Source organism: Macaca fascicularis, chromosome 16 (genome assembly GCF_037993035.2).
Source record: "Macaca fascicularis isolate 582-1 chromosome 16, T2T-MFA8v1.1".
Classification (NCBI taxonomy): Eukaryota; Metazoa; Chordata; class Mammalia; order Primates; family Cercopithecidae; genus Macaca; species Macaca fascicularis.
In genome coordinates, this window is record NC_088390.1 from 62,079,105 (window position 1) to 62,205,675 (window position 126,571).

General features: G+C 39.9%; 15 protein-coding genes across 40 annotated transcripts in view; 1 reads left to right on the plus strand and 14 right to left on the minus strand.

Moving 5' to 3' along the window:
* LOC102120673 (keratin-associated protein 3-3) overlaps nt 1-1,405 on the minus strand; it is a 1,695-nt gene extending 290 nt beyond the window's left edge. The window contains exon 1 of the mRNA XM_005584149.4: nt 1-1,405. This exon is cut by the window's left edge and continues 290 nt beyond it. Coding sequence (XP_005584206.2) covers nt 1,042-1,338 — 297 coding nt within the window. The 5' untranslated portion in view covers nt 1,339-1,405 and the 3' untranslated portion in view covers nt 1-1,041.
* KRTAP3-1 (keratin associated protein 3-1) overlaps nt 1-11,046 on the minus strand; it is a 28,259-nt gene extending 17,213 nt beyond the window's left edge. Inside the window, exon 1 of the mRNA XM_005595844.4 lies at nt 9,168-11,046. Coding sequence (XP_005595901.1) covers nt 10,696-10,992 — 297 coding nt within the window. The 5' untranslated portion in view covers nt 10,993-11,046 and the 3' untranslated portion in view covers nt 9,168-10,695. The remainder of the gene's footprint in view (nt 1-9,167) is intronic.
* On the minus strand, nt 5,875-7,171 carry LOC102120302 (keratin-associated protein 3-3). Its single transcript, XM_005584148.4, has one exon. It carries the CDS (start codon nt 7,112-7,114, stop codon nt 6,818-6,820), a length of 297 nt encoding a protein of 98 aa, XP_005584205.2. The 5' UTR covers nt 7,115-7,171; the 3' UTR covers nt 5,875-6,817.
* A 17,461-nt stretch (nt 11,047-28,507) lies between the features above and the next one.
* On the minus strand, nt 28,508-29,151 carry LOC102119537 (keratin-associated protein 1-1-like). The gene has a single exon (XM_005584146.4). It carries the CDS (start codon nt 29,096-29,098, stop codon nt 28,574-28,576), a length of 525 nt encoding a protein of 174 aa, XP_005584203.2. The 5' UTR covers nt 29,099-29,151; the 3' UTR covers nt 28,508-28,573.
* A 1,518-nt stretch (nt 29,152-30,669) lies between these two features.
* KRTAP1-4 (keratin associated protein 1-4) lies at nt 30,670-32,123 on the minus strand. Its single transcript, XM_005584145.4, has one exon. The coding sequence runs from the start codon at nt 32,067-32,069 to the stop codon at nt 31,704-31,706; it is 366 nt and encodes a 121-aa protein (XP_005584202.2). The 5' UTR covers nt 32,070-32,123; the 3' UTR covers nt 30,670-31,703.
* A 6,116-nt stretch (nt 32,124-38,239) lies between these two features.
* LOC102118785 (keratin-associated protein 1-1) lies at nt 38,240-39,199 on the minus strand. Its single transcript, XM_015438465.3, has one exon. The coding sequence runs from the start codon at nt 39,144-39,146 to the stop codon at nt 38,613-38,615; it is 534 nt and encodes a 177-aa protein (XP_015293951.1). The 5' UTR covers nt 39,147-39,199; the 3' UTR covers nt 38,240-38,612.
* Nucleotides 39,200-44,627: 5,428 nt separating this feature from the next.
* Nucleotides 44,628-46,770, minus strand: LOC102118400 (keratin-associated protein 1-5-like). The gene has a single exon (XM_045375974.3). The coding sequence runs from the start codon at nt 46,715-46,717 to the stop codon at nt 46,154-46,156; it is 564 nt and encodes a 187-aa protein (XP_045231909.2). The 5' UTR covers nt 46,718-46,770; the 3' UTR covers nt 44,628-46,153.
* Nucleotides 46,771-51,288: 4,518 nt separating this feature from the next.
* On the minus strand, nt 51,289-51,809 carry LOC102118023 (keratin-associated protein 2-1). Its single transcript, XM_015438467.3, has one exon. The coding sequence runs from the start codon at nt 51,743-51,745 to the stop codon at nt 51,359-51,361; it is 387 nt and encodes a 128-aa protein (XP_015293953.1). The 5' UTR covers nt 51,746-51,809; the 3' UTR covers nt 51,289-51,358.
* A 5,653-nt stretch (nt 51,810-57,462) lies between these two features.
* On the minus strand, nt 57,463-57,913 carry LOC102117664 (keratin-associated protein 2-1-like). Its single transcript, XM_045375973.2, has one exon. It carries the CDS (start codon nt 57,847-57,849, stop codon nt 57,463-57,465), a length of 387 nt encoding a protein of 128 aa, XP_045231908.1. The 5' UTR covers nt 57,850-57,913.
* A 4,479-nt stretch (nt 57,914-62,392) lies between these two features.
* On the minus strand, nt 62,393-63,097 carry LOC102117304 (keratin-associated protein 2-1). Its single transcript, XM_015438469.4, has one exon. It carries the CDS (start codon nt 63,031-63,033, stop codon nt 62,647-62,649), a length of 387 nt encoding a protein of 128 aa, XP_015293955.3. The 5' UTR covers nt 63,034-63,097; the 3' UTR covers nt 62,393-62,646.
* Nucleotides 63,098-65,028: 1,931 nt separating this feature from the next.
* On the minus strand, nt 65,029-68,879 carry LOC102116948 (keratin-associated protein 2-1). The gene has a single exon (XM_005584139.4). It carries the CDS (start codon nt 68,813-68,815, stop codon nt 68,429-68,431), a length of 387 nt encoding a protein of 128 aa, XP_005584196.1. The 5' UTR covers nt 68,816-68,879; the 3' UTR covers nt 65,029-68,428.
* Nucleotides 68,880-86,619: 17,740 nt separating this feature from the next.
* Nucleotides 86,620-87,996, plus strand: LOC102125562 (uncharacterized). Its single transcript, XM_015438004.4, has one exon. It carries the CDS (start codon nt 86,677-86,679, stop codon nt 87,532-87,534), a length of 858 nt encoding a protein of 285 aa, XP_015293490.3. The 5' UTR covers nt 86,620-86,676; the 3' UTR covers nt 87,535-87,996.
* Nucleotides 87,997-95,814: 7,818 nt separating this feature from the next.
* On the minus strand, nt 95,815-96,845 carry LOC102116077 (uncharacterized). 14 transcript variants are annotated; one of them, XM_065531552.1, is made up of 3 exons: nt 96,502-96,845; nt 96,382-96,441; nt 95,815-96,321 (listed from the first exon to the last, which is right to left on the minus strand). In XM_065531552.1, exons 1-3 carry the CDS (start codon nt 96,786-96,788, stop codon nt 96,051-96,053), a joined length of 618 nt encoding a protein of 205 aa, XP_065387624.1. In that variant the 5' UTR covers nt 96,789-96,845; the 3' UTR covers nt 95,815-96,050. The 14 variants fall into 14 exon arrangements, with proteins under 14 accessions (XP_065387624.1, XP_065387623.1, XP_065387617.1 ...); XM_065531551.1 differs by having other exon boundaries at nt 95,815-96,516; nt 96,637-96,845; XM_065531545.1 differs by having other exon boundaries at nt 95,815-96,585; nt 96,631-96,845.
* A 5,253-nt stretch (nt 96,846-102,098) lies between these two features.
* On the minus strand, nt 102,099-102,719 carry LOC102115183 (uncharacterized). 3 transcript variants are annotated; one of them, XM_065531560.1, is made up of 3 exons: nt 102,468-102,719; nt 102,239-102,392; nt 102,099-102,184 (listed from the first exon to the last, which is right to left on the minus strand). In XM_065531560.1, the coding sequence occupies exons 1-3, from the start codon at nt 102,657-102,659 to the stop codon at nt 102,099-102,101; spliced, it is 432 nt and encodes a 143-aa protein (XP_065387632.1). In that variant the 5' UTR covers nt 102,660-102,719. The 3 variants fall into 3 exon arrangements, with proteins under 3 accessions (XP_065387632.1, XP_065387631.1, XP_005584190.1); XM_065531559.1 differs by having other exon boundaries at nt 102,099-102,348; nt 102,409-102,719; XM_005584133.4 differs by having other exon boundaries at nt 102,099-102,719.
* A 16,856-nt stretch (nt 102,720-119,575) lies between these two features.
* On the minus strand, nt 119,576-121,408 carry LOC102145583 (uncharacterized). 11 transcript variants are annotated; one of them, XM_065531568.1, is made up of 2 exons: nt 121,227-121,408; nt 119,576-121,091 (listed from the first exon to the last, which is right to left on the minus strand). In XM_065531568.1, exons 1-2 carry the CDS (start codon nt 121,349-121,351, stop codon nt 120,656-120,658), a joined length of 561 nt encoding a protein of 186 aa, XP_065387640.1. In that variant the 5' UTR covers nt 121,352-121,408; the 3' UTR covers nt 119,576-120,655. The 11 variants fall into 11 exon arrangements, with proteins under 11 accessions (XP_065387640.1, XP_065387633.1, XP_065387639.1 ...); XM_065531561.1 differs by having other exon boundaries at nt 119,576-121,160; nt 121,206-121,408; XM_065531567.1 differs by having other exon boundaries at nt 119,576-121,061; nt 121,182-121,408.
* Nucleotides 121,409-126,571: the final 5,163 nt, after the last annotated feature.

Consider the following 126,571-nt stretch of genomic DNA (forward strand, 5'->3'; position numbering starts at 1 on the left):
CTTCTCTCCTTCTAGGTTGCAGTCAATTCCTCTTTGACCATGTCTTTCCCATTTTACCCCCATGACAACAGTCTTCATTGTTCTCAATTTTATGATCCCACAGCACTTTACTAATACTCCTGGTAGAACACATCATTTTTTTTTATTGTAACACAGCAATTGACATTTGACAAATAATTATTAACTGTAGGAAGAAACAAATGGATGTTGTGTTTGTATTTGTTTCACCTGCCAGATGGTTAGCTTATTTTCAGCAAGGATAATAAAACACCCGACACACCATGGGCATTTAATAAATCTTAGTTGAATAAATAATGACATTATTATAATTTTTTCATAAATAGCTCATGTCATATGGATTAGTTTATGTATTTTGTCATATTTGGTGTTTGGGTAATGTTCAATATTTCTCAACCTGTCTGAAACCATTTTTTTTTTGGAGGACAAGTCAGGAAAAGTCTACTTTCAAATATGCCGATGTACTAGACCATCTTATATGCAAGGACGTTTAATTTTCTTAAAACAGCAAGAACAGCAAAATTAAATTTTTGTCCATACTGCCACCATTTTTAGTTTCACTAAGGTTCCCAGTTTTTCTTAAAATGCCAATGTTCAGAGTTAAGAAACACATTTAATGAATGAACAGAAATAAACAGAAGTAATTGTAGACATTTGTGCTATGCCAGAGATGTAAAGTTTATTAGGATAATCATGAAGAACTTCCTTAATTTCCAGAAAGATAGCACCCAAGACTGGAAACAATTCCCAAAGCACCCACAGAAAGAGACACTTTAATATGAAGGAATCGAACAGCTTCGGGAAGCTGTAGGCATCCACCAATTCAGACTGCAGTTGGTTATAGCTGAATGGTCACTGAAAGTCTCTTGGTCTCTTTTTATTTGCAAGGGGTGATTGTGATAGCAACATCCTTGTTCCAATTTCTAAAACAGAGCACATTAGTTGTAGGTACTGAGATACGTGAACGCTAAAGCTTCTATGCTGACTCTTTCAACCTCAGGCACTGAGCAAAGTAGCCATCCATCAGCAGCTTCTTGGGAGGCAGGGCTCACAGCAGGGCTGAGTGAAGGTGGTGAGGTTGAGGGTCTCCAGGCCTGGAGTTGGCTGGCAGGAATTGAGCAGGAAGCAGGTGGGCACGCAGGGCTGAGGAATGTAGCAGGGTGGGGGACAGTTGTCACAGCAGGTGGGCTCCAGTAACCAAACCTTGTGTGGGCAGGTGCTGGGCAGACAGACTCCGCAGCGGCAGGATTTGTCGAAGGTGCAGATGGTGGTGGCGGGCCCGGTGGGGACACTGCAGCTGCGAGAGGCACAGCAATCCATGGCAATCAGTGTCTGTGGTATTTATGGGTTTGATTGAAAAGAAGGACAAGTCTTCTGAGGCGTGAATATCTCTCCTTTCTCTGGGGCTCTTATATATCCTCTCCACTGGGAGTTGGTCCAGCCAAGAGGCTTCTTTCCTGGTTCTTGTTTATGTTAGTGTACCCATTATTCTTTAATTTGTTTGACATTTAGACACTGTAAAGAGTCCCCATTTTCCTAATTAACTTTTATTTGAGTTCATTGCTAAATCTGAAGTGATTACCCTTGCTATTTGTCACTGGAACACAAGCTTTATGAGGTATCACCAAAGCCTTCTGTTATTATATTTTCAACACCAGCCCTGCTGGGGAATACTGCATGACAGTGAGTCTGTACAATATGTGGGCCTGCTCTCCAGTGCTGCTTTATTTTTAATCTGTCACTTTATCTATACCAATTTGTCTGATAAAGTATCCTTGTTTTAAAGAGTTGAACTTAATTTTACTTTCTTTTAGCTTTGAGGATTTGAAGATCAAAATTACATTAATATGGAGAAATATGCTGTTGAGAAATATGGAAAAACTTTATAAAACACTTATTATTGTAGTTTTTTACTACAAATATTTTGTATACATTTGTTTAGTATTACATTACATTACTGGAGGAATCACATTGTGCATAGGTTCTGAAACTTGCCTTTGTGTATATCTATGTATCTGTATATAATTATATTTTAAAAGATATTTGATAGTGTTACTTTTAATATTTTAGTATTTATTATATAATTGCACTTCTATGTTACTTTAAAAATGTATATTACTGTGCATTGAGGTTATTTTCAACTTTTCTCTAAATAGTTGTGGCAATAGAGCACCTCTGTATATAAATCTTTGTGCATATTTTTGATTATTTCAGAAACAGAATTAATTATTTGGTAGAATTATAGGGGCAAATGTTAATTTCTAGTAGTTTTAAGGCCTTTCATATCATTGCCATACTGCTCTTCAGAATGGTTCTATTTACCTGGGTTTTTTTTTTTTTCAAATTACCTATTTCTACCAGGTGTGTTTGATTAAGAATTCCCATTTCCTATACCGTTGACAGATACTTTATTTTAAAGGTGTGTTCCAGTTTCTTGGGTGAAAAACACAATTTTATGATTATTGTGTTTGTATTTCTTTTATAACCAGCTAGGTTGAAATATTCTTTCATATGCATATTGGCCATCTGTCTTCTATTGAGAGCTGGCTTGCTTTCTTTCCTTCACTGCTAATTGTAGGCAAATTGAATTTTTAGCTTCTGTCTATATAGACTAAATAAAATAATAAGAATACAAAACTAAAATTCAAGTAAAATTATCACCAAAGGAAACTTATGAGCCTGAGCTAAATTAATCTGTTAACACTTGATTTCATTCTCTCTTTTTTTCTTTCCTTTTTTTTTTTTTTTTTTTTTTTTTTACAAAGTATTGCATTTTTTCCTGAAATCAAATGTAGCTGTGGTAGGAAAGACCTGGATTCTAGTATCAGTACGCTGTTTAGACTGCAGGCATAGTTCAGTGTTTAAGAGGGAGCACAAGGTGGGCTTGTGGCCAATATCATTTAGAAACCTCTAACCATTTCCGCTCAGCTTGGTCTCATGCATCCTGCAAGCCATGGTTCTTCTCACATTCCTCCCACCTACTCCTTAGGCACACCTGTAGAGTGGTACATGGTGGGGTGCATGTCTGTATGTTTTGGGAATGGGGATGTGTATTTAAGAGGACCACATTAGGAGTCAGAAGAGCTCTTGACTATTTCCGGTGCTGCTGGTTACCTTCCTTGTTATGGTAAGTAATTCACTTTTAGGAGCTTCATCTTTTTTCTCTGCAAAATTAGGGTAATAACATACATATTCCTCCACTCAGGAGATTACTGTGAGGTTCACATGTGATAAAAAGGGTGAAAGCTCATGGACAACCATATAGTGCTATGCAAAAATAAATTATTATCATGATTAAAGCAAATTACAGATCAAATTCAAGGCAAGGTAAAGATAAAAGAAACAGTCAAAAGAAGAAAAGAAAAAGAGATGAAGGTAAGCAAGAGAGCAACCTTACAGGAAAGAGCAAACATTTATATTAGAAGTTTATACAAATAAATAAATAAATAATCACATCTACTATTAGAGAAAGTGCTTGGCATATAAATTAACAAACTTAAAAATTTGAAAATCTCTCTATGGCTCTGCTTGAAAGACAGAATTCATGATATCTGCTGGTTCCTGGACTTTCACCAGATTTATTTTTGTATGAATACCTGCCAAAGTATGCATCCTTTTACTTAGGACTGATTATTATTTCACTTATTATTAAAAAAATAATTCAACAGACATTTACTGAGCAGTTACTATGTGCTAGTCACTGTAATAAATGTTGGATATATAGCAATAAACAAAATAGGCACCATCCTTGCCCTCATGAAGTTTATAGTTTGGGGGAAGAATTTTTCATACACATAACATATTATTATAAGTTGCTGCTATTATACATTATAATAGGCAGGAAAAAGATTGGATTCTAAGGGCAAAAGACAATAAATAAAAGAAAAAAAATTATTTTGAGGGAAACATTACAAAGGAAACGTGGCTTGCAGACCCTCAGGGTTAGAATTTCATGGCAGAAAGCTATCAGCTTCTTACCTGGGATACAATATTACTTTAAGTTCACCGTAAAAGCTTAGAGAAACTGTTACTGTTTATGCAGAACATTGTGTTTCTCTAATGATAAATAAGACAAGGTTACAGATTACAAACAGTTGTAATGCAACAAGTTTATTATAATAAGCTCTTCTCTTTTATTAACAAGACGTGCAGCACTTTATTAAAATGTATTTTCTCTGCAGTGGTCTAAGAGACCTGGGAATTACTCTCCTTTGTTTATAAATGATGATAGTGATTCATAGAGAGGTGAGATGATTTAGATGGTTTGGGAGCCAGTGTGTTAAAAACTAAATATAGGACCTATTGGGATAGAGCTACCTTTTATGTGGTTAGAAATGGAAGTTTAAACTATGTGTCAGAGATACTAAGCATTTTATTTTTAAAAACAAAGGGTATCTTTTTTCTTTAAGCAATTGTAGGAAAAGCATGGTGATTCTTGATGAGATGGTAGATTTTCGGAGTGCTAAAAATCTAGACACACACATACACGCACACGCACAAGCACACATCCAAGAAGTCCAGTTTTAATTGTATCTTTCTACAGTCAATGGAGGGATCCAGGACAGTGAAGACGTAAATCCAAGATTAATAATGAAAAGAGACAGTTAGAAGCAAAACATGATTATATTGGTCTCTTGCTTGAAATCTTTCATTGCTTCAAAGTTTCAGTCCAAACCCCTTTGCTTTGGGGAGTCCCTTGTGTCTGGGTCTTTGTATTTCTGTCTTCTCTGCCTCACCCTCTTCAATGCATTGTTCATCCGGTCATTCCCAACTACCTCCTGTGGCTTAAAAACCCCAGCCTCTTTGCTGCCTCCATGATTTATTAAGCTGTTGTTCTGTCTGGAACAACTGTTTCCTACCTCTCCTGCTGCCTATTCATCTTTTAAAGCTTAGGCTGGATAACTCAGAGGCTTTCCATAACTATTTCTCACCTCTGACACTGAATCACCAAATCTGGGTTTTAGTTATTCTTTCTGTATGCTTGCATGCCATGCTGTTCACCTCCCAGTCACAGCAGAATCCCTCAGCATTGCAATTATTGTGATTATAACTTGTCTTTCTCCTTCATCAGATTTGGGAGAGACTTGAGGGCACTAGAGACTTGAGGCAATAGCATTTCTTTTATCTTTCTACTCCTGGCGTTAATGTGATGCCTGACACAGAATAAGCACTCAGGAAATATGGACAAATGAATGAGTGAATGGACTGAATCTCTTGTTGACAGTATCCTCTGTTGTGTCCCATAGACTCCATGGCTGCTAAGTTCTGTTCATTTAAGGTTGAGCTGTAAAAAGCCTATGGAATCCCCTGAGAAATTTCTTTCTGAAGGGACTAACAGGTACATTGAGGACATTTTAAAACAAGCATGCTTAAAAGCATTTTCTTCTCCCCTTCCTTGTCCTCCTCTTTTCCTTGCATGTATTCTTGTGGTTTTATTTCAAGGCATTTTCAGATTTTGACTTGTGTCTTTATATATGTATTGTGTATAGATATGCATGCACACATATATTTATATGTGTTACATAAATGTATTGGATGTATTATATATATAGTATATATACATATATGTACTTGTTCTCTCTAGGCTTGGAAAAGAAAAATCTTTGTGAGATAAAATTAAGTAGGCTGATAAAATTCAGTAATGAATTAAAGCATATTTAATCAGAGTTTTAGCTCTTAACCTGAGACACCTGAAAAGTATTAGCATTCTATTGATTACTGTGGTAGAACATCTGTGCAGAGTACGGTGGCAAATAGAGGTATATTCCTGGTGCCTTGTGACTAGAGTTGACCACTTTGAGTTCTCTCTAAGAGAAGATGAAGTTGAAATAGGGACACCTCCAAAATACCCAGATTTTAGAATTGAATACTTGCCAATTTTAATCTATGAACCAATGTACTCTTTTTCTATTATAATACAATGTGGATTTTGTTAAAGAATCTTACATGTTTTATTTCTCTTGCGTATTTTGGGTTTATTTCATAACTGTGCTCATTAAGCTTCCGGCTTCATTACTATTGAAGGTAGTATTGTGGTAGGAAAAATTGGGCTTTAGAGTCAGACATACAAGAGGCTGGATTCTGATTTTCTAAGTAAGTAACTTTATGACTTTGAGAATGTTGAATAACTCTTAAAACTTCATTTATTCTTGTCCATTAGTGCTGTTTCAAGGACTAAATGAATGATTTACTAGTGAAGAGTAGACAAATAAATGTTGGTTCACACCAAAATTACATTTGTCTGAGGAGGAAGAGAGAAGAGAAGGCAAATATAAAAGAGAACCTGTTAAAAGTTAGCAAGCCATATTAGTAGTATCCAGAATGTTAGTCATTCTGCCAATAGATTCTTTTTTAAAAAATTAAAATAATCATCTTTTTTTACCTTTTTAAAATGGAAGAAATATACCCAAAACTAACATAAACAAAGGACACATCTTGCCAGAGAAATATAGTTTATTGGAAAAACCACCAAGAAATTTTCTTCTATGGAAATACCCAATACAAGAAACAAGAGCCAGGAAGCAGTATGATCAAGAACATGTAATCTGAGGTCTTACAGATTGAAACAGTAGTTTGCTAATAAAACACATTCACCTGCCCACAGGAACCAAATGGTTATTCAGCTAAATAACCATGAAAAATACTTTTCTTTTTTCCCCCCATTAAAACCAAAGGTAAATTCTTCATATCTGGGCCATCTGATCTGCCTTAACATCTGGTAAACTACTGAGGCAAGTGACTACTGACGAGACAGCTTCTGGATTCCTCGTTGTCGGGCACTGAGCAAAGTAGCCATCCATCAGCAGCTTCTTGGGAGGCAGGGCTCACAGCAGGGCTGAGTGAAGGTGGTGAGGTTGAGGGTCTCCAGGCCTGGGGTTGGCTGGCAGGAATTGAGCAGGAAGCAGGTAGGCACGCAGGGCTGAGGAATGTAGCAGGGTGGGGGACAGTTGTCACAGCAGGTGGGCTCCAGTAACCAAACCGTGTGTGGGCAGGTGCTGGGCAGGCAGACTCCACAGCGGCAGGATTTGTCGAAGGTGCAGAGGGTGGTGGCGGGCCCGGTGGGGACACTGCAGCTGCGAGAGGCACAGCAATCCATGGCAGTCGGTGTCTAGTTAGCTTTCAGTTTCTTAGACAGATGAGGTTGGTGAGGTACAAATGTCTCCTCTCTTGTTAGGGCTCTTATATACCCTCCCAAGTGGGCATTGGTCCAGCTGGAAGGCTTCCTGTTTTGTTTATGGCACCCTTTTTCACTGAGATTCTCTAATCTGTTTGGCATTTACATGTCCATTAAGAGTTCCCGCTCTTGTTAAGTTAATCATATTTTTGAGTCATTGACTTGTCATTTTTGTCACAAGGTCATCACATTTTGTCTTCACAGGGTTCTGGCATGCCAAACCTTACATGACTTTTATGGGTAATCAATCCAAGTGACAATTCAGCTGTAATTTTGGAGGCCAAACTCTTCTTGTTTTCCCTCTTAATTTAAAATACTGTGGATCACATAATGTGATTTCTAATGACTAATTTCAGAATGAGTAACTCAAGTGATGAATTGGACCATTTTCAACTCAATAAAGTCAACAAGAATATGGCTATTTACAGATGAATGTTTCATGTGGCTACAGGCATCTCAGACATGTTTGCATTATTTAGTGATATTATAATTCAGGTTCTATTGAGCAAGCAAAGTGGCAGAGTGGTACAGGATGAAATTCCTTTCTGTTATTTTTAATAAATCCATAGTGAATTTCTCAAGGTTGTATTATTCTATGGATTGTTTTTTTCTAAAAGAGTCTCTATTCCCAAAGTTATACCAGTCTTGTGGTGAACCCATTTTACTGCTTTAACACCTGAGACCCCAAGAACTTAATTGACTTGTTTAGGGCCACAGAAGCAGCTCAAGGCAGAGCCAGGGCTAAAACAATACATCTTCTGGTTTCCAGTTGGGGATTTATAACTAGGCCAGGGCCCGTGAATGCTAAAGACCCATGGTAGTAGTAGTAGGAACTTCGAGTTATTTTCAGTATTAAAAACAAACTCTAAATTTTTATCCCTTACTAGCATGTATGAAAACATGAAACTTCTTTGTTTTTGACTAGGAAAAAGGTAACTTGGTATGGTAACAAAGGTTATTCTATAATAATCCTAAACATTTCATTGATATTTATAAATGTATTTATGAACAAAAATGAAGGAATTATTAAACTTTTTTAAGAAAGCCATTTGGGAAAAATACATATTTCAAGAAATAAAAAGATGCCCAGCCTAAGTATCCATCATCCAATGAGTAGATAGAGAAACTGTGGTGTATATATATATACCGTGGAATACTACTCAGCTGTTAAAGAGAATGAAACAATGTCTTTTGCTGCAATTTGGATGGAGCTAGAGGCCATTATTCTGAGTGAAATGGAGTGGGAAATCACAGGAACCAAAAACAAAAAACCATGTTTTCACTTATAAGTGGAAGCTAAACTAAGTATGCAGATGCATATGGAGTGATATAATGGACTTTAGAGACTCAAAAGGTGGAGGGTGGGAAGCAGGCCAGGAACAAAATACTACGCATTAGGTACAATGTATACTCCTTGGGTACGGGTGTACCAAAATCTCAGAATTCACCACCACTGTGTAATTCATCCATGTAACCAAAACCACTTGTACCCCAAAAGCTACTGAAATAAACAAATAAATAAACAAACAAATATTTTTTTTAAATAATTTTTTTCTTTTATTATTATTTTTTATTTTATTTTTTATTTTTATTTTTTAATTTTTTTTTTTGAGACGGAGTCTCGCTCTGTCGCCCAGACTGGAGTGCAGTGGCCGGATCTCAGCTCACTGCAAGCTCCGCCTCCCGGGTTCACACCATTCTCCTGCCTCAGCCTCCCGAGTAGCTGGGACTATAGGCGCCCGCCACCTCGCCCGGCTAGTTTTTTTTTTTTTGTATTTTTTAGTAGAGACGGGGTTTCACCGTGTTAGCCAGGATGGTCTCGATCTCCTGACCTCGTGATCCGCCCGTCTCGGCCTCCCAAAGTGCTGGGATTACAGGCGTGAGCCACCGCGCCCGGCCCCGGCTAGGTTTTTTTGTATTTTTTAGTAGAGACGGGGTTTCACCGTGTTAGCCAGGATGGTCTCGATCTCCTGACCTTGTGATCCGCCCGTCTCGGCCTCCCAAAGTGTTGGGATTACAGGCTTGAGCCACCGCGCCCGGCCACAAACAAATATTTTTAAAAGCTGCTTTTTGGTGAGAAAGTTGGGAACTGCCATGTGGCAGTAATGGTGGGAGTCTCTCATGTGTAACAGGTTGATGCTGTGGACATGTGGTTTCCACACTTGAGGACATCTGGTCCTCACAATAATCCTGAGACAAAAACAAGGCAGAAAGTAATAACAAGCTAACTGAGACTGTAGGAAACCAAACTATAGGTGGGAAACCACTTTAGTAACAGGGAAATTGAGACTGAGAGGGAAGCAATTGGCCCAAAGGCCAAAGGCAAGTCTAAAAGTATATATATATATGTGTGTGTGTGTGTGTGTGTGTGTGTGTGTGTATCTCACCATACCTTTATTTTCCGCAAAGACCTAATTGCACTTAGATTTTTCTAAGATAAATAAGGACATGAATTAGGAATTAGTGGTTATCGTAGAAGTTTTGTTCTAATAGAAACTGTGTGTTTTTGCTCTGAGAATTGTGTGACTATTTCTGGTGTATAGAAAATACTATACTGTGGTCTGATATTTTAAGTATATTTCATTGTCATGATATTATATGTCACTTAGACTAGCAAACTTCTAATCATGGTCATGACTAATGTAAACCAATGTAAGCCCCATTTGAGGGCGCAATGAATACTCAATAAATGCTGATATTAATTCAAAATGGATTTTTTGGGAAGGCAGCATATAGGAAGAAATGGATGTATATGCTTCTCAAAATTGCTTTGCATTTTGAGCTCAGAATTTCAGATGACTGTGACTAGGATGATCAAATTATTTATACACACCAGCAAGGATGATCAAATTATTTATACACACCAGCACAGTCATCAATTCATTTAGTCAATTAAGGAAGAAAGAAAAATCAATGTCAGAATCAATGGAAACTAAAATCCAGTATTTTAAAAACATTCTATTAACCTCTAGACTCTAGCGTAGTGCTTGCACAGTGGATGTCTTCCAATAATATCTATTAAATAAATATATGTTAAATAAAAAGATTCTATAAATGAACTACCACATTTTTTACTTTTTAACCTATCACAAATAACCAGTATCTATTTTTTTGATAAATTCCACTATGAGAGCTCTTATTCTGTTGGGGTAAATCTTGGATGGTGTGTTAACTTGTTGTTCAGGTTTAGGTAGGCATTCCACTTTCCCTAATGGAAAACATGAAAATAAATCATCACAAGGTCATATTTGCTAAGCCAGAATAAAGTTTATTAACAAAGAGTCAAAATGGTTATTTCTCAAGAGTGATGAAATAGCCTAAAAGACAGAAAGGAGGTCTCCAACTGTACCGAAAGGAGCAAAGAATTAAGAAGATTCATCAAGACTTGGCCCCGGGGATTGGGATGGCCTTAGCCTTGATGTAGGCAGTAGTGAGTGCCGAAGCCCGGGTGATGCAGAGGACATTGGGCAGCCACCTCACGGAACGTGTGCAGACTTGGCTGGTTAACAGCGGGGCTCACAGGGACTCTCACAGCCAGGCTGAACATAGGTGGTCAGGTTGATCCCACTCAGGCCAGGAGTCGGGTGACAGTTGTTGAGCAGCCAGCAAGTTGGCACATAGGTATCAGGCTTGCAGCAGGGTGGGGGGCAGGTGTCACAGCAGATGGGCTGAAGGAGGCTGATCTCATGTGGGCAGGTGCTGGGTAGACAGACTCCACAGCGGCAGCTTTTATCAAAGGAGCAGAAGGTGGTGGCAGGGCCAGTGGGGACGCTGCAGGAGCGGAGAGCACAGCAATCCATAGCAATGGGAGGCGGGTTTTTGTTGAGTCGAGAGAAGTCCTTTGGTGTCTCGATGCTCCTCTCTTCTACCCTGGCTCTTATATACCCATCTCCCTGGGCGTCAGCCTATTACTGAGGGTTTTTTCCCCATGTTTCACTTTATAGCTATCTCCATAAAAACCGTCTAATTACTTAAGTGTTTATTACCTAAGATACACTGCTCACCTCATAAAAGAGATTTAGGTTGTTTTGTTGTCAAATTAGGACTCTTCACATTGCCAGTGTGTCACTGCACAGAAAGCTTCATTCCAGTCTTCAAAGGTACCGGGCCATTATCTTCTAATCGTTATACCCTCACTAATAATGGCTTGGTATGCCAGGCATCTGCAGACCTTTCCCACTTCTTTTGTTTACTTTTCAGATGAAGAGGACAAGTAAGCTTTTTGTTTGTTCTTCTACCAGTGACCAAAGGTTCTTTGTGATCCTTTAGGGCCTCTGGCTGAAAAAGTGATATCACATTTTAGATTTATTATTTGTGACTCCAAGAAATGAATGAAGATGAATGGATAGAATCTGTAGAGAAATAGATTTTGGTTTTGTGTAAAGAGGCACTTTTTACAGAGCTGTAACAAATCATTTGTTCTCCATTCCTTTCAAATATGCTGCTAACGATAACTTGGTAAGAACCTGCAGCTGGGAATGAAGACCTGCATGGGTGACAAAGATGGGTGTCCTTTAAGCTCCATCCAACTGTGTTATAAATGAAGATTATTTATGACCAAAAATCTAGTTGTATTGGGCCATTCAGAAGCTAAATGGTGCAGTATTTCCCAGACTGAGTTCCGTGAACACCGGTTCCAAGGGACTTGAAAGGGTTCTCTGGTAAATAAGTTTGGGAAAGGCTGAGTTCTTCACTGTTGGGCCTCTCGGAGCCTTTAATGTGCAGGTGCTCTACGACTTTTCAATACAAAGATAGAGCATATATTTTTCTCCAAACTTACTTGACCGTGGACTGCTTTTTGTTTGTTTTCAGAGATTAGCTTTATAGGTCAGTGCTTTATGGAACATACTTGGGGAGATTTAGCAACAGCTTACAGCAAGCTTGTCCAACCTGTGGCATAGGTCACATGTGGCCCAGAATGGCCTTGAATGTAGCACAGCACAAATTTGTAAACTTTCTTAAAACATTATGAGATTTTTTGTGTTTTTTTTTTTCTTTTTTTTGCTCATCAGCTGTCATTAGTGTTAGTGTTTTTTACGTGTGGCCCAAGACAATTCTTCTTCTTTCGAAGTGGTCCAGGGAAGCCAACACATCGAACACCCCCCGTCTTATTTCCAGGCTCTGTGGTCCAGAATAGAGACATTTCCAAGATTCATCTAAACCACTAAAACTCTAAAAATAAAGTTTTAAAAGTAGATGAAGGTAGAAAATTTAGTATGATTTGGAATTACTTTAGAATAGGAAAAATATTGAACTGGTAAAACCTTTAGAAATAGCTTACTTAGAAAGGTTTAAAAACATGTATATATTTTCTTGACCCATTTTTTCAGATAAGATGGCTCAAGTTCTAAAGACAAGTAGAAAATTGTACAATGCAGAGGAATCAAAAGCCAAATGAGATGCAAATCAACAAGATGATGGATTAAAAAAAATGCTTAGCATGAAACAGCTTTCATTTTAGCCATTTTCTTATTGGAATGATTTTGCAGTTTTGGATTCCTATGCTAGAATTTACATCTCTCTTAGATATTTACATATTAAAATTAGAATTTACATATCAAATGCTCATTGATTGAACACCTGCTGTACGTTGGGCATCATGCAAAAAGTTGCAATAGGCTCCTGCCCTTACAGGGGTCATAGAAAAGAAGAGAGACACAGAGAAGTAAACCAGCAAACAATAACAAAGGATTGTACCTTTAGATTTTCCAGGTTATGATATGAGAGTTTAGAGATAGAAGCTATAGACTTTACCTGGAAAACTTAGGAAGCCCTTCACAGAAAGAGAGCATTTGTTTGGATCTTGAAGGGTGAAAAGGAGCTTAGCAGATAGAGATAAATAGGAAGGGGATTTCAGCCATTGAAACAAAATGCCACGGGGCACTCATGGGAGGACAAAAAGTGTTGCCTGGTTGAAGCATAGGTTCTGAATCTGTTGGAATGGAGGTGGAAAGATGGGTTAGTGCCATAGCATGAAGAATTTGTACTGTGCTTAGTATCCTACACTTAGGATTTTGAACTTTATCTTGTAGGCAATGGTCATTATCTAAGGGTTGCTGAACAGGTATGTGACATGACTAGATTTTGGAAATACACTGTAGTTTTTGAGGGGAGGTTCATCATGGTTATCATTGTCACTTACTAAGTATTAGGTAATGTGCTGAGTGCTTTGCATGCATTGTCTCATACAGTTCTTACAACAACCTTATGATGATGTATGCAATGATATTATCCTTGCCCTTTGACAGACAAGGAACCTGAGGCACAGAGGGGCTAAGTAGCTAGTGAGTGAGTAGCTGGCATTTGAAGCCAAGTAGTGTGGCTTCAGATTTCATGGCCTTAATCACTGTGCCAGATTCCCTCTTGCTTTAGGGGTATTGTCTGACTACAGTGCAGAGGACCCTCAAGATTAGTTGAGTGTAAGATTGGTAGGAAGGATGGGGCCAGGTCATTGAAGGTCTTGGGACCACAAAGGGAGTTGGGTTTAGATCTATTTTCGTAATCAAAAGACTATGCTGTAGAAAGGAGGTAATTTGAAGACAGGGACGATAATTAGGAAGCTATTTGGGTGTTCTAGGGGAGTGAGGAGTATCTTAGAAGATATCATAGTTTTGTGGAAATAGAGAAGAGGGACTTATCAGAGATTTCTTACCACATCATTCAGTTTTTAGGGACCACCATCTGGGTAGTACATCAGTTTCCACAATAAAATTAATATTTTTCTTTTTAAGGTAATGGGAACACTAATCCTCTGCTAACACTTTGCATGTATTGGATGTATACCATGTGTCAGGCATGGTGCTAAGTATTATTGTGTATCTTCTTCCTTTTATCTTACAGCCCTTTAAGATCACTATGGGGTACACTGTTACTGCACCCATTTCACAGATGATGAAACCAAGAGTAAGGATATTAAGTAATAATGTTAAAGTTACACCGAATGATGGCTCACCTGATAGCAATCGCTTGCACAAAATCAATACTTTTGTGGAATTAAATTTTATATAACTGTAGATTATGCTCATGTACTTTTAAAATTTATTAATGTCTTCAACAAAATGTCTAAGACTATGATAGGTGCTAAGCATAGAGCAATAAACAGGTCAGATAAGGTCCTTGTTGTCAAGGTGTTAATTCTAGTGGGAGAAACAGACAATAAAAAACTAAGAAATGAATAAATAAGAACACCAGAGAAGTGCCAGGGAGTGTACCTACCTTAATTAGAGTGGTCAGAGTGGCTGGACTACAGTGAAGAGAAGGAATGTAACAGGAAATGAGGTTACAGAAGGTGGCAGGTGGCAGGGCGTGTAGGACTTTTTAGTTGTTCTACACAGTTTAGATTTTACTCTAAGGGTGTTGAAATCCACTGGATGACTTCGAGAAGGGAGTGATAAGGTGCGATTTATGTTCAAAGGAAAATGAACTGCAGCAGAGCAAAGTGGAAACTGGCACGACTAGAAAGTGTGAGGATAGACAGTTGATGCCAGTTTTTGATGAACTGTTAAGAGGTGGTAGAGTTTGGAAGCCCTTTTGAAAGTGGAGATGAAAGGTCATGCTGATTGAGAGGATGCGTGGAGCCAAGGATCATATCTAGGTGTCAGATTTACTCGTGAAAAAGGCTGCTGTCTGGAGTGATAGGAAAGGGATTGGAGATGAATTTAGTTTGGGACCTACAGACAAAGCGTCCTGAAGCCGTGAGGGGAAGCCCAGCTGGAGGTGAAGATTTGGGAGGCTCCAACATATGGGAAAAATTTTGCTTTTTTTATGAGATAGTCACTTTTATGTGCGTTAGTCATGTTTTGCTGTGAGCCACTTTGTGCCTTACCAACATCCATCTCCCAACAACTCAGTGAATTTCTGGGTGGCTGTTGGGAAACGCCTTCCACAGTGGCACCTCCTGAGTCAGCAGGGGTGTTAGGAAGCTTCACACCTCAGGGCCACTCAATTTTCCTAAAGCCTGTTGGAATTCTTCATCCCTTCACAAAAGCAGGATATAGAAACCTTTAAAGTTTGTCATCCTAATAAAAATGCCTAGTAAGTAAAAACTGTGGTCTTCATTTCCTGAATTGCATGATCTTTGAAACTGCCAGTGCATTCATTCCTTTGTAATACAGATTGAAAGAAAGAATGGCTGGTATCAGGGCTGCCATTGATATCAATTTATTCTTTGTTTACTTTGCTATTTGCTGAGCATTCACGCAAAGGATTCTGGGCTTGGGTTAAATGGTGAACTTTGGGAGTTTTTTCCAGTTGCATCAGATTGCTTCTTTTTTTCCAGTTTGTGGTTATAGTCAAGCCTGATATATCTCTTGCCACCTTTATTAGCTTGCACTAAAAATTACCCCCAAATTGAATTTCTTTTCAATGGAAATAGTGGTGTTTTCCACTTGAGGGCATCTGATAGTCTCTATAGTTGTCATCTGGCAACATGCAGAGCTGATCTCATAGCTTTCAGTCACGTGGCACATGCAACATTCTTGCAAGTGGTTGCTTAGCCAGCTGGCTGGAAGTGTTACCTATTTCTTCCTGGGAACCCTTGGCTCTCAGTTTAATTCTCATGTATTATTGTAGGCTGTGGAGTATCTAGATAGTAACAGATAATTATGTATGATTAATATATAAAAATATGTATTAACTAAATTAATCTGTTTAGGAAAATAGACACTCAATAAAATTTGAGTACCTACTATATGCCAGGCACTGGTGAAATAAAATTTGAAGCTGCCTACTATGTGAAATATTGAGATATTTAAACTTATAATTATTCTAGAGTAAGCTTTGGAATTTTCATCCTTGGAATTATTTTCTAGCAATAGTTGTACTTTACAATTTTATTTTGAATCAGAGACTTTTTTCTCAATTGATTACATAAATCCGACTCCTGCATTGAATTAAGTAATCACTGTTTTTCCAAAGAACTCCTGTAGTACTCAAAATTTTTTGAAATTAAGAGACTTAATTGTTATGTATTTAAATATTAGCTGACACTAGGGTTTAAAATATACTTTGAGTTTTTAACTTATTTTACTAAACATATAGTTGACTATATGAAAAGAGCAAACTCTCATACAGAATTTTCTGTGTAACAGATTTTTTAAAAAAGTGCATTACATGCATCATGTCATTTAATTCTTACCACAGCTCTATGAGGCTGGTATTAAAGCTATCCTCTCTTTTATACCTAAAGGAAACTGAGGCATAGAGCAGTTAAGTAAGTTGCTCAAGGTCAATAGCTGGTAAGTGGTGGAATTAAAATCTGAACCAAGGCCATCTGGCTCCATAGTCTATGTTCTTAGTCACTATACATTAATCTATAATCTCTCTATTATTGATTATTACATTTTTCAAGAGAAAATACATAACTTGGTTTGTTTCAACCAATCTCTGTTGAGCACCTGGTATTTGCTTTGTACTGTGCTAGGAGACTGAGGACATTCAAGGACAAGCAGGACATGGTGTACCCTTAAATATCATAGAATTTACTGGGATTCTCAGGGTACACAGGGCTTGAATGCAAGGCAGAGGAGTAGGAAAGGCATTCCAGCTGTAAGGAACAGCAGCAGTAAATGCATAGAAGAAGCGGAAAAGAACAAATGGTTGTTAGGAAGCCGTGAATAGTGCAGTGTGTCTAGAGAACCATTGTGTGAGATAAAAGCAAGAAGTAGAGTCTTGACCCCAGGATGAGGAGTTTGAACTTGAATTAAGGAGACCCATGGAGAACCACTGGTATATATTTTTCTAAGGCAGGGAACTTACTTCTTTAACTCCTTCATTTGTAAATATGGCGAATGTTACTATCACATTGATAGGATGTTTAAAGAATAAATTAAAGAGAGCATTAAAATGTGCAATGCAGTGCCTGGAACATAGTAAGTCCTCAGTAAATGATCCTAATAGGTGTAATGGTTGTTACTAAATAAGCAGAGGGAGGCTGGAGCTTTTTTTTCCCTGACATTTTCAGGTATTCTTTCTCTCCAACAATAGGGCATCTAGGGCTAAATTTGGGAGTTTAGTTTTTAGGTTTCTCAGGCCTGGGAAGCCTGCCTGTTGATAGTCTTCATTATAGTTTTTGTAACCAGTGAAGACCCCACCTCCACAAAGGGCACTGTGCCCCTCGACCTTGCTTTGCTGGAGCCCTGTGAGATCACTGGGAAGCAGTGTGTGCTCCTCATGTCCTCTCTACCACGTTGCCTTTTTCAGGAGGCAGCCATCACAAATGCCTAGCAGGATTTATTACTCAGAGGGGACTGAAGAAGTGCTCTATCTGCTTGAGCGTAACTTCTTCCTCATTCCGTCTTTCTCATCACTCTCTGTGATTTACATGAAGTGTTACAATTTATATTTTGATACAGTTAGGAATTTCCTCTGTAGAATAAGATGTATTGCAACAGCTTGTAATCATAGCTGGTCAGTTTTCCTGAGTGGAAATTTGACTTCTGAGTCCATTGGGATGAAAAGAGCAGAAAGGAGGAAGATAACATGAGGAAAACGTTCCCACAAATATTAAGCGTGTTTTGATTTTTGAGAGTACACGACGCTCAGTGCTAGAGGTGAAGATTTGGAAGGCTTCAACACACAGATGAAAATTTTGCTTACTATGAAGCGCTTGAACTGAGAATGAGATGATCATTTTTGTGTGATTCATTTTATTCTAATGGAATACAACATCACCCTAAGCAATGCTTTTCCTATTTTTAAAGCTATTTTCCACACATGACTATCTGGCTCATGCTATTCTCTCCACAGCCAAAAGGGCTTTCTGCTCCTGAAGACATACGTTTGAATGGAGAAGAGGAATAGAAAATAAAATTTTTTGAGCACCTACTATATGCCAGGCATATTACTATTAATAACCTTATTTATTATTCACAGCAATACTGTGACATATTAGAACCCCCATTTGATATACAATACAAAACTGAGCTTCTGAGAATATTTGTCTAAGGTCACAGTGAGTGAGAGTAGATTTGGGATTTTAAACTCAGGTCTTCTGATTCCTTTCTCATCTCACTCTCTGTCCCTTCCTACAGTTAAAAACGTCTTTAGGGTGATCAAATTGTTAACCTATACTCAAACACAATAGCAGTCCCCAGGCTTTTTGATACAAGGGGACTGGTTTCATGGAGGACAATTTTTCCACGGACTGTGGGTGGGATGGGAGTGGGATGGTTTTGGGATGAAACTGTCCCATCTCAGACGGATTCTCACAAGGAGTGTGCAACCTGGATCCCTTGCATGTGCAGTTCACAGTAGGCTTTGCGCTCCTATGAAAATCGAATGCTGCCGCCGATCTGCTGATCTGACAGGAGGCGGAGCTCAGGCGGGAATACTTGCTCCTCTGCTGCTCACCTCCTGCTGTGTGATCCAGTTCCTAACAGGCCAGGGACAGCTATCGCTCCGCAGCCCGGGACTTGGGGACCCCTGAAAAACAACATGACAAGTGTGTTTTGCTTAGTACGTGTTAACACACAAAGCAAGTGTTTCGTATTACTTCTAGTCTCAGCTTCCGGTTCCCTCTAACTTCTATCCCTGGCTTTTGTGCAGCTCTCTTTCCGTTTGGCCTCGTCTGATCACTAAACCAACAAGTGTAGGAATAAAGGGTAAAAATGTTAACCTCAGAGTTGCCGAATTCTATCTCTAGGATTCTATTGTTTTGTCTCCCTCAACCTCTCCTGAATAGAGAACCTTGAATTTCCTTCTTTTAAGAGCCTTTTTGTGGCTGTTGCTGTCAACCTCTCTCATCTCTAGCTCTTCTCTAACTTCCTCATGCTTCCTGGCTTCAGTTGCAAATCCTGAGTTCTTTCCCTTCTTCCTACCGTGAGCTTATCAGCCCACTAGGATCTTTTTTTCCGGGGTCACAGGTGTCATATTTTGAACAAGTCAGTACTGTCTTAGAGTTAACATAATTGTAGTTCTTTACTGTGACCCCATTCAGAAAAAGACTTCTCTGATCCTTTTGGGAAAATATTTGGTGTGTTTCATTCATGCAACTAAAATAAATAAGATACTAAAAAATTGAGAAAGCAAAAGTCTTGACATTTTGTATATTAAGTGTTAACCCATTAAAAGTCAGGGATTTTGATTTTCGTGTTGTGTAGTGTACCAGTCCTGTTTCTCTATGTCATATTTGTAATGCAGGAACAAAGAAGAACAAAGAGAACATGCTTAGAAATGAATAGGCCAACATAGGCTCATAATACTTGGTGCTTTGGATTAGTCTCTCTCAACCTCACAAAACGATTTTACTAAACTCTAAATCTCCAGTCTTACCTAAGGCTTTCATGCTTTAGTTGATGTGATGATTCAACATTTTCTCCCTTCAAGTTTCTCAAAATCCTTTTGTGTCTTTGAGCTTTTAAAACTAATTCTGTATAATGGCATTTAACAGAATAATCATGATGGACAATAGGTTTCTTAAGTCAGAGTTATGATTTGGGGGATAAATCAGTCGTTAACAAAGGGCCGTCTGCAGTCAGGTGTCTGGGCACATCCCACTTTTCATGGAAGGCTTTTGGTAGAAAAGGTGGAACTTTCTTAACTACAGAGCTTAACGTTGCCAAGTAATCTTTCTAGTTTCTCAGTTGGATTCTGTCAGGCCTAAAATGCTGTAATTCTCTGACTACCATCTCCAAAGCTCTGAGATAATTTTTTTCTCATATCCACGATGGTGATTAATGAAAGGGAGTAAGTGAACATTCTGTACAAATGGCTCACTAAATAATCAAATTTTCCAAAGGCAATAAGAGTATAACAGTTAGGGTCCCACAGGAGGTGAGAACCAAATGCTGTTTTTTCTATTGAATAAAATTCGTATGAAGAATTTTTAAGTTGTTCACTAGAGAACTGAAAGGATTGAAAGAGGACTCTAAAATATCACAAATGTGGAAACTGCAGAAAGTCCTAGTTTTCAAGGGAAGCTTTAAAGGCCTAGCTTTAAATGTAAGAGGCCAAGGAATTAAACCTTAGAGAGGCGGATGTCCTGTAGAGCTGAAACTGTTGTTTTAAGAGAGGACTGGTTAGTCCTGGTGACCCTGGAAAGGAGACAATGAAGCTGGTTCTACAAGTGTTGAGAAAAATGCAAACTGAATTCGTGTGCTGCCATGGGCAGGATCTGCACCTGCTGGACTGAGAAGTGTGACTTGGGGCGATTATCCTGGGATCTGCTTAGCATACAGGAAGCCCCAAATGGAGCAGAAAGAAGGAACAAATCCCACCCTCCTCTTCCAGCTTTGCAGTTTTCCTCTGTCACCCCCTAGTGGAAAAGCCTAACAGAACAATGGGCAAAGTCACGTTGTGTTTTGCAGAGTACAGAAAGGAGGTCTTGGAGCCGAGAAATAGGAACGTAATGGCACAAAGCGGAACTTATTCTGAAGCCCACAGCTGCCCAAAGAGATATCCTTAGATCTACTGAATCTCCCAACACCAATCTTTACTTCCAGTTCCTTAACTTCATGGTCTCATCATGAATTTTGGGGTCAGAGTTGGGTTTGTATTTCTGTGTTTTACTTATGAACAAACTATTGAACTGCCTTTAGGTTTGATTTCCTCATCTATGAAGGTAAGGTAACAGTATCTATTTTACAGGATTGATGTAAGTACTCAAAGAAATTAAGTTCATATGACACTTACTTAGCTTGGGATATAGCATACAGCAGTGGCCCCCAACCTTTTTGGCATGAGGGACCGGCTTCAAGGAAGACAATTTTTCCATGGACTGGGGAGGTCAGTAGGGTTGGTTCAGGATGAGTCAAGTGCATTACATTTATTGTGCACTTTATTTCTATTATTATTATAGTGTAACATAGAATGAGATAATTATACAACTCACCATCGTGTAGAATCGATGGGAGCCCTGAGCTTGTTTTCCTGCAACTAGATGGTCCCACCTGCGAGTGATAGGAGACAGTGACATATCATCAGGCATTAGAGTCTCATAAGGAGCCCACAGCCTAGATCCCTCACACACACGGTTCACAATAGGGTTTGTGCTTCTGTGAAAATCTAATCCCACTGCTGATCTGACAGGAGACAGAGCTCAGGCAGGCAGTAATGCTTCTGGTCGGTGGCTTACCTCCTGCTGTGCTGCCTGGTTCCTAACAGGCCACGGACTGGTACCGGTCTACTGCCCAGGGGTTGGGGACCCTTGCCTTAATAGATTGCTCCTATGCACATCCAGCCTTATAGTTTGGTGGGTGAATAACACCCAGTTAAGCATGAGAAGCTCAGGTTGCACGGTCATTCCATTTTTTCTAGTTCTTGCCCACTAGCAAGCTGGAAGTAGTTTATTAAAAGGACGGTAGTTATTTTCAGAGAAGGGCATGGATTTTCTCCAAAACCTTAGAAGTCTGACCTATAATTCTTCTATTGCTGCTTGCCAGAGGCTACATACAGTGAGCCTGTATTTTCCATAGACACTTCAAATACGATTGGATGTGCTGGTTATAAGGCTCAAATGAAATAGCAGCTTGAATTGTAGCTGGGACTTTTCTGTTCTTTTTCTTTCTTTCTTTCTTTTTTTTTTTTTTAAATGGAGTCTTGCTCTGTCGCCCAGGCTGGAGTGCAGTGGCATGATCTGGGCTCATTGCAACCTCCGCCTACCAGGTTCAAGCAATTCTCCTGCCTTAGCCTCCCAAGTAGCTGGGATTACAGGTGCCCGCCACCACACCCATAGCTGGGACTTTTTAGAGCCTTCTCTTGCTCTTGTCCCCCCTAAAACCTAGCAGCATTTTGAGTTATTCATTAAGTGGGTTGAAATAACACACTCAAATATGGTATATATTGACCCCCAAATACAAAAATGCCCACCAAGAGTTATGCCTTTTTAGTTGAAGTTAGCTTAAAATACAGCAGTTTTTCTTTCACCTTGGAAAGGATATCTCAATATGTTCCAGACAGTTGGACTCCAGGAAACTTCACTGAGGTGATGAGCTTTTTAATTTTTGTAGAGTTTGTTTCTTGCCCTGGAGTTCATTAATGTTTTACCAAGTCCTCTAAGGTACTTGTCACTTCCTGCTCATCAAATGTAACCAGCATGATGTCATAGATGTAGTGGACTGCTATGATGTTGTGTGGAAAGTCAAGATGATTAATATCATGAGTATATTAGGACAGAGAGCAGGATAGTTGACATAGCCCTGAGGCAATGCTTGGAATGTTACTGTTGGCCATGCCAGGTCAAAGAAAAGTACTTCTGGTTGCCCTGATACAGAGAAAAATGCATTTTCATGTCAATAGCTGCATACCAGGTGCCAGGGGTTGTCTTAATTTGCTCCATTCAAGATACAACATTTGGGACATCTTCTCCGGTTGAGGTCACCACCTGAATTCATTTAAGATAATAATAATATATAATTGTTCTGTTATACTCCAGGGTTTATCTGCTTTGTCCATAGGATAAACAAGCTCAGTGGGGAGATGGTAGGTATCACAACCCAGCTTTTTCCAAGTCTCTGATAATGGAACCCATCTTCAAAATTTTCCCATCAATATAATACTATTTTTTAATTTACCATTCTTGTATCAAGGGAAACTCCTGGGGGCTTCAACTTGACCCCTTTTCCAAATAAGCCTTATTCCTCAGGCCAGTGTGCCAATGTGGGGATTCTGCCAGTTGTCAAACATGATAATTCCAATTATACTTTCACAAATTGGGTGATTATTCTGCAGGCCCACTGGGTCTACTGTGATTCAGATGTAGACCAAGATTCTAACTATCATCTGGCCACCAAAATCACCACTTTTTTTTTTGGAGGGCCAGTGGCATTTGGGTCTCTAGAAATTAGTGTCAACTTAGTGTCTAATAGTTCCTGTGATTGGCAGAATTTCAGCCTCCAAGACCTCTGAGCCCTTGTCATGACCATGGCTATGTTTTGCTACATAACAAAAGGGACATTTCAAATGTAATTAAGGTTACTAATCAGTTGACTTCAAGATAGTGAGAGTATCCTGAATTATCCAGGTGCGTCCAGTGTAACTATATGTGCCCTTAAAAGCAGAACATTTTCTTCCAGCTGAGAGCAGAAGAGGACATTGGAGAGGGAAGTGAGGGTAGGGTAGGAAATCAGAGAGATTCAAAGTATAACATGAACTTGACCTACCATTGCTGTTTTGAAGATGGAGGGGACTATATTAAAATGTGAGAAGGAAGGACTATATTAAAATGTGAGAAGGAAATGAATCCTGCCAACAAAACAATTCCTGGAAGAAAACTGAGCCTCAGATGAGAATCAGCTGATACTTTGGTTTTATTCCTGTAAGACCAAGAGCAAAGAATCTCACCATGCCCTGCTGTACTCCTGACCCACAAAATCTGTGAGATAATACATTTGTGTTGTTTTTGGTTGCCAATTTTGTGGTAATTTGTTAGAGGAGCAATTGGAAACTAATCCCCCAAAGATCTGAGTATAGATATCAACCAACATTTTAATACGCTTCTCCTTAATTTCATTCCAAGGATACCATAATAAACTAACTACTGACAGATCCCTGTGGGTCAAAGCATTCTGGCTCCCACTATATCTCTATTTCTCTTTACAGTGAAGGTACAGTTGTCTCTCAGTGTACTGGGTGGGGAGGATTTGTTCCAGGTCTCCTGCATATACAAAATCTGCTCATACTCAAGTCTCACATTCAGCCCTGTGGAGTGTTTATGAAAAGTCAGCCTTCCATATATGCAAGTTTTGCATCTTGAGAATACTGTATCTCAATCAGTGTTTGGTTGAAAAAATTCTGTGTGTAAGTGGACCCGTGCAATTCAAACAGGCCAGCTGCACTTACTTTTACTTTGGTAGTCAAGTTTTGTGACTTAACTTCCACTGCTCTGAGATCCTATTATCTCTACTGAAATCAAAGAGAGAGAGTGTCTCCACCATCATACCTAGGCTACTGCAAGAGTCCCCTATGAATATAAAAGCCTTGGGTGAAGGCAGTTTTCTCTGGGACCTGTGGGAAGTTACTTGGCAATGCGTATGTGTGCAGTGTCATATGATAAATCTTCTCCAAAATTCCTATCTCCTTAAGTCTTTGATTCCTTTCCTTTACATTATGTCAAAAAAGTCCTGACACCTGAGCATCAGTAAACATAGACCATTATTGATTTCAAGTTTAAGCCAACAAACCGAATAATTCTTTGTACAACAATTTTACATCCAGAATCTTTAAGTGTAATCACATCATTTAGGCATTCCTTACAAGCAACTTCCCCAAGTGAGATTATTAGAGTGAGACCGTGTTATATTCCATCTTCTTTGGTTTACTACCCTAAAAATACACTTACACATATTCCTCAGGTTTCTGCTAATACATAATAATGCAATAATGCTTTTTAAAAATACACTTTATTTTCCAGAGTAGTTTTGGGTTCACAGCAAAATCAAGCAGGAGGCACACAGGTTTCCTATATACCCCCTGTTTTCACACCTGTGTAGCTTCCCCTATTATCAACATCTCCTGCTAGGGTGATACATTTTTTATAATTGATAAATCTACATTGACGCATAATCACCTAGAGTCCAAGTTTTCATTTGGGTTCACTTTTGTTGTTCATTTTATGGGTTTAGATAAATACATAATTTGTACCCACCTTACAGTATCATACAGAATAGTTTCACTGCCCTCAAATCCTTTTTTGTTGTTCCTTTTCCACCCCTTTTACCCATAACCCCTGGCAACCACTCATTTTTTTTAGTCTTCATAGTTTTACCTTTTCCAGAATGTCATATACTTGGAGTCATACGGTATACAGCCTTTTCAAATTGGCTTCTTTCATTTAGTCATATGCATTTAAATCTCATCTATGTCTTTTGGCTTGATAACTCATTTCTTTTCAGTGCTAAATAATATTTCATTGTCTGGATGTACCACAGTTTATCCATTCTCCTACTAAAGGACATCTTGGTTGTTTTCAAGTTTGGACAATTATGAATAAAGCTACTTTAAACATCCATAGGCAGGTTTCTGAGTGGACATATGTTTTCAACTTTTTAAGGTATATACCAAGTTGTATGCTTGCTGGATTGTATGGTGAGAATATGTTTAGTTTTGTGAGAAACCACCAAACTGCCTTGCAAAGTGGCTGTACCATTTTCCATTCCCACCAGCAATGAATGAGAGTTCCTACTGCTCCATAATCTTGTCAGCATTTGGTGTTGTCAGTATTCTGGATTTTGGCCTATGGCATGTTTTTTCATGTATGAGCTATTTTTCCTGGATGATACATCATATTTGCCTTATGGAGCATCTGAAATTTGATCAGAAGTACAGGACTAGTAGGAAAAAGATATAGTTATGGTGGCTATTCAGGACGATAGGCATTCCATATAAGTACCTTTCCCAAATGAGATTATTAGAGGATTTTCCAGCAGTGGACAGCTGTTCTCATCAGACTCAGGGGGGAAATCTATTTTTACTGGTCAAAGAAGCTCAGAATGACTTGGAGATTCAAGATCCTCAGCCCCCTTTGAGTTCAGACGGAAACCCTTACGCCAGGTTTCAATTCTAAAACTTCTTCCTTGTCAATCCCCTAACTTTCACATGATAGTCTTGTTGAAGCTGTGAATTCAACTTACCTTTCAATTGTGCAACTCACACAATTAAATTTAGTTAGTGTTTAATATGGGACAGTACCAGTCCTGTGGCTATAAGAAACAAGTGATTATTTTAGGGCTGCTGCTGAATCTTTTCTGGATCTCTGATTATGACTTGACATGAGATATTAAAGTCTTGAATTTGCCATTTTTCTTTCTGAAAGCACGCAGTACACTCAGAAGACATCCTCCACAACACGCTTATAATCATCATGACTGTCTTAAGAGTCAAGAGCAGCAGCAACTTGGGCTCCCAAGCCACTTATTTCAATAGGTACTTTATTTAAACAACCAAAGTAATAATGGTGATGCTATTGCATGCGATGCATTTCATTTTTCATTGGCAAGGAGTTTAACACTGGGTTCAAGCTCAGGGACTTTGCCAAAGCAATCCCCAACTCCCATCTATGAAGGTCGATTTTCCAGGACCACTCCTGGTAACAACTTTTCTGTCAGTCAGCACCTAATGAGGAGACAAAATCCATGCCAATTATTTGAACATGGAAGTAGCAACTACAGGAAGCAGCTACTGACCCAAGGGTTGAAGGAACAAAGGAAGAGTTAGGAGTTATTAAAATGTATACATTTAGAGGCTGGGCCCTGCAGAACTGACAGTCATATTTTTTCTTCACATATTCTGATGTCTCTGAACTAGGAGGATAGTCCCAGTGGATCTGACTCAGAACTCTGAGGATGGGGTGCTGGCTGGCTGGAGCAAGGCCTAACACGGAGAGCTGGAAAAGCAACAATGTGGCTTGCGGATTTCATCACTAACATCACAAAGCTGAGTATAGTAGGGAGGGTGTGGAGTTCTGAGACCGCAACTTAACCAGCAGCACAGAGTAACTTATTCTGAAGCCCACAGTCTCCGAAATAGCCGTCTTTAAATCTTATAAACTTTCCCACACTTTCCTTTATATCCATTTTCTTAATTTCATTCTCTCCATAAATTTTGGAGTCGGCAGAGTTGCATTCAGATTTCAGTTTTGTTTCTAAACTTATGAGCTATGTGACTGTAAGCAAGCTATTTAACTTCTTTTAGACTTACTTATCTATAAGCCAGGATCGCAATATCCATTTCACAGGATTGGTGTAGATGTTATGTGAAGCAAAGTTCACATGGTGTGTACTTGGCATATGCACAGTGTGTGGTACTAGCAAGGCCACGCTGGTTCACCTCCTTCCCCTTCAGATGTGTCTTCTCCATCACTCTTCCTCCTTTTCTTTCAGCCTCTCGTACCTAGCCTTTTTCACTGTGTCTTCTCTCTGTCTTTTCTCCTCTATTTTGTTCTCTTCTCCCCCTTTTCATTCTTGTCTCCATCCTTTAATACTCTAATTCATCTTGCTTCATCCCTTTCATTGTCCACCTACCCTTACATGGCCAATGATCCTCAATAAAAGAAAGGCTCCCACGTTTGCTTTGGACTTGGAAATGTGTGTCTTTTTACCATTACTTAACTGTTTAGTGCACCTTATATCTTCTTTGGTGTCATATATAGAAAATTGCCATTTTGAGAGCTTATTGCAATTTATTGCATAGTGTAATGGAGTGCAGTAGCATGATCTCAGCTCACTGAAACCTCCGCCTCTCAGGTTCAAGCGATTCTCCTGCCTCAGCCTCCCAAGTAGTTGGGACTACAGGCATACATCACCACGCCCAGTAATTTTTTTTTTTTTTTGTATTTTTAGTAGAGACAGGGTTTCACCATGTTGCCCAGGCTGGTCTCAAACTCGTGAGCTCAGGTTATCCGCCCGCTTCAGGCTCCCAGATTGCTAGGATTACAGGTGTGTACCACTGCTCCTGGCCTCAAGTAGACATTCTTTTCTTTTTTTTTTCTTTTTTGAGACGGAGTCTTGCTCTGTCACCCAGGCTGGAGTGCAGTGGCGCGATCTTGGCTCACTGCAAGCTCTGCCTCCTGGATTCACCCGCCATCCTCCTGCCTCAGCCTCCTGGGTAGCTGGGACTACAGATGCCCACCACCACGCCTGGCAAATTTTTGTATTTTTAGTAGAGACGGGGTTTCACCGTGTTAGCCAGGATGGTCTCGATCTCCTGACCTCATGATCCACCTGCCTTGGCCTCCCAAAGTGCTGGGATTACAAGTGTGAGCCACCGCGCCCAGCCTCAAGTAGACATTCTTGAATTATAAGCAGTCAAACCAGGTGATGTACAAGTAAAAACAAATACAATGGTTTCTTTGCCTAGTATATACTATTTATTAAGAAATGACAGAAGACATTGCATCACAGATATAACTGAAATATCCAGCAGGCAAGATCATTATGATCCAAAAATCAAGGGATGGATCAGATGTTAAAATGTAGAAAGTCCAGCCTACTTCTTAGAAGCTGAATATTGGGTAATGAGCTTCCATTCTCTCTGGTGACACTTGAGGAATGTCACCTGGCTATAATTTGGTGTCTTTGATGTTGCAAAAACTTTTAGGTAAACAAGATAAATATGGATTATAAAGCATGGAAACATTAGACTTGTGGATAGCTCTCATGGATAAATTCCACAACATGTCAGTAATTTTTAATCCTGCAGAAATATCAGAAATAGTATATCCCAAGCAAACTGATGATCAGCAGGTGACTTTGTAGCATTTCTATGTCCGCAGTGAAGAGTCAAGGTATTCACTGTAGAATGGAATCAGAATTGTGAACTCTTATACTTAGTAGTCTCCATCACAGACAATGCAAAGTCCGAGAACTTGTTAGTGGTCCAGGGGTGGTCAAGGGATGAACAGTTCAGAGACACTGTGACGTAGGCAATTGAAAATAAGCAAACTGGCTTTCAGCAAATGGGCTCACAGCAGCAGACTGGGCGGCAGCAGGACTGTCCACAGTAGGACGGGCGGCAGCAGGAGGCCTCGGCGTGGTGCAGCTGGCAGCAGGATGGGGGTGTGCAGCTCACCACACAGCAGGGGGGCAGGTAGGTGCCCTCCACACGGCAGTCTGGGCGGCACCACCTGATACGGGTGCTCACGGATCCACTGCTGCCCTCCTGGCCATAGCCGATGCCACCACCAATGCCATAGCTGGTTCCACAGGAGCTGGTCTGGCAGCAGCTTGGCTGGCAGCAGCTGGTCTCACAGCAGCTTGGCTGGCAGCAGCTGGAGCCACAGGTCCCACTGGTTGAGAAGCTGGGAAATCCACAGAAGCTGGTCTGGCAGCAGCTTGGCTGGCAGCAGCTGGTCTCACAGCAGCATGGCTGGCAGCAGCTGGTCTCACAGCAGCTTGGCTGGCAGCAGCTGGAGCCGCAGGTCCCACTGGTAGAGCAGCTGGGATATCCACAGAGGCTGGTCTGGCAGCAGGTCATGGTGTTGGGAGTTGGGTTGAGAGCTGCGTTGCTTGGAGGAGTTTCTGAGTTTTGGTGGTGACTTCCACATTGGCCCTTTTATACATCTGAGCCAGCTGCTGTTTACAAAATTGTTAACATATTTTCTTTGTTTTTGTTTAAATTTGTTTCTCAGTGGATCTCCAATTGGCTTACATTGAAGTACTTATGACACATTATGAGCAATAGTTTAGAAATTACTCTGTTTTATAGTTTCTTCCGGACTCCTCATATCAGTCCTTTGCTCTTTGGAATATGTTTGTGGTTTCCCATGTTCCAAGAGTCCTTCCATTTTAGTCCAAATGAATGCTCTCATTTTATATAATAGTTATTCCATGTGACAATCTATTCAGACCTCTAAGGCTAAGAGTAATAACTGTGTTGTTATATTTAACTATTATTTTTTCCTCCTTGATAGACTAAATTCTATTAAGTTTTGGATATCTGGATATCTACTGAACTGAAGGAGTACCTTTGGTCATGCATAATTCGCAGATTTCACCTTGTTTTGTTCCAGTGTCGTATTGAATTACCGATTATAGTTCCTTTGATTTCAACCAATTTGAAATGTGTGAATATTATTCCTGTTCCAGACCAGAAATCTGTTCTTGGGAACCAAACTGACATAGTATTTAGGAAGGTATCCAGCAGAGTCCTTAGTTTGTGGTAGAACCTTAATAAATGTTTATTGAATCTGATTCAATAAATGTTTATTGAATAGGTGGAGTAAAAGGCATGATTCATGGATATCAATACCACTCCCACATAATTAAAGAGAAATTTCAAGCTGTAGTACCTCTCATGAAAGAGTCTTGTTATTTACTGTAAAGAGACTAGGAAATGTGTTTTTTGGTTTATTTTATTTTATTTTATTTTATTTTTTGGTTTAGTAGTGGAACCGGGCTCAGGAAAAAATATCTAGGAGTTGTGACACTTTGAAGAATGTACTGCCATCTACTTTATTCCTCTTGGAAATTGCATAATCTTGTGTGTAATCCATCATTGCTACCAAGTAAATGATAGAGGTAAGTTCTGGGAGCTTGTAAATAATGTGGAAAATATGTTCCTTTCTATATTTGCATCCTATTGTATTTTGTATATTACACTCTAATACCTAATGAAGAGTTTAAAAATTAAATGGTAAAATATGTTTTGTTTTGTTCTAGGTTGTGTTAACTTCTTTTTTTTTTTTTTAGACAGAGTCTCGCTCTGTCACCCAGGCTGGAGTGCAGTGGCATGATCTCGGCTCACTGCAAGCTCCGCCTCCCAAGTTCATGCCCTTCTCCTGCCTCAGCCTCCTGAGTAGCTGGGACTACAGGTGTCCACTACCATGCCCGACTAATTTGTTTTTTTTTTTTGTTTGTTTTTTTTTTTTTTTGTATTTTTTGGTAAAGACAGGGTTTCACCGTGTTAGCCAGGATGGTCTCAATCTCCTGACCTCGTGATCTGCTCGCCTCGGCCTCCCAAAGTGCTGGGATTACAGGCATGAGCCACTGTGCCCGGCGTGTTAACTTCTTAAGAGAACATCTTTTAAGTTGGGTTGCAAAGTGCAAAATATAATAGAGCTGTTTCAGATTTCTAACGCATCTGTCTGACAAATGGCAACAGTAGAACTCAGCAGGTGCTCTCTATAGCTGTTTCTTCTATTATAATTTAGACCAGAGATACACTTTATGCATACCTACCTACATCAAATGAAGGTGAATACTGGGAGTTGAAGCTTAGAGAGCAATTCAGGGATCAGTGGGAAGAATGTGAAAGGCTGAGGCGTAGAAATTAAACCTAAATACTCTTGGAAAATAGGTAGTATCTGGTAGATATTTTAAAATCTATTTAGAAAGTAATACAATGTCTTTAGATTTGGGGGCATAAATGAAGGAGAATATTTAGTATATAAAATGGAAGGAGACAAAAGATAGTAGAATTACATTTAGGTTGAAATCAATAGCTTTGATCAACCTTAAAATTTTAGCTGAAGGTCAACCTTTATTGGTCTAGACCTAATTGTAATAGATTAGAGCATGCAAATATTGGAATAACTATAAAATTATTTAATTCATGGAGCATTTCTAAGTTGATGGATTCAAGCATAATTTACTTTGTATTTAATCTTTCTGGTTTAGACTTTGTGGTTATACCTTGGTATTATTATCAAATTGCAAATCCACTCTTGAATACCAGCCACAGGAAGACATGCTTAAAGGTAGAAGGTGGACATAACTCAGTTTGCTTTGCACATTAAAACATTTTATTTGAATTAATCAGAGATATTCAAGGAAAAACCAGGTCTGAAGATGCATGGGCATCAAGAGAGAGTTGGGGGAGCAGAGATGTCACTGAAATGATGAACTATTCCATCTTGGTCCTCTGCTCAAGCAACGTAAGCTATCCAGAACACTGATTGATACATGTTTCAGTGAGTGAATTCGGCACATCCACAGTGTCTTCACTAGGAGTTTCATTATCTCTGAGCAGGTTAACAACATCATGGTACTTAGCATCCAAGTAAAATCGAACAGTTCTTCAGAAATCAGCATAATTTTGCTGTGCTTCCCCTTTCATTCGTAAGCGATCAGCAACCTGGTTTTTAGCAGGTGGGCTCACAGCATTGGCAGCAGCAGGCTGGGCGGCAGCAGGACTGCCCACAGTAGGATGGGCGGCAGCAGGAGGCCTCAGCATGGTGCAGCTGGCAGCAGGATGGGGGTGTGCAGCTTACCAGGCAGCAGGGGGGCAGGCAGGTGCCCTCCACGCGGCAATCTGGGCGGCACCACCTGATACGGGTCCTCACAGCTCCACCCATGCCCTCCTGGCCACAGCTGATGCTACCACCAATGCCACAGCCAGTTCCGCAGGAGCTGGTCTGGCAGCAGCTTGGCTGGCAGCAACTGGTCTCACAGCAGCTTGGCTGGCAGCAACTGGAGCCACAGGTCCCACTGGTGGAACAGCTGGCCATGGTGTCAGGAGCTGGGTTGAGAGCTGTGTTGTTAAGAGAGGTTTCTGAGTTTGTGCTGCGCCTTCTATATCTGTCCTTTTATATGTTCCCTAGAGCTGCATATTTACCTAACATCTTTTCTTGATGTCAGTTTCAGCATGAGTCTCTGGCTAATACCCGAGGTGTTTAGAAAGTTATAAATAGCATTTCAATAGCCTGCTTTTTCCATTGTTCAATTGAGTCTCATTATGTTTCTTCTTTGCCCTCCGGACTAAGTGAAGGCTCATCATGGAAGCCAAGCACAAAAGTGCCTCTTGATGCAAGTCACATGACAGACTGGCCTGAGCCAAGTGTTGCCCTGGCATGCTTTGTCATACTTGTCCTTTGATAGCCTTTAGGCATAATTTATCTTAACTGACCATTTTTCCTTAAATGATCACTTAACCATGATCATGGTTTTATAAACAATTGTCTAGACTTGGAAAGACTAACATTAGTGTCATCAAAACATGAACTGTAACCTGATGTATCAACTTTCAAACCAAGTATGCCTTTCTATGATCAATTTGTGCAAGTTATAGGATCCTCAGAGCTCTATCTAATATTCTTGCCTTCAGTAGTAGTGAATGTGCATGTTGATAACCAAAATCTTTAATGACTTTTGCTTGTAGATTGTTTTCTGACACTATTAAATTAAACATATGTGCTAGTAATGAATACACATTGTAACAAGTCAAAGAGTACAGAGGCATATAAAGAAAAACTAATATCCTGTCCCTTCCCTGAAGATGCACACATCTCTACCAAAATTAATGCTCTAGAGATAATCAATATTAAGAATTTGGTGCACATTCTTTGATACCTTTATCCCTGCTTCTGCAAATATAAACCAGCATATATACATATATATCTTCTATTTCAGTAAAGTTTGGGTCTCCTACACATTTGTACTTACAAATTTTTAATTGTGGTAAAATATACATACCAGAAAATTCATGAATCATTTAACCATCTTAACTATTTGTAAATAGTCTTGTCACCCTTGTTGAAAATCTTTTGACCACATTCACATGCAGAAGAATGAAATTAGACCATTATCTCACATCATATACAAAAACCAACTTACAATGGATTAAAAGACTGAAATGTAAGAAAGACTCAAAATGAAAACTATTAGAAGAAAATAGAGGCAAACTCCACGACTTTTGCCTGGCCAATGATATTGTGAACATGAACTCAAAAGCATCAGCAAAAATAGACAAATGGGATTACATCAAACTAAAAAGCTTCTGCACAGCCAATAAAACACTAAACTGAGTGAAGAGACAAACCACAGATGGGAGAAAATATTTACAAACCACATATCTGATAAGGGGTAATATCCAAAATATAGAAGAAACTCAAACAACTCAATACCTGTAGTAAGAAAACAAATAACATAATTGAAAAATGGGCAAAGAATCTAAATAGACGTTTCTCAAAAAAAGATCTACAAATGGCCAACAGGTATATGAAAAAGTTTTCAAAATCACCAATCGTCGAATAATGCAAATTGAAGCCACAATGAGGTATCATCTCACATATGTTAGATGGTTATTATCAAAAAGACAAAAGATAGCAAGTGTTGGAGAGGAAGTGTAGAAAACAGAACTCTGGCACACTGTTGGTGGAAATGTAAATTAGTACAGTCTTTATGGAAAACAATATAAGGTTCCTGAAAACATTAAAAATAGAACTGTCATATAATCAAGCAATCCCACTTCTGTGTATATACCCGAAGGAAACTAAATCAGTATTTTGAAGAGACATCTGCATTCCCGTGTTCATTGCAGCATTACTCCCAATAGCCAAGATATGGAAGCAACCTAAGTGTCCATGTCCATCATTAAATGAGTGGATAAATAAAATGTGACACACACACACTCACACACTGGAATATTCTTAGTCATAAAAGAAGGAAATCCTGCTATTTGGGGCAACACAGATGAAACTTGAGAACATTATCTAAGTGAAATAAGTCAGACAAAGAAAAAGACTAATATTGCACTTTCTCACTTACAAGTGGAATACAAAAAAGTTGAATTCATAGAAGTAGAAAGTAGAATGGTGGTTACCAGGGGCTAGGGTGGTGGTGGAGTGTGTTGGGGAGATGTTGGTCAAAGGATTACAAAATTTCAGTTAGATAAGAGGAATAAATTCAAGAGATCTATTGTACGACATAGTGACTATAGTTTATAACAATATGTTATAGTCTTGAAAATTGCTAAGAGAGTAGATGTTATGTTTTCACTACAAAAAATTATGTGAGGTAAAGCATATGTTAATTAGTTTGATTTAGCCATTATACAAGGTATGCATGTTTCAAAACAATGTGTTGTACACATAAATACATATAACTTTTGTTAATTCAAATAAATAAATAAATGAACTCATTTAACCATGTATGTATTTGAGGGTTTATTTCTAGGCTCTCTGTTCTTTTCCGTTGCTTTATATGTCTGTCTTTATGTCAGTACCACACTGTTATGATTACTGTAGCTTTGCAGTAAATTTTGAAACAGGAAAATGTGAGACCAACTTTGTTCTTTTTTAAGATTGTTTTGGCTATCTAGGACCCCTTCTGATTTCGTATGTATTTTAGGATGGATTTTTTTTTTTTATTTCTGCAAAAACATCATTGGGATTTTTATAGGGTTTGCATTAAATCTGTAGATTCTCTGGGTAGTATTGACATCTTAACAATATTAAATCCTACAATTCATGATCTCAGGATGTCTTTTCATTTATTTGTATCTTCTTTCATTTCTTTCAGGAACATTTTGTAGTTTCTGGTGTACAAGTCTTTCCCTTCCAAGGTTAAGTTTGTTCCTAAGTATTTTATTCTTTATTTTATTATTATTATTATTTTTTGAGATGGAGTCTCACTCTATCACCCAGGCTGGAGTGCAGTGGCACAATCTCGGCTCACTGTAACCTCCACCTCCTGGGTTCAAGCAATTCTCTTGCCTCAGCCTCCCCAGTAGCTGGGACCATAGGCATCCACGACTATGCCTGGCTAATTTTTGTATTTTTAGTAGAGAGCAGGGTTTCACTGTATTGGCCAGGCTGGACTTGAACTCCTAACGTCAGGTGATCTGCCTGCCTCAGCTTACCAAAGTGCTAGGATTACAGGCATGAGCCACCATGCCTGGCCATAAGTATTTTATTCTTTTGATGTTATTGTAAATGGAATTGTTTTTAAAATTTTCTTTGTATATTTTTCATGGTTAGTGTATAGAAATGCAAGTGATTTTTGTGCATTGGTTTTGTATCTGCAACTTCACTGAACTTGTTTATTAGTTATAACTGTGTGTGAGTGTGTGTAAAATCTTTAGAATTTTTTACATATAAAGTCATATTATCTGTGAATGGAGAGAATTTACTATTTCCTTTCCAATTTGGATATCTTTTATTTCTTTTTCTTTCCTAGTTGCTCTGGCTAGGACTCCTAGTACTATGATAAATAGAATGGGCAAAAGTGGGCATGTTTGTCTTGTTCCTAATCTTGGAAAAAAAACTGTTGATTATGATGTTGCCTATGGCCTTTTCACATATGGCTTTAATTATGTTGAGGTCATTTGCTTCTATTCCTAGTTTGTTAGGTTTTTTTTAAAAATCATGAAAGAGTTTGGAATTTTGTCAAATGCTTCTTCTGTATCAATAGAGATGAGCAGGTGCTTTTTCCTCTTCATTCTACTAATGATTCATTTTTGTATGTTGAACCGTCCTTGCCTTCCAGGATAAAATTTCATTTGATTATAGCATTTAATACTTTTAATGTATCATTTAATTCTATTTGCTGGGATTTTGAAAGGATTTTTCATTAATATTCATCAGGGATTTAGGTCTGTAGTTTTCTTTTTTTTATAGTATCTTTGTCTGACTTTGGTATTAGAGTAATGCTGGTTTCATATAATGAGTTTGAAAGTGTTTTCTCCTTTCTAATTTTTAAAAAGAGTTTGAGGAGGATTGGTGTTATTTTTTCTATAATGTTTTGTATATGTCACCAATGAAGCCATCTGGTTCTGAGCTTTTCTTTGTTAGGAGGTTTCTGATTACTGATTCAATCTCCTTGTTATAGGTCTGTTCAGATTTTTTATTTCTTCATGATTCAGTTTTGGTAGGTTGTACATTTCTAGAAATTTCTCCATTTCATCTAGATTATGCAATTTGTAGATGCATTCTATACATATTACTAACTCTTTTAATAGTTATATAATATTCCAGAATATGATCATACCACAAATCACTAAACCATCCCCAATGATAAAACATCAATCATTTTTATTTTATGCTTTTGAATTTAAAAACAATCATAGAATTTTAAGCTTAACTGGGTCCAACTTTAGATGATTAGGGATGGTCACATGATGTATGGGACCAAATTCTTAACTGAAAATTAAATTAATTAAACTAGATGGGCTTCTCAAACTGGTTCTACCGCTGACTGACTGTATGACCTTAAAAAAGTCATGTAATTCCTCTGAATATTGGTTTATTCATCTGTAAAATGAGATGATCTCTCAGACATCTTTCAGGGCTCTACCAGATTGTCCATTCCTTAAAAGCATAATCTGCCTATGTCTAATGCATCTGGGTGTCCTTTGTAGTGCTTTCCGTACTATTTTGCATATAGATGCTCAGTAAATGCTTGTTAATAAAAGAGGGAACGAATGACTAGCAGTGTACAGTAATGATGAAAAGCCCAATTTGCATTTTACCTAAATCACTTGTCATTTATTTATTTATTTATTTATTTATTTATTCATTCATTCATTCATTCTAGCAGGAACTTCTTAGGTGGTGATACCGGTATTTAGGATCAAAGGGCCAAAAGGACAAAACATGTCTCAATTTCTGTTCTGTTGTTCAAGGGTGTTTTCTGGATTGGATTAGGTCTCTAGATAGTATGTTGGGGAAATTGGTTCTTTGCTTTGCAAATGTTATCCTTTGTTCATACCTTCTAATTTTCTGATTTTCATTAACCATTGAATAAAGCATTGTAATGTTAACCTAAGTAAAAAACCAAACAAACAAAAAAAAACACCTTCGATACTCTCAGTTCTAAGTCCAAGGAACCGTGAATTAATCCTAAGCCTTGTTCTAAAAACCATTCAAATTTATAAAGCATTCTCTGATATTTGTCTTTAAATGTGTATAAATTTATTGTGTATGTGTATTATATATAAAAGCATATTTATATATGTATATGTTTACTTTGAAGTGAACATTTTAAACCAAAGTATATATGTTGATTCTAAAAATACAGTAAATTCATTGTTATCCTCACTTCTGTTTAGAAACTGGAGGAAAAAATTTAGAGTAAAAATTTCCATCTAATTGCGAGTGTATTTCCTCAGAGAGGCTTTCCCACCCTATATTTCTCTTGCAATCCTTCGCAAGGTTACATGTGAATGGAAGACTGTGATTTATTAGCATACATTACCATTCTTTGATGACTGCCTGAAAGAGCATTTCTCTAACAGACAGGAAAAATAAGTAATATTCTGGCTCTAGATTCAGAGATTTTTATTTTTTATTTTTTTCAAAATGGGGTCTTGCTCTATCACCCATGCTGGAGTGCAATGACACGATCTTGGCTCACTGCAACCTCCACTTCCTGGGTTCAAGCAATTCTCCTGCCTCAGCCTCCCGAGTAGCTAGGATTACAGGTGCGTGGCATGACGCCCGGCTAATTTTTTGTACTTTTAGTAGAGATGGGGTTTCACCAGGTTGGCCAAGCTGATCTCGAACTCCTCACCTAGTGATCTGCCCACCTCGGCCTCCCAAAATGCTGGGATTACAGGTGTGAGCCACTGCACCCAGCCAGAGATTTTGATTTCTGTAACTTCCTGGTTGTGAAAGCACTGTGTAAGGTTAAGTTATGGTAACAGAGCCTTTACCATTTCTGAGGCCCTAAATAACTACATTTACTCTATGTTTTTATGGGCATTAACCTCCACTGGGCCTCTGGATATCAAATTTCCTAATGTGGTATTAGAAGAGAAGGGATATCAAAAGCAGATTAAAATTTTTCATATGACATTCTATGAAATATAAATCCTGAATACACTCAATGAAAAAAAGAGACATGTTTGTTGCACCAATAGTTACAATTTATTAGACCTTGGTGTATTATTCCTCTTTCATAGGGGGTGCAATTTGCAGGGTGGTGGAATAGAGAAAGTGAGTGTCCTGAGAAGAACAGATGGCTCTTCCATGGTCTCGTCGGCACTGAGACTCAGAGCGTGGGCTTCAATGCTTGTAAGGGTCAATTTCAAGGTAAATCGGCTTTTTCATTTTTTGGGTCAAATTTGTAATTTGGTCCTCAGAGAGAAGAGCAAGGTCTTTCTGGAATTGAAAGGAATCAGGTAATTCTGAGGCCTAAATATTTGGTAACCCCCATAACAAAGCCAAAGAAAAGTTCAAGAATTTGTTAGTGGTCCACAAGTGCTTGAAGAAATAATTCATTCATGAATTGAACTGAAAGTGGAAATTTCAAGTTGAAAATCAGCAAACTGGCTTCTAGCAGCTGGGCTCACAGGAGTAGCAGCAGCAGACTGGGCGGCAGCAGGACTGTCCACAGTAGGACGGGCGGCAGCAGGAGGCCTCGGCGTGGTGCAGCTGGCAGCAGGATGGGGGTGTGCAGCTCACCACACAGCAGGGGGGCAGGTAGGTGCCCTCCACACGGCAGTCTGGGCGGCACCACCTGATACGGGTGCTCACAGATCCACTGCTGCCCTCCTGGCCATAGCCGATGCCACCACCAATGCCATAGCTGGTTCCACAGGAGCTGGTCTGGCAGCAGCTTGGCTGGCAGCAGCTGGTCTCACAGCAGCTTGGCTGGCAGCAGCTGGAGCCACAGGTCCCACTGGTTGAGAAGCTGGGAAATCCACAGAAGCTGGTCTGGCAGCAGCTTGGCTGGCAGCAGCTGGTCTCACAGCAGCGTGGCTGGCAGCAGCTGGTCTCACAGCAGCTTGGCTGGCAGCAGCTGGAGCCGCAGGTCCCACTGGTGGAGCAGCTGGGAAATCCGCAGAAGCTGGTCTGACAGCAGGCCATGGTGTCAGGAGTTGGTCTGAAGTTTGGGTTGCTTGGAGGAGTTTCTGAGTTTTGGTGATGGCTGCCACACTGGGCCTTTTATAAGCCTTGGCCAGCTACTGTTTACATAATTCCTGAAGTCTCTTCCTTATTTGTGTTTGATAATTTGTCTCTGAATGATAATTGGCCTCTCCCTGAGTTATTTGTTGAACCTTCTGGGAGCCTTTGAAAGTTGATTGTATTTGGTCTGCAATTAAGCTTCTTTACCATGGTCAAGTAGTCATTGGCATTAATTAGGAATATGATCCCTAACTCCCCATGTTTCTTAAAATTTTCTCATGGTCGAGGAATAATTGACTGATGCTTCACCTTTAAGGATTGTCAATATTATTCAGTGTTGACCCTTACAACTGGGTGATTGGGTCTCACATGACAGTTTAATTCCCTCCAGTTTTAACTGCGGCTCCTTCTCTACCTTCCTTATCTTCCCTTTGACTGTGAAGCAAGACTATATTCAGCTGGCCAGAAAGGGATGCTTTCTTGGGCCAGGGAGATTTGCATTAATTGCTATTCATAACATTTTTCCATCACTGATTATGTACCTAAATGGTTCTGAGTACTTTGTATGTATCAACTTGCTGAATTTTGACAGCAATCTGTGGACTAGGTATCACTGCCACTCCCATCAACCATGTGAGAAAACTGAGCCACAACAGATTGAAGTAACTTACCCAAGTTCACACTAGTATCTAGTGAATCTGAAATTTGAATCCACACCCTCTGATTCCAGACTAAACTCTTTAAACACTATAGTCAATTCTTTCTCTCTTTCTCTCTCCCTTCCTTCCTTCCTTCCTTCTTCCTTCTTCTTCCTTTTCTTTCCTTCCTTCCTTCCTTCCTTCCTTCCTTCCTTCCTTCCTTCCTTCCTTCCTTCCTTCCTTCCTTCCTTCCTTCCTTCTTTCTTTCTTTCTTTCTTTCTTTCTTTCTTTCTTTCTTTCTTTCTTTCTTTCTTTCTCTTTCTTCTTTTTTTATGTAAGCAGTCGTTTGAAGGAAAATCCAAGTGTGAAAGCAAGATATAAAAATGTGCTTCCTTTCTTATAGACTTTTTTCAGAGTAAAAGGAAGGAAGGAAGGGGGAACTTAGGGTAAGTAATAACACTGTTTATTAGAGCCATTCCTAGAGATTTTATTTATTTATTAACAGCATAATAAGCACACTTCAAGAAAATCTTAAGTGCTAAAAAAGTTAACCTCCTTGACTTGTGACTTTGTCTCATCTTTTATCTTAGGATATTCTATAGATTTAGATTTTTTGACTGCATAAAATTATACTTTTAACATATTAATACTGGAGTATGTGATTTACTACAGTGTGTTAGATCTGCTGTATGCAGTTTATTATAGATATCAGAGACTAATCTAGTGAACTGGAAAGTTTATATAATTTGAATGAGGCAACTGATGATGGTGAAGATAAACGTTTTGTTTAGATGCAATAAAAGGTGATGAGGCCTCCATGGAGTATGAGCTCATTGCAGAGAAATGCAAGTTACAGTGCTACTCTTGGGTTTTGAACCAGAACACCAAATGGTAGTTCCACTTCTCTAGAAATGACAGCTTTGAGTTTACATCATAACTCTTTCTGAGTCACAATTAAGTCATTTTCAAATCCCACATCAAATTTGGTTTAAAAGATGTGATTCTTTGTGAATTCCTTGCTTCTTCTTAAGCAAAGCTATATCACGGATTCTTTGATTAGCTAATATTTTTTATGTTGGATGTTTGAAATATGTAGATGTGTCATGACAAGAATCTCAGGAGCTATTTAATTCAGATCTAAACTTAGCAGAATCTTTGATACTAAACAGATGTGTCTCCTTTTGCAAAAGGCTCAGATATCTGAGGACTTGAAATATATTATTGATAAGAGCACTGGAGACAGTGGCGTTGCATATCGGTTCTCCCTTTCTGGGCTTTTCTACTGTGGCACCATTTTCAACATCTTCCTCAGTGCAAAATTTAAGGTATAACACTTACTTGAGAATTTGACTCCTGTGCCACAGAATGAAGACTAATCTGAACATTCCCTTACCTCCTCTAAGTAAATTAAGGAAATGAAATTTATATTATTTCACTTTACATAATATCCTCCAAGTTTAGATATGTTGTAATATGTGACCGAATTTCCTTCTTTTTACAGACTCAATAGTATTCCGTTGTGTGTATATACCACATTTCTTATTCCTGTGCTTATTCCCTCTGGTTTTCATTACTTCATTTAAGTGATGGGTTCCAGACCATTCCAGTACCATAAGAAGAACGAATATGTTTGTCTATTATTCTTGAACATTGGACTTTGGCTTAACACAGATACTAATGTTTGAAATTATTTTCACTTAAGATATCATGGTTCTGATTTTTAGTTACAAGTTCTGGGGATTCTTCCAATTTCTTCATCTCCATTTTACTAGTTCTCTAATTCAGTTGTGACTGCCTTACTTAGATTCTCAAGAAATAAAGCATGATTGATGTACCAGTCAAATGAATACAGCATTCCTACGTAGGGCTTCTGTGCTTCTGCTCTGGGCTTCCAGCCTAGTAATCTAGACCGGATAACACATAAACTTCAAGGACCTTGTCTTACCCCCAACTTTTATCTTAAGCCAAGTCACAAGTTCTATCTCTTCCCTCCTGAATGCCAACCAGGCTTTTTGGGGTGCTGCTGAGCCAAAGTCCTTTTAATTAAAAGGTACATCTAACCTAAACCCTCTCAGCGACAACAGAACTCTAAATGAGGGGAATAAAATGTTGACCACATTGCAGGGCCATTGTGTATAGATGTACAGGTCGTGCCCTGATGTGGGGCTCTGTGGCTCTGTCTACTCAGAGGAAGGAGCATATTATTTCTTACATCAAGCTGGAGGCTCGACAAGCTGTACACCCCTCTGTCTGTATCTTCCCCAAAGTGGTACCTTTTCCTAATTCCTGTAAAGTTGTGCTAGCAGAGGTCCTGTTCTTTTGATTTTTTAAAATTGAGGTGAAATTCACATAACCTACAATTAACCATTTTAAAGTGTGTAACTGAGTGACGTATAGTATGTTCATAATGTTGTGCAACATCGTCTCTCTCTAGTTTCAAAAACTTTTCCATCATCCCAGTGGAACGCCCCCATGACCTTTAAGCAATCACTTCCCATACCCCTCTATCCCCAGTCACTGGCTCACCACTTTGATTTAACGATGAAAGATTTTATCCCTTGGAATGAAAGCCTCACTATGTGTCTTTTATTTAATACTTGCTTCATCTAGAACTCTCTCTGAAAATTAGAATAAGAATGGTGATAGTATACAGCCAACATCACATTCATTTAAATCCATCCTTGCAGTGAACATTTATTTTCTGCTTTACAATACATAAGAAGTATGTACAGATATTATAAAAACATCAGCTTATACTCCCTTTCACCATTTTTCGAAGTATATTTTGAGGAGTATTGGTGTTACAGGGTGTTAACAGGTAATATAAAAATAGAGTTTTCTGGCTAAGTTAGTTTGGGAGTGATGGTTATAGAGTTTCCTTCCTTCCTTCTTTCCTTCCTTCCTTCCTTCCTTCCTTCCTTCCTTCCTTCCTTCCTTCCTTCCTTCTTTCTTTCTTTCTTTCTTTCTTTCTTTCTTTCTTTCTTTCTTTCTTTGTCTCTTTCCTCTCTCTTTCTCTTTCTTTCTTTTCTTTTCTTTCTCTCTCTTTCTCTTCCTTCCTTCCTTCCTTCCTTCCTTCCTTCCTTTCTTTCTTTCTTTCCTTCTTTCTTTCTTTCTTTCTTTCTTTCTTTCTTTCTTTCTTTCTTTCTTTCTTTCTTTCTTTCCCTTTGTCTCTTTCCTCTCTCTTTCTCTTTCTTTCTTTTCTTTTCTTTCTCTCTCTCTTTCCCTTTCTTTCTTTCTTTCTCTCTCTCTCTCTCTTTCTTTCTTTCTTTCTTTCTTTCTTTCTTTCTTTCTTTCTCTTTGTCTCTTTCCTCTCTCTTTTTCTTTCTTTTCTTTTCTTTCTCTCTCTCTTTCTCTTCCTTCCTTCCTTTCTTTCTTTCTCTTTGTCTCTTTCCTCTCTCTTTCTCTTTCTTTCTTTTCTTTTCTTTCTCTCTCTCTTTCCCTTTCTTTCTTTCTTTCTTTCCTTCTCTCTCTCTTTCTTTCTTTCTCCTTCCTTCCTTTTCTTTCTTTCTTTCTTTCTTTCTTTCTTTCTTTCTTTCTTTCTTTCTTTCTTTCTTTCTTTCTTTCTTTCTTTCTTTCTTTCTTTCTTTCTTTCTTTCTTTCTTTCTTTCTTTCTTTCTTTCTTTCTTTCTTTCTTTTGAGACAGACTCTCACTCTGTCACCCAGGCTGTAGTGTAGTGGCACAATCTTGTTTCACTGCAACCTCTACCTCCTGGATTCAAGTGATTCTCCTGCTTCAGGCTGTGAGACCACAGGTGCCCACCATGACGCCTGGCTAATTTTTGTAGTTTTAGTAGAGACGGGGTTTTGCCATGTTTGCCATGCTGGTCTCGAACTTGTGACCTCAGGTGATCCACCTGCCTCAGCCTCCGAAAGTGCTGGGATGATAGGTGTGAGCCACTGAGCCCGGCCACTGGTTATAGAGCTTTCTTTATTGCAGGGTATCTCAGTCCGTTTAATATTCCAATGTGGCTTTATAAACCTGCAAGATGGTGATAATGCATACGACATTATTTAACCACTGTATATTTTTTCCTCTTTGGGCATCTGAAGCAATTACTGGTCAATGTGTCGCCTGTTTAGGAAATTATCTACTCTCTTATGCCTGGAAGGGATGTTGTTGGTAATGACTCAGTTCTTTCATTTTCCAAATTAGAAATAGGTACCCAGGCAAGTGAAGGGATTTGCTCAAGGATTCATGGATAGCTAGTTACAAAGCTGGGACTAGAACTCAGGAGTCTGTATTTGCTTTTTGTTCTTCCTTTTCTAGAAGGAAAAAAAAAAAACCACTCAAATGTTCTTTCTGTTTTCTCACTCAACAACAATCAACATAGAAGATTTTTTTCTTTTCTTTTCTTTCTTTTCTTTTTTTTTTTTTTTTTTTGAGACGGAGTTTCGCTCTGTTGCCCAGTCTGGAGTGCAGTGGCGCGATCTCGGCTCACTGCAAGCTCCCCCGCCCCGGGTTCACGCCATTCTCCTGCCTCAGCCTCCTGAGTAGCTGGGACTACAGGCGCCCGCCACCACGCCCTATCACCATGTAAATAGCGTTAGAATGGAATTGGAGTGGAGAACACGCAGCTGGTATCTGCTGCATCATTCATTTCCTTGCTTATTGATGGGGAGAAATTTGGCCTGTGGCCTAATGTGTTCTCCAGTTCCATTCTAATGCTGTTTACCTGGCGATAGCGTCAGGTTTTACAGAGTGAGGGCTCAGTCCCGTAAGACTGCCCCCTACTTCCAGTGCCAAGCACACGAGCTCCAGGTTGTTTTGCCTGTGCTTCCGACCGACCAGCCGTAAGTTGGAAATTCCACGACCCCCTCCTTAAGTTTGATGAGTGTGCTAGAGCGGCTCCCAGGACTCAGGGAAACATTTAGTTTATTGGTTTATGATAAAGACCATTACAAAAGGTACAGAAGAAGAGAGGCATAGGGTAAGGTGTGGGGGAAGGGGTATGAGGAGCTTTCATAACCTCTCTGGGAACAGCACATTCCAGGAACCTCCACACATTCAGCTCTCCGGAAGCTCCTCAAATTCCGTGGGGGTTTTTTTTTTTTTTGAACATTTTATGGAGACTTCAGTGGATGGGCATGATGGACAACCATTAGAAACGTGATTGGACAAAAAGAGTATGATGTAATGTTAGTAGAGTGAGTGGTGAAACCCGGTAAGGCCTGTCTGTTCAGATCCTTCTTGGTCACTCTGTGCAGCCTTCCTTCCTCCAGGGCACGGGGCAGAACCTGTTCTGAAATGGGGATCTTATGACCTACAAGCAGACAAGGAAGGTAGGAGAATATCTTGACGGCCAGTGCCAAGAACAGTGGGGGAAGATTCTTGCCTTGAGGAGTAAAAGGAGCAGGTGAAAAGAGGGCAGGAGAAGGGCAGAGAGAGAGAGAGCAAAAGCGCACGCGCGAGAGAGAAAGAGAGAGAGAGAGAAAGAGAGAGAGAGAGAGAGAGAGAGAGAGAGAGAGAGAGAGATTCTGTTTTCTGAGGTCTGCTTCTGAAGTCTAAAGTGCCCTAACATCATAAAAAGGGCTATGGGAGTTATGAGCCTAGGACCTTGAATAAAATGTGTATGTTTGTTATGTGCTATTACTCTATAATCTTGTGTTTGTATTCTTTCCCAATTTTTATTGTGTTTTTGTGTATCATAGATGATAGAAATAATTGTACACAACCTCATATATGAATGAATGAATGGACAAATGAATAGATTTGACAGAACCTCAAGAAGCTGAATAACATGAAATTCCTTTTTATAAAATCAGTCTATTGGAATACCTAGCCCACCACTTAGCACATGTGAGAACCTTAGGAAACAGTTCCTAAATGCTGTCATGTTCCTTTAATCATATGTCTTAGCTGCAAAATATTGGACCATTTAATGGTAAAACAAAAGAAAATTACTTTTGAAGATCATCATTAAAAGCAGAAATACAGAAAAACCATAGTGCCATGTCATGTTGATATTTTGAAAAATCCCAGCACCCCAATATCTGTAACAAATTCCAAAGCAAAGAAAGTTCTAATGACTTCATCATTGAAAACCTTTATTAAATTTAAGTCCCAATAATTGTTGAAATATTTCAGATGATATTTATAGTAAAATATTATCTAACTCTTTTCACATTGTAGGACTTTGGCTGACATCCAGGTCTAGGAAAAAATTTTGGTCTTCCATTGTAAATGAATTTACATCCTAGAGAATTTATGTGGCTGTGTGATGAGAGGTTGCAAGCCCAGTTATAGGTACTGGAGTTCAGAAGATTGTTAGGATTCTAATTTGGCTAGTTTTAAAGTGCCATCTTATCAGGATTCCCAGCAGAAGGAGGTTTTCAACAAGTGGGCTCACAGGAGTAGCAGCAGCAGACTGGGCGGCAGCAGGACTGTCCACAGTAGGACGGGCGGCAGCAGGAGGCCTCGGCGTGGTGCAGCTGGCAGCAGGATGGGGGTGTGCAGCTCACCACACAGCAGGGGGGCAGGTAGGTGCCCTCCACGCGGCAGTCTGGGCGGCACCACCTGATACGGGTGCTCACAGATCCACTGCTGCCTTCCTGGCCATAGCCGATGCCACCACCAATGCCATAGCTGGTTCCGCAGGAGCTGGTCTGGCAGCAGCTTGGCTGGCAGCAGCTGGTCTCACAGCAGCTTGGCTGGCAGCAGCTAGTTTCACAGCAGCTTGGCTGGCAGCAGCTGGAGCCACAAGTCCCACTGGTTGAGAAGCTGGGAAACCCACAGAAGCTGGTCTGGCAGCAGCTTGGCTGGCAGCAGCTGGTCTCACAGCAGCGTGGCTGGCAGGAGCTGGTCTCACAGCAGCTTGGCTGGCAGCAGCTGGAGCCACAGGTCCCACTGGTGGAGCAGCTGGGAAATCCACAGAAGCTGGTCTGACAGCAGGCCATGGTGTCAGGAGTTGGTCTGAGGTTTGGGTTGCTTGGAGGAGTTTCTGAGTTGTGGCTGCCTATTCCACCTCGGGCTTTTTATAAGTCTTGACCAATTCCTCTATCTGTGGCGAGCAACATTTTTATCTTGTTACTCTTTAAACCAGCCTTTCTAGGGCCCTCTGATGGTTCAAATGCTGAATTGTTTTAAATATATCTTGAAATTGATTTTTCCTTATTGCTCAGCTAATACTCACCAAATGTGTTTGTCCTTGGTAAAAATGTTAACATTTTGTTTTCAAACAATGGTGTAATTTCTACTTGAGCTTCAGCTTCAGTTTTGCACTTGTGGGCATATCATCTGACAAGGTGACTCTCACCCATAAGATGATGTGATTTTGGGGATTGTATTCACCAAACCTCAAGTCTCCAGAAAAGAATTATGAATCATGACTGTCCTATGTAAGACTGCTTTATATTTTTTAGACTAGTAAGATTATACTCTCTCTCTATAATCTTATTAGCCAGATAGAAATTCTGATAAACTCTACATTCATAGAAATTCATATATTTTTCACTGAAATGAAATCTTTCCAATTTCTGTGATATCTCCTGAACTTCACATTCATATCTGAGGAAACATTGATCACTCAGGAGGATATATAAAACAAAACCTGTTCAATTCCAATGTCTCTTAAAAGAGAGGCTAAAATTCATGTTCAGTAATTGGAAAAATATTGCAAAATATTTTAATGAAATCTACACTTCTCTATGAAAGACAAAAATCACCGGTATATGGATTATCTGGCATATAATTTCTCAAAGGCAGAATTTATTTTTAATTTATGTCATTTCACATTACTAAACTGTATGTCCTGTGAAAAGATATTAGACCAAAGAGCATGACAACTGAATTTAGGAAGGGAAATCAATCAAAGAAAAAGCAAGAGTTAGAAAATACTTTTTTCTGCTTTATAAGGCAGGTTAGAAAATGGGTGACCAAATATAGTTCAAGAGGTGTAGTATAATAAATGCAAAGAGATTAAGATAAATTTCGACAAAATAAAAGTTAAAACAATTCCTGGCCATTGCTAGAAGAAAGAATGTGATTTTCTACTGGGAGTTTAGGGTTACATAACATACATGAAAAAAGTCTGGACAAAAACATATTATTTCTACTTGGGGTAGGTTTATTTCTCCCTTCCCATCATGAATAGAAACACATAGTTAGCATTTTATGAGGTGGTGGTGTTTATACAGGAATAGGGTTATATTACAATGTGATTCATGCCAGCATCAGTAAAGATGTTCATGTCATATGGTAACTATGACTGTAGGTATGACGTTGAAAATGGTTATATGTAATCGCTGAACGTTGGAGATCAAAAATGTGTAAATTATCTTGTTCCACCACTTAATTTTATAGGTGTAGAAACTGACATCATTCTTATTATAAATAGCACATATTTATTAACTTCTACTATGCCCAGAGCACTAAAGGCTTATACAGAAAGCAGGACCCCATCTGTTTGTTTCATATCTTGCTCTAGTATAAAAATCAGTGTAGTAGTAACAGGAGGGATTAATCAAGGAAAAGAGTTGAGTAAAGAACTATTTAGTCTCAAAGTTCTAAATGGGAACATTGGTGGTGTGGTATGGAGCACTTTTCATTTTCACTTAACATTAGTTGGTGTTAGAATACTCTTGAGTCTTGGAGAGGTTAAGTGACTTGTTCCATTCCCAGAGTACACAACTAGAAGAGCTGGGTATAAAACTCCTATCACTCATTCCTAGACCAGTTCTTTTTATTTTATACCATGCTACTTTTCAGAATCAATTAATGTTAGTAAAGCTCTTTGTATTTGTCTTTTTTTCTTAAAAAAGGTATTTTGTAATAGCTCAAGAATATAAATATTAGATGATAGACAGATGACACTATGGACTAGCAATTTTAAATACACAATAAATAAGTATAAATATGTTAAAGTTCTTTTAAGTATCTGGACCAGAGACTTTTAAAAAAAATTATTATTATACTTTAAGTTCTAGGGTACATGTGCACAACATGCAGGTTTGTTACATATGTATACATGAGGTTTGTTACATATGTATACATGTGCCATGTTGGTGTGCTGCACCCATTAACTCGTCATTTACATAAGGTATATCTCCTAATGCTATCCCTCCTCCCTCCCCCCTCCCCACAATAGGCCCTGGTGTGGACCAGAGACTTATAATTGGAATAAATCACATTTGCTTCCTAGTCGTTTTTGTTTCCCACATTCAACTAAGTTAATATACTTTCTGGGTTTCTACATCTGCCATACTCATTGTGTCTTCTTTATTCCATGGGTATTATCTTAGTTGAGCTCTTATTGTACATCGGTTGGACCAGGGCAATATCTTCCTGATTAGTTTCTGTATAGTTCTGTGCAACTTATTTCTCTGGCCTTTGACCTCTGTCTTTATAAGGTGCTATCATGAGAATTGTCCCAATGCCCAGCTCTTGTTATGCCATTTTCCTGCCCCAAAACTTTCAACAGCTCCTTACTGCTTATTGCATTAAGGGTGTACTCCCTTGTCTAGTATTCAAAGCATACAAATTTTCCAAATCTTTCTTTCACTATCACTCTCTATATATCCAGTGCCCCCAGCCAAACTGTACTCTGAACAATGCTATGGTTCCCCTCCCTCCATACCTTTGCTCATACTATTTCTATTGCTACGAATGCCATCCCTCTGATCTGGGTAGCACAATCTGAACCCATATAAAATGTTAGCTTCTCTTTTCAATCTTTCTTTTTTTCCTCAACCAATAGTGACTTCTGTGTTGATACCACACAGTGTTGTACTTTTATTTTTTCATATTCTACTTTTTAGATGAATTATAGGTGAATATGACTCATGTCCCTAGAAGCTTTTTGAAGAAGGGAACATTTTTAATTCAATTTTAATTTCTATTTTATACCATGTAGCCTGTGACTTGCATATGGTAGGCAAACAGTGCATTTAGACCCTATTTGTCAACGTATTTAAAAACAACCCAAAATGGATTAAATACTTAAATATAAGACCGCAAATAATAAAACTACTAGAAGAAAACATACAGGAAGCATTTTATGGCACTGGTCTGGGCAATGGTTTTTTTCTTGGGGGGATAAGACCTCAAAGGCACAGGCAACAAAAGTGAAAGTAGACAAATGGGATTATATAAAAGTAAAAACCTTCTGCACAGCAAAGGAAATAATCAAATCAACAGAGTGAAGAGACAACCTAGAGAATGGGAGAAAATATTTTCAAACTATGCATCTGACCAGGGGTTAATATCCAGAATATATAAGGAACTTGAACAACTCAACAGTGAATAACGATAATAAATCCAATTAAAAATAGGTAAAAGACCTGAATAGATATTTCACAAAAGAAAACACACAAATGGCCAACACATATATGAAGAAGTGCTCAGCATCACTAATCATCATGAAATGCAGATCAAAACCACGATGAGATACCATATCACCCCAATTAGAATGGCTATTATCAAAAATACAAAAAAGTAACAAATCCTGGTGTGGATGTGGTAAAAGGGGAGCTCATACAAGGTTGGAGGGAATGTAAAGTAGCATAGCCATTATGGAAAACAGTATGGAGGGTCCCCCAAAAATAGAACTACCATATGATCCAGCAATCCCATTACTGAGTATATGTCCAAAGGAAATGAAATCAGTATGTTGAGGAGATATCTGCACTTCCATGTTTGTTGCAGCACTATTCACAGCAGACAACATATGAAAACAATCTAAGTGTCCCATCAATGGATGAATGGATAGAGAAAATATGACACTCTCACACACACACAATGAAAACTATCAGCCATAAAAACAATGAAATACTGTCATGTGCAACAACATGGATGAACCTGGAGGACATTATGGTAAGTGAAATTAACCAGGCACAGGAAGACAAACAGCACATTCTCTCACTCCTATGTGAAATCTAAAGAAGTTAATCTCATAGAAGTAGAGAGTAGAATACTGGCTACCAGAGGCTGGGGAGAGTGAGAGGAGGGGAGGATAAGCAGAGATTGGTCAACAGGTACAAAGTTACAGATAGATAGGAGGGGTAAGTGTTGGTATTCTAATGTACAGTAGGATGACTATGGTTAATAATATTGTATCGTATATTTCAAAATAGCTAACAGAGAAGATTTTAAATGCTCTTACCATGAAGAAATGATAAATGTATGAGGTGATGAATATGCTAAACACCCTGACTTGATTATTACAAAATGTATACATGTATGGAAACATCACACTGCACCCCATAAACATGTACAATTATGTGTCAGTTTTTAAAATTAAAAGTTAATTTAATACAAAACATTAGAATGAGTAAATAAAACCAAAGTTTTTGCAAGACCAAAGAACAGATATTTATTAGAAAATAAACATGCCACAAAATCTTAGATAGGTAGAAGGAAATTGCTTCCTTTACAAAGACTTCAGAAGGGCCCAGGTCTTAATGATGAGCCCGGTTCTCGGTTCCCAGCTTGGATGATGTGGGGTCTTGCGGGCTCAGGGCAGGAGGTTTGTTAAAGTAGAGAAACGGGAGTGTGACTTTTTCAGAAGGTGAGTTGCATGTTCCGGGCAGTCAGTGACCTGCTCAGCAGGAGAAGGTCCTGCAGGTGGTGCTGCAAGGCGTCGGCTGGCCGCAGGGGGGCCGGCAGCAGGGGGACTGCACAGACACAGGCTGGCAGCAGGTGGTGGCCCAGCAGCAGGGCCTGCAGACCACAGCCGTGCACGACGTGGGGCAGCAGGTGATGGGGCGGCAGCAGCCTTCCTGCAGGGAGCAGGGGTCGCAGCACACCGGGCGGCGGCAGGGCTCGCAGATGGGACGCGTGCAGCGGGGCACGCAGGTCACGGGGCGGCACACGGTGGTCTGGTAGGTCACGGGGCGGCAGCAGCAGGGGTCGCGGTAGCAGCAGGGCTGGCAGCAGCCTCCCCCGTAGCTCAGGGAGGAGAAGGTGGAGCCGCAGCAGGAGCCGGTCATGGTGGTGTCTGAGGCTGGTGTGGGGTGGGCTGTTGAGAGGAGCTGGGTGTTCTCAGGTGTGAATGTCCTCCTCCCGCTCCGGGCCCTTTATATACCCTGGCCAGGGGCAGGTGACCCTTTTCGTTTACCTTTTGGCCAATTAAGTAGAATTCTGTTTTGGCTAATGGTTGCTTGTGACACACTCATTATCTCATTAAAGAGCTCTTGTTGCATCTCTAAGTATGGATGTACCTACACCGTGTGAAAATCTAAGAACTCATCGTCATTTGAGGTGATAGTAGCTCTCGATGCTTATTTTGAGTAGATAGCACTGGATCAAATCCGGACAAAATGGTCTAAAAACTTTTCAGTTTTAAAAAGAAATTATAAACATAGAGGAGTACATAGAACACTGAGTAGAGCCTATCCCGACCCCAGCAGGGGACTCAAGTCCTTGGAAGCACCTACATGTGAAAAGTGAATCACACGAGTGTTAGACAAGACCTCCCATGTAGTCTGCTTGGGAATATGTTTATCACTTGAAGTAGTGGGATACATAGGCCTTGAATAGGATAGTAGCTCATCTAGTTTTACAGGACAGATGAAAATTTTTGCAAGCCACTAAGTATTGGAATAATACCTCCAAGACTGCCTTGCATGTTTTCTTTTCTCTAGTACATGGTTCTGTGCAACTCTGGTCCTTCTGCTCATAAGGTGCTGATTTTTATCTCTGAAACATGTCATTTTTTAGCCTTGCCTTTCTTGTGCATGTAATGAAGAATTCTGTAATGGGAAATTTTTCTTAATATACCTTGACAGCTGGGCGCAGTGGCTCATGCCTGTAATCCCAACACTTGGGGAGGCTGAGGCAGGCAGATCACCTGAGCTCAGGAGTTCAAGACCACCCTGGGCAATATGGTGAAACCCCAACTCTAATAAAATACAAAAAATTAGCCAGGTGTGGTGGTGGGTGCCTGTAGTCCTAGCTATGCAGGAGGCTGAGGAACGAGAATCACTTGAGCCCCAGAGGCGGAGGTTGCAGTGAGCCAAGATCATGCCACAGAACTCCAGCTTGAGCTGCAAAGTGAGACTCCATCTCAAAAGGATATATACATGTATACCTTGACATAAGTGCTATGACTAGCAAGTGACAAGAAAGGGGTTTTCAACCGACATTGCACACATATCCAGTACACTGTTCAACGGAGACACGTTGGGAGGCTGCCCAGTGTTCTGCTATGGCACTGCTAAAAGCGTGATGGACGGGCTCCTTCAGGAAGTGTTGCCAGAGGCAGTTTAGGAACTGCAAAGGGAAACAATCCCATTACCTTCCAGCTTTACTCCTCCTGTTAGTCACCAGACAGGGTTTTGAATCACTTCAGGATCATTTTCTTTATTTGAAAGAATGTGCCTTGGACCCCAACATCTTAAGCTCCCCAAATGGAATCTCAAGCATAATTTCAAAACTTTAAGGGGAACGTAAATTGACTGAACCCATAGTCACAATTAGTGAAACAGAAGAAGGAGCTATCAGGCACAATCTCATCACTAGAGACCTTTGACTCTCTTGTTTTAGATTCCTTTCTTTGTTCATGGACATGGGATTTTTGTTTTTCAAAGCGGTAACCAGAGGTAACTAGGTAAAAAGTTGTATATTCTGCTCTTTTTGAGACATATTATCTCATAATTTATTTTCATGCTGCTGTGGAGTCTTCATGGTAATCACATTTTATGCAATGGGAGCCTCTTTGGAAGACTTAAATCATCACATTAACAAGACTCATTTCTCTACTGCACAAACTTTGAACCCAAGTTAATTCCAAAGACATCTGTCTCTCCCCTTTGTAAAGATCCAAAAAAATAGTCTGTGTATCATTCAGTAAACCTTTCTAATGTTTATTCACTCTAAGACACTTATCCACACCCCATAGCCAAACTTAATTTGCAGGCAGAGAAGTTATGGGTCACGCTTCAGTTATTCATGCCCCAGAGTTGTGAGAGCACAGACAGCTCTGCGGTTTGAAACTGGTGGCAAGTCACATCCTATTTTCTGACCCCACTTATTCTGAAACTGGACAATGCTCATTTAAAGCTCTGCTGCTTACTGGCTGTGTGTCCTTGGGCCATAATAATAGTTCATATCAGAATTGTTGTAAGGATTACATGAGCTAATATTTGTCAAGTGCTAAGAACAAACAGTGTCTGGTACTTAGTATCTAAAATAGATATATTTTATATTATAATATACAAATATATATTTATATATAACATATAAAGATATATTTACTATATATACTATATATTTATATATAACATAAATATATATTTAAATATATAGTATATATAGTAAATATATTTTTAAATATACAGTAAATATATATATTTATACATATATACACATATATAGTAACATGACCTTTTACTATATATAGAGTAAATATATGTAGTACATATATACATATATGTATATATGTACATATATACCTGTATGTGTATATATACATATACATATACACACATATATATGTATAAGTATATAGTAAAAGGTCATGTTACATTGGTACTTTTTAAATTCTAAACTTTAAGTTTAGAACAAAGATCAACATATTTTTTATGGCAAATGATCGGTTCTCTGCTCAGTCACCAAAGAATATGCATGAAATAACATTATTCAGTGGTGAGTTCCATTAATAGCATGAAGTAAAATAAAAGCACCTGGAAGGAAGAAATAGAGCACCTTCTCATTGAGTACTTACCTCTGTTAAGGGAGTCAGGCTATTGTTGAACTGACAGGCGGCACGTCTGTCAGGACTGTGTATAACAACAAGACCCCTACTGAGAACCCCACAGTCCATGCAATACAGAATGGGGTCTTAGAGAAGCATCCTTAAAAAAAAAAAAAAAGGCCTTCAAATTGATTTAGACAGATTTCTCGTGGCGGTGGACAACAGATTTTGTGTAATAAACTCTAGAGCTTTATTTCACATTATCATTTAACAATAACATTATGAACAATTTTTTTTTCACTATTTCAACTTTTCCTTTAGATTCTGGGGGTACATTGTGTGATGTACCAGTTTGCTATGTGGGTATATTGTGTGATGCTGAGGTTTGGGGTATGATTGATCCTGTCACCCAGGACTGAGTGTAGTAGCCAATAGTTTTTCAATCCTTGTCTCCCTCCCTCTCTCCCCACTCTAGTAGTCCCCGATGTCGATTGTTGCCATCATTAGGTCAATGAATACCCGATGTTTAATTCCCATTTGTCAGTGAGAACATATGGCATTTGGTTTTCTGTTCCTGAGTTAATTTGATTAGGATAATGGCCCCCAGCTGCATCCATGTTACTGTGAAGGACATGAGTTCATTGTTTTTTATGGCTGAGTTGTACTCCATAGTGTATGTGTACCACATTTTCTCTATCCAGTCCACCACTGATGGGAACCTAGGTTGATTCCATGTCTTTGCTATTGTGAATTGTACTGTGACAAACATGCAAGTGCATGTGTCTTTTTGGTAGAATGATTTATTTTCTTTTGGCTACAGACCAAGTAAAGGGATTGCTGGGTCAAATGATAGTTCTATTTTAAGTTCTTGAGAAATCTCCACATTGCTTTCCATAGTGGCTGAACTAATCTACATTCCCATCAACAGCATATAAGCATTCTCTCCTCTCGACAGCCTTGTCAGCATCTGTTGTTTTTTTACTATTTCTTTCTTTATTCTGAAAGTATGGGGCTTCAATTACTGAGCTTTTTAATAATAGCCATTCTGACTGGTGCAAGATGGTATCTCATTGTGGTTTTGATTTGCATTTCTTTGATGAATAATGATATGGGGCATTTTTTCACATGTTTGTTGGCTGCTTGTATGTCTTATTTTGAGAAGTGATTGTTCAAGTCCTTTGCCCACTTTTTAATGGGGTTATTTGTTTTTTGCTTGTTCAATTGTTTAAGTTCCTTATAGATTCTGGATATTAGGCGTTTATTGGATGCACAGCTTGTGAATATTTTCTCTCATTCTGTAGGTTGTCTATTTACTGTGTTGATAGTTTCATTTACTGTGCAGAAGCTCTTTAGTTTAATTAGGTCCCGCTTGTCAATTTTTGTGTTTGTTGCAATTGCTTTTGAGGACTTAGTCATAAATTCTTTCTGAAGATTGATGCTCAGAATGATGTTTTCTAGATTTTCTCCTGGGGTTTTTACAGTTTGAGGTCTTACATTTAAATCTTTAATCCATCTTGAGTTAATTTTTCTATATGGTGAAATGTTGGGGTCTAGTTTCAATCCTCTGCATAGAGCTAGCCAGCTATCTCAGCACCACTTATCGAATAGGGAGTCCTATCCTCATTGCTTATTTTTGTTAATGTTATCAAAGATTAGATTGTTGTATGAGTGTGGCTTTATTTCTGGATTCTCTATTCTGTTCCTTTTGTCTATGCCACTTTATATTTTACAACCTTCTGTTTTGGTACCAGTACCATGCTGTTTTGTTTACTGTAGTCTTATAGCGTAGTTTGAAGTCAGGTAATGTGATGCCTCCAGATTTCTTTTTATTTAGGATTGCTTTGGCTATTTGGGCTCTTTTCGGTTCCATATGAATTTCAGAATCGTTTTTTTTCTGGTTCTGTGAAAAATGAGATTGGTAGCTTGATAAAAATAGCATTGAATCTGTAGATTGCTTTGGGCAGTGTAGCCATTTTAATGACATTGATTCTTCCAATCCATTGGCATGGGATGTTTTTCCATTCGTTTGTGTCACCTATCATTTCTTTAAGTCGTGTTCTGTAATTTTCTCTGTAGAGATTTTTCACTTCCTTGGTTAGATGTATTCCTAGGGGGTGTTTGTATGTGTGTGTGGCTATTGAAGTGTAAAATAAAGTCGTAAAATATACAACCATTTTGTGATTAACATGTCTCTCACCATACTAAGAAGAAGTGTTTGACTTAAGGTCTAAATGCAGGAAACATGCATTCTCCAGGGTCTTTTCTAAACTTTTGTGATTATAATTACATTAGTAAGTAACTAATTTACTCTTACATTACTCATGTTTCTTTAACTTTTGAAAGAGAGGTAATTGGCCAGAGGTTGCCTAAGGCTTCTTCCATCTCTAACACCCTGGGTATTCTATGATGTTCCAACAGGTGTTGGATCAGTAAATACACCATTAGGCTGGGAATATAAGTTTCAACCCAGGTGCAGCCTCCCAGGGTGTTTCTTGTTGCAGAACATTTCTCAGGTGTTCGATGCATGCCTGGAATTCTGGGCACAAGTGACTCTGTACACATGATAAAGACATAGTTGTACTCATCTTCCTGACTCAGCTGTGCTCCACAAATGCCATTTACGATGATTATAAGAAAACTACTCAGACTTAAGTTATGAGAACTATGTAAGAGGATTGTTCTGCATCTTGCTTTGAGTATCTCTAGACAAAAGAGAGATGCAATCTACCGGAAGGAAATATCACAAAGACCATGATTTCTATGCTAAGAATATTGAGTTTTATTAGAAAGCAGACAACATGATATGGGAGTTAGACTGGAGTCCTAGGAAGAGAGAGTATTTTTCATCTGTAGTTGGTCTGAAAAGGTATCTTCAGTGCATAGGGTGAGCTAGTATGAAGAGATGAGAAATGGGCTTCTCAAGGAAACGTGTATTGCTCTGCGGTGAAGCCCTGAGGGGCAGCGGGATGGTCCTGGCCATCTTCTGAAGGGTTCTTCGTGATTACGGGCTGCTCAGCAGGAGAAGGTCCTGCAGGTGGTGCTGCAAGGCGTCGGCTGGCCGCAGGGGGGCCGGCAGCAGGGGGACTGCACAGACACAGGCTGGCAGCAGGTGGTGGCCCAGCAGCAGGGCCTGCAGACCACAGCCGTGCACGACGTGGGGCAGCAGGTGATGGGGCGGCAGCAGCCTTCCTGCAGGGAGCAGGGGTCGCAGCACACCGGGCGGCGGCAGGGCTCGCAGATGGGACGCGTGCAGCGGGGCACGCAGGTCACGGGGCGGCACACGGTGGTCTGGTAGGTCACGGGGCGGCAGCAGCAGGGGTCGCGGTAGCAGCAGGGCTGGCAGCAGCCTTCCCCGTAGCTCAGGGAGGAGAAGGTGGAGCCGCAGCAGGAGCCGGTCATGGTGGTGTCTGAGGCTGGTGTGGGCTGGGCTGTTGAGAGGAGCTGGATGTTCTCAGATGTGAATGTCCTCCTCCCGCTCCGGGCCCTTTATATACCCTGGCTGGGAGCTGATGACCCCTAGGACACGAGGTCATTTCCTTGTTTTCACTTATTCTTCCTGAAATAACACCTGCAGATTAGTAAGTTTTCTAGACATTGTTTAGATACTCAGGTACACATAAATGTCTATTTGTTTTCCTTATTTAGTGTAGACCCATTATATTTTGCTATTTATGGTTCAAATATGAATTTAATGACCCTAACTTCAAAGTCTCCAATTATCATTATAATTCAATGATGCTTTTGCCAGTTGCTGTTTTGATAGCACAAAGCAGCTGTCATGCTCTGCATGCTCTGAGGGTTACTTGCTAGCAGTTGAAGTACACCTCAAGTTGTTAGCATTCTTTGCCACTGCTAAGCTTCCTGGGCAAAACAAGTTGAGGATAATACTACAGGGATAGTTTAAAAGTCAAGATTTCTCAGTAAAAGAAGAATTTTCCAGTCCTCTTTTTGGAGGTACAAGAATGCATTTTAGTAGGTTTCCATCATCCAGTGGTTTTTGTCTTAGAGATATGTTCATTGATTTCTATGGTTGTATATTTCCAGACCAAGGTAAATTTCACTGTAATCTTCATGATAGCCAGTATCATTAAGTTCTAACTATGTTCCAAGCAGCATATTAAAAAATACACGTATTAATGTCATCTTCATAACATTCTTAGGATGTAGATACTGTTTATTTCTCATTTCACACATGAGGAACCAGATAAGTGACTTACCCAAGGTCATGTACCTAGTAAGTGTTGGAGCCAATACTCACTCCAGAAATATCTGTGGGAACATTATTTGTCAGCCCAAAAAGCTGAAGAACTCACTGTAGCTAAAAAATGGATTGTAGGCACCACATTCCCAGATATTAAGGAATGTCTATTTTATTTAGGAACTTTTACAATGTATTTACTTTGAAAACAGTTGTTATTTGTGATATGGCTAATTTTTTAGAGTCAGCTGAAAGGACTCTATGTCTTACCAATAGCCTCAGGAATGGGAAGAATTACCTTCTATTCAGCCTTCTGAAAATGTCAAAACATACCCTAAGGAGATAGTGTCATAGTTGGGCATAATTGAATGATCATGGGGTATTGTGAACAAAGCCACCAAAATGGTGAGAAAGTCAAACAAGTCTATGTAGATGAAGGCTGCAGTCTTGCAGTATAATAAAACCCTTCAGTAGTGATCCCAGTTGAATGTGTTCTCAGGCCTCATCCGGCCCATACCTCAGTGTCTTCAACATCTCCCTGTGTGCTATGCTGGGGCTCATTTCTGCTTATGGAACCAATTGTCATTTTTAATTGTTTCAAATTGTCATGACTTGTAGGCAAATTATGTCACTCAATCACATTTTAGTCTTTGCCTCTTAATTTGCTTGGTCCTGACCTTTTCCTTTACAACTAAGTCTGTTCTATTAGGTTGGTGCAAAAAGTAATTGTGGTTTTTGGCATTACTTTCAATGGCAAAAGCTGCAATTACTTTTGCACCAATCTAATAGATCTGAAGTTGAAGGTTCAAGTGTAGGCCTTCTTATTGATCACACTTCTTGCATGGTTTCTTACAGGCTTACCCAGATCTGCACCAGTCAGTTTGGCCAACCAGAGAATGGGGTGACTGTGGAAATAAATGAGATTCAATAATAGCGATAACTTTAGGGGGAAACAAGGCATTCTCCATTTGAGAAAACACTTTTAAATAAGGAGGTCTCTAGAAGGCTAAAAAGAAAAACTCTGAGAGGAGAAAAACAGATGTACTTAGCAAATTTTGAAAACACTGATCAAGATTATATACAAAGAGGCTGGGCGTGGTGGCTCACGCCTGTAATCCCAGCACTTTGGGAGGCTGTGGTGGGCGCATCACGAGGTCAGGAGATCGAGACCATCCTGGTTAACATGGTGAAACCCCATCTCTACTAAAAATACAAAAAATTAGCTGGGCATGATGGCAGGCACCTGTAGTCCCAACTACTCGCAAGGCTGAGGCAGAAGAATGGTGTGAACCCGGGAAGCGGAGCTTGCAGTGAGCGGAGATTGTGCCACTGTACTCCAACCTGGGCAACAGAGCAAGACTCCGTCTCCAAAAAAAAAAAAAGAATATATAGAAAGAAATTAGACTTATGAGCCTATCCATTGGTTAATTACCAAACGGTTAACAAAGATAAAACTCCATTGTGCACATACTGAAAATGTAAAGGTTTTGAATATAACAGTCTTCTTGTTGAGAAACTTTTACCATATTTCCAGAAAAAAGATCTTTCTTCATGATTGGTTTATTGTTTTAAGAATATGCACATCCAGCATGATGAGTTGAGAGTTGGGATGGAATGATGATGTTTTTCTCTCTTCTAACCAATCCCCTTAGAACTTATTCATTCATCATTCAACACATCATTTTTTATTATACTCAATGTGCCAAATATTGTGCAGGTCAGTGGGAATCTAGTAGTGAACAAAGTTAGTCAAGATCCTGGCCCTCAATGTAAATTAGCTCAGCCATTGTGGCAAGCAGTTTGGCAATTTCTGAAAGTATTTAAAACAGAATTGCCATCCAACCCAGCAATCCCATTATTGGGTATGGACCCAGAGGAATAGAAGTCATTCTACCATAAAGACAATACATGCATACGTCTGGTCAAAGTGGCAAAAATATGGAATCAACCTAAATACCCATTAAGGGTGGACAGGATAAAGAAAATATGGTACACATACATCACAGAATAGTACACAGCCATAAAAAAAGGAAATTATGTCCTTTGTAACAATGTGGATGAAGCTGGAGGCCATTATCCTAAGCGAACTAACGCAGATACAGAAAACCAAATACCACATGTTCTCACTTATAAGTGGTATCTAAACATTGAATACATATGGACACAAAGAAGGGAACAACAGATACTGAGGCCTACTTGAAGGCGGATGGCGGGAAGAGGGTGAGGATGAAAAAACCACCTGTCTGTTACTATGCTTTTGTTTAATTTAATTAATTAATTAATTTTTTGAAACGGAGTCTCACTCTGTCACCCAGGCAGGAGTGCAGTGGTGCAATCTTGGCTCACCGAAGCCTCTGCCTCCCAGGTTCAAGTGATTCTCCTGACTCAGCCTCCTGAGTAGCTTGGATTACAGGCGCATGCCACCATGCCCAGCTAATTTTTGTATATTTAGTAGAGACAGGGTTTCGCCATGTTGGCCAGGCTGGTCTTGAATTCCTGGCCTCAAGTGACCTACCCACCTTAGCCTCCCAAAGTGCCGGGATTACAGGCATAAGCCACTGCACCTGGCCATCTGTTACTATGCTTATTACCTGGGTGATGAAATAATCTGTATACCAAAACCCTGTGACACACAATTTACCTATATAACACACCTGCACATGTATCCCTGAACTTAAAATAAATTTAAATTTAAAAAAATGAAGACCTCTGCCCTCACAAAGCTTCCCTTGCCTCACTTTTCTCAATGGGCAGGTAGATATGCCCAGGAATACATGCCGAACAATCAAAGAAACCTCTTTTCTATCAGATGCTAGGAACTTTTCTATCAGATGCTAAAAACATATTTCTCAGCGAAATGATAGTGGTTAGCCTTCCTTGCCAACCTACAAGTATTTAACAATATCAACAATATATGCAGTATGGATTAATGTTATCAGCATTTCAACTGCATTGGTGTTGTTTAAATGGTAAGATGAATGTGGAGCTCAAAACCAGGATGATGACAACCAAGGCTTCACTTCTCCCTGCCTTCTCAGCAGCAGCCACTCCACTGGAAGTAGAACTGGCCGTGATGGTGCTGATGGGAACCATGGAGAATTTGGGATAGTGGTTCCTCCAGCATGGGATGTTCAGTGGCTAGGGATTCCCAGGTCCCCTTTGACATCAATTACTGCACAGTTTTCTACATTGGTGAACAAATGGGGCTGTAACTTAACTTAGACTTCCTCCCCCTTATCATGTGTGTGAATTATTCATAAGTCAAGTTTATGTTTACAGAGACCTACTGTAGTCTCACCATTTCCTCAGCATCACCATAAAACCTGCAACTAGAAATATGAAGGTGAATCACATGAGATGATCAGATTTATTTTGACATGCTATTAAAATTATAGACCTTCCACCTGAGTTGTTCCTATTCTAAAGCTCAAAAATGGCCCTTAGAAAATCCTTCCTTTCGTTCTTCTGATTCTGTATGCTGTAATGTAAGCTAAATATGAGCTTTTGAAGAGTGATAAACAATAAATAAAAAGAAATGTGTTTACTTCCCCAGAAATAAAATTTTATTTTATTTTTACAGGCAAAAATACAGCATACAAATAGCATTATCCTGGAAGAAAAAAAATCTCATCTGAGAACCTTGAAATAATACAAAAAAGGGTGATGAGTCAGTGGGACAGAGTTCTATTCAAGAGGAGCTTTGATTTGTATTTACTCGTTTTTTTTTTTTGTTTGTTTCGTTTCGTTTTGTTTTGTTTTTTTTTTTAAGCCAAGAAATCAAATGATGAAAGCTGGAATTTTTCTCAAGATTGTCAGAGAGGGCCAGGATTAGCTACATAATTATGTGGGGAAACAGGATGTTATTGTTGAATTCGTGCTTGTGGATCAGCTAGGCTGCAAAGGTGGAGTCTCTCATCTGATCCAGAAGGGGTGGAAGAGTCTGCACATGATTCTGTGCACCTGGGAATGTTTTGTGCGTTGAGGGGAGAGGTGGGGTCTCAGCAGGAGAAGGTCCTGCAGGTGGTGCTGCAAGGCGTCGGCTGGCCGCAGGGGGGCCGGCAGCAGGGGGACTGCACAGACACAGGCTGGCAGCAGGTGGTGGCCCAGCAGCAGGGCCTGCAGACCACAGCCGTGCACGACGTGGGGCAGCAGGTGATGGGGCGGCAGCAGCCTTCCTGCAGGGAGCAGGGGTCGCAGCACACCGGGCGGCGGCAGGGCTCGCAGATGGGACGCGTGCAGCGGGGCACGCAGGTCACGGGGCGGCACACGGTGGTCTGGTAGGTCACGGGGCGGCAGCAGCAGGGGTCGCGGTAGCAGCAGGGCTGGCAGCAGCCTCCCCCGTAGCTCAGGGAGGAGAAGGTGGAGCCGCAGCAGGAGCCAGTCATGGTGGTGTCTGAGGCTGGTGTGGGGTGGGCTGTTGAGAGGAGCTGGGTGTTCTCGGGTGTGAATGTCCTCGTGCCCCTCTGGGCCCTTTATATGCCCTGGCTGGGAGCTAATGACCCCTAGGACGTGAGGTCATTTCCTGGAGTTGTAGCTGCCCGTTGAAATGAGAACTCTGGATTTAACTGCTGAGGCAGCGATCCCTAAATCACTAAAGGATGCTTTGTTTTCTACCTGTCTGCTTTTTCCCTTTAACTGAATACCTGGTGATGTATATCATCAGAACAATTGCTCATCTGTCAGCTTCCAGGTCATGCCATGTGAGAAGATGCAAGTTTGAAGAATCCAGCATTGCCACCATCACACTTTCCTCTTGTTTGCTGCCATCCGTGACTTAAGCATAAGACTGGAAAGTTCATGAGTCACAGGCCAGGTTTCTGATTGGCATTGAGATCAAGTAAGAATTTCTAAAAAGCCAAAATTGTTCATAAGAGCGGATGTGTATTGATTCTGCTATGGAAAGCATGGCCCAGTGTTTGATGACACAGTGCCTAACCTTGTTTGTAAGAAAATCATCACCAAAGCTGCTAGACTGATTTTATTTTAGTAATCTGAGTTGGTTTATAACTCATTAACACTTATGAGACACTATGTAGATGATGCTGTACTATTTGGGGGTGGAGAGGGAAAGGAAAGAAAAATAACTTTCAAATAGTTTCCTATCACATAGCAGTCACAAATTTTAGTAAGGCAAGACAAAGATAAATCAAGCAATTAAAGGGAAAGAACTTTTCTGGAAACAATAAAGTCAAAGTAAGTGGGGATTTAATTCATTCTGTGCCTTTCTGAATGCCCTTCCATGATTATTGTCTTAGAAATAAAATTGAAATTGGCTATTTCTTGCTTTCTTGCTTTGACATATGCACTTTGTATTACATACTTCAAAATCTATGGACAATATCTACAAAGGAATCAGTTATCTTTCTGTCACAGCTGCTTTAGTTTGTTGGCTGAGGGTTTTGTTTGCTTATGAGGTGGTAAGGTGGTATTATGAAAAAGACAAGGGGAATTAGTTGAGCTGGTGACCAATAAAATAGCTTTGTCTTTTCCAGCCATAGTGAAGACGAATAGGAATACAGAAAATAAATTTAGTGTTGGAAGGTAGATTAAAGATAACATTGCCCAAGGAATGCTGATGGTCTTCGGCACAAATTTACCTCTGAGGTGTGTTTTGTTTTGTTTGCTCTTTTTAAAAATACACCTTTGGTCTACCATATCTCTGATCTTTGAAGGCCTTTGAGTCTATGATCCATCGTAGTCCATCACAGTTTTTGGAAGACCAGATTTACAAAATGAATTCCTCCAAAGTCGTATGGATCAAAGAGTGGCAAATCTTTAACAATACCACAGGTCTTCTGTGGAGTAGAAACACTGGTGATGTCTCCTAGTCTTTTTCCAACTTGGAGTCACTCAAAATAGACAACATGTAGCAGTTGTTATTAAAAATTTTTATTCTCTTTAGTGAAATAAAATAAGTACTCACTTGATACATGGTATAGCATACTGTTCTTTGTTTCGGAATGTATACAGAGATGCCAAACTAAAAAGAAATATGTCTATAAATCCACTGCTTTTGTTAACAAAAGAATGCAGTATGAAGAAATACTTTTTTCTAAAATTATAGGCTGTCAGAAACCTTGCTCTTCATCCATATCAGTAAGAAGCAAACATTCCACTCTTGCCTGGACAGGATCTAAGTCATTTGGACAGAGAAGCAACCTCAGTACCCAAACCAGGTGCAGAATTTCAGACAATTGACTTTCAGACACAACATTCCCCATTTGTCTTAACTATACAGCTTCCAGCAAAGGAGGACCATAAGTCTGTTTCACAGACCACATCTGGTGTTAATTATTTTTTAAACACAGCCCTGTTTTTCCCTGAGCTTATGAAAACACTATGTCATGTAATTTTACCCCACCATTCCTCAACATTTTATAATAACATTTCTCTACTTTGTTTGGGAGGATGCCCTGTGGTCCTCAGCCATGTGGTCTCCCTTGCTATAGCATGTTGATAGTCCTAAGCTATTGGACAAGAGGTGTGTCCCTGGTCTTTACCACATGGACTTTTTAGTCATATTATTCAAGTTACACACATACTTCAAGTGCATAATCACCAGGATGGAAACAAGTAAATCTTAAGCACAGTGAAAATAACTTGTGAGATTTTTGTAGTTGGATAGATAAAGAATGTAGTGTTGGTGACCCTTTGTGATGGTGGGCCACGCCCTCTTCTTAATAGTTTTATGAATTGTATTTTGTTAGGAACTAGTCTGGGAGCCACTAGATGTTAGGAAATTTATTAAAATTCTGAAATTAGAATATACATTCCTTAAGGACTTTGTTCTCAGAAATAATCTTAAAAATATCCTCCAATCGTAAGAGTCAGAGATGGGATGGGGAAGATTGATGGGCAAAGGGCAGGAGGAGAATGGAGAAGATAAAGAAGGATTCCAATCCTTTCTCCATCTCTTTGCAGTTGTAAATGACTTACCTTAGCCAGGTTTCCTCATCTGTAAAATGGGCAGAGTCTTCAGTGCCTGGTGTTCTTCAGAGGCTGGCTTATCATAAAATCCATGCAAATGTGGAAGACAGAGAGAGGAATATAATTAATTAGATATAATTAGAAAAGAGAAAATAGTTTAGTTGGGAGAGATAGAAAAACTAAATGATCAGGGGACTGGTGGAATTTGTTGCTAGAATTTTTTAAAAAAATTCATCTGAGTTTTTTAGATATTCATCTGCCTAAAGTCAGGGAAGGCAAAGTAATCTTTTGGGGTCTATTACAGCTTTGAGTTGTTTAATTCCCTTGGATGGTTCAATGTGAAAGAAAGAGTCTAACCATCAGATACTTACAGTTTGCTCAGTCCTTCTTTTTTCCGATGCTGCACTCCTATTCATAAATCCTGTAATCTCGGACTCATTCCTGTGGACTTGTAGAATGAATTTTTAAAGATCATTTTCATTCTGAGACAGCCTTAATCTGATGCCAAGTTGTTGTGGGTTTTTTTTTTTTTGCCTTCTTCATTATATTTATTAAAAAATCTATTGCTGCCAGTAGAAGTGGACTATCCTGAAAAAAAATTACAATTTAAGTGTGATTAGTAAAGCCTTCCCCCGAATTTGTTCCCATTCTCAATGATTTGGTATGTAGTAGATAGCATGTCTTTTGAGCCTGTTCAATACAGTCATGTCCAAATGCACCACAGGAATATAAATGAATGGTATTGGGCATTTAACTATGTGCCAGGGCATCTTGCAGTCATAAAAAGTTATAGAAGTTATTTAACTTTCCCAATAATCTACGTTGGTAAATGTTGCTTTTCCCATTTTGCGGACGGGATAACTAGAGTCAGAGAGGTTAAGTTACACCAATGCCGAAATTTTTGCTTTAAATAAATACCTACCTTTTAAAATTCTTGTGGTAAAGACAATTTCCTTTTGATTTATTTTGATAACTAAACAAGCGGAAATTAAATACTAGTTATGTATTAAATGTTGAGCTCAGTATTGGAAGCCAAAATAAACTGTGATCCCCTCCTTGGAGGCCCAAAAAAACATATAATCTCAATATAATGCCTTATGGGGAGGGAGGTAAGCTATTGGAACTTGCTGAGAACTCCTAACCTGTGTGTGTGTGTGCACGTGTGCACTCATGCATATGTGTGCAAGCGCACAGGTGTGTATGCATTTGCACATGTGTTTGTGTGATACAGGGTTTGGGATAGGACTACTGGAGAAGACTGAATTGAATCTTGGAAATGACTCAGAGTTAAGTAGGTGATGAAGGTGAAGAAAAAGAGTGTGTGAAAGAACAGATAAGTGAAAGAACATGAGGAAAAGCAAAACATTTAGAACTGCAAATGTTTAATAACTATAAGGTCAGTGTTGCTTGAAGTGAATCTTAGTGGGGAGCAGTGAGACATGGATCTGTAGAGATGGGCAAAGGACAGGCAGCAGACTGCCTGATGTGCACACGCTTCCTAGCCACGTGGGTAATCTAAGGACTAGTCTAGCTCTCCTGTAACATCTTCAAATACTTGTACCGGGAATCCTAGTGCCTCTCTCTTTTCCTCTTCTGTCTTCATCATCATCTCCATCATCTTCCTCTTCGCTTTTCTTCCTATTCATTGCCTTGCCTCCCCTCTTCACTTTTATTTAATCCCTTATCTCTTCCTTTTTGTCTCTCTTTTTTGTCATTGTTGTCATTTTATTCCACCTATGACAAGCTCAAGACACTGTCTTTTTGCACATTCATTTCTCTGCCAAATTGATTCTTCTGATTACAGTTTAGCAGGTGCTATTTCAGACTTATTACTATATTACCCTTTTTTCTTAACTGTGGTTGTCTTCATTGTGGCTTGTTCCAGTGACTATTCTTGGAAGGCTACCAGGCCATGCTTGTTGAGGTCTCAAGGAGCTCAAATCCTGGTCTTCCTCCGAAATAATGGTCCTGAAATTCTAAGGAATTACATGGAAGTGATAGAAAATAAGCAGTCTTGGGCCCCATTCCCAGAGATTTTGATTCATTAGGTTTGGTTTGGGGCCCAAGAATGTGCATTTTAAATTGCAAGAGATTCTAGTGTGTATGATGCATGGGCCACACTTTGAAAAACGCTACTCTAGGAACTATGCTAAGAAGATGAGATGCACTGTGCTGGTCAGGTTTACTGCCAGTGGTCATTCTGGGCTTGGCATATGCTATTCCCACTTTTACCCTCTTCATGAACATTGCGTTTCCTTTTGTCTATTCCATTAGCCCATAAGCTCCTTGGATGCAAGGCATGTAGCTTGTTCATCACTAATCAGGCTGCACCTGTCAATTGGAGGTCCCTTGATAAACAATTCTTGAATGACTGAATGGATGAGATTTCCATGGATAAAGTTTTGCTTAGGTTGAGCTTTGGTTCCCTGGTGCAGGTTCCAAAATCTTGCTTATCTGTGTGCACTAATAAACATGCACTAACAAATAAATCAGGGAGCAGGGCAGTTTGCTATGCCAGGAAAAATTAGTTTATTGACAACAGTGAGCAACACATTGCAAAAGATGATGGTGACAGTTTGAGCAGTAAAACCATCAGATTGTAGAATGTGTTTGCAAAGTCCACCCCAGGGATTCTTAAAGGTCAATTTACTATCCATAATGACTAAGGTTGATGTAGACACCTGAAAAGGTGGGTGAGGGTGGTAGTGGACATCTGCTTATACCAGGCTGTATCCAGATGGTAAAAATCACTATTGTCACCTGGTGAAAAGATATCTATTTTTCTTTTGACTTTTGAAAACACCAAATAGACGTTTAGGCTTCAGTGTATTGCTCTGTGGGGGCAGTGGGGTCTCAGCAGGAGAAGGTCCTGCAGGTGGTGCTGCAAGGCGTCGGCTGGCCGCAGGGGGGCCGGCAGCAGGGGGACTGCACAGACACAGGCTGGCAGCAGGTGGTGGCCCAGCAGCAGGGCCTGCAGACCACAGCCGTGCACGACGTGGGGCAGCAGGTGATGGGGCGGCAGCAGCCTTCCTGCAGGGAGCAGGGGTCGCAGCACACCGGGCGGCGGCAGGGCTCGCAGATGGGGCGCGTACAGCGGGGCACGCAGGTCACGGGGCGGCACACGGTGGTCTGGTAGGTCACGGGGCGGCAGCAGCAGGGGTCGCGGTAGCAGCAGGGCTGGCAGCAGCCTCCCCCGTAGCTCAGGGAAGAGAAGGTGGAGCCGCAGCAGGAGCCGGTCATGGTGGTGTCTGAGGCTGGTGTGGGGTGGGCTGTTGAGAAGAGCTGGATGTTCTCAGGTGTGAATGTCCTCCTCCCGCTCCGGGCCCTTTATATACCCTGGCCTTGTGTTGATGACCCCTCGACACGTGATCATTTTCTTGTGCATCTTCTGGCCAATTAAATGAAGATTTAGCATTGACTAATGGTATTTTGGTCACTCTTCACCTCATAACATATTCATGTACATACACCACAAATATTCACTCATTTTCTTGTGTTGTTTATCCTTACCAAATTTAGACATTGGATTCACTTCTGATTAATTTTCCTTTGAAATATTCCTAACCCATAAGAGAGAAAAGAATGTGTTTTCTAAACTATTTAGTGTCTAATCGCTCTGCCCTTTGGCGCTAAAATTAGCATGTTATTCCTTGTCTTCAAAGGCTCCCATCACCAGCACCCAAGCAGTGACTTGCCTTATTAATGCACATGGGCATGATGGTAGCAGGTTAATAGCATCATCCTAGTGCAGACCAGTAGTCATCTGCTTCACAGATAGCTCCTTCCATGACTCACTTAAAGACAGGCTTGTGGTTTTTCATGTCAGCAGGGACCACACGAAATGCGGATCCCTGCCCACTGGTGTGGTCACTCTCCCCTGACTAGGACCTAGGCTTTCCTGCCTTGGTTTTGATGTGTCATCATTCACCTGGAATGCCCTCCTCATCCTTCCAATCCAAACTCAACTTCTACCTTGACTGTAAAACCCTCTTCAAGAATTCATTGCAATTATTATCTTTGTAATTTATTTGGAATTAGTCATTGCATCTGTAGAGTCTGGGAAGGGATTGTGGAGAATATGTAGGCCTATGCCCTCACTCTACAGCTGAGGTCCTGAGAGTGTACCAAGGTCACACAACGAGGTCACTATATGAGGTCTGAAGTCCAGGTCTCCTCAATCTTGAGTGAGTAGCCTCTACTATGAGTTTTATGCTCATTGGGTTCAGTAAACCATGGTCTTTAGACAGGAAAGAAAACATATATTAAATTAGAAGCCCAGACTTCAAGCCACTATGCAATATATCCATGTAACAATGCTGCATTTGAACCTCTTACATTTATACATATTAAACACAGATTTAAAAAATAAGTAATGAACTTTCCTTTCAGCAGTAAAGTTAGAAGTGGTACTGGAAGGGAATTAGGGAAATGTTTTGCTCTGATGACAGATTGTCATCCTGGGCCCCCATTGACTCCAATAAGGATGACAATGTGTCCGAGAGGCTAGAGAAGGGACCTGGAGACAGCTAACATGACGTGGGGTTTGTTAGGGGAACTTACATACAAGGGTGGGTGGCCCAGTGGTGGTGTCTGAACAGGAGAACTGCTACCATTTGTAAAAAGCACGCAGTTCACATAGTATTTTCACTTAGAACCCTCCACCTAACAACCTCCATTTAATCCAAAACAAAGGGCCTCAATCCCCAGTATGACCTGTGTTCTAACGGATGAGGTAGGGATTCAAACGTCCTTCATAGATAAGGAGTGGATCTCCAGGTTGGCCACTCCCAGATCCTTAGCTCAGAACTCCAAGCATACATTCTTCTTTGATTGTAGGGTCATTCTCAGAGTATGCTTAAGTTAAGTTATTGCTGCCCGGTGTGTCTGCCATACCCTCCACCCCAGCATGCTTGAATAGCCCTTACATTCTGATCATACCATTCTTCTGAGATTTCCCTGGGGCCAGGGTTTGCAGAGGAGCCTTGCAACCAGATGTTTCAGCAGCAATACAAACTACTGCAACAAAAAAGAAGAATGAATGTAATAACAATCATACTGTATATAAAGTTTTTCCAAGTGCTCAGGAGTTGATTAAACCATCTGGTTACAGGGTCATAAGATAGTGATTCTATAGCAGAAATATGTATATCTAGGGCCCGCATGGCCTGTGTTACATTGTGAGAGTAATCAGGGATATATACACAAAATTCAGTTTTAATTAATACACAGGTTCTGCTCTGGTAGGTGGTTAAGATGTCCTGGGCCATGCAATTTTGCAAAGTAATGCACCTAATTTGGGCAGTTTCTTCAGTGAGAAGAGTAATATCATGATAGGTATCATTAAAGACTGCAGCCCTATGTTTAGCCAGGGCCTCAACTTGCAGCTGTATGTCTGTTGTCACCACTTGGGTGGTGGGCGGGGGTGGGGAGCAGCAAAAGTGGCCAACAGGTAAAACTACCAGGATGCATGCTTCCAGTAGTGCCTGGCTTTTACAATTTCCCAGTTAGGAAGAATGGTGTGTAAACTGGGCACGATGTGTCCCAACAAATGAGGATGTCCCCAGGTGCATCTACCAGTCCAATTATAGGGTAAGTAAGGACAACCGTGGATGCCATATGCCCACGGCCATCCTAAGGGGTGTGGTAGGCCCCCACGTGGAGAGTCACTCTGTCATCACAGTCATGTATCACTGGTTACCTGAAGAGACTGGTTACATTGCCATCACATTCCATGTCTATTACCTGAAGAATAGATTACATTACACTGGGGGGTAGCCATCCCCTATCACCGATTTTAGCTTGTGGCATGCTATTATCATGCCTTTTAATACATGTGGGTGTACAGCCCACAAGCTATATCTATACTGCTGTTGTCCACCCTGGCCCATCATCTACAGAATACCCCACAGTGGGGGTGACATTAACCTGCTCCTATGCTAGGTGGAAAATATGTTGTCTCATCTCTGATGGTGGGAAACTTATCACATGAAGTGCTTTTATTGCGAAAGGGAAATGGGTGGGGGTCATTATACCAAGTATAGAAGTGGCTCCAGATACTGAGGTTAGCTGCTTGGATGCCCCATGGCAGGGAGGAGAAGGGCAGCTCTCTGCAGAAGCAACTGTCCATTTTGTTTTGGAGAAAGGTCACCATTTGCACCCAGTTGGTGAACAGGTACACCACCTATGGGTGACAGGTGAGATACCTAGTGGGTAGAAGAAAGGGCAAGTCAGCCGGGCACAGTGGCTCATGCCTGTAATCCCAACAATTTTGGAGGCCAAGGTGGGTGGAACACCTGAGGTCTGGAGTTTGAGGCCAGCTGACCAACATGGTGAAACCCCAACTCTACTAAAAATACAAAAAATTAGCTGGGCATGGTTGGTGCATGCCTGTAATCCCAGCTACTTGGGAGGCTGAGGTAGGAGATTGCAGTGAGCCGAGATCGTGCCACTGCACTCTAGCCTGGGCAACAAGAGCGAAATTCTATCTCCAGAAAAAAAAAAAAAGAAAAGAAAGGGCAAGTTAGGCCATCTAAATCTAACAAGACAGGAAGTTGTGTTGTTCTGAGACAGCACCACCCCCAGCAGCAGCCTGTGCCTGGTTTGCAATACCACATGGATTGGCCACTTCTGCAACGTGTTGCAGCCAGAGTGAGACAGTGGGGATATTGTAATATCCCATAATGAGAGGATGATCACCCCCTTGCACAATTGGGGACCAGGATTGATTATTTAGAAGTACACGTAGGAATAGGTTGTAAAATAGGTGTGATCTATATATCATGTTCTATGCCCTTGCCCCATGGAGTGAAAAAACTGTACCCTCTGGGGCTGGTTTGTGATTTCCGGGCCCGTGTAATGATGTGCTCTCCAGTGGGTAGGTTCTATGGCAAGGGCATAGACCCAGGTTGAGTTCCAGGTTGAGGCAAAGGAGTAGGGGACAATCCCTCATACCGTCAAGCTGGATCATGACGGTGGTATCAGTCCTTGAGCCTGAAGAGTGTGTGCACTGGGGAGATGAGAACACACACGTTAATTCAAGGGTGTCTTGGGCCTGCATAGCCTGGTTTACATTGTGAGAGTAATCAGGGATATATACATACACAGTTTTAATTAATGCACAAGATCCACACTAAGTGTCCAGGGCTTGTGATTTTGCAAAGTGACACGTCTAATTTGGGCAGTTTCATTCAGGGCGCAGATGGGGTAAGCAGTGTGTCCACAGAGCCAGAGAGGGCGTCTCCTGCCAGAGTTGTTTCTTCAATGGTTGTTTCATCCATTCAATCAGCTAGAGCGTTGTACGGCAGGTAGAAAAGTCAATGGATATCCAGGTCCTCCACCGATTCCTGCACTTTGTATATGGTAAAGTGAGAGCCCTGGACACTGCTGATATCAGTGGGGATGCCACAGGCCACACATAACTCCAGTCTTCTTACGGTGGTTGTCTGGGTGACATACTTGCTGGGATATGCCTACAGTAGCCCCATGCACAAGTCAAAGCATAGTGGAAACCATCAGATAGGGGCGAAGGTCCTTGGAATTCTGGGACCTCGGCCTTCATCCTAGTATAAAGGGGCTGCTACCTGCCATTCCATTAATCCTCATTTTATTGATACAGCTAAAGATTTACTAACTATCCCCTCCAGAAAATTTATCATAAATTTACAATAAAACCAACCCTGTCACAAATACTTGGCCACTCTTCTATTTTTATTTTCTTTGTAGACAGCCATCTGTTCATCCTGGTGTATTGATTGGTGTATTAAGCTGGTTTCACATTGCTACCATGGTTGAATTAGACAGCTATTGCTGCACAGCAAGCAAGCACAAACTCTCATAGCTTATTGTAACAAGTATTTATTTATTGGTTATATATCTGTCGGTTAGTTGGGGTTTGATTGATTAAGGTTGGCCTTGGCTTCTGGCCACAGGTTGGTTTGGGACTTTCTTTTGAATTAGAGTTGTCATAGTTAGCAAATAAAAATACAGGTTCCCCAGTTACATTTCAATTTCAGATAAACAACAAATAATTTTATTATAATTATATCTGATTATGCATGGGAATACTTACATTTAAAAATTATTTGTTGTGTGTCTGGAATTCCATTTTAATGGAGTGTCTGGTATTTTAGGGGGCAATCCTTCTCTGAGAGTGGAAGCCCAAGGGAACAAGCTCACATTTTGAGTCTTTGGGTCATGCCTTCTGACATCTCATTGGTCAAAGCAACTCACATGGTAAAGTTCAAGTCACAGGGTGGAAGAGGATACTTCTGGGTTGGGTGGGAGGAGGGGGGAGAGTAAACATTAATAAAGAATAATCTGATCTACCAAAGTAGAGAATCAATTATTTTAATAATCTTTGTTGTGAGGCTTGGAAAAGACTTCTAGAGGATCAAATTAGATTATGTCTATTTCATTAGAAATTCTATTTTGGGCCAGGCGTGGTGGCTTGTGCCTGTAATCCCAGCACTTTGGGAGGCCAAGGTGGGCGGATCATTTGAGGTCAGGAGTTCAACACCAGCCTGGCCAACATGGTGAAACCCTGTCTCTACTAAAGATACAAAAATTAGCTGGGCATGGTGGCAGGTGCCTGTAATCCCAGCTACTGGGGATAATAATCAACTGACACAGCATATCCAAGAGTATTGCCTAGAAATCTATATTTATTAAAAATAAAACTGCCTAAGATGTTCTAGGAAGATGCCAAGAAGAGTCCAAGGCCATGACCTTCTCATCAACTCCTTGCTGGGTGCAATTCCATCCATAAGAATATGGCCTAAATTCAAATACAACTGCGACTTTGTATTCTCTAGAAGATGAATCAGGAGTAGGGCTCTGTGAAGTATAGCATAAAGAGCCAAGTTTTTTTACAAGATGGGAAAAACCAAGGAGTTAGTGACTTGAGAGGATATCAGTATTTCTGGTGGAGCTTTGGTGGGTCAAAGACCATTCATCTTGCTGCTTGATGAGGGTGGCTACTTCCCTGAACCTCATGGAGACACACTGTACGGGAAGAAGTGCCTCCTCCTGCTCGTCATCTGCAATTCTCGTCTGACACCATGGTCAGCTTCTGTTGTGGTTCTGTCTGCTCTGAACAGAGCTGTGGCCAAGGCCTCTGCCAGATGTGCTGCTGCCCCAGCTGCTGCCAGATCACCTGCTGCAGAACGACTCGCTATCATCACAGCTGCTGTGTGTCCAGGTGCTGCAGGCCGTGGTGCTGCCAGTCCCTGTGCTGCCAGCCCACCTGCTGCTGCCCCAGCTGCCACATTTCTAGCTGCTGCCGCCCCAGCTGCTGTGTGTCCAGCTGCTCCAGGCCCAGCTGTTATAATCCCCAGTGCTGCCAATCCTCCTACTGCCGCCCTTTTGCTGCACTTCTAGCTGCTGCCACCCTGGCTGCTGTGTGTCCAGCTGCTGTCATCCAGTCTGCTGCCAGACCACCTGCTGTGGCCCAGTCTCCTGTGAATCCTCTTGCTGTTGAACTTCATTCCTGACCACCAGCCCTGGTTCAACCACCATGTTGTCAGTGTACTAGTCATTCTTCTTCCTCTTCTCCACTGGACCTGGCCTTGCTGTGATCCACCACTACAAATATATAGCTAATTCCACCAAGCAACCATTTTAAAAACAACAATTTAAATGAATATCTTACAAAACCTCCAACTTCTATGCTTGGTGTGCAGTCAGAAGACCAGCTATCTCACACTATTTCGTTGGAACAGGCTTCTAAGCTTACAACTGCTGAGTGTGGTCTGGACTTTGCAATGAATTATGTCTGGTAGAGTAACTATAGCTCAATAAATACTCTCTTGCTATCAAAAACATTTGTGACCTTTCAGTATTTCTTAGAGTTGATTATTTATTTGGAAAACTGTTTGGGTTTCTATAGTATGGACAATAACATAAAAAATGATACTATATGTATCAGCCAAAGCCTGTATTAGAGAAAATATCAAATAATTCATTTTTTTATCCAAAACAGATTGCAGACTTTACCTGCCATCAAGTTTATTGAGACAAAACAATAACTCAATTTTTACTGTAATTAAATTAAGAACCAATTAGCAAGCTATTGGGATCTGGGAATTGCATAAAATGAATGATACCCACTTCTCATCCCTCAAGTAACTCACAATAAAATCGTGGGTTTTTCCTTTTTTTTTTTTTTTTTTTTTTTGAGATGGGGTTTCACTCTTGTTTCCCAGGCTGGAGTGCAGTGGCATAATCTCAGCTCACGGCAACCTCTGCCTCCCAGGTTCAAGTGATTCTCTTGTCTCAGCCTCCCAAGTAGCTGGAATTACAGGCATGAACCACTATGCTTGGCTAATTTTGTATTTCTAGTAGAGACAAGGTTTCTCCATGTTTGTCAGGGTGGTCTCGAACTCCTGACCTGGGGTGATCCGCCCACCTGGGCCTCCCAAAGTGCTGGTATTACAGGCATGAGCCACCACGCCCAGACTGAAAGTTATTTTTCTTTCACTCTCCACCCAATAAATTCAATTAATCATGGATTTAATTTAAATACATATGTCAGGGAGAGTATGTTAGTAATATTAGTGAGAAAAAGGACTCTCTTCTGTTGGAGAAAAGTAATACATATGTAAGGATTGATTCATAGAAATAAAATGTGTCAATTCTGAAAATTCAGGGTAACATGCACCGGTCTCAAACACGTAAGATTATGTGAAGGAGAATCAGATCACAGCCGAATGTATATATCTTTAAGAAGAGTATTATTAGAAAGACATTTAAAAAATTATAGTCCTTTCAAGGAGAAGGGACAAGATTAATTCATGGTGAGTTCTATAGATAAAAGAGGGATGATTTTAGGCTGCAGCCATAGAGTCAGTGGGAAAATCAACGAGCATGAGTGACGAAACACGTCACTGTGGGAAAGAAAGTGATGGAAACTAAGTTGGAAATGCAGCTGAGTTCTATTTTTGAGATGCTTCATTGACCCATTAATGATATTCATCCACTCATGCTCCATTAAAACTCCAATTGCAGAGTATGCATGCAGGTCTAACTATGAGACATGCAAAGGTTAGGGCTCACTACACATGACCTGTATCAAGTCACCCAGCTGCCTGTGTTTCCTTTATAACTTTGAGATTCCCTTTTGCATCAGGAGTTCAGTTCATATTGTATTTCCTGTGTCTTTTCAAGCCATTTCCTTCCATTTCAAAATGATATCAATCAAAATGATATCAGTAGGCTCAAAAGCTCTAGGCAAAACTTTTAGTTGAAAAGGAAAATAAAAAGGTAAAGTCAGCACAAAACTCAAACAACATATTCAGAAATTGATATGGTAATGCAACGTGAGAATCATATCTTTGGGCTCAGGCATCCCTTTTCAATTTATTCCAGGGCCATAAATGGTCTATACAAGCTCTTTCTCATTGCAGCATTCCTTAAGTACCTAGGCCTGAGAAGTCTATCAGAGTTTCAAACTAGTAATGATGCTTATTCTGTCATATCTGTATATTGCAAAACTGTATTTGTTTTGTTCATTTCTATGATCTCTTCTATGGCACGTAAACATTTATAAACATGCTATCTTCATTTTTGAATTTTTTCCTTTTTTTTTTTAGACAGGGTCTGGCTGTGTCACCTAAGCTGGAGTGCAGTGGCACCATGTCAGCTCACTGCAAACTTCAACTCCTGGGCTCAAGACAACCTCCCCCAGCTACTTCAGTCTCCCAAGTAGCTAGGACCGCAGGCATGCACCACCATGTCTAGCTAATTTTTGTATTGTTTGCAGATACAGGGTCTTACTATGTTGCCCAGGTTGGTCTTGAACTCCTGAGCTCAAGCAATCCACCCACCTTGGTCTCCCAAAGTGCTGGGATTACAGGTGTGAACCACCACGCCCACTTTATCACCAGAAAGTATAGGTATTGTTACCCCATTTTTTTATTTGCCTACCACTTGTGTATTCTTTGCTATTTTTTATCCTCTACCACTTTTGGAATATTTGAATCTTTTAAAAAATCTTTTAAAATTTTACCAGCTTCATCTCTCCAAAGCAATATTTTATGCATGACATTTATACTGTAATGGAATTCTTTATTTTGACTTATATTTCAGTCAATGGGAATATTTCTTAAAGGAATTTTAAAGGAAAGTTATATATCCTGAGTCCTTGAATCTATGAGGAGATCTTTCCACTGCCTTCACACATGACCAATAGCTTGTGTGGATCAAAATAACAGCATCTGGTTCTCTCACCTAAGCTGGAGTGTGGTGGCACCATTTCAGCTCACTGCAAGCTGCAGCTCCTGGACTGCAGCCAACCTCCCACCTCAGCCTCCCAAGTAGCTAGGACCACAGGCATGCCACAATGTTTTTTGCCCTTCAATACAGTTTAGGCATGAATAAAATATTGAGAAATAAAATAAAACTTCAGAATTATTTAACATGCTTTGGAAACACAGAGAAAGAATCTTACCAACATCTGGAGCATGGGCACTAGTTTACTTCAGGAATAGTTAAGGGGGAGTGTATATGTGAAATACTAAGTCTAATTTTAACTGTTTAGTAATAGTAGGTCCTTAACATGTCAGAAAATAAACACTTATGTCCTCTTATCCTCTTTGAATCCATCATGATACACCAACTTTTAAAAGGTGTTAAAAAACAGAAACCCTCTTCTTATTTTCTTAGGACAGGAGATAATAGCACATAAGAAAGGGTAGCAAATTTGGGGAAAGAGCAATGGTGGTCAACTAAAGATAACAAAAGGAGCTACAATGTGAATGCATACAGAGAGAGTACCACAGAGTGTAACGCTGGTTTTCCTTGAAGGCTCAGAAAGGCTCAGAATGGCTCAGAACCTGGAGGCACCAGATAATACTGAAGGCAGGGTAGGCAGCGGGCTGCTTAGACCCCTGGATCCCTACCCCACCCTACAAAGTTGCTCATTAGGCCTCCCCTACTTCCAACCAGGAGAAACAAGAGGTTATCTTCTAGAAGATTTAGTAAGAGATACTCTAGATTTGGGAACACTAGAGTGAACAAAAGTCAAGAATAGAACAGAAAACAGACCCATGCAGTGAAAATCTGAGCCCTGTGCTCACCATCCAGGACTCTGATGACCATAAGCCTTCCAAGCAGAATATTGGAAGATTCTCCTCTAAAGAAACTAAAGGGGCCCAGAGAAAGAACATATAAATCTTGACTTCCTTTTGGTGGACGAAGGGGAGGAGAGGTGAAGAGATAAATTAACAAGCCCTGCTGTCCACGTAGGACTTTCAATTGGCTTTTTAGTGCCATGTCAACTATATGCTGCAGACACTTGGGAAATGTCTCCAGCCTGACAATTCACACTAATTTAAAAAGAACAAAAAGAAAAAAGGGGAAGAACAAGTTTGACAGGAATAGAAACTATAGGAAGCAGCATAGAACTAAAAAAATTATAAAACAAGAACTACTATAAATAAAATACTCAAGAGAACTGAGAGAAGAAATTCTATCTTTGAAATAAAAACAAGATTCTAAGAAACAGAAGCAGTCAGAGAAGTCGGGTGAAATCTTGAGAATTAAAATGTGATAGAAAAAATTAGAAAAAAGTTCAGTAAAATGTTTGGAAGGTAAATTAGAATAAGAAGTCAAAGAATTTGTTCTCCTGTCTTGAAGATAGGTAAAAAAAAAATTATAAAAAGAAGTGAAAGAAATGGACATTAAAGAAAATATAATAACACAGAGGATCAATTCAGGAGATCTACCACTCAATGAAGAAAAATTTTAGAAAGACAGATAAGAAAACATAAGGAGTCAGGTGTAATGGTGGCCTGTGCCTCTAGTCCCAGTTACTTGGGAGGCTGAGGTGAGAGGGTCCCTTTGGCCCAGGGATTTGAAGCCAGCCTAGGCAACATAGTAAAGTCTTGTCTCAAAAGGCAAAAAGAAGACTGGAAGGAAAGGGAAGGGAAGGAGATGGAAGGGGAGGGAAGGGAGAAAGAAAGAAGGAAAGAAGGAAAGAAAGAAAAAGAAAGAAAGAGAAAGAGAAAGAAAAGGAAGAAGGGAAGGAAGGTAGAAGGGAAGAAAGGAGGGAGGAAGGAAGGAAAGAAGGGAGGGAGGAAGGAAAAGAAAGAAAGAGGAAGGAAAGGAAAGAAAGAAGAGGACAGAAGAAAGAAAGAAAGGAAGAGAGGAAGAAAGGAAGAAAGGGAAATAGAGAAAGAGGAATGGAGGGAGGGAGGGAAAAAGGAAGGAAGGAAGGAAAGAAGGAAAGAAATATGAGGGAGAAAACTATCAAGTAAATAGTATAAGAAAATTTCTTTCAGAAGGGAGCTCCAGATTAAAAGAACACCAGTGCTGAGCACAGTGAATGTAAGGTTCACATTAAGATACGTCACTGTGAAATCTCAGAATATTAGGGATATGGAAATGGCACTAAAAGTGTCCAACGAGGAAAATAATATGTGGTTCCCATACCATTCAGGAAGTAAAATGGCATCACACTTTTCAACATCAGCACTGGAAGCCAGAAGACAATGGGAAATGCCTTAAAATTTCTTAGTGGGATGTTTTTTAGCCTAGAATTCCATGCCTGGGCAAACTACCAAACAGAAACAAAGGAATAGTAAAATTTTGAGATATGAAAAGTCCAAAAAATCCTTACTGTCCCTGCACGCTTTCTAAAGTAATGTCTGCAGGATGTGCACCACCAAAATGAAGAGGTTGACAAAGAGGAGAACACAGATTCAGAAAACAGCAATTTCAAGTCAGAAAATCAGAACTGCATTCAAGGTAAATCCAAAAATGGCAACCGTACAGCAAGCCTAGAAAATGATCAGTGCAGAGGAGAACAGTAAGATGAGGGTTTTGGAGAGAGAACTCTAGGAAAAAGATATTTCTAAATGGTGTGGTTACACTACTACTTCCTGACTTTTAAAGTTTAGATATTATCTATTGGCCCACTGTTACATGTGATGAGAATTTAGCTCTTACATCCCTCACTATCCAACAGCCACCATTCTTCCTCTCCCCTTGTGTTCCAACTTCCCAATTGACCTGATAATTCTAAAGTACTGTCAAATGCAGTCTTTGAAAAGGTGCTCAACATCACTAATCATCAGGGAAGTGCTAATGAAAACCACAATAAGATATTACCTCATGCCTATTAGGATAACTATTATCAAAAAGTCAAAAGATAAGTGTTGGCAAGGGTGTGGTGTAAAGGCAACTCTTATACATTATTCGTGGGAATGTAACTTGGTGCAGCCATTATGGAAAACAGTATGGAGGCTCCTCAAAAAATTAAAAATAGAACTCACCTGTGAACCAGCAATTCCACTTCTGGATATATAGCCAAAGTAAATAAAATCACTATCTTGAAGATATCTGCACTTGTATGTACATTGCAGCATTATTCACAACTGCTAAGATACAGAAATACCTACGTGCCCATCCACAGATGAGTGGACAAAGAAAATTTATATAAATGTCATTATTCACAATGGATTCAGCCTTTAAAAAGGAGACCCTGTCATTTATAACAATATGGATGAACCCAGAGGACATTAAGCTAAGTGAAATAAGCTGGACACAGAAAGACCAATACTGCATGATCTGACTTATATGGTGGTTGCCTGGGGTGGAATAAGGAAGAAATGGGTAGATGTTGGTCAAAGGGTATAAAGTTTCAACTATTCAAAATAAGTAAGTTCTGGAAATTGAATGCAATGTGACTATAGTTAACAATACTGTATTTTCACCACAAAAAGAGTATGTGAGGTGATTGATATGTTAGTTAGTTTGATTGTGGTGATCTATTTCACAACGTATATGTATATCAAAACATTATTTTGTACACCTTGAATATATGCAATTTTTAATTGTCAATTATATCTCCAAAAAGCTTTCAAAAAGCTAAAAATAAATTCAACAATATGAAACACATGAGGAGCATGCTACCAGGATCTTAGAAGAGGGCAGATTAAGGGAGAGGTGGCTTGGGCCGAGAGTATCAGGAAAGGTTTGCTGGAGGAGGTAATAGCACTTAAGTCTTAAAGAACAAGTACTATGGAGGTTCCTGCATAGTCTGTGGAACAGAATGAGAGAGGTCTCAACCACTGTTGAATAAATAAGTGAATGATAATCTACAGCTTTATAGGACTCCTAATTTCCAATTATATCAAACCCAACAAAGACCTTCCAAAAGAGCATTTCTGACCAACATAAAGCTCATTTGCACGCAACGACCTGCTATTATGATCCCAACTGTGAGTCACACAGGGCTCTTCAAGGCCCTAAGCCAATCGCTACATGACCCTGTGAATATTCTGAACATTGAAGACTGTGGCATTAGTGATTCGCTTTTGCTCTCTTCTCTTCTCTTCTCTTCTCTTCTCTTCTCTTCTCTTGGCATTATGCATTCCTGGGAGTATTGTGTGTTGGGACAATAATTCATTACTTGACTGACATATTACCTGAAATTCTGATGATCAGGTTACATCATAGTCAGAAAAGAATTAGGACAATATCCTGAATATCTCCTATACTTCTTAAATTTCTTGCTGTAATTGGTCATCATACAACAAAATCTTATTAATTTGGGACATGTGCAGGCTAATTTTCCCTGGCTTGTATCCAGGGAAAATTGGCATCTTCCAAAAAATTCATGGGCAAATTGGGAAGGTGAATGTAATTATAGAAGATATATTTAACCTAGCATGAATGCACTTTGTGCTGATTGCAAGTGAATCACATTATTCTGTACTTGAGCCTTGAACCTCATCACTTAGAAGCATTCTTTAGCTGTGATGCATAATTATGTTTAAATGTATTGGGAACAAGCTAACTGACATCAGTATGTTATTTTATTTTTTAAGTTTTGAGGTACAAGTGTGACTTTGTTACATGCGTAGATTGCATAATTAGCAAGTCAGGGCTTTTAGGCCATCATCACATGAGTAACGTAACTCATGTTATGAGTAACACATCATAACATAAGTAATTTCTCATTGTCAACCCCACTTTCACTCTCTAAGCTCTCTGAGTGTCCATGGTCTGTCATTCTATTCTCTATGTCCATGTGCACACATCATGTAGCCCCCATGTGTGAGAATATGCGATATGTGTCCTTCTGTGTCTGACTTGTTTCATTTAAGATGATGATCTCCAGTTCCATCCATGTTGCTACAAAATACATGATTTTATTATTTTTTATGGCTGAATAGTATTAAGTGACATTATTTTCTAAAGTCCAAGCCAACCAAATTAGCCTAGCCTGCACTTTGGAGCCATTATTAAGTAAAATGAGGGTTATTTGAACACAAGCACTACATATCCTGCAATACTGCAACAGTCAGTCTGGTAACTGAGATAATTATTTGGGGATTAAAGGGTGGGTCATGTATACAGTGTGGACACAGGGATGACATTTGTCCCATGCAAGACAGAGCAGGATTGGTGATATTTCATCTTACAACTCAGGATGGCATGCAATTTAAAACTTACAAATTGTTTATTTCTGGAATCTTCCATTAAATATATTAGGACCATGGTTGACCGCAAGTAACTGAAACTGTGGAAAGTAAATCCACAGATAGGGAAGGACTACTGTAATGCCAGGAACAGAGCATTAAGGGTGATTCTGGTCAAGGCTCAGGAGAAAAGAATAGCTGTAGGGGAAGTCTGAATCTTCTTATAGATTATTTAGGTGGTCATGACCAGAATGCTGAGAGAAATATGGACAGTAGAGGCTATTCTGATGAGATCTCAGATGGAAATGAGGAACAATAATTGGAAGCTGGAGGAAAGACCATCCGTTTACAAAGTGGCAAAGGACTTAACTGAATTATGTTCATGTCCAAGGGCCTGAACAGAGGGCAGAGTTTAAGAAAGATGAAGCAGTATATTGGGGGAAGAAATTTCTAAGAAAAATGTTGAAGGAGCTGCATAGCATCTTTGAACTTCATATAGTAAAATGCGAGAGGAAACAAATGATTTAAGGTGGAATTCATAATTAAAAGGGAGACAGAACATAAAGATGTAGAAAATGTGCAGCCTGGCCATATAAAGAATGAAAAGGCATGCAAGGATGTGGCCAAGTGATGCTTTGATACAAGGATTGATATGAATAGAAGGAAGCTAGGTGCTGTTCATCACATCAATGGGAGAATGGCTCTGAAGCCATTTCAGAGATCTTTGAAGCTGTCCCTCTCATCACAGGCTCCAGATAAGAGAACCTTGAGGTCAGAAAGAGCTTGGTACTCCCCACATTCTAGCACAGTGCCCCTTTGCTGCTCCAGTTGTGGTTCAAGTGGGCTTAGACGAGACTTGCGCTGCCACTGCAAAGGGCACAAACTGTGAGCCTTGGTGGTGTTCATGTAGTACTGACTGTAGATACACAGAGTGCAGGAGCTGTGGGGCCATGGCGGTCCACCTAGGTTTGAAAGGATGTTTCCGACAGCCTGCCACAGGGGTGTAGCCACAGCAGAGAGGTCCTCCTAGGGCCATGCTCAGGAAAACGGGGGGTCAGAGCAGCCACTGAGACCCTAGAACTGCAGAACTATCAGCCTGAGAGAGCCTGCAGGCAGAGACTCCAATCAGATTGCTGCTGCATGGGCTGAGCCCAGCAAAGCCACGGGGCAGAGCTATCTGAGGGGCTTTGGGGCCTAACACCAAGGCCCCCAGGCAGCCCAGCCCCATGGTAGGCATGTCCAGGAGGCAGCACATGGAGTCAAAGGTTATTCTCCAGTTTTAAGATTTAATGCTGTCTTCCCTGTTGGACTCGCTTGGGGCCAGTTACCCTTTTTTCTTTCCTGTTGCTCCCTTTTGGAATGGGCCTGTCTATACTATGCCTCTCCCAGTATTGGATTTTGGAACTAGATAACTTCTTTAATAGGTTCACATGTGGAGGAGAATTTGCCTCAGGATAAGTCCTGTGTTGTGTCTCACTCATATCAGATTTAGATGACACTCTTAGATTTACATTTTGACTTTTAAGTTGGTTCTGGAACAAGTTAAGACTTTGGAACTATTGGAATAAAATGAACACATTCTGTGTATGAGAAGGACATGGATTTGGGGGCCAAGGGTGGAATGCAGTGGTTTGAATGTGTCCCTCAAAGTTCACGTGTTGGACACTTGATCCTCAATGCGGCGGTGCTGGGAGGCGGCGCCCAACAGATGTTTGGGTCATGGTGACACCACCCTCATGAGTGGATTCATGTTGTTATCACAAGAGTGGGTTCCTTATAAAAGGATGATTTTGACTCCCTCTTTCTCTGTCTCACCCTCTCTTTTCCCTTCCACAATGTGATGACACAGTATTCCTGGTTATCTATAACTAAGTCTTATTCTATGAATGGAATCCCAACTTCCACAACTTTCCGCATATACTGTTTATCAGGGGACATGTTACTTACCATAGAAATTAGTTTTCCTAAAATTAAACTCTGATCTCCTTGTTTGGAATGTTTTCCTCTCTTTTATCCAGAAGTCAAAAGATATATCCATTTCTAAAGGACCTTACATGCCTCTATGTCATCAAAAAGCCTTCATTCACTCAATAAACATTTACCACCAGTGTTCTCTGTGCTGAGTATCATGGTAACAAAAAGAAATGTCATAGGCCATGCCTTCAGGGTATTTGCATTGCATATGGGGAATGACAGAAGTAAATGACTATGATACAGTAGAATGTATCAAATTATGAGCACAAGGGAGGAAATAATGATAAATGTATGGTGTAGCTTATCAGGAAAAAATTATTGAGGAGGAAATATTTTAACTGGTTTTGACACATGAGTAGGAGTTTGCAGAATGAACAAAAAAAAAAATGAAACATTCCAAGAAGATGAAACAGTTTCAGCAAGTTTGGCAAATTTTATTCTTTACCTCTTTCTTGGCTACCCTAAGACATATTAGGCTTACTTTCTCTTTAATCTTCGACACGTTTTTTGTTTGTTTGTTTGTTTGTTTTAGCTTTTTAATGCTTCTTTTGCGTACTCTGCTAAAAGAGTAATAAGAATGTACACTACTTTATAAGGTTGTATTAAAGAGTGAAAATGAAATAAATATAAGATGTTTAGCACAATGTCTGGTACGTAGTCAAAACTTCACAAGTAATATACATACCTTGAGGGTGTATGGAACTTATCCACATACTATACATTTTTATTGTAGTTGTTTAATGAACATAATTGTGATTCCTTTCATTTTTGCCAAATTCTGTTTCTTATACATGTGTCTTATACAAGTACCCGCAGGAAAAAGATGAGGGTTTATCCGTTCTATACCCAGAGTACCCAACAGAATGTCTTGGATGCACATTATTGAAGGCTTAATAATTATAAACATTGTCTACATATAACAAATGCTTTTGTCAAATAGAAATTCATCATGCAATTTTGATGATCAAAGATAAAACTTCCTACTCCTAATGCCTATACTGTAAGACATATACAAAAATGTGTTTTTACTCCTTAAAGGCAATGAGTCATGGCTAAGTACTTTCACTTGAAGTGGTGGAATAAGATCTGACACAGAGTTTATAACTTCCTTGGGATCTGACCATCTCCTCAACCGTTCAAGAAGCATACACGGAATCAGAGTCATCTTCATTACAGGTGAGACATCCTTCTCCCGAATGAGTCCTTCCTTCTAACTCCTTTCCGACATCTCATCTGACCAGGGCATTCTTTGACAACAAAAGATACATTCACATTATAAAAAGTGTCCCCCATGATTTGTAGAGAGCTATCTACAGGTAGGAGGGAGAATCACATTTAGAAATAAAGTGTCAGAGTCATGTGTCCAGCGGTTTGTAAAAGACACTGCATAGACCAGGGACAAAGGTGACCCCCACTAGGGAAGAAATATGACAAGTGTTTCCAATAGAAACGCAGGAGCACAGCAGGAAAAGGAAATGGGTTATTTTTTGAATATTTAAATGGGTTAGTTTTGGAGTATTTAACTAGAAACACACAATGATGTAATTACATGATTAAGTTTTCCACGAGGTAAATAATAACAAGGAAATAATGACGTGGTGGCAATGGGCCTTCAGCAGGGTATAAAGGAGGCTATGGACCCAGAAGACTTCCAAACACAAGAACTTCAATCTCTTGGAAACCCACCCAGATCCTCCCCGTTCTGACACCATGGTCAACTCCTGTTGTGGCTCCGTGTGCTCTGACCAGGGCTGCGGCCAAGACCTCTGCCAGGAGACCTGCTGCAGCCCAAACTGCTGTCAGACCACCTGCTGCAGGACCACGTGCTGTCGCCCCAGCTGCTGTGTGTCCAGCTGCTGCAGGCCCCAGTGCTGCCAGTCTGTGTGCTGTCAGCCCAGCTGCTGCCGCCCCAGCTGCTGTCAGACCACCTGCTGCAGGACCACCTGCTGCCGCCCCAGCTGCTGTGTGTCCAGCTGCTGCAGGCCCCAGTGCTGCCAGTCTGTGTGCTGCCAGCCCACCTGCTGCCGCCCCAGCTGCTGTCAGACCACCTGCCGCAGGACCACCTGCTGCCGCCCCAGCTGCTGTGTGTCCAGCTGCTGCAGGCCCCAGTGCTGCCAGTCTGTGTGCTGTCAGCCCAGCTGCTGCCGCCCCAGCTGCTGTCAGACCACCTGCTGCAGGACCACCTGCTGCCGCCCCAGCTGCTGTGTGTCCAGCTGCTGCAGGCCCCAGTGCTGCCAGTCTGTGTGCTGCCAGCCCACCTGCTGCCGCCCCAGCTGCTGTCAGACCACCTGCTGCAGGACCACCTGCTGCCGCCCCAGCTGCTGTGTGTCCAGCTGCTGCAGGCCCCAGTGCTGCCAGTCTGTATGCTGCCAGCCCACCTGCTGCCGCCCCAGCTGCTGCATCTCCAGCTGCTGCCGCCCCTCTTGCTGTGAATCCAGCTGCTGCCGCCCCTGCTGCTGCCTGCGTCCAGTCTGTGGCCGAGTCTCCTGCCACACCACTTGCTATCGCCCAACCTGTGTCATCTCCACCTGCCCCCGCCCCTTGTGCTGCGCCTCCTCTTGCTGCTGAGCCCCCTGCCCTGCTTCACCTCCCCCTTCACTGCTGGCCCACAGATGCAGACCCTTCTACTATGCTGGCTATTAGGACACATGGAGTGGGGTTGATGTCATTCAATAGGATGGACCTCATGTTTCCAATGAGCCCATCACCATTTCACTGACTCTGAGAATATTCTGGTTCATTTTAAGCTCCCTCCCTTGCTTTCTTTTTCTTCCAGTGGTAGCACCACATAGAAATTAATTTGTAATCCACTAACTAAGAAATTATTCCAATCCTCTAATTTCCTTATTTTCTTTATCACTTTGAGGTAGAGATTCTCCTTCTCAGTGAGGTAGACATTATCTGCAGGATCAGTTTTGTCACTGATGTTGCACCCTCAGACCCAGGGGCCCAGTTATATTCTGTGTTTCTCCTAGTGTGAATTTCTTATGCTTTGTAGCATCTCTGCTTTCTAATAAACTTTTCTGCACGTAAGAATTCATTGGTATCATTCTCTATTGCTTTCATAATTATTTTACTGATTCCCTAGCAATTATATTGTACACAAAGATACAGGAAGAGCAACCTATGTTGAAATCACTTTGAAGATACATGCTATATAAAATATACATAATTTAAGGTATTGGAATAAAAGTGCTGTGTGTATATGTGTATGTGTGTGTTTGTGGGTGTGCACAGGTGTTTTAATATCCTAAATTAAGACAGATTTAATTCATGCCTTAGCTCTTGAAACACATTTTATCTTTAACACGTTATATCTAATTGTCATACTATTGTCCCTATTTTGACAAAAAAAGATAAAACCAAATTTCTGAAAAGTAGACACCAATGAAAGAAGGGAAATCTTCTATAAAGAATTTAATGTACTCAATTCATTTCACTCAATAAACAACATTTTGGAATTTATTATTAAAAAGTGGACTTTATTTCCCAGTGAGTTCTGCTGAGAAAAAAAAGCATATTGAGCTGTATTTCATCTGGATAGCATGAAATGATATCTATTCTGACTGTGGTCTCTACAGGTTTATGTTATAATTTAAACATCTCCACACTTAACATTTTAACATATATAAACCCAGCAAGGCTGAAAATTTCAAGACTCACTTTTGTTTTTAAGAATCATTTTATTGGAATTAGTTCATAGCTTTGAGCAGGTCGCAGCTGGGGTGCATATCCTAATTAGAATTCCCAAGAGTGGTGCCTTCATTTGAATCTGAAGTAATATCGTAAGTGATTATAACTTGGCATTGTAGTAAGAGAACCTGCTCTTGATGTTTTTACTTTTATTTGACTATTATCAGCTCTGAAGTGACCCTATAAGCTATTGAGCCAATCAAATTTAAGATGATTTGTTCAGATGTCATTGATAGCTTCACATTTTTTCTGAGGCCTTAAGAAAATGTTGCCCAGATGTTAATCACAGAGTTATGATGCCTTTTTAAACATGAGGCAGGATAAATAAGATTAGGAAGCTGTGAAAGGAAAATAAATATCGGGTCCCCCAAATCACTAAGCTAAAGGGAAAAGGCAAGCTGGGAACTATTTCGGGCACACCTGCCTCTCACTCTACTTAAAGTCACCCCTCTGCTCACTGAGATAAATGCATATCTGATTGCCTCCTTGGGAAAGACTAACCAGAAACTCAAAAGAATGCAAGTATTTGTCTCTTTTTTTTTGTTATTATACTTTAAGTTCCAGGGTATATGTGCATGACGTGCAGGTTTGTTACATATGTATACATGTGCCATATTGGTGTGCTGCACACATTAACTCGTCATTTATATTAGGTATATCTCCTAATGCTATCCCTGCCCCCTCCCCCTCCCCCACAACAGGCCCCGGTGTGTGATGATACCCTTCCTGTGTCCAAGTGTTCTCATTGTTCAATTCCCACCTATGAGTGAGAACATGCAGTGTTTGGTTTTTTTGTCCTTGTGATAGTTTCCTGAGAATGATGGTTTCCAGCATCATCCATGTCCCTACAAAGGACATGAACTCATCCTTTTTTATGGCTGCATAGTATTCCATGGTGTATATGTGCCACGTTTTCTTAATCCAGTCTATCATTGATGGACATTTGGGTTGGTTCCAAGTCTTTGCCATTGTGAATAGTGCTGCAATAAACATACGTGTGCATGTGTCTTTATAGCAGCATGGTTTATAATCCTTTGGGTATGTACCCAGTAATGGGATGGCTGGGTCAAGTGGTATTTCTAGTTCTAGATCCTTGACGAATTGCTACAGTGTCTTCCACGATGGTTGAACTAGTTTACATTCCCACCAATAGTGTAAAAGTGTTCCTATTTCTCTACACCCTCTCCAGCACCTGTTGCTTCCTGACATTTTAATGATCGCCATTCTAACTGTTGTGAGATGGTATCTCATTGTGGTTTTGATTTGCATTTCTCTGATGGCCAGTGATGATGAGCATTTTTTCATGTGTCTGTTGGCTGCATAAATGTCTTCGTTTGAGAAGTCTCTGTTCATATCCTTTGCCTACTTTTTGATGGGGTTGTTTATTTTTTTCTTGTAAATTTGTTTGAGTTCTTTGTAGATTCCGGATATTAGCTCCTTGTCAGATGAGTAGATTGCAAACTTTTTTTCCCATTCTGTAGGTTGCCTGTTCACTCTGATGGTAGTTTATTTTGCTGTGCAGAAACTCTTCAGTTTAATTAGATCCCATTTATCAATTTTGGCTTTTGTTGACATTGCTTTTGGTGTTTTAGACATGAAGTCCTTGCCCATGCCTATGTCCTGAATGGTATTGCCTAGGTTTTCTTCTAGGATTTTTATGGTTTTAGGTCTAACGTTTAAGTCTTTAATCCATCTTGAATTAATTTTTGTATAAGGTGTAAGGAAGGGATCCAGTTTCAGCTTTCTGCATATAGCTAGCAAGTTTTCCCAGCACCATTTATTAAAAAGGGAATCCTCTCCCCATTTCTTGTTTTTGTCAGCTTTGTCAAAGATCAGATGGTTGTAGATGTGTGGTATTATTTCTGAGGGCTCTGTTCTGTTCCATTGGTTTATATCTCTGTTTTGGTACCAGTACCATGCTGTTCAAAACAGCCTTGTAGTATAGTTTGAGGTCAGGTAGTGTGATGCTTCCAGCTTTGTTCTTTTGGCTTAGGATTGACTTGGCAATGTGGGCTCTTTTTTGGTTCCATATGAACTTTAAAGTAGTGTTTTCCAATTCTGTGAATAAAGTCATTGGTAGCATGATGGGGATGGCATTGAATCTATAAATTACTTTGGGCAGTATGGCCATTTTCACATTATTGATTCTTCCTATCCATGAGCATGGAAAGTTCTTCCATTTGTTTGTGTCTTCTTTTATTTCATTGAGCAGTGGTTTGTAGTTCTCCTTGAAGAGGTCCTTTACATCCCTTGTAAGTTGGATTCCTAGATCTAGAAGCCCACTTCCAGCTTCAAGTTGTCCTGCCTTTGCTTTGAGTTGTCCCGCCTTTTCTGGACCAAATCCATGTTCATCTTACATATGTTGATTGATGTCTCATGTCTCCCTAAAATGTATAAAACGAAACTGTGAACTGACCACCTTACACACATGTTGTCAGGACTTCCTGAGGCAGTATCACTGGAGCGTCCTCAACCTCGGCAAAATAAACTTTCTAAATTAACTGAGACCTGTCCCAGTTTTTCAGGGTTCACATTTGGTAATCATGAAGGGATTCTGAGTGGATATGCCCCTGACCTTTGATAAATATCCTGTTGGTGCCTGGTAATAGCATGAGCTAACTTTATGATTCAAACCAATAGGACAATTTGCTGAGGTCTGGGAGCACCCACCGCAAAGAATCCCTGATCTCCCAAAATTTGGTGAAGATCTAAAGTTTATTTTGCTATACAACTCCCCCACCTATTTTTGTTTTTGGAGTTTTACTTGCTTACTTGCCATCCTGTACAAGGAAGGCAAGATTAGCTTTTACTTCCTTTATAAGGAAGGCAAGATTTACTTTTACTTCCTTTACAAAGAAGGCAAGAATTCCTGCTTCCATGATGATGAAAGGCATGTAGCGTTTGAGCTCACTCCCAGCAGGGAAGACCAGTTTTAGTGCTTTTCCTGCTTCTACGGTGGTAGAAAGCAGTCTTCAGCCTGAGACCCATCCCTAGGTAAGTAGCTGAACTGGGGCTTTGTCTTGGCTAAAGTTTAACAACCTGCTGGTCTTAATTTCTCCTTATCATTAGAGTGCTTGGTGATCCTATTGCTGGATTTTTTGTTGGTTGTTTTGGTCTTTCTCCCATCAGACTTAACCAAGTCTACCTGACTTGGTCAAATCCAAGTGAGAATTCAAAATTATGGGTAACAAAGCCTCTCTAATTTGGCCAAAATTCCTTGCAGCTGCGAAAGAAGAAAACAAACAAAAAGAACCAAAAAAAACATGCACTTGGTTTCTGTGTTTGCTTCCTGTCTTAAAAAACAAATGTTCTTTTATTTACTTTTCTTCCACCCTATACCTCTTTCCCTCTTTGCCATCTGCAGTACCAACAAATCTAGAGAAGTCTTCTAATGACTTGAACCCCCTTAAAGAATTCAGAACAAAGTTGCCACTCACCCCTTTTGGGGTGTTTTGTTTTCTTTGTGGAGTTTCAAGAGTCATGGGTAGATTCTTCTTAAGTCTAAACCTCTGCTTTCCTGTATTGCATGACCTGACCTCTTTGGCTTTGACCTTGCTGTGTGTAATAGTAGATGAGAGCCACAAAGTTAAGGGGTGGCTGAGCGCAGTTTACAAAAAGTGGTCTTGGCTGTTGTTTTGTTTTCCTTCTAGGAAGTTGCTATTTAAGGATCCTAATTCTAGTTCAGAGATGCATTCTAAAGTGTCTTCTCTGTTGCTTTTTCTCCCCAAATTAAGCTCTATTCAGCTTGTCTGTGTGTATTTGCATGAGGAACTGAACTGTTATTTTCAGTGGTGACCCAGTGTGGAGTCCTGCCCACAAGCAGCACATATTGATCCACCACAGAAAACCTCTAGGCCTCAGCTCAGTTCCTCTTTTTAAGAAGAAAACTGGGAAACAAATAATCTAAGAATGAGGAGAAAACAAGGAGAATGACCCCCGTTCGAGCACTCCATAGGTTTTATGGAACCTGGTCTTTTCATAGTTTATGTAAAATGGAAGTAATCAGGTCTTTGTGCACATTTATCTTAAGAAAAAGGAGCCCATGTAAATCAGTTCAACCATTGTGGAAGACAGTATGGTGATTCCTCAAGGATCTAGAACCAGAAATACCATTTGACCCAGCAATCCCATTACTTGGTATATACCCAAAGGAATATAAGTCATTCTACTATAAAGACACATGCACTCGTATGTTTATTGCAGCACTATTTACAATAGCAAAGACATGGAAACAATCCAAATGCCCATCAATTATAGACTAGATAAAGAAAATGTGGTGCACATACAGCATGGAATATGATGTAGCCATAAAACGGAATGAGATCATGTCCTTTGCAGGGCCATGGATTAAACTGGAAGCCATCATCCTCAGCAAACTAACACAGAAACAGAAAACCAAATACCACATGTTCTCACTCATAAATGGGAGTTGAACATTGAGAACACATGGACACAGAGAGAGGAGCAACACACATCAGGGGTTGTTGAGGGGTGGAGAATGAGGGGACGGAACTTAGAGGATGGGTCAATAGGTGCAGCAAACCACCATGGCACACATATACCTACGTAACCTGCATGTTCTGCTGCACATGTATCCCGTTTTTTTCTTTAGAAGAGAAAGAAAGAAAGAAAAAGAAAGGAAGGAAGGGAGGGAGGGAGGGAGGGAGGGAGGGAGGAAGGAAGGGCCTTATAGTCGACCTGCAAACTACAGAGTTCCTAAGTTCTCTTTTTTCTCTATTTCTTTTCTGCCTTCATTAAATATGCACTTATTTTTCTATTAAGATAAAAACCACTGTTTGGATACAACAGGTTTTTTGTTTGCAAGCTGGTGAATTTGTATTTATCTCATGGCTAAAGTTCTGAAGTAGAAGCTATAGGATTTGTGTGTGTGTGTGTGTGTGTGTGTGTGTGTGTGTGTATTTAAAGGGTCTTTATAATTTTTATAATTTTATGTTTAATTGGCAATTAAATCCATTTTAATTTCCCTCTAGCACCACCAGACTTTTTTCTCTCTGTACCTTATGATATAAATTTAGCTATTTCATTTTTCCCTGAGTTGTTTCCTTTAATATGCAAACTTAAGGCTACTTAGCTGACAACTCCCTAGGGGAGTAAAACAGGTTATTGAGAATTTGAAAGTCTAAGATAGGGGAAGAAAGCACCTTAAGAATCTATAAGAGGTACTTCTATCAACATGCCTACTACGTCTATATATTTATATGTTGTGTACACAATGTCTCACTACTGAAAATATATAAAAGAGCTCTAATTAATTGGCTTAAAAAAGCACTTGAATCAAGTACTTTATCAGGAACAAAGAAAAGATTAGTAGAATGCTTTCTAAGTTTATGTAACGTAAGTAAAATCTTTAATAAATAAGTTAGCTTTAAAATTATTGGTACAGTAATAATAGAGGTGTCTTAAGAATTTCCAGCATGCATTTTTGTTTGCATTTATTAATCAAGCCATTTCATGCTTATCCCTGTCAAATACTATAAGGTGTCAAAATTTGGCATGGGGTTACAAAACTATAATAGAATGATCTTTGATTGTGTAATCTTTAATAAATAAGACATTGATATCTGTTTAAAAAAATAGCCACATCTTGAATTTAGTCAGATTACCGTAACTTCTAATCTTGTGGCTTTTGGTGGTCTAGTCCACAGGCAGTAAGATTTGTTTTGGGAATGAACTGTTATACTCTTTGTTTCAAAGGTAAACTATGAACTATGTTCCTCTCAAAGTTTGTTCATCCTGTGCCCCGGATTGAACAAGAACAGCTTGGAGGATAGAAGCAAGATGGAGTCAGTTAGGTCAGATCTTTTTCACTGTCTCAGTTGGGCACATGTCTTCAGAACCTCCTGAGGCTGTGTCACAGGTGTACATCCCCAACCTTGGCAAAATAAACTTTCTAAATTAACTGAGACCTGTCTCAGATTTTCGGGGTTCACAAGGCCATACCGACTTGTCCCTTGTTTGAAGCCCAGCAGGCACCTTTCACAGCAGGCTCTTTTCACTTGCACCTTTGTGCATCAGCACCTAACTCTTTTGCAAGATAAGGAGCCCTACAGAATACCAGCAGACCACCAGAGGGTTACCAGTCCCTGATACCTAGTACAGCCTGGAAAGAGAGCAAAAGCCTGATGTAGCTTCCCCAATCTCCAGCCAATTTGCACCAAAAGCCCAAGAAACTCTTAACTACAAGTTCCTTCCTGGGGTGGGGTGTGTGGGAGGGTGGGCAGGGACTTCTCTGGGGTCCTGCATGCACAGCTAGGCTCGAGGTTCAGCTTATAGTAACCTTTGCCTCATTTTAACAGTAAAAACAGCCACAACAAGAAAAACACCCCTAGGTGGAGATTTTATATGCTAATCATCCATGCGATCGGTGTTAGCCCATGTGGATACTGAGCACGTGTGCCAACCGCAGGTCTGCTTTTGCATACTTGACCTCACCAGTATTTTATGATTATATATGTATAGCTCTCATGAAAGGAATTCCTCTTACAGCACTAGATGCTGTCTCTCCCACTGAGAAGCCCACTCTGTCTTTCAGACAGATACCAGGTTACTGTGATATCCTAAGTTCTAAAATCATGGATGAACTTACAAACAGCAATACTGGGGGCTTTACCTATCCGAAAGCATTCCATTTATCAAATTGAAACAGTGAAAAGCTTCTATTTTATTGTAGTTGATCTGTGACATTGGAGCAGTTTGGCACTATGAGTTCACACCTGAAGTCTTACTTTGGAATCATGCTTTGAGAATCCCCTTCTACTGCATTCCCACCTCACCCCCATGAATCAGAAAACTCAGTGAAAGTAATCACAAAAAATACAAAAAACAATAATAAAAGATTTCTACATGAAAAGTTTAATAAAATATATTTTGTGAACACAATAAAGAACTAATAAAATAGAAAAATGCTGGCAAACGTGATCAAACAGAAAGGCAAAGAGAGAGCAGGGAGAAAGCAGGAGAGCATGGGAGGTGGAGCCTCCTACCTTTGCAAGAGGAAAGAATGACTGAATGGCTGACAGACAAATAATATGTTTGATAGGGAGATAATGTCTACCTCATTGGGAAGGATACTCTATCGGCTCAAAATGATTTAAAAAATGAGGAATTTAGAGGATTGGAATAATTTCTTAGCTAGTGAATTACAAATTAATTCACATTTGGTGCCATGACTGGAAGAAAAAGAAAGCAAGGGAGGGAGTTTACAATGAACCAGAATGTTCTCACAGAGTCAGCGGGATGGTGATGGGCTCATTGGAAACAACCCTGCTGAATGACATCAACCCCACTCCATGTGTCCTCATAGCCACACAGAAGAAGGGTCTACATCTGTGGGCCAGCGGTGAAGGGGGAGGTGAGCCAGGGCAGGGGGCTCAGCAGCAAGAGGAGGCGCAGCACAAGGGGCGGGGGCAGGTGGAGATGACACAGGTTGGGCGATAGCAAGTGGTGTGGCAGGAGACTCGGCCACAGACTGGACGCAGGCAGCAGCAGGGGCGGCAGCAGCTGGATTCACAGCAAGAGGGGCGGCAGCAGCTGGAGATGCAGCAGCTGGGGCGGCAGCAGGTGGGCTGGCAGCACACAGACTGGCAACACTGGGGCCTGCAGCAGCTGGACACACAGCAGCTGGGGCGGCAGCAGGTGGTCCTGCAGCAGGTGGTCTGACAGCAGCTGGGGCGGCAGCAGGTGGGCTGACAGCACACAGACTGGCAGCACTGGGGCCTGCAGCAGCTGGACACACAGCAGCTGGGGCGGCAGCAGGTGGTCCTGCAGCAGGTGGTCTGACAGCAGCTGGGGCGGCAGCAGGTGGGCTGGCAGCACACAGACTGGCAGCACTGGGGCCTGCAGCAGCTGGACACACAGCAGCTGGGGCGACAGCACGTGGTCCTGCAGCAGGTGGTCTGACAGCAGCTGGGGCGGCAGCAGGTGGGCTGGCAGCACACAGACTGGCAGCACTGGGGCCTGCAGCAGCTGGACACACAGCAGCTGGGGCGACAGCACGTGGTCCTGCAGCAGGTGGTCTGACAGCAGCTGGGTCTGCAGCAGGACTCCTGGCAGAGGTCTTGGCCACAGCCCTGGTCAGAGCACACAGAGCCACAACAGGAGTTGACCATGGTGTCAGAGGGTGAAGGATCTACTTGGGTTTCCAGGAGAGTGAAGTTCTTGTGTTTGGAAGTCTCCTGGGTCCATATCCCCTTTATACCCTCCTGAAGGCCCATTGCCACCACGTCATTATTTCCTTGTTATTATTTACCTGCTGGAAAAATTCATCATGTAATTACATAATTGTGTGTGTCTAGTTAAATACTCCAAAACTGAGAAAATAACCCATTTCCTTTTCCTGCTGTGCTCCTGCGTTTCCTTTGGAAATGCTCGTCATATTTCTTCCTTAGTGAGGGGTCACCTTTGTCCCTGGTCTATGCTGTGTCTTTTACAAAGCACCTTTTACTGGTCACAGGACTTTCTGACATTTTGTTTTTAATTGTGACTCTCCCTCCTACCTGTCGATTGCTGTCTGCAAATCATGGGGGACGATTTTTATAATGTGAATGTATCTTGTGTTGTCCAAGAATGTCCTGGTCAGGTGAAATGTTGGAAAGGGATTAGAAGGTAGGACTCATCTGGGGAAGGAAGTCCCATCTGTAATGAAGATGACTCTGATCCCGTGTGTGCATCTTGGATGGTGGGGTAGATGGTCAGATTCCAACAAGTTCTAAATTCTTTGTCAGATCTTATTCCACAGCCTCCAGCGAAAGTACTTACCCATGACTCACTGCCTTTAAAGGGTAAAAACACATTTTGCTGTATGTCTTACAGTATAGGCATTAAGAGTAGGAAGTTTTTATTTACCTCTTCTTTTTGTTTTTTTTTTTTTTTTGTTTGTTTGTTTGTTTGTTTTTGACAGAGTCTCACTCTGGAGTATAGTGGCATGATTTTGGCTCACTGCAACCTCCACCTCCTGGGTTCAAGCGATTCTTCTGCCTCAGCCTTCCTAGTAACTGGGACTACAGGTGTGCGCCACCACACCCAGCTGACTTTTGTACTCTTAGTAGAGACAGGATTTCACCATGTTGGCCAAGATGGTCTGGATCTTTTGACCTTGTGATCCGCCCGCCTTGGCCTCCCAAAGTGTTGGGATTGCAGGCGTGAGCCACCGTGCCCAGCCTGATTAATCTTTGATCATCAAAATTGCATGATGGGCTTTTCATTTACAAAAGCATTTGTTATATATAAAGAATATTTAGAATTATTAAGGCTTCAATAACATGCATCCAAGATGTTCTACTGGGTACTCTGGGTGTAGAACAGACAAACCCTCACCTTTTTCTTGCAGGTACTTGCATAAGACACTTAGATAGGAAACAGAGTTCAGCAGAAATGAGAACAATTACAATTATTTTCATTAAATAACTAAAATAAAAAATGTATAGTATGTGGATAAGTTCCATACACCCTCAGGGTATGTATATTACTTGTGAAGTATTGATTACGTAGGAGGCATTGTATCAAATATCTTATATTTGTTTCATTTTCACGCTTGAATACGACCTTATGAACTAGTTTATATTCTTATTAGTCTTTTAGGGGGATAGTCAAAAGAAGCATTAAAAAGTTAAAGCAAACAAACAGAAAACTTGTCCAAGATTAAAGAGAAAGCCTAGTATGTCTTAGTGTAGCCAAGACAGCGGTAAAGAATAAAATTTGCTAAGCTTGCAGAAACTGTTTTATCTTTGGAACATTTAATCTTTTTTATCCACTCTGCACACTCCTACTCATGTGTCAAGACCCAGTTAAAATATTTCCTCCTCAATAATATCTTTCTTGATAAGCTAACCCATTCATGTATCACTATTTCCTGCCTTGTGCTCATAATTTGATACATTCTACTGTATCATAGTCATTTACTCCTGTCATTCCACCATGTGCAATGCAAATACCCTGAAGCCATGGGCTATGGCATTTATTCTTATTACTATGATACTCAGCACAGAGAACACTGGTGGTAAATATTTGTTGAGTGAATGAAGGCTTTTTGATGACATAGAGTCATATAAGGTCCTTTAAAAATGTACATATCTTTTGACTTCTGGATAAAAGAGAGGAAAGCATTCCAAACAAAGAGATCATAGTTTCATTTCAGGAAGACTAAACTCATTTATGTGGTAGGTAACATGTCACCTGATAAACAACCTATGTGGAAAGTTGTGGAAGTTAACAGTCAATTTGTAGAATGAGACTTGTTTATAGATAACCAGGACTACAGTGTTTAACATGCATGCCTATATTCACACAGTAAAAAGACAGGAAGGTGGTAAACACCAAATGGTAGGACTGATTCTCCTTTACCTCCTGACTTCCTCGTTTTACTCTTATTAATTGAAATAACTATTATTTCCAGTTTGATATCAGCCAGCCAAAAATATTTGCTGATCATCTGTTGTCTTAGCTTAAATTCTACCCAATGCCAACCTTGAGAAAAAGACTTGAGTGCACATAATTTATCTGGGGGATGATCCCAGGAAGCACAAGTGAGGAAATGGTGAAAGTAAGACAGGAAAGATAGAAAATCCCAAGAATGTTTGTGTTAATGGTAGGGCCCCCACTGTGGGCAGCTGGGGACGAACACCGGGGAAAGGCCTGAAGCTGGAGGCACTTGGCCACCATGATTGCACACCTACAAAATCCTGGAGAGTCAGCTGGGTATTAGTATTAATCATGAGATCAGATAAAATACAAACTTATACTAACTTGTAGACTTTTTATACACTAGCAATAATTCTTTTTAAAATTTAATGGAGAGAAATCACACACTGGGGCCTATTGTGGAGTGTGGATGTGGGGGAGGGATAGTATTTGGAGAAATACCTAACGTAAATGACGAGTTAATGGGTGCAGCACACCAACATGGCACATGTATACATATGTAACCAACCTGCACGTTGTGCACATGTACCCTAGAACTTAAAGTATAATAAAAAAAAAAAGAAAAATGTGCTCACAATTCTCAAGAGTAAATAGAAAATTATGTAAATAAATCTGCCAAGCCTATATGAAGGAAAGTGTTAACATTTCCTGAAAGATATAAAATAATGTTTGAATAAATGTCAGAACAAGTGAGGTGCAACCAAAGCCAGGTTTTCAAATAAATACATACATGTGTTACACATGCATTTAATGAGGTTGTATCTCAATTTGTAACATTAGGTATTGAATGGAATCAGCAAAGACCATGATGGGAAACTTACTTTTGGTCACATTCTTTCGTATCGTCTAAATGTTTAAAGAGCATATATTTGTGTGTAAATGATACAAAAATCCTTAGAAAATAATAAATATGATTTATAAAAATTCATAATTTTTTCTACAGATTCTGTCAAATATATTTTCTGCTCTTTTGTTTACATTCTTATTTCATTCATGAACTAAAATATTAAAAGTACATTTCAGTCAGTCATCTGAGCTCTCAAATTAGCTATCATGAATTTCACATTGTTCTGGGGGACAGGCTGCGTTCCCCAGGAAGCAGACACTGAGATGGAGAGCAACATGCAGGAGGTTTATTGAAGCATGTTCTTGGGATTAACACTGGGGAGAGGAGGGGAGGGAAGGGGAGGGAAAGGGAGGAGAGGAGAGGGGAGGGGAGGGGAGGCAAGGGGAAAGGGAGGGAAAGGGAAAGGGTAGGGGAAACTGAAGGAAAGGGAAAGGGAAGGGGAAAGGAAAGGAAAGGGAAAGGGAAGGGAAGGAAAGGGAAAGGAAGGGAAAGGAACGGATGCGAAGGGAAGGGAAGGGAAGGGAAGGGAAAGGAAATGGAGAGAAAGATCAGTGTTGACACTAAGATAAATGAAACTGCAGGGCAATCTCAGTGGAAGTCTCAGACGAACCTACAGGGAGTTCTGGAGATGAGATGACCCACTAAAGGCACCCCTAGTTGGGGAGAAATGCGAGTCTTTATAGTTCCATCCTAAAAACTGGGCATGACTTTGGATGAAAAGAAACAAAAATCAGTCTCCAGCATACCTATGAGTTTTCACCAGGTGTGCTTCCTTCATTTCCATCACCTGCCTGGCCCTGAAGGTGGTCCCCTCTACATGGCAGCATGAACTCCCCACTGAAACTCTGCCAGTCAGAATGAAGCACATCCACTGTGTTTGTGTTGAGGTTTCATTGCACATGACTCAGTAAAAAATACATGGACTATGCTAAATCACCTATTAGCTGCTTTTACTGGCAAAAAGAAGAAGAAGGAGAAGGAGAAGAAGAAGAAATTGAAAGACAGTCTTTTAAAAGATCACAGCTCTCTTCACAATAGTAAAGACATGGAATCAGTCTAGGTGCCCATCAATAGTGCATTGGATAAAGAACATGTGACATCTTCACACCATGGAATACTACACAGCCATAAAAAAGAATGAAATTATGTCCTTTGCAGCAACATGGAGGTGGCTGGAGGACTTATCTTAAGCAAATTATTCCAGGAACAGAAAACCAATATTGCATGTTCTCACTTACAAATGGAAGCTAAACATTGGGTACACATGGACACAAAGATGAGAACAATTGGGGACTCCAAAAGGGGGGAGAGAGGGAGAAAGAAAGGGCTAAAAATGACCCATTGCTCACTACCTGGTGACAGAATCATTTGTACCCCAAACCTCAGCATCACACAACATGTAACAAATATGAATATGTACTCTTTGATTCTAAAATAAAAGTTGAAATTGTTTTTTAAAAGAGAATGAATTGTGTTCAATCTTTCCAGAACGTTTCCCCTGTTGTTACATTCATGGATATTTCATGACTTCAGCTTCACTCTTTTTGTCTAAAGACTACAAAATGACTAACTGATTTGACTAAACCTGAAAAGACTTTTCTAGAAAAAAACTAGGCAGTGATCGATGTCAGTTGACCTCTGTTGGAAGTTTGACTAATCTGTGCTGTCTGCCCTACAGGAGTAGTTAAATGTAATCACCCAGAACCCAAATATAAACCCCTTTTTAAAAAGAGAATAACAGCCATATTCAGTTTTCGATGCCAATAAAATAGAGGTTTATTTTGGTATATGGAAATAACAAGGTGCAAAAAGGTTTGCGAAAGACTTTAAGAGAGAGACTTCACTGGACTTCAAGGTCGGAGGCATTAAGATCTGTGGCCCTACAAATGATGGAGGCAGTCTTCAAATTCCTTAGGCACGATGAATAAATGTCCTGAAGTCAAAGAGGTAGGGGGATGTTGGAGGGCAATTTGTCAATTTATTAGGAGATTGTCAATGAATTCATTTGGAAGGCAGGGAGTCTGGACAAAAGGTAGAATGAAAATACAGAATTTCTAAGGATGAGGCTTGCTTATGGGACACATGTTTGAAAAGAGAGCCCTCATCTGTAGGAAAGGAGGTAATAAGGAACTGGTGTGTTCATGGCAGAGCTTTAGCAGCAAGAGGAGGCACAACACAAGGGGCGGGGGCAGGTGGAGATGACACAGGTTGGGCGATAGCAAGTGGTGTGGCAGGAGACTCGGCCACAGACTGGACGCAGGCAGCAGCAGGGGCGGCAGCAGCTGGATTCACAGCAGCTGGGGCGGCAGCAGCTGGAGATGCAGCAGCTGGGGCGACAGCAGGTGGGCTGGCAGCACACAGACTGGCAGCACTGGGGTCTGCAGCAGCTGGACACACAGCAGCTGGGGCGGCAGCAAGTGGTCCTGCAGCAGGTGGGCTGGCAGCACACAGACTGGCAGCACTGGGGTCTGCAGCAGCTGGACACACAGCAGCTGGGGCGGCAGCAGCTGGAGATGCAGCAGCTGGGGCGGCAGCAGGTGGGCTGGCAGCACACAGACTGGCAGCACTGGGGTCTGCAGCAGCTGGACACGCAGCAGCTGGGGCGGCAGCAGGTGGTCCTGCAGCAGGTGGTCTGGCAGCAGCTGGGGCGGCAGCAGGTCTCCAGTCCACAGCCCTGGTCAGAGCAGACGGAACCACAACAGGAGCTGACCATGGTGTCAGAGGGTGGAGGTTCTCGGTGGGTTTCTAGGAGAGTGAGTTTTCTGAGTTTGATCTCTCCTTGCTCTCTCTTTTGCTTTTTATACCCTGCTGAGAGCTACTATGACCATGTGAATAATCTTGTGGTTTGCACATTACTAATAGAGAATCAGCTCTTTTTCAGTAAATTAGATAGTTGTGCTTATCTGGTAAATATTTCTATAAATAGAAAGGCACCATTTCCTTTTCCTGTTGTATTCTGAGCTATCCAATTTGGTTAAGCCAAGTGAATCAGCTCTCATTCTCCTTCCTTCATCTGATGTGTCTTCTGATGTGTAGACCCATTACATGACATTGTTTGATTGGATTCCATAAGTGTTAATTCTTTATTTATTTGACTCCTGGATAATAAGTTGAGAATAGATTTTATGATGACTAAATCTCCTCTGCTCTCAAAGAGGTTAAAAATAAATCACATAGAATGTGGGCAGGAAAATGGGATGAAAGATTTATGGGGTGATGGGAGGTAACTTTTGTATAATGAGGAACACTGTGATTCCTTTGAATTTTGTGACTAGTCAGTGAGATGGAAAAGATCCCACTGAGATTCCTGTCTGTTTCATGTTATTGAATCTATTCAGCTTGAAACAGATATACTGCAATGATTCATTGCTTTTAAAAGTAAAAACACGTCAGCATGATGGGTCCCTTTATAAATTATTATTGGCATGTTCTTCAAAGATGTGGATCATAGGGAACATTTCTGTTCTATTTTGTTGGTAAGTCAAGATACCCAATGAATATGTTTAACTGAAGTGTTATTGAAAGTATATTTTCTCGTACTCAAAAGCTGTTTTCTCTCACAATGTATGTTGGAGATATTTTGCCTGATACACGGAGAAATGAAATCAAGCTTTAATTTCTGTCCTACAGATGCTTAAACAAGACAAATAAGAAACATGTATAGGAAAGGGTTTAGCAACGATTTAGAGAATTGTGTGATTAGTGAACAAAATAACAATTACGTATTTAATCTGTGCACTCCCAGTGAAAGATGAAACAATACTAATAGTTCTAATTTGTTGAGTGCTTACTACGTGTCAGGAATTTTCTGAGTCCTCTATAATTGTTATCTTGCTTATACTTCACAAGGATTCTATGATGTAGACACACTTTTTCTGAATTCTTTACCTCCAAGGTACTTGAGGCCCAGATAGATTGAAGTCACACGGTCTATAATAGGGAAAGTGCGTCTCTCCTAGAGTGTTCAAGGAACATTTTGCACATGCACATTTTGCAATTAAATCCCTGCTGGTATTTAAAAACAATTATTTATAATTAAAAAGACGCATGGTATGTTCTCACTCCTAAGTGGGAGTTGAACAATGAGAGCACATGGACACAGGGAAGGGAACATCACACACCGGAACCTGTCAGGGGGTGGGGGACAAAGGTAGGGAGAGCATTAGGACAAATACCTAATGCATGCAGGGCTTAAAACCTAGATGACGGATTGATAGGTGCGGCATACCATCATGGCACATGTATAACTATGTAACAAACCTGCACATTCTGCACATGTATTCCAGAACTTAAAGTAAAATTTAAAAAAAAAAGATGCATGATAAGAAACCATCATAAACAAGGTAAAAACACAAATGACTAAATAATAAAAACAGACTCACAATATATATCACAGAAAAAGGGTTAATAATATATAAAAGACTTCTGAGACCGGACACGGTGGCTCACACCTGTAATCCCAGCACTCTGGGATGCCAAGGTGGGCGGATTACTTGAGTTTAAGAGTTTGAGACCAACTTGGTTAACTTGGTAAAACCCCATCTCTACAAAAAAAAAAAAAAAAAAAAAAAAAAAGAAGAAAAAAATTGGCGAGGTGGCATGCATCTGTGGTCCCAGCTACTCAGGAAGCTGAGGTGGGAAGATTGCTTGGGTCCAGGAGGTGGAGGTTGCAGTGAGCCAAAATTGCACCACTGCCCTCCAGTGTGGATGACAGAAGAAGAAGAAGGAAAAAAGACTTCTGAAAATAGATAGAAAACAGACCAACAGCCTAATGGGAAAATAAAATGCAAATATTTCACCACCATATAAATATACTCAATCTCATGCATTATAAGAGAAATGAGATAATATGGTATGACACTTCTCACCTGTTAGATTGTCAAAAATGCAAAATCTGATAGCATTCTCTGGAAGTGAGATGATGTGAAAATAGGCATGCTCGCATTTTTCTTGTGAAGGTTTGGCAATAACTAGCAGACTTATTCTTTGACTCAGCTATCCCAATTCCATAAAATATCTCAAAGATACTCAGGTAAATATATGAAAGATGTTGCACAAGATGATTCATAACAGTTCTATTTGGGAAAACAACTAAAACCTACAACAATACTGGATACAACCCGGGTGTCCTTCAATAGGGTACTGGTGAATAAACTGTGATGCCTTCCCATGGTGGAGTACTATGCAGCTGTCAAAAGGAATAAGGAGTGTCTCTATAGGCTGCTATAAATTAATTGCCAGTAGATATTGTTAAGAGACAATAAAGCAGTGGAGAAAAATGTGTACAATTGTTCTACAACAATATGTTTTAAAAATCCAGGATATAAATATTGAAAGCATATTTGCTTACACTTTAAAAAATGACAGAAGAATAGAGAGAGAGGAGATGAGAAAACAGGAAAGAGGGACTTCTGTCAAAACATCAAACTGTGCATTTTAAGTATATGTCAATTGTAACTTAATGTAGCTGAAAAACAAAGAAAAAAATAATGGAAGAATCAACCATATTTTGTTTTGTTGTTGTTGTTGTTGTTTGAGACGGAGTCTCACTTTGTCACCCAGGCTGGAGTGCAGTGGTGTGATCTCGGCTCACTGCAACCTCCACCTCCCGTGTTCAAGCAATTCTCCACCTCAGCCTCCTGTGTAACTGGATTACAGGCGCCCACTACCACGCTTGGTTAATTTTTGTATTTTTAATAGAGATGGGGTTTCACCATCTTGGCCAGCCTGGTCTTGAACACCTGACTTTGTGATCCACCTACCTCAGCCTCGCAAAGTGTTGGGATTACAGGCACGAGCCACCACACACGGCCTCTATTTGTTTTTTAAAAGTTGACCCATAGAGGATGGAGGGAATAGAACAGAGAAGATAGAAACAGACACTAGATTATTTTTGAATGTATCTTTTACTGTAGCTTTGACTTTGCACCCATGTAAATATTTCACATATTTATAAAAATATTAAATTTAAAAAATCTCTCAAAATCACTAAAACCACCACAGCAACAATGGAATCTAACTGTATGTCCTGGCATAACTTCAGAGAAATTAACTATCCCAAGGCCAAAATGTTTTTTTCAAAAACCTGTTAAGTTTGTTTGCAATAACTATACTGTTGTTATTAGTATTGGCAATATTATTCCAAGATTGTTGTGCAAGCATTATGTAATAAAGAAAATGAGTAATTACACCAAGGAACTATTATTTTTGGCAAGGAAGAAGAGAGATTTGGGGAAAAGATATGAGGTTAAGTAAAATCCTGTAATTATCAGTAGAAACGCTGATATACTTTATTTTTTAAGTAATATTTTCTGGTTGGGGACACTGAAAAAGTTGAGAGAAAATAATCAATTTAGTAATACTCATCATTTTTACATTTCAGTCTTTGGTCCCAAATGCCATGTTCACTACAAGGGAACGGGGGTTCCTTGGAGAAATGGCTGAATATAAGTGTGGGTAAGGAAATACACAAATGAACCTGGAATATCTTATTATATACAAAACAAACAAATCTACTAGATTCACATCAAAAGTAGCCAGAGACCAACTTGAAGCTTGTTATTTGAGCACCAATGGGGATATGAACTGGAACTCACAGGTTCATACTGACAGAAATTTAAAAAAAAAAATACTTTGGTCAACTTTGAATGATGGTACATTAGCAAGATTAAGCAAGAAAAGAGGATAAAAAATCTAAATAAACTCACTAAGAATTGAAATGGGAGCTATTACAACTGACACCACTGAAATACAAAAGATTATTCAAGGCTGCTATGAACACCTTTGCACACACAAACTAGAAAACCTAGAAGAGATGGATGAATTCCTGGGAAAATACAACCCTCCTAACTTAAATTGGGAAGAATTAGCTACCCTGAACAGACCAATAACAACCAGTGAGATTGAATGGTAATTTAAAAATTACCAACAAAAGAAAGTCTAGGACCAGACAGATTCACAGCAGAATTCTACTAGACATTCAAAGAAGAATTGATACCAATCCTTTTGAGGCTATTCCACAAGATAGAGAAAGAAGGAATCCTCCCTAATTCATTCTATGAAGCCAGCATCACCCTTAATACCAAAACCAGAAAATGACACAACCAAAAAAGAAAACTACAGATCAATATCCTTGATGAACATAGATGCTAAAATCCTTAACAAAATACTAGCTAACTGAATCCAACAGCATATCAAAAAGATAATCCACCATAATCAAGTAGGTTTCATACCAGGGATGCAGGTATGGTTTAACATATGCAAGTCAATAAATGTGATACACCATACAAACAAAATTAAAAACAGCAATCACATGATCATCTCAACAGATTCAGAAAAAGCATTTGACAAAATCCAGCATCCTTTTATTATTGAACCCTCAGCAAAATTGGTATACAAGGGACATACCTTAACGTAAAAGTCATCTATGACAAACCCACAACCAACATAATACTGAATGGGGAAATGTTGAAAGTATTCCCTTTGAGAACGGGAACAAGACAAGGATGCCCACTCTCACCACTCTTCTTCAACATAGTCTGGAAGTCCTAGCCAGAGCAATCAGACAAGAGAAAGAAATAAAGGGCATCCAAATCAGTAAAGAGGAAGTCAAACTGTCCCTGTTTGCTGACGATATGGTTGTTTACCTTGAAAACTCTAAGGATTCCTCCAGAAAGCTCCTATAACTGATGACAGAATTCAGCAAAATTTCCAGATACAAGATTAATGTACACAAATCAGCAGCTCTTTTATACGCCAACAGAGACCAAGCGGAGAATCAAATCAAGAACTCAACCCCTTTTACAATAGCTACAAAGAAAATACTTAGGAATATACTTAACAAAGGAGTCAAAAGACCTTTACAAGGAAAACTACGAAACACTGATGAAAGAAATCATAGGCGACAGAAACAAATGGGAACACATCCAATGCTCATGGATAAGTAGAATCTATATTGTGAAAATGATCATACTGCCAAAAGCAGTCTACAAATTCAATGCCATCTGCATCAAAATACCACCATCATTCTTCACAGAGTTGGAAAAAACAATTCTAAAATTCATATGGAACCAAAAAGGAGCCCACATAACCAAAGCAAGACTAAGCAAAAGTAACAAATCTGGAAGCATCACACTATCTGATTTCAAACTATACTGTAAGGCCATAGCACCAAAACAGTGTGGTACTGGTATAAAAATAGGCACAGGGATCAATGGAACATAATAGAGAACCCAGAAACAAACTCAAATACTTATAGCCAACTGATCTTCGACAAAGCAAACAAAAACATAAAATGGGAAAAGGACACCATTTTCAACAAATGGTGCTGGGATAATTGGCCAGCCACATGTAGGAGAATGAAACTGGATCCTCATCTCTCATTTTATACAAAAATCAACTCAAGATGGATTAAAGACTTAAACCTGAGACCTGAAGCTATAAAAACTGTGGAAGATAACATTGGAAAATTCCCTCTAGTTATTGACTTAGGCAAGGATTTCATGACCAAGAACCCAAAAGCAAATGAAACAAAGATAAATGACTAGGACCTAATTAAACTAAAGAGCTTTTGCATGGGAAAAGAAACAGTCAGCGGAGTAAACAGACAACCCACAGAATGGGAGAAAATCTTCACAATCTATACATCTGACAAAGGACCAACATCCAGAATCCACAATGAACTCAAATCAGTAAGAAAAAAAAATCCCATCAAAAAGTGGGATAAGGACATGAATAGGCAATTCTCAAAAGCAGATAGGCAAATGGTCAACAAATATATGAAAAAATGCTCAGAATCACTAATGATCAGGGAAATGCAAATCAAAACCACAATGTGATACCACCTTACTCCTGCAAGAATGGCCAAAATAAAACAAAAAAGAAAAAAACAAAAAAACAAAAACAAAAAAAAACCCAGTAGATATTGGCATGGATGTGGTGATCAGGGAACACTTTCCACTGCTAATGGGAATGTAAAATAGTACAACCTCTATGGAAAACAGTGTGGAGATTTACTAAAAGTAGAACAGATGGCAGAACTACCATTTGATCCAGCAATCCCACTACTGGCTATATATCCAGAGGAAAAAAAGTCATGATTCGAAAAAGATACTTACACACCCATGTTTATAGCAGCACAATTCACAATTTCAAAATCATGGAACCAACCCAAATGCCCACCAATTAACAAGTGCATAAACTGTGGGGGGTGTGTGTGTGTGTGTGTGTGTGTGTGTGTGTGTGTGTATATATGATGGAATACTACTCAGCCATAAAAAGGAATGAATGAGCAGCATTTGCAGTGGCCTAAATGAGATTGGAGACTATTATTCTAAGTGAAGTAACTCAGGAATGGAAAACCAAACATTGTGTGTTGTCACTGATATGTGGGAGCTAAACTATGAGGATGCAAAGGCATGAGAATGATACAATGGATTTTGGGGGAAGAATGGGCAGGGGTTGAGGGATAAAAGACTACAAGTATCATGCAGTGTATACTGCTTGGGTGATGGGTGCACCAAAATCTCACACATCACCACTAAAGAACTTACTCATGTAACCAGATACCACCTGTACCTGAATAACTTATGGAAAAATAAAATAACAAAAATTTAAAAAATCCTGTTGCAACACTATTCAGAAAAAAGATAAGCCTTACTCTTAAGTGTTCATAGGCACTGAAATATAATACAATAAAAGGAAAGGTTTTGGCAAAAATTTGAATTATCATAAGATTAGGGTTCAAAACAAGCATTATGTGTTTCAGTTTCCTCTCCTTCCTTCCTTCCTTTCTTGCCTTTCCTTCCTTCCTTCCTTCCTTCCTTCCTTCCTTTCTTTTCTTCCTTTTGTTGACAGAGTCTCACTCTGTTGCCCTGACTGGAGTACCATGGCATGATCTTGGCTCACTGCAACCTTCACCTCCCAGCTCAAGTGATTCTCATGTCTCAGTCTCCCAAGTAGCTGGGATTACAGGCATGTGCCACCACACCTGGCTAACTATGTATTTTTAGTAGCAATGAGGTTTTGTCAAGTTGGCCTGGCTGGTCTCAAACTCCTGGCGTCGAGTGATCCACTTGCCTCAGCCTCCCAAAGTGCTGGGACTACAGGTGTGAACCACTGTGGTCAGCCAAGTTTCAGGTACTTTCAGTGAAAAATGAGATAACATACACAGCTACTGTATGACAGTGCTTGCCACGTGCCAGATCTTCTGTTGAATGCTTGGTAATTATAGTCTTGATCTTTAGTCTCAAAGAACACGTGAGGTTCTCAGTACTCTCTGTGAGTTTATACAGAAGTGAATTAAAGTGACTGTGTCCTTTAAGAGTCTTACTATAAGCAATAGTAATTCCGCACCTTCGATTGTGCTGTTACATCTCCTTAGAATGTTCCTTTTTCCATATAAATACAATACATTCTTATTCTTCCTTTAAGTTCCAGCCCAGATTCCCTCTCCTTTCTGATGTTTCCCTTAGCCTATTATTTTACTGAAGTCTCATCTCCTCCTTTATGGCTGACATTATGCTGCAAAGCACTCTAACTCAGCACATCCGACTGTAACCTGAAGGTGTTTATCTATGTGTGTCCAGCTGGATGGTTAAACACCCAAGATGAATACTTTATTCATATGGTTTTATCATCATGCTTGAAAATGAGTACATCATCAATTTTTTTTAATTTAGATATTATTTTTAAATTTAATTTTGTTTTGTAATTACACAAAATCTTTTTTTTTTTTGACAGAGTCTCGCTCTGTCGCCAGGCCGGAGTGCAGTGGCACAATCTCGGCTCATGGCAAACTCCACCTCCTGGGTTCAAGCGATTCTTCTGCCTCTGCCTCCCAAGTAGCTAGGATTACAGGTGCACGCCACCACGCCCAGCTAATTTTTGTATTTTTAGTAGAGACGAGGTTTCACCATGTTGGCTAGGATGGTGTCGATCTTTTGAACTCATGATCCACCCACTTTGGCCTCCCAAAGTGCTGGGATTACAGGCGTGATGCAGGCCTGGCCTACACAAAATCTTTATGGTTCCAAAATAAATTCTACAAAATGAGGCATATTGAAGGAGGTTTTTCTTCTATTTCTGTTCCCTCCTTATATTCTCTCCTTTCCCCATAAATCATCATTTTTTAAATTTAAGGTTTTTCTTGACATCTTTATTTTAAATATAAGTGTGTCTGTGTTTACGTATTTATATCTTCTTTATTTATTAGATAAGTGGTCACATACTCTAAATGCTTTGTTTCAATTCACTTTTCATCACTTGTGGTGACATATTGTTTATTGCACAGGAGTATGTTCACATATTCCTCACTCCATTTTCAATGAAAAAGTATCCTGTTTTGTGGATATAATATAGGTTACTTAGCCAGTCTCCTCCTGATGGGCATCTGGGTTGTTTCCAGGCTTTTGCTATTAAAATAATATTCTTGACTTGAAAGCAAGTGATAGTCAATAAATCCCTATAAGATCTACCTTATTATTTCATTTACTTATTCTCTATTCTCATTAATTTTTCTCCACAGGTTCTCTCATTAATTCCATAGTAGATTAGAATATTTGATTATTGGCTTGTCTCATTTTCATTCTTATATTACCTGTAGCTTCTGTATGTGAAGTTTTATCTCTGTATTTATATGTTGATTGCAGCCTTTAGCATAATACCTTTTCCTACTTTGTCTTCTGCAATGCTTTTTATGTAAGTCTAACTTGTGGGATATAAGAATTGTGGCCTCTGCGTTCTTCCATTTGCATTTTCATTACATGCATCCCTGTCTTTACCTTTTCACTTTTAACCTTCTGATGCTTGTTGATTCACTTGCGTCTCTTTATAGATGGCATAATGTTGAGTTTTCCTTTTCATAAGCTAATCTGAAAATCTTTTTTAAAGTGAGTTGAGCCTACTATATGTATGGATATAATCAATATGCTTAACTTTAATTATGTCATTTTTATTATACCTATATATAATAGTGATATATAATAAATTATCTTTATATATTTGTTAAATATTTCTCTCTCTCCTCTCTGTCTCTTTATCTTTCTATCTCTCTGTCTTTCACTTTTAAACTTCTAATCTTTCACCTTTTAAATTCTCTCTTTCTCAGCATGCCTTTTGGTATTTAGGAATATTTGTATTTTGTACTAATGGTTAACCTTTACATACCTCATGAGCTCTATTTTTTAGCTACTGTCAGTGGATTCTCTGCTTACAGAAATATTGAAATTATCTAGTTACTTCTTTATTCCTCACTCCCTGAGCATGAGATTTGAATTCCTGGTTAATACCTATAAGGCAATCAGCAAACTTCTACTTTATGTATTTGCTCTCCTTTTCCTTCCTGTTTTGGCAGTTGTGCTGTATCGACATTGTCAGTACATAGCTGTTATATATCACACTTCCTCTCTTAGGCTTATTGTTCATTCTTGTTCTTAGTTCCAAAGGATATATATAGATCCAGACCTCATGTAGATGTCCTTCCAGTATCTTTAGTCATTTGATTTTATGAAGTTCGCTTGTTAATAAATTCTTCAGGATACACCCATGGGGGAGAATATTCACTGGGTTTTTTAATGCTTATAATAGTTTGTTTGTGGTCTTTATACCCGAAGTTCAGTTTGGCTGAATTTAAAATCTTTGCCTCACATTTTCTTTCCTTGAGTGTTACTCTATTATCTTCCGATATTTTCATCAAAATGTGTGAAAACAAGCTAGTTTTATTTCCTTCTAGTTGACATGGACATTTGCCTGGATGTTCAAATGATTATTTTTCTTTCAATAATTATTATGTTTTTCTTTAAAATTGAAGGCTTTTATACTGCTATGTCTCAATTTTGACCATTATGAGCTTATTTTTCCAGCAGGAGTAGCTATACTTATAGCAGATAAAACAAACTTAAAATCAACAACAGTAAAAACAGAGAAAGGAGGTCATTATATAATAATAAAAGGATCAATTGAATGAGAAGATATAACAATTCTAAATATACATATTAGTAAGACAGTGAGCTTAGTAAATTTGAAAGTCCCTTTGCTACCTGTCCTTTTTTGTACTCTGCTGAAGCTGCTGTGACCATATCCTGAATCATTTCCTACTTTATTTTCTTATGGAGATGTTGGGGCTCAGAAAACCAAACCCCAAAATATGATTCTTTGGTATGTTGACTGGGGAATTCTGGAGAACAGCAGCTATAAGCAGAGGTTTTCTCTGAGGTTCCCATATCTGCCTGAAGACATCCAGGAAAGATATATAACAGGAAAAGAGGCTAAAAGTTGACATCACCCTAGAGAGGCTTTGCCTGAAGGACTTTACCTACATAGCAAGACAGCCTTTGTTCACCATGTATTTCTTCCCCTTACCTTCCCATAGCTTGTGGACACCTCCCCTAAGAAACCCCAAGACCCTATTCTGATGCTATACAAACTTCAATCATTGGCCTTTCTTCAAGTCTTATAGTTTGTGAGGCTCTGCATATGCATAAATAAATTTGTATGCCTTTTCTCCTGTTGATCTGTCTACTGTCACTGTTTTTCCAGAGACTCAAATTCTCAGATCTTTAGAGAGTAGAGGGAAAGCTTAAAACTCACCTATGGAAACATTATTCATGAAATTAGATCATTAAGTTTTTCTGGTTTAATATCTTAAGATGAAGGAAAATATGATTTCCTTTTCCTAGTGTGTTAAGATTTTCCAATCTGAATTTTCTCACAGAATTATCTCGCCTATTTCTTTGTTTGTCTACTGTGTCTTCTCAAGATGGCCCGTCACATGGATTCAGTCACTGGTATGTACCTGTGATCTGTGTATCATGCCATGATCCTGTTTGGGCAAATTGTTCTCATGATGCCAAGATCTCTTTTGATGTCAAAGAGAAGCAGAATTAGAGTAGGGAAATAAAAAAAAAAACAAGCTCATCTTTCTGAGTTAGTTACCTGTGTGCAATGAGGAAGACATATTCTATTTGTGAGTCATAAATATTCATTAGATAGTGGACTCTCTAGACTTCTTCAAAGTATGCACCAGGTATCATTTCCTTTGTTCAATTTGAAACTGTTACCAATGACTTATTGTTTTAAAATATGAATAGGCATTTGGAGCTACTCTGAATAAACTCTCACTGGCCTAATATGGGACAGCTTGGGCACCAAAATGAATATTGGCAGTAATAGATTACAACCCATCAAATAAAACTAAGGACTGATGAGTCCATATTGATATGAATTAAATGGAGAAGTTAAAAAAAAGGAAGATGAGAAAGTTATCCATGACAGTAGAATGTCAATGAGTAAATGCAGAAGAAACAAAGGAGTTTCAAATCACCATTTACAACCATTATAATAAAACTCGATCAAGTAAATATCATCAATGAATACTATAATTATTGGGTGGAAGTTTGATGGGGAGCAGGATATTTGCACACTTCAGAATATTTTCCCAATATCTATTTATTAATTTCAAAGGGAAAATGTTAACTTTACTGTGGAGAAACTTGAGAACATACCCTTAATCACAGGATCAAAGTTAGCAGCATTGATAATGGACAAACTAGCATGTGTCTCCTGAAGTCACACACTGAAAGGACACATTACTTATGCAGTATTTCTGTTAAAATGCAAAACCTGAATATAAGCATGAGGAAACATCAGATAAACTCAGACTAAGAAATACTCCACATAATGACTGGCCTGCTGTCTTCAAAAATATTAGCGCCATCTAATATAAAGACAGTCTGAGCAAGTGTTTCAGGTCTAAATAAACTAAGGGGATATGATAGCTAAATGCAATGTACGAACATGGATAAAAATTGCTCAATAGGATATTATTGGAAAAATGGCAACATTTGGATATAGCATGTATATTAGGTAATAATATTGCATCAACATCTAGTTTAATTGATATCTTTACTGTGGTTATACATGAAAATGTCCTTAGTCTTAGGACATAAGTCTATCTCTATCCGTGTAATCTCTCTAGAGAGAGAAATCCAGCATGGTCAAATGTTGAATCTAGGTGAAGACTATATGGCATAAGGAATTCTTTACTCTTATAACTATTCTATAAATTTGAAATATTTTCAAAAATGAAAAAATGTTTAAAAATAAAATGAATTAGGATTGGAAAAGTATGTTTTCTTTGGGATGTTAAAAGAAAAATTTAGACAAATTAAATTTAACAGATTTTCATTCATCAAAGAACAATTCATGAATTGGGCAGCTCCCAGACCAGCACAGGTTCAGAGCAACTCCTTGGCTGCCATTTGGTTAAATAACATTTATGGATAGAAAAAGGAAAGTGATTTGAGTAGTTGCAACTGAGACCATATGACGTTCTATTAAATATCTGAATATTAATTTAATATTAATATTAAATATCTGAATATTATGATCACACACTTCAATTATTAAAAGTAACCCTAATCTAAAAAAAAAAAAAGAGAAAAAAAAGGAAAAGGAAAGTGATGTACCTAAAACCAAAGTGAGGGACAGAAATAGCTGGGTTGGTTAGAGCTCAATGTTTGCCTTAGTTGAACATGGTTTAAACAGTTGGCCCCTGTGATTGACCAGAACTGGGCTGCTGTGGACTTGGATACTTGTTGGAATGGTATGTCACAGTTTGTTTACATATTCGGTTAGGTTACAATTTACTATGCATGGAGAAACCTTTATGCCAAACCCAAAATATGTAAAGGGTCAGCTTTAGACTAAACTTAATTTAACAACTGTTACTATAATAAGAGTGAGGAGTTTGGGTCTTTTGGAGGAAACGCTGAAGTATACAGTAAAATTTACTTCATAGGAGCGTCTACTATAAAAAACCATTTAAAAATATTTCTAACACAGTAAATCTTTCATCTCCTTGGGTCTTTGAAAATAAAGAATTTCTGGCAATGTAGCTGACTGAATTGATACTGACAGACCCACTTCCTGGTACAAGTAAATATAAATGCTTCAAAAATTAAAAAAAAAATCAATCATGTAGTTGAACTTGAGAAAAGTAGAGAAAAATTCTCATTTGTCAGAAACTAAGAGGGAGTTCAAATGGCAAACACTAGCTGATGTCCTGTGGCCTGTGGGAAGGTTTGGCATCTGGTTAGATGCCCTCAGAATTGGAGGCTGGTGGTTAAAACTCAGGCAGGTACAAGAAATGGGACCTGAAATTATCACAAGGCAGGATCTAGGAAGTAAGACCCTTATATAAAATTTACATTCTTAAGAATGCTATTTGGGCAGATTGTTCTCATGATGCCAAGACCTCTTTTGATGTCAAAAGAGAAGAATGTAAACTTAAAGTTACATTCTGAAAGCATTCTTGTGCATAAGATGGAAACAAGACAATCTTAGTCTGCCCACAGGAATTTTATGTGGTAATAGAGTCATGAACAACTAAACTATGCAATATCACCAAGCTTCCTAATTCACACTATATGCATAGTGGAGGAATCTCAAGGTGAGAAACTGCTGATACCAAATAGTGCATGTCCTTGAAATAATCAGAAACAAGAGCAAAAGGAAGAGCACATAGAAAGAACCCCCCAAAAGAAAAAATACACAAAAAAGCATTAAGCGTAAGGAAAAATAAACCTCTAAGAAACCACACACAGATTGCATGGGATGCCCCACAGGGGTCAATTTCTGCATAAGATAAATGCACAAGCAAATATTACAAAATATGTAAGAAAATAATTTATCATGAGTAGTATAGTAGACACAGGAAAAGGGACTATAGCCTCAGGAATTGAGATAACTGAAGATTCTGAAGGAGACTATGTATAAACGGGTTTAGAAGGTAAACAAAAAATGGAAATCGGCAGGTGAGGGGCAAGGGGAGGGAGAGCATTAGGACAAATACCTAATGCATGTGGGACTTAAAATCTGGATGATGGGCTGGGTGCAGTGGCTCACGCCTGTAATCCCAGCACTTTGGGAGGCCGAGACAGGCAGATCACAAGATCAGAAGATCGAAACCATCCTGGCAAACATGGTGAAACCCTGTCACTACTAAAAATACAAAAATTATCTGGGGGTGGTGGTGCGTGCCTGTAGTCCCAGCCACTTGGGAGGCTGAAGCAGGAGAATTGCTTGAACCCAGGAAGTGGAGGTTGCAGTGAGCTGAGATCGGGCCACTGCACTCCAGCCTGGTGATGAAGCGAGACTCTGTCTCAAAAAAAAAAAAAAACCTAGATCTAGGTGTACATGTGGTGTATATGTGCCACATTTTCTTAATCCAGTCTGTCATTTTCTTAATCCAGTCTGTCATTGCTGGACACTTGGGTTGGTTCCAAGTCTTTGCTATTGTGAATAGTGCCGCAATAAATGTACGTGTGCATGTGTCTTTATAGCAGCATGATTTATAATCCTTTGGGTATATACCCAGTAATGGGATGGCTGGATCAAATGGTATTTCTAGTTCTAGATCCTTGAGGAATCGCTACACTGTCTTCCACAACGGTTGAACTAGTTGACAGTCCCACCAACAGTGTAAAAGTGTTCCTATTTCTCCACATCCTCTTCAGCACCTGTTGTTTCCTGACTTTTTAATGATTGCCATTCTAACTGGTGTGAGATGGTATCTCATTGTGGTTTTGATTTGCATTTCTCTGATGGCGAGTGATGATGAGCATTTTTTCATGTGTCTGTTGGCTGCATAAATATCTTCTTTTGAGAAGTGTCTGTTCATATCCTTTGCCCACTTTTTGATGGGGTTGTTTGATTTTTTCTTGTAAATTTGTTTGAGTTCTTTGTAGGTTCTGGATATTAGCCCTTTGTCAGTAGATTGCAAAAATTTTCTTCCATTCTGTAGGTTGCCTGTTCACTCTGATGGTAGTTTCTTTTGCTGTGCAGAAGCTCTTTAGTTTAATTAGATCCCATTTGTCAATTTTGGCTTTTGTTGCCATTGCTTTTGGTGTTTTAGACATGAAGTCCTTATCTTTGGTTTTCAACAACTTTCCTTGATATGTCTACATGTGGTTTTTGTTTTTATTCACTCTGCTTGGGTTCAGAGACATTCTAGAATCTGTGACTTGAAGTTATCAATTGTTTCAAATTGCCCTCCAGTATCTCTTTGTTTATTACTTCTCCATTCTCTCTTCTCTCCTTCTGGGACTCCAATTTATATGTATCTTAGACTTTTCACTATGCTCTAAGTGTGTCTTATGCTATTATCTCTATTTTAAAACTTTTGTTCCCTCTATATTCCACTGTGAATATTTTCTACTTCCATTTTGCTATTCCTCTCTTCTGTCTAATCTTCTGTTAAACTTATTTAATGAATTCTTGGTTTCAGTTTTTGAGATTTTTGGTTCTAGAATTTTCACCGAACTCTTTAAAAGTAGATTCTACTTCTTTAATAAAATTTACATTTTTAATCTATTATTTCAAATATATTAATTGTAAGTATTCTAAAGTCAGTGTTAGTACCTATATATAGATCATCCTTGGCTCTGTTTCTATTTTCTTTTCTTCTTGATTTTGCTCATTTAGCCATTTTTTTTGGCATGCATGGTAATTTTTTAAATTGAATGCCAGAGATTCAGAAATTATATATGAAAAACTGTAGAGGCTGGAGGTGATCTTGTCTTTCACCTGAAGGAATTTAATTTTTTTCTGAGACCATGGTCCCTCAAATACTGTCTGCATAAGTGAACTCCCAATGCTCATAAACAACTGTTTTCTTAGTTTTGTCTAATTATTAGAGTCATTCCTACAGAGAGGTTGAATCTTCTATCAGTTACACAACTGGAACTGAAATTCTGTCCTTTAATTTTTTTTAATTATACCTTATGTTCCAAGGTACATGTGCACAACCTGCAGGCTTTTAGATAGGTATACATGTGCCATGTTGGTTTGTTGCACATACCAACTCGTCATTAACATTCGGCATTTTTCCTAATGCTAGCCCTCCCCCAGCCTCCCACCCTCCAACAGGCCCCAGTGTGTGATATTCCCCGCCCTGTCCAAATGTTCTCATTGTTCAATTCCCACCTATGAGTGTCCTTTAATTTTTCAAGTGACCACTCTTTCCTTCATCGGGATTTTGGACCTTGCACTCTACTAGTTGTTGTCTTACTTCTCTGGTGATTCCTTTGCAGTCTCCTGTGGTTTCTGTTGCTTTGTTTTCAATTTACAAGTGATGGAGTGTCCCACAGCTCAGGGCATAGATGTCTTTTTCTCAGACACTTATTCCCTATGACCAGGAAGCCACATTCAGTCCCACGGCATTCAAAGTCCCATTTCATATGCTGAGACCAACTGAAGGTTCATTTAATTTTCACCTACTTTCTCTGACCCATCAGGAGTTGTGTGCTGTAAGTGATGTGGAGGAATAATGCCCCTACACAGTTTAAATTATTGTTTGTTCATGTAGTAGAACCTATTGAAGTTAAAGATTCATGATTCAATACCACTGCATTATTCATTGGACCTTCAACTCCTAGAATATGTATTTAGTACAGAACTTTCTAACTGTTTCTCCTGCTTTTACTAGCTTCAATTGATGTAAAATTTATTTTCACCATTTTCCCCTAGGATGGAGTTTATAGGCCATATTCTGGGTTTACCTAAGAACCAAACTAGTCTGTTAGTTCGTTTCTTCTAAGTCCCCATATTTCTCTATGAAAATTCATTTTTGTGGAATTTATTGAACAAGACCATGTGCCCTAAGACCATGCTATTAAATACACATCACAGAAAAGTCATTAAGGTAGGAAAAATATTAAAATTTGAGTATTTTACATTTTCTGCAATTCCCCAACTTCTCAGAAGATTAATTTTCCCTAAAGGTAATTACTTTGTTGTTAGTGGATGGAGATGAAATTAAAGCAACTGAGAGTGTAATAAATTGAATTACATGAGAGATGGATAAACCCTAAAGAGTAGCCTCTGGTTTTACAAGAGTGGGATAAAAGAGATGAGGGCAGAACAAGATGACAGGATCAGCGGGCATGGGTGGAGGAGGAAAATGGAAGAATAAAGCAAATAAGAGAGGAGTGGGGTTGTAGGGAAAGATACACTTTCAAAAATATTTAAGAAAATTTAGCTGTGGGATAGAACCCTTCTCTATATTCATAAAAAAACTTAACTAAAAATCTTTATTTTTCTTCAATACTTTTGGAAGCATCCATGTATTGCCGTTGTTTATTTATTTTTTAAACTCATTACATGTTGGGATTTTCTTGAAGGTGAGAGCAAGAATAGGATTCGTTCAGTTATGTTTTGGGTGTAATTTCTCAGGAACTAAGGACAATCATTACAAAGCAACACAAAAAGAACATTGTATTTCTATGCGACAAAGGTGGAGTTTTATTCAGAAGCAGAAAAAAAAAGATACAGAAACATTGCTGTAAAAGGAAATACAGGGTGAAAAAATCAGACTTTCAAATCTGAGAGTGAGACATCCTTGCCCTGAGTAACCCTGCAAGAATTTCCACGTTTGGGACAGAAGAACTTGGTATCCATAAATACAAATATAGGGTATAAAACTTGATAAATTCTATTAATTTCTTGCTGTAAATAACATCTAATTTCACACTTGGGTTAACGTGGGGAACATATATTCTAGATGTATATCCAGGACATATATCCTAGATATATGTCCAGTATATGGACACACAGTTGGTGGGAATGACCTCTCCTGAGTTGTCTATGAGATGCACAAGGTCTGCTTCTGTGATAAGTGAGCTGAAGGGGAGGAGACAGGTTCAGGAAAGGAGCTCAGCAGCAAGAGGAGGCACAGCACAAAGGGCGGGGGCAGGTGGAGATGACACAGGTTGGGCGATAGCAAGTGGTGTGGCAGGAGACTCGGCCACAGACTGGACGCAGGCAGCAGCAGGGGCGGCAGCAGCTGGATTCACAGCAAGAGGGACGGCAGCAGCTGGAGATGCAGCAGCTGGGGCGGCAGCAGGTGGGCTGGCAGCACACAGACTGGCAGCACTGGGGCCTGCAGCAGCTGGACACACAGCAGCTGGGGCGGCAGCAGCTGGAGATGCAGCAGCTGGGGCGGCAGCAGGTGGGCTGGCAGCACACAGACTGGCAGCACTGGGGTCTGCAGCAGCTGGACACACAGCAGCTGGGACGGCAGCAGCTGGAGATGCAGCAGCTGGGGCGGCAGCAGGTGGTCCTGCAGCAGGTGGTCTGGCAGCACTGGGGTCTGCAGCAGCTGGACACACAGCAGCTGGGGCGGCAGCAGGTGGTCCTGTAGCAGGTGGTCTGACAGCAGCTGGGGCGGCAGCAGGTGGGCTGGCAGCACACAGACTGGCAGCACTGGGGTCTGCAGCAGCTGGACACACAGCAGCTGGGGCGGCAGCAGGTGGTCCTGCAGCAGGTGGTCTGGCAGCAGCTGGGGCGGCAGCAGGTCTCCAGGCCACAGCCCTGGTCAGAGCAGACAGAGCCACAACAGGAGCTGACCATGGTGTCAGAGGGTGGAGGTTCTGGGTGGGTTTCCAGGAGAGTGAGTTTCGTGAGTTTGAGAGTCTTCCTTGCTACATGGCCCCTTTTATACCCAGCTGAGGAGCCTTTGTGATTATGAGAAGATTATTTCCTTGTTTTTGTTTATATGACACAAATGCAATTACTAAACCATATTATTGTGTTTTTCTAGTAAAAAATCCCGTTATATAGAAAATGATTATTTCCTTTTTCTCACCCTGGTGTTCCCACATGAGTCAACTCTTGTTTTCCTTTTCTTGGTTTCAGTGTCACATGACTTCAGTCTCTGGGTATCATGTGACATGGGAGGGCCACTGTCGCTTGTCTGTTTCTCATCTTGATATCATTTTGGGAGAGCTTCTGATTGGGCTAAGGCCTCGTGGAGAAATGCATGTGTCAATCATCTGGAATGCTGACAGGAAAAAAGAAAGTATGCTCCTGTTTTTAAGTGTGAGAAATTAGGAAGCTTATGATTCATTGTATGTATCCTGGGTGGTCATTGAGCTAACCAAATGCCTAGGTCATTGCGAGCTGTGTTAATTCTCATCACTTGGGTACACCTTGAAACAGTTAGTAGTGACTCACTGTTTCTAAGGAACAAGGCGTCATCTGGGCTTGAGTTGTGTCTGTCTGCAAAAGTGTCCTGCAGGCTGAGGTAGAGTAAAGTGGATCATAGTTTTTGATCTGCCTTTTTAAATATCAAAATGTGTAATTGTTATGCCTTATTGACATTTTGTTAAAATCTTTTTCATATATTCTGAGCTAAAACATCTAGCAGGGTTTTTTTTAGTATCACTTATTTCTAAGATTTTTTAGAAGCATCGAGAAGAATATAAAAGACATATTCTTTAACTTATAGATACTTATGTAACTGTGGACCTCAATTTTAGAAATCACCCACTTTCTCTTCCTTTCCTCCACTCTCACCTCTTCATTCCTACCCTCTCTGCACACTCCACTCTGATAATACTATCTAATATCTTATCTAATTATAATCTTGCTTAAGAAATTCCAGAGGCTAATCTTGAAACAAACCAGGCACAGAGCCCTGAGGAATCCTCTCGCTTAGGGGGAATCTTGAACAATTTAGTCCACTATCATTGGGCTGAAGTCAAAATAATGCCACCAAACCTCTGGACACCCAAGATAGCCATTGGAACAAGACACACAGACTCAGCACCCTGCACCATCCCTGCATGTCTCCCATGCCAAGTTTCCCTTTCAAAATCCTATGGCAAATTTAAAAATTTAAGATGGCACTTTAGAATGCTAGTTCACTAGTTAAAGTATGTCAATGAGATATATCTTGGGGTGAAATGTTTTTATTTCCTTCACTTAGCATTCTTCTAGTTATTCTTTACTGGTTAGTTCAAATGCCGTTTTTCTCCAATATCTTTCTCGGCCTCACACAAAGCAGGGTTATCTTCTTGGTTTACTGGCTCTCCAACTAGAACTACCTTTCCTTTCACCAGCCCTTACCTCTTATGCATTAGCTATCCAGCAGCAAGCAGCTGAACCTGGGTCCAGTTACATTTACACAGAAATTGCATTCATAACGAGTTTTAATTAATTAATTAATTAACTTATTTTTTGACATGGAGTTTCACTCTCGTTGCCCAGGCTGGAGTGCAATGACACGATCTCAGCTCACTGCAACCTCCGCTTCCCAGGTTCAAGTAATTCTCCTGCCTCAGCCTCCCAAGTAGCTGGGATTACAGGCATGTGCCACCACTCCCAGGTAATTTTGTATTTTTAGTAGAGATGAGGTTTCACCATGTTGGCCAGGCTGATTTCAAACTCCTGACCTCAGGTGATCCACCTACCTCGGCCTCCCAAAGTGCTGGGATTACAGAAGAGAGTCACCATGCCCGGCCCATAAAGAGTTTTTAAATAAAAGCCTCACATGATTATGGTCCTAAATAAAGGGTCTTCTTTAGAGCCATGGACATTCAGGGAAAAGCAATTATTCAAGAAAAGAACAAATTACCTTCATGATATTTTCTCTTCCTGGGAATGAAGGGATGTCTATTGTGAGCTTAGTGGGGCCTGAGGAACCTGGAGATCTCTGCCCTAGTGGAGTTTGTATTCTAGAAGGAATCAATAGACACATGAGTTTCTGATAGAGAATGAGATGATAGAGTCCATACATAAATAAGGCACAACAGAAGTGCAATGGAGGAAGAATTTTCCTCACTGAAAAATTGCTGACTTGAGGCAGATTGATTAGCAGGAGAAAAGGCATACACATTTATCTAACGAGTATACCCAAGAGCCTTCAGAATGAAAACTCAACCCCTCAATGAGGTACAGCAGCTTATACATCCTCTTAAGGTCACAGAAAGAATGAGGGCTCAGAGCATGGCCAAAAACAGGAAACAGGTTTTAGTGGCAAGACAGGTGTATTGGTCCATTCTCATGTGCTACTATGAAGAAATACCCGAGACTGGGTAACTTACAAAGGAAAGAGGTTTAATTGACTCACAGTTCACCATGACTGGGGAAGCCTCAGGAAACTTACAATCATGGCAGAAGGGGAGGCAAACATGTCCTTCTTCACATCGTGGCAGCAAGGAGAAGTGCAGAGGAGAAGGAAGATAAGCCCCTTATAAGACAATTAGATCTCATGAGAACTCACTATCACATGAAGGTAACCGATCCCATGACTAAATTGTCTCCCCCTGTGTCCTTCCCATGACATGTGGGGATTATGAACTACAATTCAAGATGAGATTTGGGTCGGGACACAAAGCCTAACCATATCAACAGGTTATGGGAAGGAGAAAGAAAGAGGCTTGGTTAGCAAAGGGGGTCTTGTTATGTGGATGAAATCTCACAGGTAGCAGCCCTCAGAGAAAAGAGATGGTAAATGATTTTTTTCAGAACTTTAAGGGTATCAGAGAGTCAGTTATTCTCTTCTAGATCCAGGAAACGCCTATAATGAGAAGGCCTGGCTGCATTAATGGAGATTCTCTACAGATGCAAATTTCCTTCACAAAAGACAGCTTTGCAGGGCCACTTTAGTCTGCTGACCATGTGGCAGCCATCTTAAAATATGTCCAAAAATATATTTTGGGGTAAAATAGTTTTTAGTTTCTTAATTTAGCATTCTTCTAGTTGTTTTTTACTGGTTAGTCCAAATGCCATTTTTCTCTAATATCTTTCTTGGTCTCACACAAAGCAAGGTCCTTCCTCCATTGCACATCTGTTGTGCCTTATATATGCACAGCCTCTATCATCTGATTCTCTATCAGAAATTCGTTTGTTTATTGGCTCCTTCTAAAATACAAACTCCATTAGGGCATAGACTATGATCTATTCATCTTTATATAACAGAACCTGAAATAGAATGAGGAAATGTATGTTTAATGGATGAAGATTTTGTTAAGGCTTTCAAGGGTCACACTGACCTTTGAGAATACAAACCATTCACATAGGTGAAGAGAAAGAGGATATAAAAGGAGCACATAATTAAGATTGGGCATGACCCTAGCTTATGATGGTGAAAGTGATACGCTGAAAAGTCTGTTTTGAGAAGTAATGAGAGAAGTTGGGATTGACAGCATGTGGGAGAAATTGTGGGTACCCTCAAATCCTGGAAGAAATGGTGGGGAGCTATGAAAAGCCTTCAGGAAGGAATGTTAGGTGATATTGTAACCACCCAATGGGTTCATTTTGCTTGCTGCCCAGATAGAGCCAATTTATCAAGACAGGGGAATTGCAATAGAGAAAGAGTTTAATGTGCATAGAGCCAGCTAAAAAGGAGACCAGAGCTTTGTTATTATTCGCATCTGCCTCCTTGAAAATTAGGAGGCTAGGGTTTTTCAAGAATAGTTTAGTGGGCAAAGGAATGGGTGCTGCTGATTGATTGTGGAAGCAATCATAGGGCTGTGGACCATGGTCCTGGTGAGCTGAGTTTGCTTCAGGTGCCAGGGGTCGGTAGAGGCAGGACCAGTTGAGTCAAGAGTCATAGGTCCAGGTGGGGATACTGATTGTCAGAAATGCAAAAGCATGAAAACATGTCTCAAAAGTCTAATTTTAGGCTCAACAGTAGTGATGTTATCTGCAGGAGTAATTGGGGAAGTTGCAAATCTTGCGACCTCTGTTATAGTGGCTGGTAATTGTTTATGTCTACACCTTAGTCTGCTAAGGAGAATTCAGGCTCCTCTCATCCTCCTAACATGGTGAACTTTCATTAGTTTTACAAAGGTGTTTTAGTTTTGTGGAATGGATATTATCATTTAAATATAAACTAAATTTCTCCTCAAGTTAGCTTGGCCCAAGCCCAGGGCAATTTGGCAGTTAAAGGCAAGATAGGGGTTGGTTCAATCAGATCTCTTCCACTGTGATAATTTTCTTACTGTTATAATTTTGGCAAAAGTGCTTTCAATATATATGCTATGTACAATTTATTTTAATTTTTGATCTGCCTTTAGAAATGACAAAATGCTCCTGGATTGCTGGGAAGAGATGCTTTAAAAAATTGAAGTGAGGCTAGATGCAGTGGCTCACGCCTGTAATCCCAGCACTTTGGGAGGCCGAGGCAGGCGGATCATGAGGTCAGGAGATTGAGACCATCCTGTGTAACACAGTGAAACCCCGTCTCTACTAAAAATACAAAACAATTAGCTGGGCATGATGGCAGACACCTGCAGTCCCAGCTACTCAAGAGGTTGAAGCAGGAAAATGGCATGAACCCAGGAGGCAGAGCTTGCAGTGAGCAGAGATCATGCCACTGCACTCCAGCTGGTGGGGACAGAGCGAGACTCCATCTCAAAAAAAAAAAAAAAAAGAAAGAAAAGAAAAAAGTTGAAGTGAGACAGAGTAAAAGTTGAACTCTCAGCATCAGGTGATGGCCTTGAGCATAATATGGATAAATTATTCTCTTCATTATGAAATAATAAATTTATTTATGAAATAATTATTTCTTTGAAAGAATTGGTAGAGTCTTGGAACAAATTGAAAATAGAGGTATAAGAAGGGTTCTTCCTAAAAGTTATAAAAGATATTTCAGTTGAACTAATTGTTTACATATTCTATAACTTTCTATATATATAATTTATACCCCCTACCTACTTAAAGCCAACAATTAACATTTTTAAAGGATAAATAAATCAGAAAGGATAAGATGTGCCTAAGAAAGAAGAACTTAAAAAGAATAAGCCATTTAGAGATAAGGAAGAAATATTAACATTAAAAGACTAG

Bases quoted from the DNA above. Each gene is read 5' to 3' on its own strand.
- LOC102125562 (XM_015438004.4), top strand. From the start codon at position 86,677: ATGGTCAACTCCTGTTGTGGCTCCGTGTGCTCTGACCAGGGCTGCGGC.
- LOC102118785 (XM_015438465.3), bottom strand. From the start codon at position 39,146: ATGGCCTGCTGTCAGACCAGCTTCTGCGGATTTCCCAGCTGCTCCACC.
- LOC102145583 (XM_015438472.3), bottom strand. From the start codon at position 121,351: ATGGTCAGCTCCTGTTGTGGCTCTGTCTGCTCTGACCAGGGCTGTGGC.
- LOC102119537 (XM_005584146.4), bottom strand. From the start codon at position 29,098: ATGACCTGCTGCCAGACCAGCCTCTGTGGATATCCCAGCTGCTCTACC.
- LOC102117664 (XM_045375973.2), bottom strand. From the start codon at position 57,849: ATGACCGGCTCCTGCTGCGGCTCCACCTTCTCCTCCCTGAGCTACGGG.
- LOC102116948 (XM_005584139.4), bottom strand. From the start codon at position 68,815: ATGACCGGCTCCTGCTGCGGCTCCACCTTCTCTTCCCTGAGCTACGGG.
- LOC102115183 (XM_005584133.4), bottom strand. From the start codon at position 102,659: ATGGTCAGCTCCTGTTGTGGTTCCGTCTGCTCTGACCAGGGCTGTGGA.
- LOC102118400 (XM_045375974.3), bottom strand. From the start codon at position 46,717: ATGGCCTGCTGTCAGACCAGCTTCTGTGGATTTCCCAGCTGCTCCACC.
- LOC102117304 (XM_015438469.4), bottom strand. From the start codon at position 63,033: ATGACTGGCTCCTGCTGCGGCTCCACCTTCTCCTCCCTGAGCTACGGG.
- LOC102120302 (XM_005584148.4), bottom strand. From the start codon at position 7,114: ATGGATTGCTGTGCCTCTCGCAGCTGCAGTGTCCCCACCGGGCCCGCC.
- LOC102116077 (XM_005584136.4), bottom strand. From the start codon at position 96,788: ATGGTCAACTCCTGTTGTGGCTCTGTGTGCTCTGACCAGGGCTGTGGC.
- KRTAP1-4 (XM_005584145.4), bottom strand. From the start codon at position 32,069: ATGGCCAGCTGTTCCACCAGTGGGACCTGTGGCTCCAGTTGCTGCCAG.
- LOC102118023 (XM_015438467.3), bottom strand. From the start codon at position 51,745: ATGACCGGCTCCTGCTGCGGCTCCACCTTCTCCTCCCTGAGCTACGGG.